The sequence below is a fragment of the Cyprinus carpio genome, chromosome B9 (assembly GCF_018340385.1).
Source record: "Cyprinus carpio isolate SPL01 chromosome B9, ASM1834038v1, whole genome shotgun sequence".
NCBI classification, from domain to species: domain Eukaryota; kingdom Metazoa; phylum Chordata; class Actinopteri; order Cypriniformes; family Cyprinidae; genus Cyprinus; species Cyprinus carpio.
In genome coordinates this window covers 17710921-17839643 of record NC_056605.1, presented here as the reverse complement: position 1 = coordinate 17839643, position 128723 = coordinate 17710921, and the positions used below count along the sequence as shown (strand labels likewise).

The 128723-nt window shown below is 37.6% G+C and overlaps 4 protein-coding genes and 2 pseudogenes across 4 annotated transcripts; 1 reads left to right on the top strand and 5 right to left on the bottom strand.

Annotated features, from left to right (window-relative positions):
* Positions 1-7690: 7690 nt before the first annotated feature.
* On the bottom strand, positions 7691-67916 carry col6a3 (collagen, type VI, alpha 3). Its single transcript, XM_042730432.1, has 63 exons — positions 67661-67916; positions 64208-64316; positions 61651-62247; positions 60225-60818; positions 58236-58850; positions 56883-57482; positions 54279-54860; positions 52979-53575; positions 52274-52864; positions 51497-52084; positions 50737-51327; positions 49809-50393; positions 48961-49374; positions 42659-42844; positions 38592-39188; positions 37523-38113; positions 36647-37246; positions 35823-36422; positions 35071-35667; positions 34107-34592; positions 32745-33350; positions 29873-30496; positions 29096-29701; positions 28360-28974; positions 27922-28256; positions 27723-27801; positions 27388-27533; positions 27181-27273; positions 27045-27098; positions 26437-26508; positions 26319-26345; positions 26157-26201; positions 26008-26061; positions 25850-25912; positions 25661-25726; positions 25190-25243; positions 24812-24847; positions 22598-22660; positions 22293-22355; positions 21964-22026; positions 20761-20823; positions 20479-20529; positions 19194-19229; positions 18994-19056; positions 18850-18912; positions 18454-18486; positions 18318-18354; positions 18176-18187; positions 17569-18062; positions 16969-17071; positions 16124-16825; positions 15906-16008; positions 15692-15744; positions 15336-15596; positions 14510-14590; positions 14131-14211; positions 11941-12021; positions 11673-11744; positions 11388-11462; positions 10114-10299; positions 9622-9684; positions 8594-8782; positions 7691-8497 (listed from the first exon to the last, which is right to left on the bottom strand). Exons 2-63 carry the CDS (start codon positions 64287-64289, stop codon positions 8457-8459), a joined length of 16800 nt encoding a protein of 5599 aa, XP_042586366.1. The 5' UTR covers positions 64290-64316; positions 67661-67916; the 3' UTR covers positions 7691-8456.
* On the bottom strand, positions 40826-42276 carry LOC122138489 (collagen alpha-3(VI) chain-like). Its single transcript, XM_042731252.1, has one exon. The coding sequence runs from the start codon at positions 41683-41685 to the stop codon at positions 40993-40995; it is 693 nt and encodes a 230-aa protein (XP_042587186.1). The 5' UTR covers positions 41686-42276; the 3' UTR covers positions 40826-40992.
* Positions 67917-77752: 9836 nt separating the features above from the next.
* Positions 77753-91802, top strand: LOC109062495 (melanophilin-like). The gene is made up of 15 exons (XM_042731251.1): positions 77753-77837; positions 79214-79371; positions 83508-83729; positions 84171-84310; positions 85376-85417; positions 86308-86372; positions 87243-87335; positions 87878-88046; positions 88389-88600; positions 88726-88824; positions 89425-89661; positions 89794-89940; positions 90059-90130; positions 90345-90384; positions 90896-91802. Exons 2-15 carry the CDS (start codon positions 79232-79234, stop codon positions 90937-90939), a joined length of 1722 nt encoding a protein of 573 aa, XP_042587185.1. The 5' UTR covers positions 77753-77837; positions 79214-79231; the 3' UTR covers positions 90940-91802.
* Positions 91803-93166: 1364 nt separating this feature from the next.
* On the bottom strand, positions 93167-96339 carry LOC122138488 (ribulose-phosphate 3-epimerase-like). Its single transcript, XM_042731250.1, has 6 exons — positions 96171-96339; positions 95060-95138; positions 94675-94814; positions 94098-94232; positions 93936-94022; positions 93167-93823 (listed from the first exon to the last, which is right to left on the bottom strand). The coding sequence occupies exons 1-6, from the start codon at positions 96291-96293 to the stop codon at positions 93701-93703; spliced, it is 687 nt and encodes a 228-aa protein (XP_042587184.1). The 5' UTR covers positions 96294-96339; the 3' UTR covers positions 93167-93700.
* Positions 96340-105766: 9427 nt separating this feature from the next.
* On the bottom strand, positions 105767-111413 carry LOC109051548 (annotated as a pseudogene).
* Positions 111414-125030: 13617 nt separating this feature from the next.
* LOC122138352 lies at positions 125031-128533 on the bottom strand (annotated as a pseudogene).
* Between the last annotated feature and the right edge of the window lie 190 nt (positions 128534-128723).

Genomic DNA, 128723 nt, shown 5'->3' with positions numbered 1-128723 from the left:
GGTAGTGTTTTTCTTTGCTTTCAAATAAAACAAGTGCCATGAGGTAGATTTACAAAAGCCAGATCTTACCTCTTCTTTGACAGATGTACGTAAAGTGCTATTGGCCATTCCTAATGAGTTCGGCTTTTACAGGGGTTAAGGGTTATGTCTGCATCCCATCATGCTACATGCCACAGAGGTGACATGCAGTAAAGGTGAGCAGATTTCAGAACCTCTTGCATTTACATTTCTTATGCTCTCTTCTTTGAAGAGATTGTCATTTTTTGTCTCCAAACAACATGAAGTCTGAAAGTCTGGGAGTGAATCTGTAGAGAACGTTTAAGCATTTTCTGCTGTTGCTACAGAAAAAGTGTTACTAAAAATGGTGAAATGGCTTTGTCTCCTTGTGCAGAATTGTAATATTGCACATTTTGTGCATCTGTTTAAAATTTTGATTCAGCGCTGTAAGTGTTGCCATCCCACAAACTTGAACTTCTCTCCAGTACTGTCGTTCTGTTTATGGATAGAGTACGTTATGAACCATTGAGGAAGAAGGGTTATTAGTAAAAACACAGAGTAATAAATTTATTGAATTTAAATAAACAAAAATCCTGCTGCATGTGAAGGGAAATATTTCCATTTGGGTGGATGAGTCATAGTTTTTTTTTTTTTTCAACCTATAAAGTATTAAAACTGTGTGCTTTTGTGAGACAGAGAAGTAGTGTTTTAAAATAGCAAAATATCTGAAGAAGCTGTTTGTTCTGACTACTTTATGGTGTAAAATGTTATAAAATCTTTGAAGATTTTAGAGTTAGTGGTTGTTGATGATTTAGGGAGGGGTAGATGCTCATGATTAAAGAATGTGCAATGCTTGCAACCTCATGCAATTAAAAGAGTGACTCATTTAATTTGACCCATATTTGTATTCCCTAATTTTAGCTGATTTTTGTGTATTTCACATGCCCTGTTAGTCCATAAAAAGTCAGAGGTGGATAACATTGCTTTGTCATTATGTCTCTGTATGTAAACAACGGAAGCAGTCAGACCAACATGAACACCAGCGCACACACGAAGGTGGCGTCCAAATACAAAACACACTGCAGTCCATATAGCAAATCTTCTCCGTGGTAAGATGAACTCAAAAGGATTAAAAAACAATCCTTTTAAGACAGTCAATATAAACTGCAGATGCTTTTCGTTTGGCTCCAAGTAGTTGTGCATTTTAGTTCCAGTATTTTGATCTTAGATAATAAAGGAAAAAGATTTATCTTCTTTGTACAAATATCTATTGTCATTAATTTTCTTTGTGCAGCGGTTTAGCTGTCATCCAAGATTGTATCCCATTCTTAATTTATTGATCTGTTCTATGTTTCTTGAAGTTGTTCAGCTGTCTGGGTGTTCCAAATAATTAAAACAACTGGTGTTTTTTGATCACGAGTTGCATGGACACAGTGTAATTATCAACTGTGCTGCCTGGACAGATGACCTGAAGCCCACCCAACAGGGAAAATCTAATTTACCAGCCCTTTCCAGGGCCCCTGCTGTTATGCCTCGTCAAACAGTCTGTTTTTGGGGAAGTCGTGGCCTAGTGGTTAGAGAGTTTGACTCATAACCCTATGGTTGTAGGTTCAAGTCTCAGGCCGGCAAAACCACGACTGAGGTTCCCTTGAGCAAGGTACCGAACTCCCAACTCCTCCCCGGGCGCCACAGCATAAATGGCTGCCCACTGCTCCGGGTGTGTGTTCACTGCTGTTTGTGTGCACTTTGGATGGGTTAAATCTGATCTGATCATCATCCAGTCTGTCTGGAATGACATGAAGAAACGGAACGAACTGAGACAGACTAAATCCAGAAGAACTGTCTCCAGGATGCTTTAAGAAACCAACTTGCAAAGCTATAGTACTGTTAAAAGTTTCAGGCACTTGTGTAAAAATGCTGTAAAATCAGGATGCTGTAAAAAATAATGTCATAAATAGATTTTCTTTATCAATTAACTTTTATTAACTAAATTAAAATCAACATTTGGTGTGACCATCCTTTGTGTTTAAAGCAGCTTGTGCCCTCGGTGCACTTGCGCATAGTTTTTCAGGTAGCTTTCAGGTAGGTCTCTTGAAGCGTCTTGGAGACAATGCCACAGTTCTTCTGGATTTAGTCTGTCTCAGTTTGTTTTGTTTCTTCATGTCATTCCAGACAGACTGGATGATGATGAGATCAGATCTCTCCTTGTGCAGACAAAAATCTCACTGGATATTACAATTAATGGCAAAAGTAATGTTTGGGAGTGTAAACTGATATTTCCTACTGTCACACTACAGCAAAATATAGAAATAACAGACTTAAAGGAGCCGTATGTAGGATTGTGGCCTAAACTGGTACTGCAATCACTATAAAAATACTGTAGAGCGGTGTATCCCCTCCCCCTACCCCCTGACTCGAGGTTGCCAGATGAGCTGCAGGATTCAGCAGAAACGTAGGCTGCTTCAATGAGCTTCCAATGGCAAGTGACGAACAGACGTACACAGTAAGTTTTTTTTTTTCTGTTAATTATGTTTATGCTTCATGAGAGATATTTTGATAAGTAATTATGTATTTAAAAAATTTACTAATTGTCATTAGTTAAATATAATCGTAAAGATGTATACTCGTATGTGACAGTATAATCGTAAAGATTTATGCTCGTATGTGACAGACAGAACGGTAACTGTTAATCTTGGCTACTGTCTCAATTACGTTTCAAATTGCCAATAATGGGCGTGCTAATGTTGTTTTCCTCAGCGTCTCAGCATAATGACAGAGAAACGGGCTCCTGTAATGCATTGCTAATGTTAGCATACGTTCATGTGAGCTAACGTTATGTTACATTGCACAAACATGCATAACTTTGTTCGACTGTCATGAATATATGAAATGTCCATTGACATCAAGTACAAGTTAGCCAAGCATAGATGAATCTTACCTGTCCAGGAGAAAGTTAGCAACGTTGGCGTCTGTGTTCAAATTCTTCTCCGTTTTCAGCCGTCTCCATCTTTCAAAAGCATCTCTAATACAAATTCTGGTTTTATTTCTGACTTTGTCACGACGAATTTCTGAATTATAACGAGGTCTTTTTGATTTAGTAACATTAGACATTTTTATCCGACTGGAGTTAGGGTAGGTTACAGCAAAGCTGGCAACACGGATTCCGAAACACTACTGACTTCGTGATTGGTAGATATGTGGAGGGAGGCGCGTCAGGCCCAAAACACAAAATGACAACATCAACATCAGTTGAGGGCTGCAAGTCCACTTTTTAAATGACAATATCCTGGCCGGACTACTGTTGTCAGTGATATAAGTATTTGAAATGAACATGATTTCTTAATGTCTAGTGACACATCAGGGCCATTTTATGATTAATTGAAATAGATTTCTTACATACAGCTCCTTTAAATCATTTTTAGCTGATGAATATACTAGTGTTCTGATGATTTTGGTCACCACTGTATATATATAGTCCATATATGTGACCCTGGACCACAAAAACAGTCTTAAGTCGCTGGGGTATATTTGTAGCAATAGCCAAAAATACATTGTATGGGTCAAAATTATTGATTTTCCTTTTATGGCAAAAATCATTAGGACATTAAGCAAATATCATGTTCCATGAAGATATTTTGTAAAGTACTACTGTAGATATATAAAAACGTAATTTTTGATTAGTAATATGCATTGTTAAGGACTTCATCTGGACAACTTTAAAGGTGATTTTCTCAGTATTTAAATTTTTTTGCACCCTCAGATTCCAGATTTTCAAATAGTTATATCGCGGCCAAATATTGTCCTATCATAACAAACTGTACATCAATGGAAAGCTTATGTATTAATCTCAATTTCTGAAAATTGACCCTTATGACTGGTTTTGTGGTCCAGGGTTACATATAGTACAGTGTAGTACAAATGTCAAAGAGTAGATAAAGTTTAAAAAATCAAGGACAGACTGTCCCTGTCAGTACTATTATTAAGCAGTATTTATTGTTCAGCAGAGTGTTGGGTGATAGCAAAAGAAAAACTAATGAGAATAATGAGACATCTCATTTTCAACACTTTAAACATTTCTGAGAAAATTCTTATTTAAACCTGCCACTGCTCCATAAAGTTTAGAGTACTTTTCCATGGGCTTCAAACCGAAACATGTACAGGCCAAGAAATTACATAATGCTCCCTAGAAGCTGAAGTTTATCAGGATATGGAAAGGCAGATGTGCTAACCACTCAGCCAAAGCAGCCAGAGTTCTCATTGCAATTAGTTCCAATCATTTGCATGTTACTTTACCATTCCAAACACTGAGAGAGTGGGTCATTTAGAATAATAAGTAGCACAAGATAAAGTGTATATTTCAAAATGTTTAACCAGAAATGTCCATACTTGCATGTGAAAAATACAGATATCTGTGGAGAATAACATTCTGGCCTGCTTCACCCTTTCCCAAAGAATGTCCCATTGCTGGCTGACTTGCAAATTTTTCCAGACCCAAAACGGAGGCAGACGAGAAGCATCAGGATGTTACTATTCAGTGGAAAAAGCTCTTTCCCATCTTTCATCTGGAGCAGGGGGATGTCTGTGGGTGGAGGGCTAATCAGTGTTCTGGCAGTAGAATTCTGAAGTTGAGTGTGGGATGCGATTTTGGTTAGGGTGAGGTGGACGTGATGGAGCTGTTCAATAAATAAATGGACAGTTATGTACAGCTGTGCAAAAAAGCAAAATATTCATTTTTACTTTTTAAATATTATAAAATAAATTTAACAGAAGCCTAGCTCTAAATAGTAAACTTGGGTTCATATTATACCATTCTGAAAGCAGATTCCTCAGAAAGACTGATAGTGATGTACAACATGCCACAGGAGCCTAAAGTCTCAATTAATGTTCTTCTCAACAGCAAAATGCATTATTTATATCTATGGCTTGATATGTATAATGTTTGTGCACTGAAGTAATGTTTCTTACAATTTAATTAAGGTACTTTGTCTTTCAGAGAAGAGGCAAACGAGCAATCTACTGTCATTTTTGCTTGTTTATCATAATTATGATCCCCCAAAACATTTCGTCATTCATTGGGAAAGGAAAATGAGGTAAGGCCAAAACTGTAATCTTATTTTTATTTATTTAGTTTTTCTCATTTCATCTCACCTTCATGTTGATCTTCAAACAGAATTTTGAACATTGGGTAAATACAAGTTACCGATACAATTTTCTAGCAATAAATGTTAAATAAGAAAATAAAGTTTATCAAATTAGAAACTACAATTATTAGATTAAAATACATTGTAAAAGTTATTGTTTTACACTTATGTCTTGAATCTTCTGAACATATAACAAATTGATTTTTGTTTTGATTTGTTAATGCCTCTTCACACCAAACGCAAAGCAAAAATGTGTAATGAATTTTAGACAAATAACATTACACAAAGGTGCCAATGACCTTGGAGACAGATACGATGTCAGTGCCACGAAATGCTTGGCTCCCACAAGCAGACAAATGGAGACAGTTTTCCCTTGTGACGCAGCTTGAAGATAAATTAATTGGACTTATGGTGAGCCCTTTCATGATTTGAAATATATGGTTGGTTTTTGTTTTTATTGCACCCGTGGAAAGCCAAAATGCCATTATGATGAGTCATTCAATGAGCCTGGGATACACTCAGAGCAAAAAGTCACAGAGCAAAAAAAGCTTGAACTTCTCATCTGAAATAGATTGAAAAGAACTAGGAGAACTATATACTCTGTTACTTACTTCACACTACTGTAGCTCTTTTCCCCACTTTGTGTACGCATGAATCCTTCCCTTTTTTCCACTCCTTTTTTGAACTTGTTTCATGATGCCTAAAAATAGTTGTTGAGAGATGAGTCTAAATCTCTAGATTTAATTAAAAAAACAAACAACAACAACAACAAAAAAAATCCAGTATCAGGAATGATGTTTTGAAAGGTCAGTATTAGAAAGATAATATTTGCATGAAATGCAAATGTATTTACTATTTTTAAAGCACCTCTGAATGGTTACATATTGAGAGGCACTGTATGAATATCCCATATTCCTAAAAATTCTGAGTATTGTGAAATCTTTTTAGTATGGCTGTGTAAGACCTATGAAAAAGGATGCAGCAGAGTGCCAAAATGTTCTGAAAAATATGAATGCAATACACAGGTAATTTAGCTCTGTCAACAGTACTGTACATTGTTTTTTTTTTCATTCCAGTAGTTCTCAAGAAACAATAACTTCTGTTTAACCAAACCAGAAAAAGAATGTAATAACATCCTACTGTATGAAATGTACAGTAACGCTTTGTTTTAAAGACCAATTCTCACTACTAACTAGTTGCTTATTACTAGCATATTGGGTGTTTATTAGTACTTACAGTATTAGCCTTATTCTGCATGACCATATACTACATCCCTTAACCCAACCCAATATCTAAACTTAACAACTACCTTAACTAACTTTTAAAAAGCAGAACATCATGAGTTTCTTGAAGGAAAACTCTTAGTTTATAGTGAATGTGTTCCCTAATCTAAAGTGTTACCAAATGTACATTAGCGAGAGTAACTGAAACATTGATGATGTGGAGAACTTAATCTTGCCATCACAGTGAGCCATTGCATAAAACCATCAAAAAAAAAAAAAAAAGGTAAAACGCAACAGCATTGAAATAAATTGAGCTCTGCAGGAAACCATTGGTATGACTTAAGCACTGATGCATTTCTCATACAGTTAACCTCAGCATGGGAAGGGGGCCACAAGGACTGCTGCAAAACCCACATAGCCATGTGCAGATTGTTCAGGATGCGTATATGCTGTTGTGATGGATTTACAAACAGACTGGCAGAGAAAAATGCAACACGTGTGCATGACAAATCAGAAAGAGCTGCTTTGTAAATTGTTTATAAGATGTGTGGATTGACATGCAGTTTAAGAATGGAAAAAATGGATAATTCATACATATTGACTCAGCTGTTGATGGAGATGAAACCATTTTCCATTTTAAGCTATTTACAATAACTTCACTTTATGAATATGAAAGACTGGAACTAGTTTTGGAAAGTTTTATGAGGAAGTGTTACTATGAAAATGTTAGAATTTGTAATCTTTCTAAAGTGGGTCACATAGAGTTCACAGTTAAATGTTTCTCAAAGTTTATCTCTAGTTGCTATAGAACTTGATTTATAAAACGTCTGCCAATGAAGCTGCCTGTCCTCCCCAAACAGTCTTGATTTGGGGTAATTTCCAGTGTGATAAAAAGTCAACTGTTCACAGGAGAGCGAGGAAATTTCAGCTTTGGTGGAACAGAGGAAATCAGAAGCTTACCACTTTTTAATATGCACAGGTTCCTGCGCTTTCAACAAGCTGATTCATTTTCTATTATTTTTTAAAGTCTGAACTTATGTGTATGTGTGCGGGATAAAGGAAAGGGACAATCTTGTTATTGTAACTTTGAAATATAAGCTGCCAATGCAGCATGTCCTGAATTAAACACTATGCTTTCTTTTGAGCATGCAAAGGTCACATCTGTTAATTTATTTCTTGTTCTCTCAGCAGAATTTGGCATGAATGATCAGAGTCATAAAATGATATTCTTCTTAGGATGACTCACAGCAAGACTAAAATCACTTTTAAATGTGAATCTTTTGTAATGCATTACAAAAAGTAAAAAAGAAAGCACAATCAAAATCAAAGTTTTATAGAAAGAGTAATTTATTTATATCTGCCCATTTCCAAGTGAAATACAAAGTAAAAAAAAAAAAAACACCCCAAAACATAGTTTAAAAAAATACATTCCAATTGCTTTTTGAAACCAAAACTTGTGTGCAAGGCAATGGTTCCAAAAATGCATATTTATTTAAAGAAATTACTTTCTTGGTTTCAGATGATGTTCATTGTATCAAAATAACATTTGTTTGTAGATTTTAGAGTCAGTGGAGATCTCCAGCGATATGACCAGAAAGAGCGATTAAAATTCTTCTTCTCAAGCAGTTAAAAAAAAAAAAACATGTAATAAGGGGACTGTAGTAATTAAGCAAAATTTACGAAAATGGAACTAAATTGTCATGAACTTGTCTCATAACTACAAAGATTTACTGATATGTTTTGATCAAGATATTTCCACAAGCAAACCACATGATTAAAATAGCATACATTTTTTCAAAAAATTGTCCTGGACATTTACAATGGGTTTTATTCCATCCCACACACACATGAAAAATAAAACAACAACAACAATAATAATAATAATAAACTGAATGTAGCACCAGCACGAAACAAAGAATCTTGTTCTGCTTTTTCTTTTTTTTTTCTGATGTGGAAAATACTACTTCAAGGTTTTCTTTGGATCAATCCTCTGGCAAGCTCCAGTGCAGGCATCTTGGCTGTGGCTTTGCTTCTTGTTTTAGGTGCTATATCCTCTGAGTGTTGTCAGTGGTTAGCTTACAATCTTCATTTATTCCTATGTTTTAACTGCAGCTATGATCCCTTGTTTAACAGGTGCTGTTAAAAACAAACAATGTTAAAGCAATGCCTTCTTTATCAATCAGTACTTACACTAAAATTGCCTTGGCATGCTATCTTTAGAAGTAAACACACCTGCTTTTCCACAAGCTTTCTCACACTCATCTTGTGTATCAAAGCGATTCTGGTTCCCTCCACATCCTCCGTACCAGAAGCGGGTACAGTTTCCATTAAGCGGGTCATAATGCCATTTAAGCACAAATTTAGCACAGGAGCCCTCTTCTTTTGGTAACTTGCAGATATTCACACTGGAGCGCAGGGCAGCTGTTAGGGTGAGAAAAAATGACAGAATTTAAATTGAGTATCTGATTATTGCAAAATATTTTTTTAGATAACTGCATACAGGGTTTATCATCTCTGGACAGTGGTGCTTCATATGTTATTTCATCTGCAATGGGATTTCTTGCAACCACATATTTTACCCTAAAAAATTTCTACAGCTATATAAACCTTTCAGTTCACTTACAACATTTACATTAGGATTTAGACGCAATTATTTCCAGGAATCATTAAAAAGTATTGGTCACTAAGGAAAGTGAGTTACATGACTTGCCAAGGTCTTTCACAAGAAAACAGTTCTTGATCTTCACATGGGCCATATTTTACGCATTATTATCCATGACAGAATGTTTCTTGTGTAAACCAATGCACATGCATCAGTCATTATTCGAAGTGAATAACAACAGTACTGTCTTATACCGTAGCTGCTTGCTGCTAAATTGAACTTGTTTCATAACAAATTAACTTCACACAGTTAAACTGACCCAACACTGAACTTACTTGGAGCTGAATAATGACACTATTGTCTTGATACAGCTGCTATAGAGCAGAATTTGGATTTGCCTCTTTTGTAAAGTTTGCATCATTGATTCAGTTACTTTCCTGTTTAATATTGTGAAACAGCTTTTAAATCTCTATTGTTATAAACTAATATAAAAAAGGTGACTTGACATTGCTGCAAATAATCTATTCTGAATTTAAAATGTTTTGCTCTCAGTAAAGCATTTTTTTGAAAGTGGTCCTGTAACAGAATTGAAACACTTCATGACTGTTGAAAACACAGAAGAAAAGGTTTCTAGAGGTAAATGTACCAGTGGACTGACCTGGAGCTGGTGCTGGGGGGAGAACAGCTTTGACATGCTCTTCACTTGGTTTAGGTTCAGCCACTGTGGTAGTCAGAAAAAAAAGAATTTTCCTATCTTTTGTTTTATTGTACTTCCTTTTAAGGGTTCTTGGTAGAAGCCACAAGTAGCCAAGTAATAGGCTAGTAATACAACAAATGTTATATTTGTGTGCAGGAGAGTTAGTATGTGGATCATACATTATAAATCACTGTACCATTGAGCAAGGCACTGCATTTAGTGTGCTGTAAATTCTTTAGTTTAAATTAGCCATCTAAATGATAACTAATCTAATTTTGTAGCTATAGATTGGTTCAGTTTCATCTTGTTTTGGGATTTAAAACCTTGAGTACTGCGACCTGTATACTCATAATTCATAATTTTTTGGCTCAATCATGAAGTTTTCCAAATAGAAATAACAGGAAAAATCAATCGCTGCAGTGATTGGGTCAAGGGGTCAAAGGGCGCACATACCTGGCTTCATGCAGCGTTTGAGGCAATCAGCCTCAGTATCAAACCTATTGTCATTTCCTCCACAACCTCCATACCAGAACTGTGTACAGAATCCATTCTTTCTGTCAAAGTACCACTTAGCTTGGTAATCTTTGCATGGCAGTCCAGTGTCAAAGTCAAGTGAACATGGGTCCATAAGATTGTTAACTGAAACATGCAAACAAACGGAGACAAACAAAGAGGGTTTACCATGAAAGAGGAAAGACAAAGTTAGTGTTGTCAGTAAAATTAACATATAGTCAGTAAATATTAGGTGACTGTAGCTCGTTTAGAGGAATTAGCTAATTATTTTAATGGGTTAGCTGTATTAAAATCAAGATTATGCAAATTGTGTCCTTTTTAAATCAAGCTTGAATTCAAACTGTTATACCTGCAAAGGCCATCAAAACACAAAGTTTGCTATTTACAAAGACATTATTACGTTTTTAAATATCTTTGGATAAAATACGAATCATGTTTCTAAATGGATTCATTAGTATTATCAGTGCAAATAAATGATCACTGGACCTTGTTTGCAAAAGCAATTTGAAACACATTTATATTTTATATGCCTTTTCCAATTTATTTGATTTATGTGCTATACATTAGCCATCTGCAGGTAATTACTGTGATGTCAGTCTCATTAATGGTGTCTGTGCTGGGGCCATAACCCCTACAGAGTAAACCTGCCTTTTATGTGAAACAACCATTTTCCCCTTTCAAAGTAAGTATTGCACTTTGTTAGTGGGTTATCAAGTCGAACGATGTCTAGTTCAATACAACTTAGGTTAGTTTATTATTTTTTGTAGATGCATTTATGTTAAAAGTCAAACTACCCCGAATTAAATGGGGTTCGCTAATTGCCAGCTAATAAAAACAATGATCTCATTGTTTTGCAATGCTGAAGGCCTCCATCCTAACACAATTAAGAAATCATCATTTACAGTACAGATTCTTCAAAATTAAAAAAAAAAAAAACACTTTAACATGCAGTTTTATAAGCTGCTCTGACTTTACAAATGTGTTTATTTTGTCTTTAAAACAATCAGTACAAAGAATATTGTATATGCAGACATTTGATTTTTGACTTTTCTAAAACAGGAAACCTCTAAGAACACACACAAACACACGCATTGTGAGTGCTTTGGGATAAAGCAAAAAAAAAAAAAAAAGATATATAATAAAAAATATATAAAAAAATCAGCTAATTTTAACATGCAAAGATCCTTTTGCTGTTAATCCTTAGCATTACTTACTTATTTCTGGTTTACTTAAGGGTGCAGAGGACACAATCCCCATTGCTTCACTCGGAACCTTCTGTTCTGCCGTTTCTGTTCAAAAAGACCAGATCTCAGTTAATTAGATCTCACAAGCCTCATGGCTTTCAGCCAACTTTAATGCTTTCATAACTGGGAGAAGGCAATAAGAATAAATAAGATGTGTTTCAATTCCAAATACAAAAGCTGTGCTCTGCATGTTTCTCTATATTGGAGTAAAATCCTCTTGCTTATATAGATTATAGAGCAAATACTGTCACTTACTAATTTCTGCTTTACTTGAGGGTACAATTCCTATCACTTCACTTGGAACAGGAACCTTCTGTTCTGCTGATTCTGTTCAAAAGAAATCTGAGGTTAACTAGATTATGCAGAAATCATAGTTTTCAGTCATCGTGAATGCTTTCTTACTTATCAAACTCTCAACTATGTACCGTATGAGAGCAAGGTCTATTAAAAATAGTTTTTCCTTTGCTTTGCATGTTATCCCATATTCAGAAAAAAATCTGGTGATATATATTCTTTCACTTACTAATTTCTGGTTTACTTAAGGGTGCAGAGGGTGCAATCCCCATCACTTCACTTAGAGTAAGAACCTCCTGTTCTGCTGATTCTGTTCAAAAGAAATCTGAGGTTAACTAGATCCTGCAGAAATCATAGGTTGTTGTCATAATCAATGATTTCTTATCAAACTCTCAGCTATGTACTGGTGTACAAGGTCTATCAACAAAACATTTTTATTGAAAAATTTAATTATTTTGGTAATATTTACTTGGTAAATATGAAAGTGAAAGTCGTGACATTTGTCAAGTATGGTAACCCATACTCGAAATTGGTGCTCTGCATTTAACCCATCCAAGTGCACACACACAGCAGTGAGAAGTAACACACACCGTGAACACACACCCGGAGCAGTGGGCAGCTATATCTAGAGCCCCGGGGAGCAACTGGGGGTTCAGTGCCTTGCTCAAGGGCACTTCAGCCATGGGTATTATGGGTGGAAGAGAGCGTTGTTCATTCACTCCCCACCCACCTACAACTCCTGCCAGCACCGAGACTCGAACCTGCGACCTTCTGGTTACAAGTCCAAATCTCTCACCATTATGATCAAAGGCAGTTTTGAAAATTAATCTGCATTGGTAATTCTTTTGATCTTTTATAAAATAAAAAAATCACAAAAATCGAACGTTTCACTGGATAATAAGAATTTAAAATGGGGGGAAATATCATTATGAAATAAATGTTTTTCTCTAATACACATTGGCCACAATTAACGCCACCCTTTTATTCAATACTTTTTAAAACCTCCCTTTGCCAGTTTAACAGCTCTAAATTTTCTCCTATAATGCCTGATGAGGTTAGAGAACACCTGACAAGAGATCAGAGACCATTCCTTCATCCAGAATCACTCCAGACCCTTTAGATTCCCAGCTCCATGTTGGTGCTTCTTCTCTTGAGTTCACTCCACTAATTTTCTATAGCAGAAATAGCAGCTATAGCAGAAGCTTGGTTTTGTGCTCAGTGACCCATTTCTGTGTTGTTTTTGAGGTTTGTGTTTGGATTATTGTACGGTTGAAAGATCCAAACATGGCCCATTATAAGATTTCTAACAGAGTCAGTCACTTATTGATTTTTTATCTGTTGGTATTTGATAGAATCCATGATGCCATTTGTCTAAACAAGATGTCCAGGACCTCTAGCAAAAAAATATAGGCCCACAACATTAAAAATACAGCAGTATATTTCATTGTACACATGGTGTACTTTTTATCCCTGTGTTCACCAAACCCATCGTGAGTGTTTGCTGCTAAAAAGCTAATTTTTTTGTTTCATCTGACCATAGAAGCCAGTCCCATTTGAAGTTCCAGTTATCTCTGATAACTGAATTTGCTTTAGTTTGTTTTTGAATGAGCTAGGAGAATTTTTCTTGAAACCCTCCCAAACAACATGTGTTGATGTAGGAGCTGTTTGACAATTTTTTTTTAAGGTTTTCTGCCCCCGAGGCTCAACTATTTTCTGCAATTCTCCCGTTGTGATCCTTGGAGAGTCTTTAGCCACTCAAACACTCCTTCTCACCGTACATTAGGATGATATAGAGACACGTCCTCTTCCACACAGATTTATAACATTTTCTGTTGACTGGAAATTCTTAATTATTGCCCTGATGGTGGAAATGGGAATTTTCACTGCTCTAGCTCTTTTCTTAAAGCCACTTCACTAATTTGTGAAGTTCAATTATCTTTTGCTGCATATCAGAAATATATTCTTTGGTTTTTCTCATTGTGATGGATGATTAAGGGAATTTGGGCTTTGTTTTCCCTCAAATTTATATATATGTGAAACAGGAAGCCTTGGATTGATAATTTCCTGTTCATAATCACCCTGGAGTGCTCAAAATTGTGAATATGAATGGGAATATACTTCTGAGATATTTTACTCATAAGAATTTCTAGGGGTGCCAATAATGTGTCCAACGTGTATTTGAGAAAAACATTCATTTCATAATGATATTTACCCCCATTTCAAATTCTTATTATCCAATGAGAGGTTAGATTTTTGTGATTTTTTTTTAAAATAAAAGATCATAAGGAATAACAATGGAGATTAATTTTCACAGCCTTCTTTGATCATATTTACCAAGGGTGCGAATATTTTTGGCCATGACTATATATATATATAAACTTCATCAAAAAGTCTCCTGGTGAAATATTCTGTCACTTACTAATTTCTGGTTTACTCAAGGATGCAGTAGACATCATCCCTATCATTTCACTGGCATTAAGTATTTTTTGTTCTGGTGATTCTGTTTAAAAAGACACATTTGAGGATAACTAGATCTAGATAGAGTGCTCATAGTTGTCTTGCAAGAGTTAAAGTATTCTTATTCTGTAATACCTTTGTAAATGTAACAATACGGAAGCTAGAGTCATAAAAGACACATAGCTCTGTTGTACTATAATATATATATATAATATAATATATATATATATATATATATATATATATATATATATATATATATATATATATACCACATGTGCAAAAAACAAACAAACAAAAAAACGATATAATCTCTTTAAAGCTAATTCTGTATCACTTACTTGTTTCTGGTTTACTCAAGGGTGCAGTGGGCACAACCCCCATCACGTCACTTACAGTAAGGACCTTCAGATGTGCTGATTCTGTTGAATATGAAGAATGAATATAAAGTTAACGCCGTTCTGCACTGGCCAACATTAAAAGAACAGTTTGTGAAATTGAATAAATAAATAAATAAATAAAATTATGTCATCGATTCACTTTATTGATGTTGAAGTATCGAATTTTAATGATCAGGGAACATGAAATCTGGTTTTTAGCAGGACATCCAGTCTGCTTTTTTGCACTAAAAAAATAAGAACTAGGGCCAGCCTGCTTCAAATAGAAAAAAAAGAAGTAGCCCATATGATTTGCAGTCTACAAGTCTAAGCCACCCAAAACCTTTGTAAGAAACAGGTCGTAAATTGCTATTCACTGAAAATCTTGTCTTCCAGAACAGCTCACACATCTCCTTCACTAACCAAATAAGGTTTAAGCCTAGTTCTTTTCCTTTTGTGGAGTTAAGTGCACTGTGTTTCCTGCTGAATGCAGATGAGGAAACTCTTGTATCATCTATCAAAAATGTACCACACTTAATCTGCAGCAAAGTTCCATATAGCAATTTAAATTAAGTCTAAATGAATCAATGTATGGATGAGAACACTATGCACATTCTGCTAAATAACTAGTTGTGTGTTCCACTGAAATACATAAAAATCATACTGCTTCATAATGAAGTAGATGACAGAATTTATTTATTTTTTAGCTGTTCATTTAATGCATTTCTTTTAATTTCATTACTTGTCAATTAATCAATTGATAATTTATGTGAAAAAAACGTGAACTTACTTGTGGGAACAATGCCTTTGTAGGTGCTTGCAACATGACCATTGACACTGTGAGTATTGACCACAACATGATAGGTTTCGGCTGCCTCCAACTCAGAAATGGAGAGATGGCTGCCGGTCACATTTTTACTCAGCACCAGACTATGATCCTTCAGGCGAGTCACAGTAACCTCATGGGTGGCCTTCGAATCGCCACTCAACCACTGCAGGGAGAATCCGCTGGAGGTGACGTTAACCAGATGCATTTTCTCCATACCTGTTTCTGGATACCAACATACACACAACGTGACCAGGATTCAACCCCAAACATTTCTCTATAAACAAATACCCACAACCTACGGTGCATACTGTCAGTACCTTTATGTTTTCTGTCATGAACCTCCTGCTGTCCTTGATGCTTTTGCCGTTTCCTGGAAAAGCAACATTCACACAATGTATTGACTCTGTATTAATGTGAATTAAATTATTTATCAACTCATAATGTCTATGAATTATTTTCCGTCTATGCAGAAACAACATTGAAAGTGCACATATGCGGGTTACAGACCACGTTGCTCCTTAATATACTCACTCCTCTGTTTTTGGCAAACTGAATGGGAATTTGTGTGGCTGGTCACTTTGATACTGCTGACACTTCTTAGAGACTTCAGGTGACAAGTAGAAAGCATTTTCAACTATATAGAAAAAAATGATGAAACTGTCAACAACAGTTTTTGGTACCTGGTACAAAATGACAGGCTAATACAACAATGGATATTTTGAGCATGTTAAAAAAAATCTCTGACTTACGACCAAGGTACTTGGGCAACAGTCTGGCAAATGTCTGAATATGGTCATCATAGAAGCCTGAAGGTCTGTTCACCCTCTTAAAGAATACATCTGAAGGCTCGCTTGCCACTTGGGCCAAGACACGGACATCACCTGCACTGAACAACTTTCCAACTGCCATCACCACTATGAAGTATCGTTTGCATTTAACTTCAGTGGCAGCCCTTATTATCCTCTCCTCATGCAGTTCAACTGGTCCAGTCACCAACAGAACTAATACCTTCAAATGGCGGGGATGTGGCGCCTTCTCAAACACATGTTCAACAGTGCCTTCAAGAGCATCTGCAAGGGCCCGTCCTCCTTCAAGCTGGTGCACCTTATTCAGTAGAAAGCTTCGAACACTATGTGGTGACTTGTGATCTGTCAAACCAAAGGTCACGCTGATGGGAATGCCACTGCCATTGTGCAAGTATTCATAAGGTGCATGCTGAACAAGTGCTACTCGAGCATGATGGGTACTGCTGGCTGGCTCAGGGGACATCTCTAACTGTTCTGTCATTAGAGCCACATATTGGTTTATCTCTGTAAAGACGGAGGGCCAGGTGCTCTCTGAACTATCAAGAACAAAGGCCATGTCGATGTCCAAGTCAGTTGTGAGATCCCTCCGGTCCCGGACTCCACGTATTGGGATATAACCACACATCTGATCCGGTGCACAGAAATCTGAAAAAAATAAAAAATAAATAAAAATAAAGAAGAAAACCGACATTTGAACATTATCTGCTGCTACTGTTTTGCCGTTTTAAAAAGTTTGGTAGCTTTTCTTGTTTGTTGAACTCTGTTGTGCATGATAACACAGTTTTTACCTAGGCAGATATGGCAGGTCATGATCTTCTTGATGACATTGTTGTATTCAGCACTTCCAGGTGAGGGTAGGATAATAATCTGGGCTAAAGCAGTGTTGTTAAGCTGAAACAGATTAAATGTAACATACTTAATGGTATGCTTTCTTTTTTGCCAAATGCAATTTGCTGTGTCAGGTTTTTACTTAATTAATTTACTTCTGATTCACTAAGACACTAATTAAACCTATCAGATAGAGTTGGTGTAGAGTTACAGATAATTTGTTCAAGTGATTGACATTTCCCCCAATTTAACTTCAAACACTGCAAATTTATGTAAGCTGCAAATCAATTTGGAAGTTATTTTACTGAAGTCGACTAAGCATTAAGGCACAATACTATACATGCAGTTCAGTGCAAAGAGTTCAAGCTTATATACTGGGGCAATGAAACAACTACAGTTACAAGTTGTTTTCTGAGGATCAACTACTGTCATGAGTCGATATTCTAAACAGGATTCTGATGTGTAAGGACAAAGGACAGCTGATGAAACCACAGACAAGTGAGGAACGATACTACATGAATAAAAACCTTTAACTTTACTTGCCCTTCTACTGCCCCTACCTGCAAGGCTCTTGTGAGAAGGCGATCTTCTCGGCTAAGAAGGAATACAGAGGAAATTCCTGCATCATAGAGGCGCAAAGCAGCGGCACTGAATTCTTGAGTGACTGTATAAGGGCCGTTGACAAAGAAAACAGCAACCTTGCGCACAAGGAACCCACTGCGAACTCTCTTGAATGTGTTCTGTGCAACAAAGTTCATGGCTGTATCCAAGCTGCGCTGCTTGCGGGTCTGCTGAGTCTGGAGGCCTTGAACTCGCTCAACAAGTGATCGCTTCTTCTGGGTATCTGCAAAGCGGATCTCAGTAGTCACCTCATTGTTGTAGAGTGCTAGAGCAACACGGGCACCTCTGGGACAGTTGCTCTCAGCAATAGTGATGTCACTGACCAGGCGGAGAACAGTGTCACGCATGTTGTTGAAAGCAGAGCGTGATACACCATCTGATGCATCCAGGGCAAAGGCCAACTCAGTAGGGTATAGGGGACATTCCTGAGCACCTGAAGAATTAGAAACTCAAAAGCTGAAGTACAGTTTTATGCAGTGAATGCTTTAAAATGTGACCCTAACAGTACAGTGCAAATGCGGAAGAGATTGTTCACTATTCACTTACCATAGCAGCAGGCTAAAAAAAGAGAAACAAATAGAGAACGATTTCAAAATGTAAAAGTATAACTATTAGAAGGTATATAAAGGTATAACTCAAACTATAAGAAAGACATCATAATTAGACACTGTACAATCACTATACTTACGACAGTTATCCCTAATTTTCTTGACCAGATCACATTGCTGTGAGGACAAAAATATTTGCCATTAATGTTCCAAGCATGTAAGTAGAACTAAACAATAAAGTCACTTATACAGTGAAAGAAAGGAAAAAGTACATACCACTGGACCAGGTCCTCTGTCTCCTTTTAGACCCTGTTTTTGACAACAGAAAAACAAGGGAAAAAAAAAAAAACTTTCTCAACAGCTGAACACAGCTGGGTAGAACAATCTGGATTTATTCCACTGAGCATTTTTGTGCGCCAAACTAATGTCTGTCACTAGTTTAAAAAAATAATAAAATTTAACAGCTTGAGTAAATCAAAGTTTATGACTTGCAGAGAGAATCGCACACTTTGTAAGAAAGAACATCCATAGTCATTCCTCATCTTAGTCACCTTGTCAATTCAAAGTCAACATTCCTTTATTTAAGGATTTGTAACAATTTTTGTATTTTTTTTATTTGTATTTTTTTAAGCTTATTTTAAACCAGTATAATATTTAAAGTATGGTGCTTACGTAGGGCCCTGGGTATCCAGTATCTCCCTTTTGTCCAGGTCCACCAGGTTCCCCTGAGGTACCCTACACAAACATATTACTGGTGATTACCGGCGGTATGGACGTAATGACCCACTTAAAAATAGTTCAGTCAACATTACTCACTCTCTGGCCATTGTTTCCTCTAGGTCCAGGTCCTCCCTTTGAACCAGGATCACCTGCTTCACCCTTTGAATCAATTTAGATTTAACAGTTAGTTACATTCATTGTTTTGCACAGCCGAATTTAAAAGGAGTGCATTAGTATAAGTACTATTGTATATACTGTAAAACAGTTAAAGGAGCAGACAACTTCAGTAATCTCACCTTTGGACCAGGGAAACCAGGGAAACCTTCATCACCCTAAAATAACATTAAAGAGCATTCAGTGTAAAATACACATTTAGGGCTATATTAGAGCTGTCATCGTTATTGCTAACGCATGCAATTAATTTTACTATCCTTAACACGTTAAAATAATTTAATGCAGTTAACGCAAAATTACTGAAGCACAATTTCTATTTTAACCCTTTAACCCAATTTTGCTTCTCTGTTTGCGATCAGATCATTTTAAGATGCTAAACTCTGGGAAAGATTTCAGTCCAGTGCTCCAGGAAGTGAATGTGTTCAAACAATCCGTCCAAAATAGCGCTAATATAAAGGAAACCAGGCTGATTACATCAGAGATTGCAGAGCTCTGTCATAGTGATTGTATCTGAAGAGCGTGAGCCCTCACACGTTGCACTGTGTGGAGTACAGACTGAATGGATTGTCAACACATCCCAGCGCTGTATGGCCAGATGAGACGCAAACTACGGTTTCTCGACTGGATAAACAGTCTCGCTAGTAAAGTTTTGATGGATGAAGACTACAATCAAGGTAAAGGCGATTGCCATGGCGTACAAGAGTCGTACAGTAAGCACGTGTGAGTCCGTTATCATAATGATTGTATGAGTGCTCTTGTCACACTGATCGCAGTATTTATGCACAGCACAGACATTTCTGTACATTCACATTGTTTCCACACACATTCACAATAATGAATGGAACAGAAAAAGGGTGTGATTAATTAGATTAAAAAAATGTATTGGATTGACAGCCCTAATATACATATGTATGCACATCCGTATGCAAATATATAGCATGTTTTTTAAAAATTTGTAAACATTTGTATGAACATGAAATGAAACAACAATTGAAACAAAAACTGAACAATTTTCACAGACATTTGATGATCAGAAATGGAATAATGAGCCTCCCAGTAGCACTGTCTTAGGTATCTTACATTAAGGAAAATGCTGTTTATTACTCTTTCCATTACTCAGTTTATCTGCAGTCCTCATGCTTCCCTTCAGCAGGACTACTGCTTGTTCAATCACATGAGCAGGGACTCTGGGCAGTTCTGTATAATGTTTTAAGTTATTGTAACTGTGACTTGAATTGCCTACTGCACGTAAAATCTGAAATGTTCCACAGGTGCATGTGCAGCAATTCTATATGATTCATTGAAAAAGCACAAATAACATTGTTTAAACCCTTTCCATACACACACACACACACACACACACACACACACACACACACACACACACACACACACACACACACTCACCTTTCGTCCTTTGGGACCAGGTATACCAAAACCATCTCGTCCATCTTCACCCTGTATACATAGGAAACTCCTTAGTTTGATCTAGGCTAAACTGCTAACATACAGTAGATTGATGTGATAAATTATTAATATGCTATATGTTTTAATATGAAAGTAATGTTTATAATTATTAAATCTATTTGTGAATGTTTTATATAACAATGCTGATGGTTATTAACATTTGTGTTACAATGTATGAAATGTATTTGGTATGACTGGTGCAGACTGTGACTTCTCACTTACAGGCTCCCCACGGGGTCCCAGGGGTCCAACAACACCCTTAGGTCCTGGCTCCCCTGGTTCACCCTTTAGAGTGAATGAGAAAAAAGTTAATCATAATTGTATAAATAATAATGTATAAAATGTGCAATGGTCATACATTTAGCAGCTGAAAGAGCACCCTAATTCTCACACTAATGCATTGAAACAAAAATGTGAGTTAATTTCCTCTTCCCAAACTGTACAAATACAAACTCCCCAGAAACTTTGCTTTCAGTTGACACTGAGATGTTTTCTTTAAAACAGTTCTTAACCCCTTAACTGTCACCGTCCCACCTGTGGGACGCTTGGCGCTCTTTTATTTGTTGTCCTTTTTCTCTATAAAATCTTTTAGTAATCATCATAAATTATATATCATTTGAAAGCTTAGAAGCCCAAGATTCATCCTGTGAAAACCATTTGAAATCAGGCATTGCTTTACCATGGGAAATGGTACTTTAAAATCTTATGGCGGTCTCCTCCACCTTAGTGGGCAGTGTCAAGTGCTCATATTACAAAATGCATTACGGTCTTTTAGAATCAAAACTTTTTATAATCTTGGCAACAAACATATCATTGGAAAGGTCTGAGTCTCAGGATTCCATATTTGGTGGTTATTTTGAGTATTGAAGTAAAATTGACAGAGAAATCTAGGGAAAAAATCATTAAACAAAATTCAAAGGCGTTTTTGATGGCTCCCAGTGGCTGTTTGTGGTATGACGCCCTAAATAAAATCTCACAGGAACCTCAATTTTTTTTCATATCAACTTCAAATTTGGAACATAACTTATTTAGACACAAGGCTTTAATTTTTATACCCCATTAGAGTAAAACCTGTTTAGTAAAATATTTATAATAAATACAATAAAATAAAATTAATATAGCACATTTTATTTACAGTACATTTAAACTTCTATAAATTTTTGATACTTTAATTTTTTGAAAAAATTCCACTTTTGCCAAAATCTGTTAATTTTCTTCTTTAAAAAGAGACCAACCTTAGGTCTATATTCCAAAGTGTTCATAAAATACAACAATTTAAGTTTGGATAGTGCACTTAATGCCTATTTTAAAAAATGGGGGGTGACAGTTAAGGGGTTAAGTTTGTTCTTAAGCAATGTTGACTGGAACATGAGAGTGCAACTGCCTTGCAATGAATTGCTAAATGTTGTTAAAGGCAAGCAGTACCTTCCGGCCAACGGCACCTCTTCTACCCTTTTCTCCAGCAGTTCCTGGCAGTCCTCCTGGCCCCTAAAAAATATATAAAATAAGATGAAAGCTTTTCTCATAGAAACCAGGATATATATATATATATATATATATATATATATATATATATACATATATATATTTATTTTTTTTTTCTTTTAATAAGTAATAAACCCAAAATTGTCTTTTTTGTGTGTGTTAAACATTTTAAATATTTTGCCTGCACACAAATGATCATTATTATTGATACAAACTTCCTTTAAGAAGCATAGAAAACAAGAAAAAGAACATGCTTGAACATCTCTTACCCTTGGACCAGGGTTTCCATCCTCTCCTCTTAAACCAGGTGCTCCAATTGGTCCAGCGGGACCCTAAATCAAGTACATATATGCAATATTCATATTACATATAATATATATTTTCTCATTGATAATAACTTGAACATTTTATTTCAAGGCAGGTGTGCATATTTGTACATACATAATAAATAAATGTAACCAGACTGTAAACCAGAGTAAACCGTTATGTATGCATATACAACATCAGTCTTTTGTTTTGCACAACTTTTTTTTTTTTTTTTTTTTTTTTTTTTTTTTACAGCCGATTAATTTACCCGAGATCCTCCAATGCCTGTCTCTCCTGGTAAACCATCACTTCCTGGCCTTCCAGGAGCACCCTAAAAATGCAACATGACCTTTGATAAATAATTCAAAACATTAAAAAAAAAAAAAAAAAAAAAAAAAAACACTATTTAACGCATAAACAACAGCTCTTGTTGAATCTCTGTGACAGTGTTAAAATAATGTCATATGGGTAATTTTTTTGAAGTTTAAATTTATACATAATCTGAATAAATCAAGCTGAATAAATAAGCTTTCCATTGATGTGTGGTTTGTTAGGATTGGACAATATTTGGCCGAGATACAACTATTTGAAAATCTGGAATCTTATGGAATTACATTTGGTTCAATAAAAATGAACGTAACTTTATCAAAACTGAACGTAACTTTTTCAGAAACTATTAAAAATATGCCATTACAAAAGAAGAAAAACACAATGAAAATGAAAAAAAAATGAACTCAGTCGCACAAATTTAACAGGCTCTTCAAATATGTTAATTCTTTGTTAATCTTTTTCAAAGATTCGTTTTCGGTAATCATGGTTTCTGAATGCATTGCCACAGATTTCGCTTACGCTTCGCAGCTTTCGTTTGGTGTTTTGACACAAACCTATCGTGGGGGCGGGCTTAACAGTGATCTACTCTGATTGGATAGTGAGCTTTTGATAGACAGGTGCTCTCTGACCGGGAAGTACAGACGCCACTCAGTGGCGCGCATATTGGAAAGCTCTCGCGGTGATTAAATCTGGTCTTTACGGCAAAAATACTTTTTCACAGACAAAGTGAAAGAAATTTATTTTAAGCTCATACACAGGTTCTACCCTGTAAAGAAGTTTATACAAAGATTTAAATCTGACATTGATTTTACAAGCTTTTTTTGTTCGAGTTCTGAAGAAACTGTACACTTAAATGGAAAACTATTTGAATGTAATCTCAGTATCTACTAATAAGAAAGCTATAAGGACTGTTAGAATTTGCTCTGCCTTTGATCTCCTTCTGTAATTTTGTTTAGATTTTGGCCCTCTTTTTCTTTAGTTCTATTTTATTCTTTATTTTTTATTTTTTTTGTGGTTGATATTATGTGATGTACGTTTATACTTTTGTATGTTTTTGTTCTCTGCATTAATAAAAAGAGAGAAAAAAAAAGCTCTCGCGGTGATTTTTTATGCAATACGTGGTGCCTTGTATTACTAAATATGTAAATAATATTTGACCTTCGATCATCTCGAGTCTGCAAAGATGAGCTCTCAGGAGACACACGGAGCGGCATCATCTTCCTCCTCCGCTTGTCCTTCAAGGCAGCTTGAAGTAAGCTTGTGTTACTGAAGTAATCAATAACATCGACACAAGTTTTATTCATGTTACAGTGTGCAGCAGTTCGTTGCGGGTTATTATTGTCATTCAGTAACACAAGCTTACTTCAAGCTGCCTTGAAGGACAAGAGCTCATCTTTACAGACTGAGACGATCAAAGGCCAAATATTATTTACATATTTAGTAATACAAATCACCGCGAGAGCTTTCCAATATGCACGCCACTGAGTGGCGTCTGTACTTCCCGGTCAGAGAGCACATGTCAATCAAATGCTCACTATCCAATCAGAGTAGATCACTGTTAAGCCCGCCCCCACGAGAGGTTTGTGTCAAAACCATAGGTCAAAACACCAAATGAAAAACTGCGAAACGTAAGCGAAATCTGTGGCAATGCATTCAGAATCCACGATTACCGAAAACGAATCTTTGAAAAAGATTAACAAAGAATTAACATATTTGAAGAGCCTGTTAAATTTGTGCGACTGAGTTCATTTTTTTCATTTTCATTGTGTTTTTCTTCTTTTGTAATGGCATATTTTTGATAGTTTCTGAAAAAGTTATGTTCAGTTTTATAAAGTTTCGTTCATTTTTATAGAAGCAAATGTAATTCCATAGAATCTGAGGGTGCAAAAAAATCAAAATATTAAGAAAATCGCCTTTAAAGTTCTTAGCAATGCATATTACTAATCAAAAATTAAGTTTTAATATATTTACAGTAGGAAATGCACAACATATCTTCATGGAACATGATCTTTATTTAATACCCTAATGATTTTAGGCATAAAAGAAAGATCAATAATTTTGACCCGTACAATGTATTGTTGGCTATTGCTACAAATATACCACAGCGACTTCAGACTGGTTTTGTGGTCCAGGGTCACATATGTGTACTCACCGCTTGACCAGGAGGCCCCCTTCTACCATCAGGGCCCTTTTTCAAAAGAGAAGGTGGTGGATAAGATTATGAAAAGAACATCTGTCATTCAACATTTCATGGATCTTACATATAACATTTCAAATAATGTATTGCCATAGACAACATGGCAAAAAAATTCTACTAATAAAAGTATTAATCTGAATAGCTGTCAAAGATAATATAGAAATATATTCTTATCTCATAGCAGTTTTCTTTTAACTCTTTAGATTCTAAACATTTGACTGAGCTGTTTTGGGTTTTTAAGAGATTATTTATGAACTGATTGAAAGGATCTTAGCCTATTCAGAATTCCTGGGTAAGTTAGAAAAGACGTTCTCATTGGTTGAGGAAGCATACCCGTCTGCCTGTTTCACCAGGTCCTCCTTTATTTCCGTCCACTCCTGGCTCTCCCTAAAGAAAACAATTCAGTGAACTTCAAAAATGCATTACACTTGTGGATTTTATTCACATAGACAAAAACACACATTTAATAGGACACACTAACAAAATGTGCAGCAATTACTACTATATGTAAAGCTTGGCCAAGTCTTAAAGTTTGACTATGACCAGAGACTAAAATTACATGTTATGAAAAATAATGGTTTAATCAAATGAAAAATAATTAATAAAACAACTTCTATTATTTTTTTATGAGATTATAGTGCAGACCTAAAAAAGAAGCTTCATATGAAGCTTGGTACTTTACAATATTGATGCGTGAATATGTGCTACAGTCCTGACCAGACAAAAAAAAAAAAAAAAAATGGAAGACCAGAATGACAGTATGAACTATGTAAAAAAAAAAAAAAGAAAAATAATGGACCATACCGGCGGGCCAGCATCGCCTGGATCACCTTTTTGTCCCTCCTGGTTGTTGTCTCTTCCTGGAATTCCCTAAAACAACAGCAACAACAACATCAACCTTACTTATATATATAGATATACTTAATCTAAATTAAGTCAAACCCTTGAGTAAATAAGAGAGCAGACATATCTGACTATGCATAAAATACATACGGGATCACCACGGATTCCAGTCTGACCAACATCTCCTGCCTGGCCTTTGGCCCCTTTAGGTCCCTAGAAACACACCAAAAAGATCAGATAAACCGTTTTTATTTATTTTCAATATATTCCTCATGACCCTACCCACCACTATATTCTACATTACTTACCCTTTCGCCAGGGTTTCCTCTGTCTCCTGGAGGGCCAGCAATGCCACTTGTTCCCTGAAAGACAACAACTGATTTTAACTGCCATACACAAAGATTTGTACAAACTATTGTATAATAGATCACTAATAACAAAATCAAAAATAGCTGACCTCCTCTCCATTGATACCATCTAAACCAATCTCTCCAATTTCACCCTAAAACAAAACAAATTCTATCAATTAAACATATTCTTATGTTAATGTTAATCATGCTAATATATTATTATTTAATAGGACATGATTACAAATGTGTTATATACAAGGAGTTCTTACCTTTTCACCATTGTATCCTCGAGATCCCTAAATAAAAGTAAAACAAATACGTTGGATTAGTCACGTAATATATTTTAACCATAATATGCCGCCTTAAGTGAAATTAAGTTCAACTTACTTTAACACCTCTTTGACCTGGACATCCTTGGAATCCTTGAGTTCCATTTACACCAGGTGGACCTCTCTCTCCCTGAGAAAATATGGATTATCGCAGTCATGAGAAACAACATGCCACATACACAAATATTGCATTTTGTCAAAATGTTGCTATCTAACTAAAAGATACACACTGATTTAATGACAACAGCAAAGTTTCAGGTTGTTCATGATAAATTCTTATATTGATGATTGACATGGGAGAGGGAGAGAATTTAACTGTATTTGTGAGCAAAAACATTAAAATAAATAGAAAAGAAACTCCAGTGTTGTGGTTTAAATTCATAAACTAACACGTTTGATTATGTATCATTATGAATATGTATGTATTCCGTAACACGTTACCGCAACACTGGTAAAGGTATGTATATGTATGTGCAAAGGTATGTATAGGTTCTGTCCATTTAATAGTGCATGCTGGAAAATCAATGTAACTTTATGTGTAGTGAGAAAGTAGGCAATTACAAACTATTGAGAAGGTAGATGATGAATCCCAGACAAATGTGAGTAAAAAAGTATGCCTTTTAAATCTTTATATATATTCATAGTCGATAATTAATACATTCTTACCGGACCACCTTCATCACCAGGATGTCCTCTCAAGCCTTGACCACCAGGTTGACCCTATAGGCAATTAAATGTTGACATGAGCAAATATATATATATTTGTAGTATAATATGTTGTTTTTTGAAGAATGAATTTGACCTTTGGTCCAGGAACACCAACACCTCCTCTGTCCCCTCTCTGGCCATTACACTTGCATGGAACAGAACAGCATTCCCGCTCAACAATGTTATCCTTAAAAAGAGACAACCAAAATTATATTAGACAAACATATTCAACTGTCTTTGTCATTGTAGTAGCCCATCCCTTAGTGAGCTTATTTGACTGAGCAATTAGGACAGTTCTCACCAGTTCTTCCAGAAGTTCATAATCCAAGTCCATGAGGTTGACACGCAGAGGTCGTGTGTACCTAAAGCCACGGCCAAATTCCAAGAGAACTGCATCCTCAAATCGTGACACTCTCTCAAGGCCAACAAGAATGAAACTACTGACACCAAGAAAAGAAAAAAAAATTAAATGTTTGTGGTAACATATTGTAAGATGTCTAAATCATCATCAACAACAAACATAAGTATTGGTGAGTAGAGAAATAAAGAAACTGAACAGACAACCTATCGATATTTGAGTGTGAGGTAATGAGATTCATCAGACATTTTCATATCTATAATCACGATTATTCTTACCAACTGAACGCATCAGTTCAACTCGCTCTTTCAGGATGTTATACTGGGCATCTAATCCATCAGTTAAGTGGATCACCACCTTTATGGGTGTAAAACAGCAATTAATTTCATAATTGTTTATAAATATACAGAGATATTCAGTACATACAATATGGTTACATTTTGAGGTTAAAATTTGCCCTGAATGAAAAGGATGTACCTTGACTCTGTCTGAAGGCTGACTCTTGAATCTATCAGCATAAGCTTTGATTGTGGCACCATTTAGAACAAAAGGTCCACGGTTTCGGAGGGCCTTGAAGGGCTCAATAAGCTCTGTGTATCTCTTGGTGAAGTCTAGTTGAACAGGTTCAGATGCAGAGTCCATTGCTAGCATGCCCACTTGTATTGAGGGAACCTGGCCTGAAGTGCAGCTGATGGCCTGCATCTGGGTAATGCGTTGGAGAATAGTAGCCACCTTCGTCTCTAATGTTTTCTGAGCAGCAAAGATGTTCTGTGCAGCCACATCAAACCCCACAAGAACATCCAACTTGCATTCTGCCAGAAACATAATTATGAATTAATACAAATTGAGAGTAAACCTCTGTTTAGAACACTTAAAATTCACTTTCACTTTATAAAAAAACCTTAAAAACCAAACCTCTTGTGGCAACCTTTTCTCCAGTGCACAGTCCTATTCCTTTCACCTCATCATCCAGTGTTTCCAAAATCTGCTCATTCAGTTCAGAGAGCTCTTGGAAGGTGCTGGCTCGGGCCACTGTAGTAGCTTCACTGCCCAAATTATTGAGCTCATCCTCAATATCACCCACCCCAACAGCATAGATGCGCACACCACTGGCTTTGAGAGCTAGTGCCGCTGATTTGCTGTCATCCCTTGACCGTCCACCAGTGACTACCATCAGGATCTGTGGAATTCCTGCATCCTTCCGACTGCCTCTTTCTTTGACAAATTGTGTTTCCTGAACATAGCGAATGGCATTGCCTGTTTTAATTTCCCGACCTCCCTTGTACTCGGCTCGAGCTATGGCATTAATAATGTCATCCTTATTTTTGAAAGTATTGAGGTAGAATACATTAGTCACATCTGTAGCATAATGTGCTAGACCAATCTGAAGATTGTCTCTCTCAGTGAAGAAAAGGTCAATTAAATTAAGAATGAATTCCATGACCACTTTAAAATTGTCCCTGCCAAGATTAATTGAGCCATCAACCAAAAACACAATGTCAGCAGCCTTGGCCTGTGGAAGCACAGGACCTGGGGGAATCAGAGAAAATAAAATAGGCTAAATAAATGAACAAACAAATATTTATGGTCTATTATTATATACCCATCATGTAAATGTCTAACATAACAATAACATTAAAGCTCTACCTACCTGGCTCATCAGTGGGAGTGGGAGTGGGAATCTCCTTTTTAATTGTTCTATTAAGTCTGGTTATAAACGTGTTCTGTATGTTCGAAAGATTTGGGAAAGCAGGCACCTGCAGGACGTCATCAGCAGTGGTAGTAATCTGTGCCAGCTGTCTTGGGTCTGCATTTTCTGCACCAATTCCTATACAATTGACGTGAGAGCTTTTGAGAATTGGGCCATAAGTAGATACATCGGAGGTTGATCTTCCACCAGTTAGCACAACTAAATGCTGGGAAGCCTCTTCTAGACGGACCCCAGCAGATGCCTGGAGCTCATTACGAATGACATACTTTATCGCCTCAGCTAGATCAGCACCGCGTCCACCCATATGACGCAATCTCTTAATTGCAGAGATGACAGATCGCTTGTCGTCATGAGAGTTCAAAGAGAATTCAGTTTTAGGCCTTTCACCATACTGCACAAGAGCCACACGGACTTGGTCAGGTCGAACATCAAGCTGACCAACCACTTTCAAGATAAAGTCACGAATGTGAGCAACACCGATTTGTCCAACACTATCAGAGCCATCAATGAGGAAGATGATGTCCTTTCTTCCAAGACTGAGTGGGACTGATAAGAAACAAAAATGAATACATTTACTAATAAATTTCTGCATAATCTATTAAAGCTATGCACGTGTGTAAAAGTAAACATGACATGACTAAATTTGACATCAAACGCTCTGCTAATGTGGATTAACTTGAAATAATGGTTTTAATACAAGCAGAAAAAGTGGTATACCTCTAGGCGTAGGGGGGGCCGAAATTTCATCACTGGTCATGGTCCTGACTTTGGTTAAAAGCTCTTGCTCCACTCTTGGAAGTTGCTGGAAGTCTCTAATGGTGTATGCTAGTTCTGGACTAAAGGAAATTAATTTAAGCTCCTCTTCATCAGCATTATGAGCTCCAACTGCTAAGGGAGCAATGCGGCTTGACTTCAGTTGGTTAGCAGGGCCAGACACATCATCATTTGACTTTCCTCCTGTTACCAAGATGAGAAACTGGGGCACACCCTCTTCTACACGGCTTCCGGCTGATCTTTGATAAATATTCCTTGAAACGTATTCCAGAGCTTGGCCAGTGTTAAGCTGATTGCCACCTTTGCTTCTCATTCTTCGTATTGCCTGGCGAACTTCCTCCTTGGTGGAGTGCTCATTGAGAAGAAACTCCAGTTTGGGATCATCACTGTACTGCACAACCGAGACTCTCACATTATCGAGACCCACATTTAACTTCTCCACTACTCGCTGAACCATGTCTCTTATGGCAGGGAACTCACTCCGCATCCTTGTTGTGCCATCAATAAGGAAAACAACATCCCTTTTATCTCCACGAGGTACTGGTTCTGGTACTGGAATTACAGTCTCTATGTTTTGAAATAAAGAGATGAAAATTGTACATAAAAAAATAAATACATAACAATGATAAATTAATCTTAATTAATACAAAAATGTACCTGACAGTCTGGCCACAGGATTTACAAACACTGGTGCAAATTTTATACCTAATTCTCAATTCTTCAATTCTTAGTTCTATGAAATGTCAGGCATACAGTATTCAATTAGTTTAAAAAAGGATTTTACTGAACAACTGAAGATGTTTTGCTGCTCTGAGCTGCTTTACACTTAATGAGATGATGTAAGCACTTGTTCTATTAATATCCTATGTTGTAAATTTAAATGTAAATATGAGTTAGATCTTTGTCCAACTATTTTAGTGAATCTTGTCATGAGTACTCTGTTAAGGACACAGTGTTAAGAACTTTAACTGTTTGTGCTATTATAATTGATGTGAGCCTTTTGACCATTGCAGCAGGTCTGGCTGTTTCAGTGTGTCCCACCATGAGTGCTTTGTTTTGCTGCTGTGTCGAGAATGCCTTAAAAACAAAAGCTAATGGAGAAGCTGACCATACTTAATGTTATCGTTTTAGCCACAGTCCATTGCATTTACATTTAGTCATTTTGCTGATGCTTTTATCCAAAGCAACTTACACTTGGGGAATACATAAAACGATTCTTCTTAAAGAGGCAAACAGACACAGGAAGTGCTCATAACACCAAGTTTCAGGCAGTTGTTCAAATAGGTACAAGCTAGAAAGGGAATGAATAAATACAAAGACAAAGTTTTTCTTTTTTTTAATTTAGGATGAAGTAGCATCAAAAGAGATAAGTTTTCAGCATTCCGGATAGTGGTGGAAAGATCATTCCACCAGCTAGGAATGGTGGACGAGAATGTTCTGGAAAGTGATTTTGAGCTTCTCTGTGATGGTACCACAAGGCGTCACTCACTAGCGGATCTCAGACTTCTGGAGGGGATGTAGATTCGTAATAGTGAATGTAAGTAGGCAGGTGCTGATCCTGTGGCTGTTCTATATGCAAGCATCAATGTCTTGAACTTGATGCGAGCCTCAACCGGTAGCCAGTGCAAGGAAATAAAGAGAGGTGTAACATGGGTTCCTTTGGACTTGTTGAAGATCAGTCATGCCGCTGCACTCTGTATCATTTGTAAAGGTTTGATTGTGCTTGATGGAAGTCCAGCCAGAAGAGCATTGTAGTAGTCCAGCCTAGAAAAGACAAGGGCCTGGACAAGAACTTGTGCAGCATGCTCTGTTAGAAAGGGCCTGATCTCTCTGATGTTGTGCAATGCAAACCTGCAAGATTGAGCAGTCTTTGTCTCAATGTGGTTTTTGAAGGTCAGCTGGTCATCAAAGATTACACCAAGATTTCTGACCAAAGTTGATGAGGTAATTTTAGAAGAACCTAGCTGGATGGTGAAATCCTGCTGTAGAGTTGGAGTGGCAGGGAAGACAAGAAGCTCAGTCTTTGCCAGGTTGAGCTGTAGGTTATGTTCTTTCATCCATGATGAGATATCTGCCAGGCAGCCTGAGATCCGTGTAGCTACCTATACTGCATATTGCACACAACAGTGGAAAGCACTTTCTTGATCTAGTAATTTCTAATCTGATTAGCAGGCTTTATGCAACTTCTGAGAGCAACAAGAATACAGACAATTTTTTCCTATGCAAAATTGTTAGCCAATCATAGTGAAAGTTGAAGTTTTAAATAAAAGGCAGCAGCAAAACTGAGCATTTTAATCATATGGTTAGAGACAGGGTGGAAATGGTCATGCATTACTAAATTATGACTGTGGTGCGAGTGACTATGAACAGACTTTTAAGAAATATAATAAAATGTGTCATGAACACTTTCAAACCTTGGTGTGGTGTTTTTTTTGTTGTGTCTGTTGTGAATATAAAAATATATGTTGTTATTGTTTTTTTGTTTTAGATGCTGTTTCCAGCATAGAATGTTAGTGTTTTTAGCAAGCATCTTAACTAAGTTAACAACTGCCAGACTTCCTAGGTCAACCAGCAATAACTGATAGACCATACTGGATAACCAATTTCACAAACTTAAAATTGAAAAGAGAATTAAGTTTAACCACCAACTGGATCATATATATATATATATATATATATATATATATATATATATATATATATATATATATATAAATAATAAGTTGGGAATGGAAATTCATTTTGGTCTATGCTGGCCTTTTCAGCAGCATTACCACATCAAAAAGAAACCAAATTATGAAATGATTGCAGTTACCTGGAGGGTATACAGGGCGCAATTTCGCTAACTCCTCACTAGATAGCTCTGTCAGGGAGGTAATGAGTGTGTCCTGAATTGTATATAGTCCAGGCAAGTCATCAACTGTGTAGGCAAATCTGGGGACATAGGATGTCACCTGCAATTCCTGAGTGTCCACGTCTCTTGTTCCTATGCTAAAAGGGACGACTCCTGACTGTTTCAGTGCAGTTGCAGATGGTCTTATATTGTCTGTTGCTTTTCCTCCTGAAATCACCACAACAAATTGTGGAACTCCCTCCTGTTTCCTTCCACCATGTCCAGAAACTAGAACTTCATGATTAACATAGTCAATGGCCCGACCAAGGTTACGTTGTCTCCCCCCTCGTTGTCGGAGTTCCTTAATGCCATTTAGGACACCTTCTTTGGTCCTGTGTGAGTTGAGGTATATGTCTGCATACGGGGAATCTCCATACTGCACCACGCCTACTCGGATCTTGTTCTCGCCAACATTGAGGTTCTCCACAACTCTGCGCACGAACTCCTGGATAATTGGGAACTCTCTGCCAACACCTTCAGAGCCATCAATCACAAAGATGATGTCCTTCTTAGGTCCTTGGGACTCAACTAAAACAAAAATAAAAAGAGATCTGGTTTAATATCAAATGTTGCTGACTAGATGAGGGCCAGTCTGTATACACACCCAACAACAACATGAATATAATTACATAAACTGTACAACCCTTTGTTCCCGATCTGTGAACATAATTTTCACTTGATTCCACTACCTAATGGTAAGACATTGTATCGGCAAGTTTTGTATCATCATTCTGTATTTTGTTTCCACCTGGAATTGCTAGATGTTCAAGGTGTCATTTTCAACTGAATTTGAAACACTGCAACCATGATACATTGTAACCTTGGAAAGCAACCATAGTAACATATATTTTATATATGTGACCCTGGAACACAAAACTAGTCATAAGTAACATGGGTATATTTGTAGCAGTAGCCAACAATACATTGTATGGGTCAAGATTATCGATTTTTCTTTTATGCCATAAATCATTAGGATATTAAGTGAAGATCATGTTCCGTGAAGATAGTTTGTAAATTTTCTACTGTGAATATATCAAAACGTAATTTTTTGATTAGTAATATGCATTGCAAAGGACTTCATTTAGACAGCTTTAAAGGTGATTTTCTCAATATTTGATTTTTTTTTTACAACAAATAGTTGTATCTCAGCTTAATATTGTTCTATACATATACCCCTCATGACTGGTTTTGTGGTCCAGGGTGTTGGACACTAGGGAAAGACTATAAATTTTTGTCAGCAAAAAGAGAAAGTCACTTACTGAGAGTGCATAACTAGCAAAGTACTCAATGAGAGTGAAAGGCGGGAGATCCTCTGGAGTTCCCTGCTGTCTGAGCTCCTTGACCCTATCCCAAAGATAAGCACTCCCAGCTCCTTCAGGGATGAGGCCGGCGTGTCAACATTATCAGATGACCTTCCACCACTCAGCAGAATCAGTAACTGGGGCACACCTTCTACACTTCTGCTTCCAGAGGAGGCAGTGAATACATTGTCCCTTACGTACTGCAGAGCTGCCCCCGTGTTGAGGGGTCTGCCTCCTTTGTGCCTCAGACCCCTGACCGTGTCAAGTATGTCCTCCTTTCCTGAGTATGTGTTAAGATAGAAATGGGCCTCTGGATCTCTGCTGTACTGGACCACGGACACACGGTCTCTGTTCTCAGACACATTGAGTCTCTCCACCATCCTCTCAACAAAGTCACGCATCGCAGGGAAAGAGCTCCTAGTGCCATCTGAACCATCCAGCAGGAACACTACATCCCTCTTTCTCTCAGCTACGGGTAATGAAATGGAACACACAGTGACGTGAGCACTTGGCATCTGATATTTACTGTAGGTGCATGCGTGCGCTAGCTGGCAACTGCAAACGGGAAACGACTCTCCCACCCTTTAAGTTATTTTACGACCAACCCAATGGCCAAATGTTAGTCCCGTTTGCTATAATAACACCTCGTTTTGGTCAGAGTAAAACTGCCTTAATTTAATGAGTATGAAGCCCTGAAGTAAGGTCTAAATTTAAAGGTTGTACTGGTCAAAAGACAAAAACTTTGCCTAAAGCAAACCAAAGAGTGAATAAACAAACACTTTAAAATGTAACAGTCCCTACAGTTCAAGAACTTGGCTTTGTTAGTCTAATTTCCCACGGCTCTGCTCACATGCAATGCTAACTTAAACTGTTCAGGGTCTACTTCACGTTTTGCAACGAAGGGTTCAGTGTGCTGTTTTCTAGAGGCGTTCGGGAATCTGGCTTACCCGGGACAGTAGTTGTCATCGGCTTGACTTGACCAAGCACGTTGTTGAGGGAGCTGATAAACTGCTGTTGGACACTGGGAAGGTCAGAGAATTCATTGATGGACTGTGCATAGGTAGGATCATTGGCAATTCTCTGCACCTCTCTGCTGGAATTTCTGGTGCCGACGCCAAAAACCAAGATCCCGCCCTGTTTCAAGGCGGAGGCAGGTGTATCTATGTTATCGCTTGACCGTCCTCCACTGAGGAGGATGAGAATCTGAGGGACACCCACTTGCTTTCTACTCCCCGCAGAGGCAGTGAAGACATTGTCCCTCACGTACTGGAGAGCTGCCCCAGTGTTGAGGGGTCTCCCACCTCTATGCCTCAGACCTCTGACAGAGTTCAAGATCTCCCCCTTTGTTGTGTAGGTATTCAGATAGAAATTGACCTCTGCGTCTCTACTGTACTGCACCACGGAAACACGGTCTCTGTTTGCATCTATGTTGAATTGCTCCACTAATCTTTGCACAAAGTCACGCATCGCTGGGAAAGTATTTCTAGTGCCATCTGATGCGTCCAGCAGGAACACTACGTCCTTTCTGGGTATGGCGTCATCAGCTAGGAAAAGAAAACAGCGTCATTAACACCAGGACATTTCAAAACATCTCCAGAGCGTCACGTTAGTTCACTAGCTCTTTGACTACCTAAGCTGCGAGTAATCAACAAGGCACAGCCTGTCAGCTTACTCTTGTGTAGTTCTGCCATGCACATACCGGTCAGAGTCGGGGAAGTTGGAGTGACGGGCATTGCAACATCCTGGACAGAGGCCAGCAGCTGCTCTTGGACATTTGGGAGCTCACTGAAGTCGGACACGGACAGAGCATAACTGGGGGCGTATGAAATTCTCTGCAGTTCTCTGCTATCAGAGCCCCTCGATCCTATTCCATAGGTCAAAACGCCAAGCTCTTTCAGAGAGGAGGCTGCTGTATCGACACTGTCAAATGACCTTCCCCCGCTAAGCAGGATCAGTATCTGCGGCACCCCCTCCAGCCGCCTGCTGCCGGAAGAGGCAGTAAAGACATTGTCTCTGACGTACTGGAGAGCTGCCCCCGTGTTGAGGGGTCTGCCTCCTTTGTGTCTCAGGCCTCTGACACGGTCAAGAACGTCTTCCTTTGTCGTGTAGCTGTTCAGATAGAAATGGACCTCAGCGTCTCTACTGTACTGCACCACAGAAACACGGTCTCTGTTGGCCTCTATGTTGAATTGCTCCACTACTCTTTGCACAAAGTCACGCATGGCTGGGAAAGAATTCCTATTGCCGTCTGAACCGTCCAGAAGAAACACTACATCCTTTCTGGGTGTGGTGTAAACAGCTAGGAGGGGGAAAAAACAGCATCATTAACGCCAAGAAATATCAATAGTGTTCATTAACCTTCAGAATGTCATAACAGTTAACCACCTCATTAACAGTCTAAGCTCTGGCTAACATTCCCACTGCTCACAAAAAAAGGGTAAAAAAAAAAGGAAGAGGAAAAAGGAGGGACATTAAGTAGAAAGACGAGACACAGCGTACTGTAAAGTTCTGCCATGCACATACCGGTGACAGGTGGTGAAGTTGGAGTGATGGGAATTGGAACAGCCTGGACAGAGGCCAGAAGCTGCTCTTGGACTTTTGGAAGCTCACTGAAGTCGGACACGGTCAGAACATAACTGGGGTCGAATGAAATTCTCTGCAATTCTCTGCTATCAGAGCCCCTCGATCCTATTCCATAGGTCAAAACGCCAAGCTCTTTCAGAGAGGAGGCTGCTGCATCAACACTGTCGGATGACCTTCCCCCACTAAGAAAAACCAATATCTGCGGCACACCCTCCAGTCGCCTGCTGCCAGAGGAGGCAGTAAAGACATTGTCTCTGACGTACTGGAGACCTGCCCCTGTGTAGAGGGGTCTGCCTCCTTTATGCTTCAGACCTCTGACACCGTCGAGAATGTCTTCCTTTGTCATGTATGTGTTAAGATAGAAATGGACCTCCGGGTCTCTGCTGTATTGGACCACAGAAACGCGATCTCTGTTCTCAGCTATGTCCAATCGCTCCACCATTCTTTGCACAAACTCTTTCATTGCTGGGAAACCATTCCTAGTGCCATCCGATCCATCCAGCAGGAAGACAACATCTCTCCTCTGCCTACGTCCCTCAACTAAGAAATAAGAGTTATGGGACAGATGGGGGACATTTAAGAAAAAAAAAAGAAAAAGAAAAAAAGCCATATTGCATTACACAGTAGATGCTTTGCTATTAATCTTGCTTTCTGTGTTTTTCAATATCATCTCAACTCCCGCAAAATTTTACTACTCAGGAAGAAATACTTTTCCTTCTGCAACTCATTAGAACTACAGGTAGAGTAAAGCACACCTCACTACAAACATAAAAGCTGAGAGGAAGTAGAGGAAGCATGTTTATTTTTTTTCCTTACCTATCGTCGTGGGAGTGGTAGACGTGCCCTCTACAAATACTGTGTCAATGTTGCTGAAAATCTGCTGTTGGACACTGGGAAGGTCAGCAAAGTCACTTACTGAGAGTGCATAACTAGGCTCATGGGGGATCCTCTGGAGTTCCCTGCTGTCTGAGCTCCTTGACCCTATCCCAAAGATAAGCACTCCCAGCTCCTTCAGGGATGAGGCCGGCGTGTCAACATTATCAGATGACCTTCCACCACTCAGCAGAATCAGTAACTGGGGCACACCTTCTACACTTCTGCTTCCAGAGGAGGCAGTGAATACATTGTCCCTTACGTACTGCAGAGCTGCCCCCGTGTTGAGGGGTCTGCCTCCTTTGTGCCTCAGACCCCTGACCGTGTCAAGTATGTCCTCCTTTCCTGAGTATGTGTTAAGATAGAAATGGGCCTCTGGATCTCTGCTGTACTGGACCACGGACATACGGTCTCTGTTCTCAGACACATTGAGTCTCTCCACCATCCTCTCAACAAAGTCACGCATCGCAGGGAAAGAGCTCCTAGTGCCATCTGAACCATCCAGCAGGAACACTACATCCCTCTTTCTCTCAGCTACGGGTAATGAAATGGAACACACAGTGACGTGAGCACTTGGCATCTGATATTTACTGTAGGTGCATGCGTGCGCTAGCTGGCAACTGCAAACGGGAAACGACTCTCCCACCCTTTAAGTTATTTTACGACCAACCCAATGGCCAAATGTTAGTCCCGTCTGCTATAATAACACCTCGTTTTGTTCAGAGTAAAACTGCCTAAATTTAATGAGTATGAAGCCCTGAAGTAAGGTCTAAATTTAAAGGTTGTACTGGTCAAAAGACAAAAACTTTGCCTAAAGCAAACCAACGAGTGAATAAACAAACCACTTTAAAATGTAACAGTCCCTACAGTTCAAGAACTTGGCTTGTTAGTCTAATTTCCCACGGCTCTGCTCACATGCAATGCTAACTTAAACTGTTCAGGGTCTACTTCACGTTTTGCAACGAAGGGTTCAGTGTGCTGTTTTCTAGAGGCGTTCGGGAATCTGGCTTACCCGGGACAGTAGTTGTCATCGGCTTGACTTGACCAAGCACGTTGTTGAGGGAGCTGATAAACTGCTGTTGGACACTGGGAAGGTCAGAGAATTCATTGATGGACTGTGCATAGGTAGGATCATTGGCAATTCTCTGCACCTCTCTGCTGGAATTTCTGGTGCCGACGCCAAAAACCAAGATCCCGCCCTGTTTCAAGGCGGAGGCAGGTGTATCTATGTTATCGCTTGACCGTCCTCCACTGAGGAGGATGAGAATCTGAGGGACACCCACTTGCTTTCTACTCCCCGCAGAGGCAGTGAAGACATTGTCCCTCACGTACTGGAGAGCTGCCCCAGTGTTGAGGGGTCTCCCACCTCTATGCCTCAGACCTCTGACAGAGTTCAAGATCTCCCCCTTTGTTGTGTAGGTATTCAGATAGAAATTGACCTCTGCGTCTCTACTGTACTGCACCACGGAAACACGGTCTCTGTTTGCATCTATGTTGAATTGCTCCACTAATCTTTGCACAAAGTCACGCATCGCTGGGAAAGTATTTCTAGTGCCATCTGATGCGTCCAGCAGGAACACTACGTCCTTTCTGGGTATGGCGTCATCAGCTAGGAAAAGAAAACAGCGTCATTAACACCAGGACATTTCAAAACATCTCCAGAGCGTCACGTTAGTTCACTAGCTCTTTGACTTCCTAAGCTGCGAGTAATCAACAAGGCACAGCCTGTCAGCTAATTCTTGTGTAGTCCTGCCATGCACATACCGGTCAGAGTCGGGGAAGTTGGAGTGACGGGCATTGCAACATCCTGGACAGAGGCCAGCAGCTGCTCTTGGACATGGGAGCTCACTGAAGTCGGACACGGACAGAGCATAACTGGGGGCGTATGAAATTCTCTGCAGTTCTCTGCTATCAGAGCCCCTCGATCCTATTCCATAGGTCAAAACGCCAAGCTCTTTCAGAGAGGAGGCTGCTGTATCGACACTGTCAAATGACCTTCCCCCGCTAAGCAGGATCAGTATCTGCGGCACCCCCTCCAGCCGCCTGCTGCCGGAAGAGGCAGTAAAGACATTGTCTCTGACGTACTGGAGAGCTGCCCCCGTGTTGAGGGGTCTGCCTCCTTTGTGTCTCAGGCCTCTGACACGGTCAAGAACGTCTTCCTTTGTCGTGTAGCTGTTCAGATAGAAATGGACCTCAGCGTCTCTACTGTACTGCACCACAGAAACACGGTCTCTGTTGGCCTCTATGTTGAATTGCTCCACTACTCTTTGCACAAAGTCACGCATGGCTGGGAAAGAATTCCTATTGCCGTCTGAACCGTCCAGAAGAAACACTACATCCTTTCTGGGTGTGGTGTAAACAGCTAGGAGGGGGAAAAAACAGCATCATTAACGCCAAGAAATATCAATAGCGTTCATTAACCTTCAGAATGTCATAACAGTTAACCACCTCATTAACAGTCTAAGCTCTGGCTAACATTCCCACTGCTCACAAAAAAAGGGTAAAAAAAAAAAGGAAGAGGAAAAAGGAGGGACATTAAGTAGAAAGACGAGACACAGCGTACTGTAAAGTTCTGTCATGCACATACCGGTGACAGGTGGTGAAGTTGGAGTGATGGGATGGAACAGCCTGGACAGAGGCCAGAAGCTGCTCTTGGACTTTTGGAAGCTCACTGAAGTCGGACACGGTCAGAACATAACTGGGGTCGAATGAAATTCTCTGCAATTCTCTGCTATCAGAGCCCCTCGATCCTATTCCATAGGTCAAAACGCCAAGCTCTTTCAGAGAGGAGGCTGCTGCATCAACACTGTCGGATGACCTTCCCCCACTAAGAAAAACCAATATCTGTGGCACACCCTCCAGTCGCCTGCTGCCAGAGGAGGCAGTAAAGACATTGTCTCTGACGTACTGGAGACCTGCCCCTGTGTAGAGGGGTCTGCCTCCTTTATGCTTCAGACCTCTGACACCGTCGAGAATGTCTTCCTTTGTCATGTATGTGTTAAGATAGAAATGGACCTCCGGGTCTCTGCTGTATTGCACCACAGAAACGCGATCTCTGTTCTCAGCTATGTCCAATCGCTCCACCATTCTTTGCACAAACTCTTTCATTGCTGGGAAACCATTCCTAGTGCCATCCGATCCATCCAGCAGGAAGACAACATCTCTCCTCTGCCTACGTCCCTCAACTAAGGAATAAGAGTTATGGGACAGATGGGGGACATTTAAGGAAAAAAAAAAAAAAAAAAAAAAAAGAAAAAAAGCCATATTGCATTACACAGTAGATGCTTTGCTATTAATCTTGCTTTCTGTGTTTTTCAATATCATCTCAACTCCCGCAAAATTTTACTACTCAGGAAGAAATACTTTTCCTTCTGCAACTCATTAGAACTACAGGTAGAGTAAAGCACACCTCACTACAAACATAAAAGCTGAGAGGAAGTAGAGGAAGCATGTTTATTTTTTTTCTTACCTATCGTCGTGGGAGTGGTAGACGTGCCCTCTACAAATACTGTGTCAATGTTGCTGAAAATCTGCTGTTGGACACTGGGAAGGTCAGCAAAGTCACTTACTGAGAGTGCATAACTAGGCTCATGGGAGATCCTCTGGAGTTCCCTGCTGTCTGAGCTCCTTGACCCTATCCCAAAGATAAGCACTCCCAGCTCCTTCAGGGATGAGGCCGGCGTGTCAACATTATCAGATGACCTTCCACCACTCAGCAGAATCAGTAACTGGGGCACACCTTCTACACTTCTGCTTCCAGAGGAGGCAGTGAATACATTGTCCCTTACGTACTGCAGAGCTGCCACCGTGTTGAGGGGTCTGCCTCCTTTGTGCCTCAGACCCCTGACCGTGTCAAGTATGTCCTCCTTTCCTGAGTATGTGTTAAGATAGAAATGGGCCTCTGGATCTCTGCTGTACTGGACCACGGACACACGGTCTCTGTTCTCAGACACATTGAGTCTCTCCACCATCCTCTCAACAAAGTCACGCATCGCAGGGAAAGAGCTCCTAGTGCCATCTGAACCATCCAGCAGGAACACTACATCCCTCTTTCTCTCAGCTACGGGTAATGAAATGGAACACACAGTGACGTGAGCACTTGGCATCTGATATTTACTGTAGGTGCATGCGTGCGCTAGCTGGCAACTGCAAACGGGAAACGACTCTCCCACCCTTTAAGTTATTTTACGACCAACCCAATGGCCAAATGTTAGTCCCGTCTGCTATAATAACACCTCGTTTTGTTCAGAGTAAAACTGCCTAAATTTAATGAGTATGAAGCCCTGAAGCAAGGTCTAAATTTAAAGGTTGTACTGGTCAAAAGACAAAAACTTTGCCTAAAGCAAACCAAAGAGTGAATAAACAAACACTTTAAAATGTAACAGTCCCTACAGTTCAAGAACTTGGCTTGTTAGTCTAATTTCCCACGGCTCTGCTCACATGCAATGCTAACTTAAACTGTTCAGGGTCTACTTCACGTTTTGCAACGAAGGGTTCAGTGTGCTGTTTTCTAGAGGCGTTCGGGAATCTGGCTTACCCGGGACAGTAGTTGTCATCGGCTTGACTTGACCAAGCACGTTGTTGAGGGAGCTGATAAACTGCTGTTGGACACTGGGAAGGTCAGAGAATTCATTGATGGACTGTGCATAGGTAGGATCATTGGCAATTCTCTGCACCTCTCTGCTGGAATTTCTGGTGCCGACCCAAAAACCAAGATCCCGCCCTGTTTCAAGGCGGAGGCAGGTGTATCTATGTTATCGCTTGACCGTTGAACTGAAACACGGGAAAACACGGTTTGCTCTATGTTGAATTGCGCCACTAATCTTTGCACAAAGTCACGCATCGCTGGGAAAGTATTTCTAGTGCCATCTGATGCGTCCAGCAGGAACACTACGTACGTCCTTTCTGGGTATGGCGTCATCAGCTAGGAAAAGAAAACAGCGTCATTAACACCAGGACATTTCAAAACATCTTCAGAGCGTCACGTTAGTTCACTAGCTCTTTGACTACCTAAGCTGCGAGTAATCAACAAGGCACAGCCTGTCAGCTAACTCTTGTGTAGTTCTGCCATGCACATACCGGTCAGAGTCGGGGAAGTTGGAGTGACGGGCATTGCAACATCCTGGACAGAGGCCAGCAGCTGCTCTTGGACATTTGGGAGCTCACTGAAGTCGGACACGGACAGAGCATAACTGGGGGCGTATGAAATTCTCTGCAGTTCTCTGCTATCAGAGCCCCTCGATCCTATTCCATAGGTCAAAACGCCAAGCTGCTGATATCGACACTGTTCAAATGACCTTCCTTTCATCCAGTCAAAAGCCAAGCTCTTTCAGAGAGGAGGCTGCTGTATCGACACTGTCAAATGACCTTCCCCCGCTAAGCAGGATCAGTATCTGCGGCACCCCCTCCAGCCGCCTGCTGCCGGAAGAGGCAGTAAAGACATTGTCGCTGACGTACTGGAGAGCTGCCCCCGTGTTGAGGGGTCTGCCTCCTTTGTGTCTCAGGCCTCTGACACGGTCAAGAACGTCTTCCTTTGTCGTGTAGCTGTTCAGATAGAAATGGACCTCAGCGTCTCTACTGTACTGCACCACAGAAACACGGTATCTGTTGGCCTCTATGTTGAATTGCTCCACTACTCTTTGCACAAAGTCACGCATGGCTGGGAAAGAATTCCTATTGCCGTCTGAACCGTCCAGAAGAAACACTACATCCTTTCTGGGTGTGGTGTAAAACAGCTAGGAGGGGGAAAAAACAGCATCATTAACGCCAAGAATATCAATAGCGTTCATTAACCTTCAGAATGTCATAACAGTTAACCACCTCATTAACAGTCTAAGCTCTGGCTAACATTCCCACTGCTCACAAAAAAAGGGTAAAAAAAAAGGAAGAGGAAAAAGGAGGGACATTAAGTAGAAAGACGAGACACAGCGTACTGTAAAGTTCTGCCATGCACATACCGGTGACAGGTGGTGAAGTTGGAGTGATGATTGGAACAGCCTGGACAGAGGCCAGAAGCTGCTCTTGGACTTTTGGAAGCTCACTGAAGTCGGACACGGTCAGAACATAACTGGGGTCGAATGAAATTCTCTGCAATTCTCTGCTATCAGAGCCCCTCGATCCTATTCCATAGGTCAAAACGCCACGCTCTTTCAGAGAGGAGGCTGCTGCATCAACACTGTCGGATGACCTTCCCCCACTAAGAAAAACCAATATCTGCGGCACACCCTCCAGTCGCCTGCTGCCAGAGGAGGCAGTAAAGACATTGTCTCTGACGTACTGGAGACCTGCCCCTGTGTAGAGGGGTCTGCCTCCTTTATGCTTCAGACCTCTGACACCGTCGAGAATGTCTTCCTTTGTCATGTATGTGTTAAGATAGAAATGGACCTCCGGGTCTCTGCTGTATTGGACCACGGAAAGCGATCTCTGTTCTCAGCTATGTCCAATCGCTCCACCATTCTTTGCACAAACTCTTTCATTGCTGGGAAACCATTCCTAGTGCCATCCGATCCATCCAGCAGGAAGACAACATCTCTCCTCTGCCTACGTCCCTCAACTAAGAAATAAGAGTTATGGGACAGATGGGGGACATTGTAAGGAAAAAAAAAAAGAAAAAGAAAAAAAGCCATATTGCATTACACAGTAGATGCTTTGCTATTAATCTGCTTTTCTGTGTTTTTCACTATCATCTCAAAACTCCCGCAAAATTTTACTACTCAGGAAGAAATACTTTTCCTTCTGCAACTCATTAGAACTACAGGTAGAGTAAAGCACACCTCACTACAAACATAAAAGCTGAGAGGAAGTAGAGGAAGCATGTTTATTTACGTCTACTTCCGTGGGGAGTGGCATTGCTATCGTCGTGGGAGTGGTAGACGTGCCCTCTACAAATACTGTGTCAATGTTGCTGAAAATCTGCTGTTGGACACTGGGAAGGTCAGCAAAGTCACTTACTGAGAGTGCATAACTAGGCTCATGGGAGATCCTCTGGAGTTCCCTGCTGTCTGAGCTCCTTGACCCTATCCCAAAGATAAGCACTCCCAGCTCCTTCAGGGATGAGGCCGGCGTGTCAACATTATCAGATGACCTTCCCCCACTCAGCAGAATCAGTAACTGGGGCACACCTTCTACACTTCTGCTTCCAGAGGAGGCAGTGAATACATTGTCCCTTACGTACTGGAGAGCTGCCCCCGTGTTGAGGGGTCTGCCTCCTTTGTGTCTCAGGCCTCTGACACGGTCAAGAACGTCCCTTTGTGTAGCTGTTCAGATAGAAATGGACCTCAGCGTCTCTACTGTACTGCACCACAGAAACACGGTCTCTTTTGGCCTCTATGTTGAATTGCTCCACTACTCTTTGCACAAAGTCACGCATGGCTGGGAAAGAATTCCTATTGCCGTCTGAACCGTCCAGAAGAACACTACATCCTTTCTGGGTGTGGTGTAAACAGCTAGGAGGGGGAAAAAACAGCATCATTAACGCCAAGAAATATCAATAGCGTTCATTAACCTTCAGAATGTCATAACAGTTAACCACCTCATTAACAGTCTAAGCTCTGGCTAACATTCCCACTGCTCACAAAAAAAGGGGAAAAAAAATCCCAGGAAGAGGAAAAAGGAGGGACATTAAGTAGAAAGACGAGACACAGCGTTACTGTAAAGTTCTGCCATGCACATACCGGTGACAGGTGGTGAAGTTGGAGTGATGGGAATTGGAACAGCCTGGACAGAGGCCAGAAGCTGCTCTTGGACTTTTGGAAGCTCACTGAAGTCGGACACGGTCAGAACATAACTGGGGTCGAATGAAATTCTCTGCAATTCTCTGCTATCAGAGCCCCTCGATCCTATTCCATAGGTCAAAACGCCAAGCTCTTTCAGAGAGGAGGCTGCTGCATCAACACTGTCGGATGACCTTCCCCCACTAAGAAAAACCAATATCTGCGGCACACCCTCCAGTCGCCTGCTGCCAGAGGAGGCAGTAAAGACATTGTCTCTGACGTACTGGAGACCTGCCCCTGTGTAGAGGGGTCTGCCTCCTTTATGCTTCAGACCTCTGACACCGTCGAGAATGTCTTCCTTTGTCATGTATGTGTTAAGATAGAAATGGACCTCCGGGTCTCTGCTGTATTGGACCACAGAAACGCGATCTCTGTTCTCAGCTATGTCCAATCGCTCCACCATTCTTTGCACAAACTCTTTCATTGCTGGGAAACCATTCCTAGTGCCATCCGATCCATCCAGCAGGAAGACAACATCTCTCCTCTGCCTACGTCCCTCAACTAAGGAATAAGAGTTATGGGACAGATGGGGGACATTGTAAGGAAAAAAAAAAGAAAAAGAAAAAAAGCCATATTGCATTACACAGTAGATGCTTTGCTATTAATCTTGCTTTCTGTGTTTTTCAATATCATCTCAACTCCCGCAAAATTTTACTACTCAGGAAGAAATACTTTTCCTTCTGCAACTCATTAGAACTACAGGTAGAGTAAAGCACACCTCACTACAAACATAAAAGCTGAGAGGAAGTAGAGGAAGCATGTTTATTTTTTTTCCTTACCTATCGTCGTGGGAGTGGTAGACGTGCCCTCTACAAATACTGTGTCAATGTTGCTGAAAATCTGCTGTTGGACACTGGGAATGTCAGCAAAGTCACTTACTGAGAGTGCATAACTAGGCTCATGGGAGATCCTCTGGAGTTCCCTGCTGTCTGAGCTCCTTGACCCTATCCCAAAGATAAGCACTCCCAGCTCCTTCAGGGATGAGGCCGGCGTGTCAACATTATCAGATGACCTTCCACCACTCAGCAGAATCAGTAACTGGGGCACACCTTCTACACTTCTGCTTCCAGAGGAGGCAGTGAATACATTGTCCCTTACGTACTGCAGAGCTGCCCCCGTGTTGAGGGGTCTGCCTTCTTTGTGCCTCAGACCCCTGACCGTGTCAAGTATGTCCTCCTTTCCTGAGTATGTGTTAAGATAGAAATGGGCCTCTGGATCTCTGCTGTACTGGACCACGGACACACGGTCTCTGTTCTCAGACACATTGAGTCTCTCCACCATCCTCTCAACAAAGTCACGCATCGCAGGGAAAGAGCTCCTAGTGCCATCTGAACCATCCAGCAGGAACACTACATCCCTCTTTCTCTCAGCTACGGGTAATGAAATGGAACACACAGTGACGTGAGCACTTGGCATCTGATATTTACTGTAGCTGCATGCGTGCGCTAGCTGGCAACTGCAAACGGGAAACGACTCTCCCACCCTTTAAGTTATTTTACGACCAACCCAATGGCCAAATGTTAGTCCCGTCTGCTATAATAACACCTCGTTTTGTTCAGAGTAAAACTGCCTAAATTTAATGAGTATGAAGCCCTGAAAGTAAGGTCTAAATTTAAAAGGTTGTACTGGTCAAAAGACAAAAACTTTGCCTAAAGCAAACCAACGAGTGAATAAACAAACACTTTAAAATGTAACAGTCCCTACAGTTCAAGAACTTGGCTTGTTAGTCTAATTTCCCACGGCTCTGCTCACATGCAATGCTAACTTAAACTGTTCAGGGTCTACTTCACGCTTTGCAACGAAGGGTTCAGTGTGCTGTTTTCTAGAGGCGTTCGGGAATCTGGCTTACCCGGGACAGTAGTTGTCATCGGCTTGACTTGACCAAGCACGTTGTTGAGGGAGCTGATAAACTGCTGTTGGACACTGGGAAGGTCAGAGAATTCATTGATGGACTGTGCATAGGTAGGATCATTGGCAATTCTCTGCACCTCTCTGCTGGAATTTCTGGTGCCGACGCCAAAAACCAAGATCCCGCCCTGTTTCAAGGCGGAGGCAGGTGTATCTATGTTATCGCTTGACCGTCCTCCACTGAGGAGGATGAGAATCTGAGGGACACCCACTTGCTTTCTACTCCCCGCAGAGGCAGTGAAGACATTGTCCCTCACGTACTGGAGAGCCACAGTGTTGAGGGGTCTCCCACCTCTATGCCTCAGACCTCTGGACAGAGTTCAAGATCTCCCCCTTTGTTGTGTAGGTATTCAGATAGAAATTGACCTCTGCTTCGTCTCTACTGTACTGCACCACGGAAACACGGTCTCTGTTTGCATCTATGTTGAATTGCTCCACTAATCTTTGCACAAAGTCACGCATCGCTGGGAAAGTATTTCTAGTGCCATCTGATGCGTCCAGCAGGAACACTACGTCCTTTCTGGGTATGGCGTCATCAGCTAGGAAAAGAAAACAGCGTCATTAACACCAGGACATTTCAAAACATCTTCAGAGCGTCACGTTAGTTCACTAGCTCTTTGACTACCTAAGCTGCGAGTAATCAACAAGGCACAGCCTGTCAGCTAACTCTTGTGTAGTTCTGCCATGCACATACCGGTCAGAGTCGGGGAAGTTGGAGTGACGGGCATTGCAACATCCTGGACAGAGGCCAGCAGCTGCTCTTGGACATTTGGGAGCTCACTGAAGTCGGACACGGACAGAGCATAACTGGGGGCGTATGAAATTCTCTGCAGTTCTCTGCTATCAGAGCCCCTCGATCCTATTCCATAGGTCAAAACGCCAAGCTTTTTCAGAGAGGAGGCTGCTGTATCGACACTGTCAAATGACCTTCCCCCGCTAAGCAGGATCAGTATCTGCGGCACTCCCTCCAGCCGCCTGCTGCCGGAAGAGGCAGTAAAGACATTGTCTCTGACGTACTGGAGAGCTGCCCCCGTGTTGAGGGGTCTGCCTCCTTTGTGTCTCAGGCCTCTGACACGGTCAAGAACGTCTTCCTTTGTCGTGTAGCTGTTCAGATAGAAATGACCTCAGCGTTCTACTGTACTGCACCACGGAAACACGGTCTCTGTTGGCCTCTATGTTGAATTGCTCCACTACTCTTTGCACAAAGTCACGCATGGCTGGGAAAGAATTCCTATTGCCGTCTGAACCGTCCAGAAGAAACACTACATCCTTTCTGGGTGTGGTGTAAACAGCTAGGAGGGGGAAAAAACAGCATCATTAACGCCAAGAAATATCTATAGCGTTCATTAACCTTCAGAATGTCATAACAGTTAACTACCTCATTAACAGTCTAAGCTCTGGCTAACATTCCCACTGCTCACAAAAAAAGGGTAAAAAAAAAGGAAGAGGAAAAAGGAGAGACATTAAGTAGAAAGACGAGACACAGCGTACTATATAGTTCTGCCATGCACATACCGGTGACAGGTGGTGAAGTTGGAGTAATGGGAATTGGAACAGCCTGGACAGAGGCCAGAAGCTGCTCTTGGACTTTTGGAAGCTCACTGAAGTCGGACACGGTCAGAGCATAATTGGGGTCGTATGAAATTCTCTGCAATTCTCTGCTATCAGAGCCCTTCGATCCTATTCCAAAGGTCAAAACACCAAGCTCTTTCAGAGAGGAGGCTGCTGCATCAACACTGTCAGATGACCTTCCCCCACTAAGAAAAACCAATATCTGCGGCACACCCTCCAGTCGCCTGCTGCCAGAGGAGGCAGTAAAGACATTGTCTCTGACATACTGGAGACCTGCCCCTGTGTAGAGGGGTCTGCCTCCTTTATGCTTCAGACCTCTGACACCGTCGAGAATGTCTTCCTTTGTCGTGTGTGTGTTAAGATAGAAATGGACCTCTGCTTCTCTGCTGTACTGGACTACAGAAATGCGATCTCTGTTCTCAGCTATGTCCAATCGCTCCACCATTCTTTGCACAAACTCTTTCATTGCTGGGAACCCATTCCTAGTGCCATCCGATCCATCCAGCAGGAAGACAACATCTTTTCTCTGTCTTTCACTCTGAGCTATGAAACAAATATTGAAGAGTGAAATCAGGAAGGACAGTACATACTATTATATAGGAATGTTCCACTTTGAAATAAAAAAAAAAAATAATTTTAAATATATGGTTGTTGCCTAATAGAAATGCATAGGTTTAACTTCTATGTTGAAAATTTATCATAATAGTAGGGCTGCCTTTGAATAAAGATTTTTCTGATTGACTAAAATTCTTTCATGATCTGACTAGGTGACTTCACCACTTTATGTAGATTTTTTTTCTTCCTGCGACTAATAAAATTTTGATCAACTAAGTCTCTTCTTGTTGAGTAATGGTTAGTCGACTATTAGGGGGCAGCCCTACATAATAATGACATTTTAACATAATTTTTATTATTAGTTTTTTTTTTTTATTAATGATCATAATATATTTATTGTTATTAAGAATTTTTTTTCTTACCTATGAATTCCTTTTTGTTGTAACTTGGAATGGCTTTTATTGCTTCTAATAGCTGTGTCTGGATTTTTGGTAATTCACTGAAGTCAGCCAATGAAAGCACTTTATTTTCAGAAGAAACTGTATGTAATTCATAAGAGTCTGAGTGCTTTCCTCCTATTCCATATATTATTAATACCCCACTTTTTTTTAGAGCAGAGGCTGCTTCAGAAATGCTTTCCCTTGATTTTCCACTGGTCAGCAGAATTAATATTTGAGGGATGCCTTCTTTGTGCCTGCTTCCTGAGGCACTTATAAAGATATTTTCCTTTACATATAGAAGGGCAGAACCTGTGTTTAAGGGCCTTCCACCTTTATGGCTAAGCACTTTTACTGCATTCAATACATCTTCCTTTCTTAAGAATGAATTCAAATAAAAATTTTTTACAGCAACATTGCTGTATTGAATTATTGAGATTCTATCATTATTAATTCCCACATTGAGATTTGTGATAATATTGTACAGAAAATCACGTATTTCTGGAAATCCTCTTCTTGTACTGTCCGAACCATCCACAAGAAAAGCAATATCCCTTTTAAATCCTGTGCCTAGAATTGCAATAATTACAGGATTAAAGATGCACCTTTAAAGTATTTTTCTAATTAGAAATAGTATGCTTAGTTTCATTAGTAATATACAATGGCAGGAGACAAATACATAAAAATGTTAAAAAGAAGTAAATGAATACAGAATATTATTTCCAACAATAAAATATTTTGTAACTTTATATTTAATTCAGCTTTCCATTAACAAAAATAAAAATAAATAAATAAATTAAATTAAATAAATCAAAATGATCAGAATATAATTTAAACAGAAATGATCAGCCTATAAGTCTCAACATATCAATCAAAACAAAAGCTTTACAGTGTATTATTTTTTTATTCTTACCATCAACTTCTCGGTCTCCTTTTTGTCTCCCACCCATAAGTTTTGTCATGAGGCTTTGGTGTACATTTTTTAAATCATGAAAATCAGAAACAGCAATGGCATAATCTGTCTTCGAAGAAATGGCTTCCATTTCAATAGGATCTGTCAGCCTTGACCCAATGGCAAAAATGGCTACTCCCATACTCTTTAGTGCGTTAGCTGGTCCACGAGGAGAATCTCTTGATCTGCCACCAGCCACAAGTACAAGATTTTGGCTAACACGGCCTATTTGCCGACTTCTAACACTAGGGGTAAAAATACTGTCTCTAACAAACTGCAAAGCCTGGCCAATATATTGCGGCCTTCCCCCTTTTGGTTTTAGGTTGCGAACAGCATCTGCCACCTCAGAAGTGGATGAGTATGTATTGAGATTAAAGCTTATTGCTGCAGTATTACTGAACTGCACAACAGCAATTTGATCTTTTTCTTTACCAACATCAAATGTCTCTGCCAAACTGGCCACAAATTCTCGTATAGCTGTGAATTTATCACTAGCATCATCTGATCCATCAATAAGAAACACAATATTTCTTCCTGCATCCAGAGTCTGGCCTACAATAAATAAAACAAAGAATATTTCCATAAAGGAAAGACAAAAGTATTTAAACGATTCTATAGAAACACAGTAGATACAGTGGCTAATTTGTCTGCATCTGCAAGTCTCTTGTTCATATAACATAATAGCATGTTCAACAAAGACATCATTTATCAAAGTTCTTACCCCCAGGAGTTGGAAATTGCTCAGGAATTTCATCACCACTTGTCAAAATAGAGGCAACTTTTTGGACAATGCTGTTGATGGAGGTGAAGTCAGGAACAGAGAAAGCATACGCTGGTATTGTAGACATTGTCTGTAACTCAAGTGTATCAGAATTACTTGTGCCAATTGTAATGACTTTTATGTTGTTTTCTCTTAAACTTTGTGAAATGGTTCTGACATCATCACCAGATCTACCACCACTAAATAAGTACAGAATCTGAGGGACACCCTCATGACGTCTGCTCCCAGAGGATTGTGTAAAAATATTTTCTTTAATAAACAGTAGAGCAGCTCCAGTATTCAGTGGCCTTCCACTTTTGTGCCTCATAGATCGTATGGAATTAAGTACCTCTTTTTTGGTTGAGTATGAGCTGAGATAAAAATTAGCTGTGGGATCCCGACTGTACTGAACAACCGCCACCCTATCAAGATCTTCCTCCACATTTAGACTCTCAACTATCCTCTGGATAAAATTGCGAATTCCCTCAAAACCAATTTTAGAATCATCAGATCCATCAATAAGAAATGCAACATCCCTTTTGACAAATTCTGTAATAAAGAAATGAAATGAATAAATTCAACTATAACAAAGTACTTTAACAGTACATTCTACAAAACTAGATCATGTGTTTGGACTAATCTAAAGCATTGTGCTATCAAGTGCTATAATACATAGAACACTGCTGCCAGTAGCTGGTGTGCACACATACATTATGAAATTAATTAATTTTCTCTTACCAGAGACCTGAGGTGTCATTGTTGGTAGCCGTTGGTTAGATAGCCTGTTTATTAATGCTAAAATATTCTCTTGAACATCAAGAATGCTCTCAAAATCAGAAATGAAAAAGTAGTTTGGCTGATGGGATATTGTTTGTAACTCAAGCGTATCAGCATTTGTAGTACCAATACTAAACGAAATAACACCAGTGTCTTTCAAAGCTTTGACTGGACCACGTATCTCGTCGTTGGACCTTCCAGAGTTCAATAGAATTAGAACCTGTGGCACACCCTCCAAAAGTCTACTCCCGGCAGCAGCAGTAAATAGGTTGTCCTTAACATATTGTAGGGCTGCCCCAGTGTGGCGCAGCCTTCCTCCTTTATGAATTAAATGTTTCACATTATTTATAACATCATCTGATGATGAATATGTATTCAAAAGGAAATCAAAGGCTGCATCATCACTGTACTGGACCACTGAAACACGATCTTTATTTGGTGCCACATTCAGTTTCTGAACCAGGGTCTGAACAAAGTTCTGCATTCCTGAGAAACTTTCCTTTGTTTCATCAGTGCCATCGATTAAAAACACAACATCTCTCTTTCCAGCATCTGTTGCAATGAGCATAAATATTATACAGTTATGGCACTAGCCCACAACACCTTTAGATCATCACATTCCAAAAAAAATATATATATAAAAAAAAATGTAAAAATCATCCTTACCTGTAGTTTGTGGAAGCCTCCTGGGTTGACGAGGAACTCTTTTTACATATGATACAAGTTTCTGTTCAATGGTTTGAAGGTCATCAAACTGAGGAACAGTAAGGGTATGACCAGGAGTATATGAAATTTCCTGGAGTTGAATAACATCTGCATTTTGATTGCCAATACTGAATGTTACAATTTGATCCTTTTTCAGAGCAGAGGCTGGAGCTCTAACATCATCCTGAGACCTTCCTCCAGTCACAAGCACAAGCACCTGAGGAGCCCCCTCTAGGATTCTGCTCCCAGAAGAGGCAATGAATATGTTCTTTTTGGTATAGTCAAGGGCTCTTCCTGTGTTGAGGGGACTTCCTCCCTGGTGTTTCACACTCTCAATTGAATTGAGAATGTCTTGCTTTGTGGCATGTGTGTTGAGGTAAAAATGGACCTGTGGCTCTCTGCTGTATTGAACTACAGACACTCTGTCTCTGTTTGGCCCAATATTGAGTTTGTCCACCACTCTTTGAACAAACTGACACATTTGTTTAAATGCATCCCTGGTGTCATCAGACCCATCCAGAATAAAGACAATGTCTCTTTGAGCTGCATCCAATTCAACTGGGATGAAAATTAAATGGCTTTAGTAAAACGGAGTCTTATAAAGTGTAAGACAAAACATCATTAACACACTAAATACATAAAGCACATTATTGTATGTCGTCATTTTTCATAGTATTAACAATAAAATTCAAATCCGAATGAACAATTTACAGACAAATTTACAATCCATATACATTTTGCTATGTTTGTGTTTTTAAGAATATGCTGACATTATCTGGCACAAAGTAAAATGAAAAATGTATGACTGGATATCACTAGTGTATTTTCAAGCTCAATTGAATAAGTAAGATCAATCAAGCAACCAGAATAGAAAAAGGGAAGAACAAGAAGTTGAAATACTAGCAATGATTGAGAAATCATTGGCTCAAACAAGAGCTTTAACCTGAAGGGGAATCTCCACAAGCAGTAAGACTCTTCCATGGTTAAGAAAACCAGTGGAAAACCATGGAAGTTCTCTGATGGACAAAGCAAAAGATGAACAGACCATGTAAATATTCAGTGGTCAAGGACATTAATTGCCATTATTTAACATATGTTAAGAAAGCTGAATCAATCAATCAATCAATGGCCTCATAGTTAAAGCAAGCAGTTTAGTGAAGAAAGCAGCTTTTCGTGAAATTTGGTGTCCAAACTCTCAAATGCCCAAAGTCAAAAGAAAAAGTTTGAATTTGAGGAAAATGGCAAGTGTTGTTATTCTTACCGATGATAGTAGGGGGGTCTATTCCCATTTTGGATTTGATAAAGGAGAGTATATCAGGCTGTATATTTAAAAGCTCACCAAAGGCTGGAAGATTAAAAATAAATCTAGGTGAAAATGCTATGCTTTGGAGCTCTGCCTTTACAGCATTCTTTATTCCAATGGCAATGGACAGAACTCCAATATTTTTGAGATCTTCAGCTGGACCTGCCACATCATCAACGGACCCTCCACCAGTCATAACAATCAACAGCTGAGGTACTCCTAGCTGATGTCTACTTCCAGAAGCAGCAGTGAAAACATTGTCCCTGACATACTGTAGTGCTGCCCCAGTATTTAGATTTCTTCCACCTTTTGCTGTAAGGCCATTAATGGCATAAATTACAGCTTTCTTACTACTGTAAGTATTAAGTAGGAAATGAGTCAAAGCATCTTCGCTGTACTGTATTACAGCAACTCGAACAATGTCCTGGTCAATGTCAAGATCCTCTGTCATTCTCCGAATAAACTCACGGATGGCAAGAAATCCATTTTTGGAGTCATCGGAGCCATCAAGGAGAAAAACTATATCCCGTTTGTTAATTCCTGTGTCAGGCAAGTTACCAAGAAAAGAAAAAGAAAAGGATATTGGAATACATCTGACTCATTCAATGTATAAATTGAATAGCAAAAGCTTTAAAAGTGTACAAGAGTGTTTCAAAATGCAAGTAAATCAAAGAATATCAGTGACATCGAACCCTCAAAATGTATTTTGTGGGTCAGGATGTGAATAGCGTTGAATAAGAAAAGGTCTTGCAAGTGAAATATAGTTCAAAAACACTCCCATGAAATGAACATCTTTATGTGCAAAAGATGTCAACTAAAGACATGGAAGATATAAGAAAATATTTAAGAAGAAAGACTTAAGAAAAGTTTAGGGAATTTTCAGTTCCACCCTAGAATTAAGCCCTATTCAGATGGGACTAGTTTTACAGGGGGTCGTTAGAAAAAATTTGTGTTTCACAGATGTACTTGTTGATTTTAATCCCATCCGAATCTGCCATGTCTGTGTTTTTCTCACACAAGCTCTTTAATAAATTAGAGAGAGAGAGAGAGAGAGAGAGAGAGAGAGAGAGAGATAAAGAGCAAATTACCTACTGTTTTTCAGCAAACTCAGTGATTCTCTGAGAAAACGAATCCTGTCCAAATGCAAATGTCTGTGATTGCCAGTATACAAATATATGTTTTTTCACAACGCATTTCCTTGTGTTTTGGCCAAAATGAATTACCGTAATTGTTCTTACCACGCGCATATTTGATATATTTGCCTCTCAGCAAAGAAATAACAAAAATAACAATAATAAAATCAAGAGCCAGATCACTTAAACAGTTAAGACTGGCTATTGTAATATCAGTTCAGGTAAGATTACTCATGTTCATTTCTGCACTCAATTACATAATGTTCTAATTACATATGTACCTTTATGAAAATTAAACATGGGTTTACTACAAATAAATTAAAAAAATAAAGTAAACCACACATTAACATGGTTTTGCTATACTATCCATAGAGCTTTACCATGGTATTTGTAGTAAAACTGATTATATTAATGGAAATTAATCCGAATGACTATACGCAATGCACACATACAGAGCGCGTGATCTCTGTGATGCCCAGATGTACAAAACAGACCCTCCCACCTCTGTAATAAACACGGCGATGTTAGGCCCGTCCAAATTGAGACATGACAATCGCAGATGTAAAGTGATTGAAACTCAAATGTAATTTAGAAAACTAGTCTCGTCCAAATAGGGCTTTAGGATATCAACCTACAGATATATGGCAATTTATATCACATTTAAGGCATTAAGCAGATGCTTTTACCCATAACTTTTGTTTTTGGAATTTCTCCTGATTCTTTTGGGATATGCTTTAGTGTTAAAACTATTTGTGGCGCTAATAAAGGAAGGTCATTATATCAATCAATATAATGTGTGAATTGCGACTGAAATGATAGTTTTCAGCTCATTTAAATCTGCATTTTTCACACCAATGTTCATGGTCACAATTTCAAGATCTTTCAGGGCCATGGCAGACCCTATTGTTTCATCACCAGATGGTCTGATACTCAACAACATTAGTATTTCAGGAATTCCATAAACTCATATATTCCCAGATAAAGAATTGAAAACCTGGTGCCTCACAAACTGGAGGCCTGCACCAGTGTTAGCTGCTTGTCCACCTTTGTGTTTCAGGACCTTTTTTTTTTTGTATTTAGAGCCTCCACCTTTGTTGAGTAAGTTTTAAGATAGAAGTCAACCAATGGATTGTCACTGTACTGAACCACAGATATTCTGTATTTTCTCTCTTCCACATTAAGTTTCTCAACAAGTCTTTGAACAAAATCACACACTGCACCAAATCCACTTTTAATACTGTCAGAATCATCCAAGATGAACACAATATCTTTTGCTACATCTTTGGCATCAGCTAAGACATAGTACACCAATGAGAAATATTTTGAAACACAGAATAGCAGGGTACCCAAAAAAACCCACTAATGCACTCTGCTGCTTTTGCAAGCATACAGAAGACCACAGAAACACAAAGAGTAAAAATTGTCTTACCTTCCTCTAGAAAGGCCTTCAGTTCTTGATCTGGAAGGTTCACATAGTTCTTGAGCCTTTCCTGAACAGTGCTGAGCTGGCTGAATTCCTTCACATTGAAAGCAAATGATGGATTGTGAGAGATGGCTTCAATCTGTTTAGGGTCTGCATTTTTCACTCCAACACCAAAAGGAACAACTCCCTCAGTCTTTAGGGCAACTGCAGGTTCTCCGACACTGTCTCTTGATCTCCCCCCAGTCAAAACTATCAAAAATTGGGGAACATTTTCACCGGCTCGACCACCATTTGTTCGTGACAAGATAGTGTTTTTCATGAAAGTCAAGGCAATTCCAGTATTTAAACTTCTGCCACCTGCCAGAGTGAGGCCACTTACAGCTCTCAGCACCTCATCTTTGGTTCGGTAAGTGTTCAGGTAGAAGTTAGGACTTGGTCTCTCACTATGCTGGACCACAGAAACTCGTACTTTATCAAAGCCTATATCCAGAGGCTCAATGACTTTGGAAATGAAGTCACGGATATAGGGAAAGTCACTTCTCACATCATCAGAGCCATCAATCAAGAATGCAACATCCCTTTCTCCAATAGAGGGACTTGGTATTTCTGTGAAAGATTTTAAAAAGGAAGAGAATATGAAATAAATACAATAAAGTGCTTAAATATCAACAGTACAACATTAACGTTAGATTGTACATTTCTGATTACAAAAGAAAATAAATGTAGGAGATTAAAAAATAAAGTGGTGCAAAAAGAAATTTACGTTGACTAATTTGACATGTACCTAGACTTTATCATGATACTTATCACCTCAAAACAATTGTTTTTTAGTTACTGGTGCCCATTGGTAGAAAGTACTTATTCACTGGCAAGTTTGTTACTATTTGGAAATAAAAGTCTGATAATTGAAGTGCTGTGTCATTTCAGTTATGCAGTATGTTTAATGCACCATTAGATACATCTTAATATATTAACAGAATAAAATATTATTCAACAAAACTTGTGGGTTTCTCAGATAATAGTTCTTTAGAAAGAGAGTTTGAAGGTTCCATTTGTGTCACACCCCACTTTAAACGTGGAATTTATATACAAAATTAAAATATCACTAATTTTTGTCTTTCTTCCTCATTTAGGGTGACCACTAGGTCAAGTATAATCTTTTTATTTTCTAGGCCACTGATACAAGTAGAAGCTTCCTCTCTGATCACATTAATCACTTCTGTAAAAAGCAATTAATTTATTTACATGTTGTTAAGTTTAAAAAATAAAACAAAGATTTTTTTATGGTCATGCATTTTATGATTATTATTTTATATACTTTATATATATATATATGTGTGAAAAGGTGCTTTAGCTCACCTATTACTGGAGTATCAGTCTCCCCAACAACAGTGACCAGTGGTGTCATAATTTCATCAACAACACCTGACAAGTCAGCAAAATTTCTTCTATAGTATGCCAAATCTTTAACAAAAGCAACAGTTTTCAGGAAACTTTCCTCCACTTGGCCAGCTCCAACAGCAAAGGTCAAAACGCCCGCTAAAGCTACACTGTCTGCAATCCTCTTGACCTCATCTTGAGATGGTCCTCCTGTAATTAAAACCAGTACCTGCTGGATCCTCTCTTTTCTACGAGACCCAGCAGAGGGCTGGAAGTGGTTGGCTAGGGCATACTGTAGGGCTGCACCAGTGTTCAATGCACGTCCTCCCATCAATCTCATCCGAGCAATGGCAGAGAGCACGCCCTGTTTGGTGTTGTAAGTTTTCAGATAAAACTCTGTATGCTGCCTTTCAGCAAACTGCATTAGTCCAATGCGCACTCGCTCAGGTCGAACATCTAGTCTTTTCACCACTTCGGTAATGAAGTCCAGCACAGGTTGCTGGTTATTTCCAACATAGTTAGATCCATCCACCAAGAAGACAATGTCTCGGACAACTCTTTGGGTGTGAACCGTAGTAACATCCACAATTGTGCCTAGAAGATTTTATATAACCACAATTTTAGATATTTAAGTACCGTTTAAATGAAGTTCAAGAAACTCAATTTGTGCTATAAGACAGTATCAATGGGCAAAAATGCATAAGAAAAGATACATGTGTTTGTAAAGTATTTTATTAACTAGGGGAGCACGGGGCACAAACTAATGCAGCATAGTTGTAACACAGAGATTAAATATTTTCACACATGCTAGCATAACCAAATTTAAGATTTTTGTCATATCAACACTATATAGAGAAAAAGTGTGCCAAAATTCAAACATGTTTTAAAGATATTGCTAAATAGCAAAAGTACATTTCTGGCTGAAGTAAATTTTTCATTTCACTTTCTAGTATTAATTTAAAATGAGACAGATCTGCTATTATTATCATCTCCAATCTGTTACTTATCAGATTAGATAGTTTTTTAATGCTTCACATACTAGTAGATGACACCAACTAGTTCTAAATTCCAGTTGCGCAGATGGGGAACATTGTAACACTGCGTTACAATGTGCCCCGCTATTATTAGAATCATGCTATTCTATGACAGCATAGCGATGTAATTTACACTATTTACTTTTATGAATTTTAATGAGAAACCACAAGAAACAGGTGAATAAGACTGACAGTCAATTAATGTTCAGAAATTATTATTTCAAGAGAGCATTTTGGCTTGTTTATGTGTCTCCTGTTCTGTGAGAACTGTGTGTGGAGGGAGGGGAGTGTTGTTTTCATCTCTGTGTTTTTCTGAATGATTGAATGTGTTTCTTCATCTATTTGGCCACATTGTTTTGAACTATACTGTATAGCTGCGTCTTCTGATCAGGGCCGTCCCAAGCATGGTTGCAATGTATTCATTGTCAAACTCCAAAATTAGAATTTTTTTAATTCTTAAAAAAGCCATTATTCTATTTGAAAAAGTTAATCATTTTATTTTATTAACAAAATATTTTTTCAAGTTTGTCTTGTGTACTGTAATTTTCTTTCTTTAGATCAGATAACATTTTAAGCTGTCATGTGGTCATGTTACAATGTGTCCCTCAGATGTTACAATGCACCCCGAGGTATGTTGTCACATTTCACTTCCATTTTTTAAAGGGGAAATAAAGAAAAACATATACACTGTAATTCTGAAACAAAGTGACATATTTGTGCAAGAAAAGTGTGAAATTAATATGAATAAAAATTATACTCTGAACCTTGGATTTATACAAACTGAGAATGTCGAAAAGTGTTAGGTTGGACACCGTGCTCCCCTATATTTATCTTATTAATTTAAATATTTATCTATATAACTAATACTTATGAACAATTCAAACTGCTTTTTTTATAAACAAAATTAGTATGTTTGTAGAATTCTAAAGATTACCTGTGTCAGTTGGACCCTCTGTTACAACAATACCAGACAATGTAGAGAGAGGGGAGACAATTACACTGGGGTTGCGCTGCAACATCCTGAAGTCCTTCAGCATGAAAACCACACTGTCATCAAAAGCTATTTGCCTGAGCTCAGCCTCATCGGCAGCCCTGGAGCCTGCAGCCAAAGTCAGAACACCCATTTGACGAAGGGCATCAGCTGGTTGTTGGACACTGTCTTTGGATTTTTTACTGGTCAGGAGCAACACAAGCTGTGGCACTTGATCTTGAATGCGGCTCCCACTCTCAGCTGTGAGCATGTTGGTCCTCACAAATTCCAAGGCAGCACCAATGTTGACTTCAGTCGAAGGTTTGGGTTTTATTTTTGCGAGGGCAGAGATTAGTGACTCCTTTGAACTGAATGAGTTGAGGTTGATATCCATTCTTGGGGTGGTGGAAAACATGGCCACTCCGACCTGCACCTGATCAGGACCAATTGGCATGGTGTCAATAAACTTTTTGATGAATTCTCGCACTGCATTGATTACGATGGTGCCCATGCTACTGTCAATGAGGAAAACAATATCTCTCTTCCCAACAGTCAAAGCTAAAAAAAGGGGTGGGGGTGGGGGGGAGAGAGAGAGAAGAATTCAGCTTAGTCCTTCTGCAAATTATAAACAAAATCAAGCAACCTAAATTAGCTCTCATCATTTATTTAAAAATTAATAATTAAGGTTTAGCTTGAAGGTTGTTTTACAAATACGATGTATTAACTATCACCATTCTTTTACTTGACATAAAGATGGCATAGATAAATCATATGTACAGTGAAAATTAATCAGCATTAAGTGATCATTCATTTCAAAATGGACATTTGCTGTGACCAAAATTTAATAATATCCTGGATAAACATACAAACTTACAAAAATTTAGTTATCTCTCTCCATTTGAAAGCTGTGCTACACTTGATTTAGTCTAAATATTGTGTTTTAGAGAGAACAATCAATGATGAGAACAGTGAACTACAAAACTTTTTGTATGGTTCATTGGCAAACATCATATGTTTTTTACAGCATTGGTTTTTAATCCTGGTCCTGGGGACCCACCGCTCTGCACAGTTTGTATGTCTTTAATCGGACTCTGCACAGTTCATGGAGCTCTAACCTGATGAGATGATGAACTGAATCAAGTGTGTTAAATAAGGGAGACACAGAATTGCAGAGCAGTGAGTCCCAAAGACCAGGATTGAAACTACTAGCTTACAGCACTCAAAATATGGTGTTTAAGTGTTGCCTCTAAAATACCAGACAAAGAAATACTGAAAATATTAAGAATAAAAAACACTAAAATTTTTGTTTAAATGTCCACAACCCAGTACAGTTATTATTTCCCGCTCTTCAGTTTCGCTATGGAATCCCCCTCATATGTTAATTACATACCTTCTGTGAAATCAGTTTGAATCACAATGGTGCGCTGGGCGACCCCATTAATGTATTGCAGTATCTGGTCACCCTCGCTTGCCACTGTTCTGACATCAGGAGCAGACAGAACAAAACTTTTGTCTGTAGCAATAGTTTCCAGTTGGGCAGTAGCTGAATCACCCACAGCAATGCCAAAGGTGTACACACTGGCCTGCTTTAGGGCCCTCTCGCCCTGACTGACATCATCAGTGGACTCCCTAGTACTGATCACCACCAGCACCTGGGGTACCCCTTCCTCAGCCCTGCCTCCTGCATCTTGGCCCAATAGCCTGTCTGCCACCTCCTGCAAAGCGGCCCCCAGATTTGCCTCATAACTGCCAGGGTACTTAAGCCCCCGAATAGCACTGAGGACATTTTCTTTGTTGTCAAAGCTATTGAGATAGAACTGAATGTCAGGGTCGGCACCATAAAGCATGAGGGCAACACGGATTGCATCCCTCCCCACGGCAAGCCCCTCAATCACTTGGACAGCCAAATCACTGATGAGGGGGAAGTTGGCAGCTCCAACGCTCTCTGATCCGTCAATTAAGAGTACAAGGTCGGCTGGCGCAGGGGCTTTGAAGGGAAGTGGAGAGAGGACAGAGAGACAAACAAAATATAATGCAAAATGTGTGGGTTAAAAAAAGGAAATAGGGAGGGTGAAAGGGGAGGGGTGCAAGCATAAAACATAATCATGGATAATTACAATCCATCATAAAAACACAACACAAACACATTATACTGCATGTCTGCTGAACCAAGAAAGATGCTCTGCAACTTTCTCATTTTCATACTCTAAATAGTGTAGAATTAAGTTGTGGGGTTTTAATTTACAGTGCATTTAGAGTAATTGTGTGTACATTACAAAGATTCTGTACTGTTTATGTGTTTGGGCCCCACTAGAGGCTGCCTAGGCAACTGAATCTTTTCATCTTCTTGTGTTCAGTCAGACCATGCAGACTCATGTTACATTATTCAGTGATAACAGCACCAGTCATGACCCTTGTGTCTCATCTTTGGACCTTCATAAATATTTATTTTACTGTCACTTCTTTCAACTGTACTAGCATTTTTTTTTCACATATTTGATTGTTAAAGACCCTGTGAAATCGCTCAACAATCATGGTTTTATTTCTTGTCATAACAGTACTAAAACTAAATTTATGGCCAGGATATATTGTAAGGTTTATCCCATGTTTAAACAGTCAATAAGCTTTATGTCACAAACATGAGCCATGATTTACTACTTGATAATCGACTGCGGGTGATATCAGGGGAGGGACATTAATGTTCTAGACAGCATCTGATGCAAACATGTCTGTAATATAGGATGAGCCATCAATAATTTTAGCTTCATTTTCCAGAAGAAATAGACTGTGAATGTAAAATGCATACAAAAGGCTCAAAACTTTCACCTTCAATTTATGGGGTCTTTAATGTTTAAATTTAGTGAAATATGCCCTTTGTTTAGTAAACAATTCAAAGATGAGAACATATGGATTCATCACTGTCTTAATTGTGGAGAAACACTTTTTTTTTTTTTTTTTTTTTTTTTTTTTTTGTTTAAATGTTTAGACAGTGAGGACAGTGAGAAATAAGAATCATAAGTTTAGGTCTTTAGGCTTTAGGTGTGCTGGGTGGTTAGCCATCATCAGCTGCTGATGATCTCTAAGACATAAATCAGTGATATGACATCTAAAGAATTTAGGCTTCAATTTGTAAGTGAATCTAATTTTCATTGTTTATTTTTTTAGAATTTAGTAGAGGAATGGATGGATAAATACAGTAAGTGAATGGATAATGGCAGAGAGACAGAAAGACAGTGAGATGGATGCTAATAGTTTTGAAGTTCTGTTACATCTAAAATCCATTATTTCACGTCTATTTGCGCAAATGCACTAAAAACAGTAGGAGTCACAGCATGCAGAAAATGTGACTGTGACAAAACTAGTCATGTTAACAGTGGGGGAATTGTTAATTGGGTTATTTCTTTATTTATATTTAATTGGGTTAGTTTAATTTGTCATGAATTACCCATAGTCAATATTAACTGGCTGTGGCCGTTCCCGACGCTGACAGTAGCTCTTGAGACCTTTCAGGATTGGTGTTGTAAACTTAAAATTCAGTTATCCATTGAATTGTTTTTGTTCATTAGGAGTTCTGAACAAACTACAGCATACTGATCTGAATGGTTTCTAGGTATTTAAATCAGTTATTTCATTTTACATAAACTGTAACTATCTCTGTCTTGAATATGAGATTTCAAAGTTTTAACACAAGTGACCAGCACTGATGGGGGTCTTCTGAAAATACTCCTATTGTTACTTGCTGTTGCACAAGTAGATATAATTAAACTTAATATTTGCTTTGCAAAGAACAAGATACCCAATTTTAAACTCTCCTCCCATAGCACAGTAAAATGAATATGTTTTTACCCATAGTGTGACATTTACATCTCAAAGAAGAGTGAAGAGACAAAAAAAATAAAATAAAATAAAAATAAATAAAAATAAAAAATAAAGACGACTAAACTTACCATCCTGAGCTTCAAGTTTTTGGAATAGGCCAAAAACCATGACACCCCAGAGGGCATACAATAACAACCGGCTCTTCCCCATTGTCCACAAAAGGAAAGGAGTAGACAGCTGGAAAAAGACAACAAAACTGCTTTTAAGGTTTTAGGAAAATGTACAGCGTACTAGAGTACAGATATATGGATACTCTCGCACAACATCCCTTTATTTCAGATAAAACTTACTCAATTTCAATGGCACTAACATACATAAGTTTTTGTTCATCCACAGTTCTGACATAACTTTGCACAGTTTGATAATGTTTTGCTATCAAATTATAGGTGTCAAACGATCAATATTCTAAATATAGTCCCTTACTGGGTTGTTTGTGTTCTCATCTTATCTCATAAAATATAACATAAACATTCTCTGAAATACCTCAGGTCTGTTTACGCGTATTTTTAGGAGGACAGGAAAAGTTTTGGCAGCACGGTGAGATTTATGTGATCTGTTTCCACCCCATGAGCCAAATCCACACAGCTGTCAGATTTAAGGATTTTAAAAGGTTTTCTTCCCACATCAACTGTCCTCACTTGCCAGTAAAAACCACTAAGCACTACACAGTCCATACTCAGAAAAAAAGCATCAGAGTACTGGACACAAACAAAAATGCCATAACATGCAGACAGACAATTACCTCAACACAGAATGTCCCTCTCCCTGCTGAGCTAAGAATCACACTGAAAGGTTCTATTGTAAAAAATTTCAGAGTGAAAGCCTACAGGAAAATAACATGTTTCCATCACATCAGTCTCAGAGTCGTTGGACGCATTGAGTCATGGTACAAATTCATTAGGTTTGGTAGTTGGTTGACATGTGACCACAAATGCAAATATGATTAAAAATAAAAACTTATATAAATAACATTTGTTTTTAAAGGCATTTTTGCATGTTTTGCTCTTACAGTTGTAATAAAAGTAAACATTTAACATTTTTATTATTTATTTTTTAAAATCGTAACAAAGTAAAGCCTAATTTGTCCTGAGGAAAAATCATGTCTTGTTCCAATTCAAACATTCCTTATATATTCATTATACATATAAATATGCCTTTAAATAATAGTTTCAATTAATTTATTTTAAAATCATTTTTCCACCTGCCATTTTAAAATTGTTGTAAGCTGCTCTTTTTATTTAACATGAAGTCTTGTTAACATTGATATTTTCAAGATATTCAACAAGAAAACATGTAGGAGGAACTTATTATTATTATTATTTTAGCTAACAACAAGAAGTAGTGCTATGAGAATGGAGCCAGTTTGTTGGAGAGTTGAAAACCAAAGGGAATTTGTGACCTCATCCAATATAGATATAGACAGATATAGATGTGTGTGTGTGTGTGTGTGTGTGTGTGTGTGTGTGTGTGTGTGTGTGTGTGTGTGTGTGTGTGTGTGTGTGTGTGTGTGTGTGTGTGTGTGTGTGTGTGTGTGTGTGTGTGTCAATTACATTCATTGTGCACAAGACCAGGAAATATAAATAAATAGCATATGTAATAAATAGATTAAATACCAACATAAATTTGAACATAATGTTGACATCACTGTTTTCAATTCACAACTTCAATATAAATATGAAAAAAGAAAATGATCACATCTGGAATAGGTTGAATCTAAAAAAAATAGAAAGAAAGAGGGAAAGAAAGAAAGAAAGAAAGAGGTCCTTACACAAAATTACTTTATGAGCTGATTGACGTTGTTTCGGTTGGCATTTATTTCATTTGGATGCAGAAAAATACTTCAGCACACAAAGGTATTACATTGTAAATTTAAAACATATAATGTAACAATGCATGGTTATAATGTGCACAATATGTGCCAACTAGTGGTGTGTCTGAGAAATAATAACTGCAAGCACAAACATAAAAAACTGGGCATCTGAATTGAGAATTCTTGAGAATTACTGATATTCACATACTGCTTATAGAAATAAAGAAACAAATAAATATAATTAATTATAACCAGGGCAAAACATAATAATGTCCAGTGCAAACTACAAAAATATTTCCCAAGGTATTTCCCAAAGTATTTCCCTCACATTCAAATCATGGAAATCTCTTTTTAATTACATTAATAATTACATTATTTTTTAGCATAATTTTGCTGCTTCATTCAGTAAAGAATAAACAACTGATTCAGGCATTTTTTTAATACCCAAGCAACAATAATGGGATGGAAAACATATGTTTGTACCAAAACCAAGCTCAGTCAAAAAACCTTAACCGCCAAAAGATTATTACAAACTGTCTCAACATTGTCCTCTAGTGGATTGAGTTGGGATAACTACCTCTCCCAGGCAGTCTTTCTCAACGCAGGCCCAACAGAGGAAATCTAACGCCCACACTCTCAGGAAAAATGTGCAAAAATTGTAACTTTAGATTGTCACTGCATGAGGCAGTATCATCATAGGTACACTTTCATACCTTATCTTCCCCTAAAGGGTGCATATCAGCACCCTATAGTTCTGTGCATGTTTGTGGTGGTGTTAATTATATATGTTTGCCTATATGTATGCAAGTCAATGGGAAAGTACTGCAGTGGATTTAGGTTTTCTGGTGTTTTCAAGGGTCCACATCTGGTTCTGCTTCACTTAAGTTTAATGCCTCAGCTCTAACTCTCCCAGCATTCTTTGTCCATCTGGCAAAGACAGTGGAAAAAAGTGTTTCACATCACCCTGTCTTTACAGTTCTGGGCAGAAGGTGCGATTTGAATAATGTCTATAGTGGTAGAAAACTACAACAGAGACTTGTTCTGCTTCTTGCCTCTGTTTAAACATGCTCATAATCAGTATTATCCTCATCCTGTTAGATACCATCTTGATTAAAACAAAATCAGTATAACAACCAAAACAGACAGATAAGATGATAATTTTGCAATATATCCTTCTAAAAAATGTGCATTTTACACTTTTACATAACATAATTATTAAGGTAAATGTAATCATATCACAAACACATGACTGCATACTGTAACAGTGGTCTCAAAAACTTTCCTACTAATTTTTTCACTCTTAACACACCCTTAGAGCCCCTCCTCATGTATTTTACTTATCAGAGCACTTTGCTCTGCCTCTTCTGCAATGCCTCTTCCTGTGGTGCAAGACAAATTCCCTCTTTCTCCCAAAGCTTTGGAATTTAGTGTACCCACAGAATTCTCAACATTAAAACTATAATTAAGAAGTAAAACTGCCTACACATCGTGTGCATTGGAAAAGTCATGCAAACAAATTAAACTTATAGGGTAAAAAGAGTGCATACACAGCATATTTTAGAAAAATGGATTTTGGCAGTTTTAGAATGCATGCATACAAATACACTAAAACCCACACCATCTTGTACAGTCTCACTCATAATATAAAATACTTAAATGCTCCTTTTACAATGACATATTTGCATGACTCATATATAACAAAGCAGCTTACCTCTGGAATACAGGATTCAGAATGCTGTATTCCACAGTCTTTCTATGGAATCTCAAATAACAAAAAGACAACTCTTAGGTCATTATCTCCCTGGTATTTCCCTTCTGTGAACTGTTCTGAATGGGACAGGCAGAAATGAGGCTGATTAGCTCGTATGCTGGAGCTCTACTGTGAGACTCTCGTCCGTTGAGCTGACTGTGTGCTCTCCAGAAGAGCAGTGCCACTCACTTCAGCCTGGGACAGAACACACAACTCAGAGAATCCTGGAGAAAAGCCACTCAATTTTTCCACGCCTCCTACTTTCCTCTGCATAGAGAAGAAGGAAAAAGCACAAAGAGGGGAAAAAAAGTGAGCGAGAGAGAGTTATAAATGAGAAACAGACCCAAGTATGGCTTTGGTATGGCTGTTCCTTATTGGGAAGGTGATGTAACAAACCAAACCAAAGATTTTTTTTCTCCTTACACTCCTCACTTGTGATGTTCTTTTTTTTTTCTTTTTTTTCTTTTTTTACTTTTATTTTACTTGCTTCCTGCTGGATTAATAATCTGAAACAATATTCTATATGAAATTATTCTTGCAAGCCTCTTTAGTATATATAAAAAATGAGGAGTATAAATGTAGAAGTATTTGAAAAAAAATCGCTTTTTGGATTGCACTTGTTTAGATGACTGTGACAAGGTTCTGGATGGTGACATTTGTTTCTAATTCTGAGGAGATGAATCAAGCATAATAAAGATCATATTTTTTACACTTATTACTGTATATGAAATAACACACAAAGACATGTAAATCAGGTACATCTGCTTCAACGGCAACACAATTAGGAAACACATTCAGATAATAAGTAACCTGTTTAAATGTTACATGATACATGTGAAAGCTACGTAAAAACAAGTTCTCAGGCATTGCACACAATGAAATCATTTTCTAGTTGTCACAGAATAAGCTGACCTAAGATGGGTGGATCAAAGTGAGGTGTCAGTCCTGAGAGGTCAGATTTTTACTGTTGAAAAGTAATATTATAATATGCATTTAATTCAGCCCAGAAAACACCTGTTTCTGTATCTCATTGTTGAATTAACTAGCTATGCTCACTGTGCTCTGAAATATGTCAGAATCCTAGAGAACACAACAACTGATGCCCGTGATTCATTGCAGCGATTACTTCACAAATAAGAGATTTGTTGACAAATTCTGCTCCAATTATAATAGATAAATGTCAATTTAAAGAAACTACAAATGTAAAATGCGATGTACTGTAGCCTAACGATTTTGAGAAGAACAAAAGTTTCCCCATTTCAATAAACTGTGATCCCACTGTGTAGTATCTTGAGAAAAATACAGCCTGTTGCCTTATAGGGCCTTTTAATGCTTTCCTTTTAATACTTTTTCCTCTGTTCACCAGGGTCAACTGTTATACCGAACTATTAATGCTTGCAGAAACAGAACAAAAATCCTGTTTGCTCATTTTGAGTAGGCCTACATGCCTGTTTCGACATGTTGTCCTTAGTCCAGAAAACAAAGAGCCGCATTTAATAATAACAATAATAATCATCAAACAATTAAGAAAGAAAATATGTATATTATTTTATTCGCTAGGTATGACCACACTCTTTTTATAAAACAATTGGGATTATAAGACAGTCAGTAATAATAATCTGATGAAAAAAAAAACTGCTTTAGGACCTTCATTATAACCCCATCTTTTGTGCATGTAGACTCTGTCAATTGAAAAGAAAGAGTTTTTTTTCTTTCTTTCTTTTTTTTATTTATTTCTGAAAGCAGCAAAATGGCACTAAAAGTTAAAACATAATGGTTTTTGTGGTTTTGGTGCACTGGACTGATCTAAATGTTGGAAATATTACTTGACTTACATGCTTGTTTTGTAACAATTTTAATGGTTGGTTCAAACCACCATTTACCTTTTCATGGAAAAGTGATTTGTTGTCCAAGAGTTTCCATTGGTAACTGGATGGATATTGTGGAGTTCTGCGGATTTCCCAAAACTGTACCTGATCAGAGTTTCCTCTGCTTAGTCATGGAGGATGCTGAATCACAAACCAGCCTGCTAATAGTAAAACTAAATGAAACTTTGAGTGATGTATGGTGTTATTTTATGGGGCATTTTCTCCATTTTTTTTATTTAAAAAGATACAGCAGAGTGAGATACAGGAGAATAAGAAAATCACATCTCTTGCATGAGTACATACAGCGACTCAATATGTCAGTGCATGTGTTCTGACCGCTAGACCCTGACATTCTTTTAGTTTGATTCAGCATGTTTGTGCAAATACTTTTGGTAAAGTTTTGCCAAAACAAATGCTGATAGCCAACTGCCTTTCTTTTACTTCCAAGACTGTTAGTTCTTCTCTGTTCCTTTAAATTGTAAAATATATTATATCTAAATCTTTAATCAGCAATACATATGTTTATAAAAGCAATAGAGATAAGGAAGCAATAAAAAAAAAACATGCACAATTGCAATGACAGTGTACATTTATTTTTATAGTAAATGCCATTATAATAATATTATAAAATATATTTACTCTATTCTATATAGGGAAAATCGAAAACTATTAATGGTAGCAGTTGTTTGACCATTCTGCTGCTGCACTGAAAAAGAGCCAAGTGGAATTAAGTTTTTGGTTCTGACTTACTATGGTCAGCTAGAGCCAGTGAAAATAAAAGGTAAACAGGTACAATCATTGCCAAACATTCGCAAACACCTAGCATGCCATTCTGCTGTTTTGCAAAGCATTGTTGGATTGCTAGATTGTATTTTCGAAATGTTGGTTGGGTTGAGAAATTATTTTAGTTTTGTTGTGCTCTGAAATCAACTCTTTTCTTTGTCAAAAACACATTCAGCAAGTTTCACTAACTAGAATTTGAGAGTCTAAATCCCTTTTTCTTTAACATGAGCTGTAGTTTTACACAATGCCAGGTGGGCACAGACCATCAATAAAAATGATTCCCAGATTGCAGATTAGTTCCAGACGCAGACTGAGCCTGAGCAACACAAACCACAAACTCAGTAAGGAAGTTTAGTCTTAAAAGAACTGCAAGATTCTAATACCCCTAAAATGAATACAAAACCATTTTACGCATATAGCAGCACTTTTGCTCTGCGAAAACATCTAAATGATTTTCAACTGAGACATTCAAAAAGGCACCAGCTGTCTTAATAGGATGACCCTATAGGACTTTAAGCAAAGTGTCTACAGGACAGGATGTTCATGTAGATCACAGCTTATCATCTGACTGTGCTGGTTTCCAAACTCTCTTTCTCTTTAATTTCTGTGAGAAGACTCTAAATCAGATGAAATGGATTTTCAGAGATGGTTGGCAGCTGTGCACAGCATGTGCAAAACACATTTCTTAAGTCCCCCTTTCACCATAATCTTTTCCCTTTTCTCTCTCTGGCCACTTGCAGGGGTATATCTGTTTTGAATTTAACTTCAGCATTTTAAGATTCTTCCTGTGGTGTTGCAGCCTACAGACAAAAAAGCTGGCACCAAACAAATCTGCAAATCCAAAGCTTTAGGGGATAAAAATATGCATATACTGAGTTAGGATTACACGTTAGTGATGAGAGTAAAAGCTGTGTTCGTATATTGTGCCCAGATTTGCTCTGTTTTGTGTCTGATTTGCTCAAAGTTGCATTGGTATTTCTGCAAATCTGTCACAAATACGATAAATCACTAACATCACAAGTACTATGAAAATAAAAATGTGTGTTATGATCACAAGTTCTGCTGCACCATTACATTTTCTTTTTCCCCACCAATGATAATCTACAGTTAGACCATCATATACCCATTTGCTATAATAGGTTTCTGCAACAAGCAACATGAACAAGAATCACTTTTTTGCCCACTATTTAACTAACAATCTGGAATAAAAAAAGACCCAATGTCTTTGGCCCTCAGAATGGTTTAACTGCTCACCATGTATCAAATCCCCCGTTCCAGCTGCCAGCTTCAGCCGCAGTTTAACCCTCCCTTGTTGCTTCACTGACTCACCAATCTATCTGAACAATGAACTCGATTGAGATCTCACTGGGTGTCCCATACCGACAGCTGCTGTTTTAAAATTCTGAACCTAGTAACCATGACTACAATGCCGCAATGACTAATGCCTCATAATGCATACAGTATTCATGGCTGGAAATGTAGTCAAACTGGGTGTGATGGAACTTTTAGAATATACTGTTTAACATGAGTACTCAACATGTGCCTTTGAAAAAGACAGTGTGCTTGATTTTATATTATGTTTTTTAACATTAGTATTATGTTTGTGTGTTTTGAGGAGACATTGTAATGAGAATTTCCATCATGCCTAATGTTTGTTTGGGAAGCTTCACATTCATTAGGCTTAACATTTCCCTCAACTCATGTCCAGCACAAACAGAAAGGTTTTTGTGTAAACTAAGAAATGAAAGAGGAAAGAGTGGAGTAGTACAGGGAAGAAACTACATTGGAGGAGTAGCGTACTCCTATTGGTTAAGCCTTAATCTGGGGTGACTAACACACAAATATCTAAGGACAGTTCTTCATTTATTAATTTAGGTGATTTGCAATGGTGATTAATACTGGTGCTATTGAATCAGATGAGCAAGCAAAAAAAGATTTATCGAAAACATTACAGTCTAAGGGAAACATCAGAATATAGCTCTATAGATATACACTGCCTGGCCAAAAGAAAAGAAAAAAAAATGAAATAATTAAAAATAAAAATAAAATAAAATAAAAATGTCGCTATCTGGATTCAAACAAAGCAAATACTGTATGTAAGATTTTAAGAATGAATCATTATTCCAGTTAGTTCATATGTTTTCTTGCATGTAGACTTTGCAATTATTAATATTTATTAAAATATTTGCAAACAATTCTTTTAACATCACTAATAATGCAGTGTGCAGCTTGGAAAACATCACCATGACCATTTCCCAGGATGACAATGCCAAGATTCACCAGGCTCAATCTGTCAGAGAACAGATTGGAGCACCATACAGTCGGCCCTCAACCCCACTGAAAGCCGTTGGGATGTGTTGGAGTACTCTCACACTGTTGTCCAAATATATATATATATATATATTATATATATATATATATATATATATATATATATATATATATAATATATATTACATATATTAAGACAGCTGGGCCTTTTGAATGTCTCAGTTGAAAATCATTTAGATGTTTTGGCTCAGCAAAAGTGCTGCATATGCCTAAAAGGTTGGGGGGTGTTCATTTTAAGGGGTATTAGAATTTGCAGTTCTTTTAAGACGAAACTTCCTTACTGAGTTTGTGGGTTTGTGTTGCTCAGGCTCAGTCTGCGTCTGGAACTAAGCACATTCTAAAGACTTTCAAAAAAGGAATAAGCCAGGATTATTTCGGTGGTCAATTCATACAAGAAAAAAATCTGATGCACTGCACTGCAGTTTAGGGTTAAAAGTATTGTCACAAATTATATAACATGCCACAATTATGGTACTCACTACAAATAATGATCCAAATAAACTTTTATTTTTTATTCCTAGTACTGCTTGTTTAAAATCCAAATAGTGACTTTTTTTTCTTTTTGGCCAGGCAGGGTATTATTTTTTATTTTATTTATTGTATTACACGGTATTTTACTGTTTTTGTACTTCATCATAATTAGAATAAGATGCTTTTTGAAGACAAAGTGAAGAGTTATTGTATGATTACCGTTGATTTTCATATTCTTATCCACCTAAAATCCCTATCAGCAAAATATGTTTCTGAAAAAGAAAAGAAAAATCACACCATCTCATATGGTTCAAATAAGGACATGTTGCCATTTCCTTGGGTTTTGTCTGAAAACTGATAGGGCAACCCATTTCTTGTCTATAGCAAGCAAACCAAAACCAAAATTTCCGGAGCACAATTATTCAAGTGATGAAAGATTGATTTCTTAAAGAAAGTAAGGAAAAAGCTACCAAGAATGTGCTCTGTGTATTGTGAATTATTAAATAGAGTAGCGGCCCTGGAACTTTAAATAGGATGTTAAAAAGTTGAGTGTGCCTCTAGATCAAACAGATTAATAGTGTGCCAATGTCATATTTAATTCAACACCTAACTACATTACTAGCCCAATATAACCAAAACAATGCCGTGAGGGATTGACATACAGGGGTTTGAATGGGTCAAGGACAGTTCTTCATTGAGGCACCTTAGATGATGAGCAATAGTAATAATACTGGTGCTATTGAATCAGATGAGCAAGCAAGATTTATCGAAAACATTACAGTCTAAGGAACATCATGAATATAGCTCTATAGATATATATTGCCTGGCCAAAAAAGAAAAGAAAAAAAAAGAAATAATAAAATAAAAATAAAATAAAATAAAATAAAAATGTTGCTATCTGGATTCAAACAAGCAAATACTGTATGTAAGATTTTAAGAATGAATCATTATTCCAGTAATTAATATGTTTCTTGCATGTTATATATTTGCAATTATTAATATTTTATTAAAATATTTGCAACAATTCTCTTAACACTAAATAATGCAGTGTGTAGCTTGGAAAACATCCCCATGACCATTTCCCAGGATGACAATGCCAAGATTCACCAGGCTCAATCTGTGAGAGATTGGCCACCATACAGTCTGGCCCTCAACCCCATTGAAAGCCTTTGGGATGTGTTGGAGTACTTTACACTGCTTGTCCAAAGTATATATATATATATATATATATTATATATATATATATATATATATATATATATATATATATATATATATTAAGACAGCTGGTGCCTTTTTGAATGTCTCAGTTGAAAATCATTTAGATGTTTTGGCTCAGCAAAAGTGCTGCTATATGCCTTAAAAGGTTTTGTGTTCATTTTAGGGGTATTAGAATCTTGCAGTTCTTTTAAGACTAAACTTCCTTACTGAGTTTGTGGTTTGTGTTGCTCAGGCTCAGCCTGCGTCTGGAACTAAGCACATTCTAAAGACTTTCAAAAGGAATAAGCTCAGGATTATGCGGTGGTCAATTCATACAAGAAAAAAATCTATGCACTGCATCAGTTAGGGTTAAAAGTATTGTCACAAATTATATAACATGCCACAATTATGTTACTCACTACAATAATGATCCAATAAACTTTTATTTTTTATTTCCTAGTAATGCTTGTTTAAATCCAACTAGTGACTTTTTTTCTTTTTGGCCAGGTAGTGTATTTTTTATTTATTTATTTATTACACGGTATTGCTTTTTTGTATTCATCATAATTAGAATAAGATGCTTTTTGAAGACAAAGTGAAGAGTTATTGTATGATTACCTTGATTTTCATATTCTTATCCACAAAATCCATCAGCAAAAATGTTCTGAAAAAGAAAAGAAAAATCACACCATCTCATATGGTTCAATAAGGAATGTTGCCATTTCCTTGTGTTTTGTCTAAAACTGATAGGCAACCCATTTCTTGTCTATAGCAAGCAAACCAAAAACAAAAATTTCCGGAGCACAATTAATTCAAGTGATGAAAGATTGTTTCTTAAAGAAAGTAAGGAAAAAGCTACCAAGAATGTGCTGTATTGCTGAATTATTAAATAGAGTAGAGGCCCTGGAATTTAGAATAGATAGTTAGTTGAATAGATCAAATAGATTAATAGTTGAATGTCATATTTAATTAAAATATTTAATATAACCAAAACAATGCAGTGAGGGATTGACATACAGGGGTTTGAATGGGTCACACATCTTTTGTAAAAAAAAAAAAAAAAAAAAAATCCCAGTTGGGCACACAACTCCAGAAATTACAGAAAATGAGATGCAGCCTTAGGACCTTAAGACAGTACAACCCATTGTACAAACTATAAATGTACCCCTCAAAAACTCATTGTACTTTGTATAAAAACTGAAAAATGCCATCTACCATGAATAAGGGCCACTGTATGGAATTATATTTGCTTCAAAAAAAAAATGAACGTAACTTTATAAAACTGAATGTAACTTTTTCACAAACTATCAAATATATGCCATTACAAAAGAAGAAAACACAATGAAAATGAAAAAAATGAACTCAGTCGCACAAATTTAACAGGCTCTTCAAATATGCTTCATTCTTTGTTAATGTTTTTCAAAGATTCGTTTTCGCTAATCATGGATTCTGAATGCATTTTCATAGATTTTGCTTACACTTCGCAGTTTTTCGTTTAGTGTTTTGACACAATCCTCTCCTGGGGGCGGCCTTAACAGTGATCTACTCTGATTGGATAGTGAGCTTTTGTTGGACAGGTGCTCTCTGACCTGGAAGTACAGACGTCACTCAGTGGCGCGCATATTGGAAAACTTGCGGTGATTTGTATGCAATACATCGTGCATGATTAGCGAAAACGAATCTTTGAAAAACATCAACAAAGAATGAAGCATATTTGAAGAGTCTGTTAAATTTGTGCGACTGAGTTAATTTTTTTCATTTTCATTGTGTTTTTCTTCTTTTGTAATGGCATATTTTTGATAGTTTCTGAAAAAGTTACGTTCAGTTTTATAAAGTTACGTTCAGTTTTTTTTTTGAAGCAAATATAATTCCATACCACTGCAGCATATTTCAGAACCCATTAGAGATGTTATTTCTTTTCTTGACGGCAGAGGGGGCTGTTCTTGTTAACGCCCTCTTCCAACTAGAACTTCTGCTGACAGTTCATTTTATTTTTAATTTGGGCTCCTCAGTACAGCATGTATTGTAGCTGGGTTTTCTATGTTTATTTGCATTTACTGTACCTGAAACAAAGAAATAGTATGCTTTAACAGTACTTTACCATAAATGTCAGATTACATAACTCATATAGATTATCAATCAAACTCAACCTTTGCCAGATAAAAGTCTGCACTTCCACTATATTCTCACAAGAGAAGAACAAACCAAGCTTCAGGATGTAAGGTATTTTAGAAACTCATAGGCAGTAGATATTCAACAACTTTCTGAACATAGTTGTACTTTGGGATTTGTCATTTTCCCACAGTCATGAATAAATGCCCCTTCATTAAGAAAATGCAAATGGTTTAAACATTTTACATTCATTGCCAAAGAATCTAACTTGGACAAACTTAATCAGAGTCACCAGCCTAGAATGAATATTTTTTTCTGGATGTAATAAGTCATGTGGTAGGTGCTTTTCCTTTATTGGTCAGGCAAAAGCAATAACTTTTCAAACTTGCTTTGAATAGCAATAGTGTAAACAATTCTTTGGTAGAAAATCAATTAAATTGGATGAACCACTGAATTTGAATCGCTACTGAGGGGTCCCTAAAATGAACAGTTATGTGGAATTCTGCAAATCCTCTCTGTTCACACATACTGAGAAGAATAAAAATAGCATGGACAAATAGACTAAGTTGTTTGTTCATGAAAAAAATTTATTATCACCCTTACGAAAAATAAGTTTATTCAAGTGTGCTATTAGTATACTTATTTTAAACTAAAAATAGGAAAGCATACTTTTAGTTTACTTTTTATGTACTTCTCAGAAATGGGCTTTATGTACTTCTAAGATATATAGTTATAATGACAATTAAGTATACTTGACTTATACTTACAAAAAGTCAAAATATACTTGAACTTTACTTAAGTATACTTAATAAAATAAATTTGAAGTATACTACTTTTTGGTAAGGGCAGTATTAATGATTAAGTGCAACGCTACATTATAAAATAAACTAAGGAGAGGAGTATCAGTGAAATGCAATCCTAATCATTGTTTTAATGATAAATCTAAATAAACTAAACCCACTGCATTACATGTAATTAAAAGAAAATATACTTCTTCTTCAGTGGTAATCAATGTAAACAACTTGCAATGCCTCCAGATAGCCTATAGTGGGAAAAAATGTTGTTAGTGGAGAAAGCTTTTGTGATGCATATATAAAACTTGAAGTATGCCATTCAAACCAACTTGGCACACAATCTTGAAAACTGTGATCATTACGCTGAATTAAGCTGTAATATTGTCCAGGTTTTGCTGCAGCTAATTTACAAGATTAAATCAGATGTTGTTTCAAACAGAACACTGAGGTGGGGTTTAAATATTTCAGTGGCCCTTCCCAACCCCACAGTTAACTGGACATGTGATAAACACGGCAGTTGCCTGAAATTGGTCAGCAGAAATCCCACTGGACTACCACAGGCTGCTGAATCAGGTCCAGGTAAACATTTTTACTACATACTTGTTATTAGGCTGTATAATGTCAAAACCTAAGAAGAGGGCCTGTGTCAATTTTTTAGGTGTGAAATTATTAAATGTTTTGGCATTTGTATGGTGTCGATGATTTTGCAACATTCCTCTAAATCCTTAAATCCCTCTTCCTTGAAGCAAAGCTTGCCATCACTGTGCATCAGTTAGTCTTCTCATGTTATATGAATGAAGTAGCATGCCTAGAGGGCAGCCGCATTACTTTTTATTGCTTAACAATCCACCAGTTTTCCGTTTAAGACCTTAAGGGCCAGCAGTAGGATATCAGAGCTTACACACAGTAGAATGGAAGAAATGAACCAATTCCAATAAATAAACAAATACTGATTTTAGTTTTTACAGTGTTACAAAATTAATTTACAGAACCTCTGAATTCATTTTAATAATTTCCCTAAAAGTCTCTGAAGTAAAATTTTCAATTTTTCAATGTTGTAAATAAAATTTTACTAAATTAATTTTTTGTGTTTGAAACTCTGCTTTGTAGGCTATGCAAAATGTCAGCAACCCCAGCCCCTTCCTTTAGCAGAATGGCAAATCAGGTGTAAATTCTTGTCTTCTTGTTGCTTTAATATTATTAAATATATTGGAAAGACAAAAACCTTAAAACAGTATAGTTTAACTTTTTAAAGAACTGCTGATTAGTTGCCCTTTTGCAGTTGAAAAGGAAATAGTGAATCTTTGAATAAACATTGTATGACTGTGTCTTTATAATTTACGGAGCCCCGCACATGACATGCAAGAAAAAATAAATAAATTGTGCGCACGATTTACTAATTTGTTCCCTCAATGTACTAAAACGTGCACACGATTACTATTGCGTTCCCTCGATTTGCTAAACTGTGCACACAATTTAGCAAATCGAGGGAACGAATTAGTAAATCGAGGGAACGCAATAGTAATGTGGGGGCTCCGTAATAATTCAGCATTAAGAGGGTCTGTATAATTCAGCATTAAGAGGGTCTTTATAATTCAGCATTAAGAGGGAAGATAGACAAACTTTTTAAATACGTTGTCATGGGATTTGACCAAAGGAACTTAAATAAGAGCTAAAAAATTATTTTAGCAGCTCATCAACAGCTAGTCACACGGCTCTCTACATGACTATTCCAGTGTTTAAAAAGCAAATTAATTTACTGATTCTAACTGGCTGATGTGTGTATACCATTAAACAAACTGATGTTGTTTTCTTTTTTGAGAAAACATTCCTTTATCTGCAAATAGACAATGGCTGACACTTTTTGACCACCCACAATTTGCATAGTCTTAAAGGTAAAGCAGTAAAAACTCTACATGATTGGTAACAAAGTGGCACTGTGATTTGTTTCACAGGCTTCCTCATTCTACCGCATGAGATTTAAGATGATGCCCAGCAACAGTTATGGGAAGAGTTTGGATCTCTCCAGGTTGACAGATGATGAGGCCAAGCATGTCTGGCAGGTGATCCAGAGAGATTTCCACCTGCGAAAGAAAGAAGAGAATAGACTAGGGTGAGACACTCTTGATCATATTTTCAGAACATGTTCCTAAATTGCAACCTAAAAAATGTTCATCTTATCGAAAAAGACTGATCACTGATATTTCTTAATGGTTCCGTCTGATTATTATCAGCCTCATCGGAACTATTGCTTACTCATATTGTCGATCTGGTAAAACTTAAGCGGTTTGCTGGTTTGTGCTTACTAGAGGTCTTCATTAGTCTGTATATCTGGGATTTATCATTTGACAGGAATCTGTGGAATATCTGTCATTAATTTATACTGCTCAAAAACATGGATCTCAGGAACAGTTCCAAGACACTTAGCTTAATGTGAACCCATCTTATATAAATCTGAAATCATTTTCAGTGGATAACTTTTTATGAAGAGAATTTCTTTTTTTAAATAAACTTCAAATCACCAAAAGCATGTCTATAGGTGAATTGCTTTTCTTAAAGGGGTCATATGATGCGATTTAAATTTTTCCTTTCTCTTTGGAGTGTTACAAGCTCTTGGTGCATAAAGAAGATCTGTAAACTTGCAAAGACTAAAGTCTCAAATACAAAGAGATATTCTTTATAAAATTTAAGAGTCAACCACGCCCCCCTAAAACGGCTCATTCTAACAGGCCCCCACATGTCTACGTCACCTTGTGGGAAGATTTGCATAACACCGCCCAAACGTTCGTGCAAAGAAAGAAGGCGTTACTTTTATTCTTGCTGTTGGGAACTGCTGTGGTAAGGGCGGTAACATTTCCGTCACATGCTTGAGGCATTCAGCCAATCACAACACACTGGATAGCTGGCCAATCAGCGTACACCTCACTTTTCAGAACGATAAGCTTTGTAAAAATCGACTCGTTTCAGAAGGAGCAACAATAATGTACAATTATGTGGAAAATAATTTGTTTTTTGCACCTTAAATCGCATGAACACATTGTATTACACCAAATTCACAAAATAATCTTCTTTTTAGCAACATCATATGACCCCTTCAAGAACAGAGAAGGCCATTCACTAAAATTTCACAATTAAACAAATTGTCACTAAAATTAAGTTAATTGGCCTTTTTTTATTTATCTCTTTGAAAGGATGGCTTAATGGCTCAGCAAGCCAAGAAAAGGTCATGTGAATGCAGTACATTGTGATTATATAATTATATCTTGTGTTCCTACTGTCTGGACCATAACCATCCGCTTTCTTTAATCCATTAAGTAATAAGGTCAAGCTTACAGACATGTGGTACTACTTGTTCATGCCACCTGCATGTCCTCGCATCGTTAAGTACTAGCTTTGCATGCAGTGCTGAAGAAAAGTGCATGTAAAAATAATTTCCTGTAAGAGGGCTGATGTCCATTTCTGTGCTGTCTTTCATATGTTGGATGAGTCTAATTTAAGTTGTTTGTTGTCTACTTTAAGTGTTTTCTTTAAGGTTTTTACATACAATTGAAAGTTAGCTAACAAATACAAAACTGATAAATGATACAAGTTGGTATCTGTGTGTCAACATATGAACCCTAAATTAAAGTCCCTTACTGTACATACATCTTTCCTTTCTCGCCAGCTATTCTTTTGTTTGAAAATTCTCTCACAAGAATTTTTATGCTTTGGCTCCTCAGACCCATTATCAACAGGCTGAGCTCATGTATGTATAAATTCCAGTCATTTTAAAGGAGGTAATAGGATTTGTCTCAGAATATTAAATAACATCACATGACTGACATTTTTCTTACAATTCTCTCACAGTTGGAAGGAGGCTAGCTCAAAATAGTCCTCTGGAGACTTTGTTTTAATGTGGTGAGGATTTGTGATGATGATAAAAACAAGTTCTTGGAAATATGATGTGGTAATGTGATGTAACATTCACTTATGTATTGCAGACAGAACTTTAAACATTTAAACATGAAAATTTAAAAGGGAAAAAAAGTGCTATTGCGAGCAGGTGAACCAAATTAACTGTCAAAACATTTCAAACTTTAATAATAATTATGAATTATAAATACTCTGTGGTCTACTGTTCTTGATACATGTTCAAACACTATGGCTTAATTAGATCAAATTCACATTCTCTAAACTAAGCTCATTGTTGTGTATATGGGTGAAATATGGAAGATATTACTTACAGATAAAAAAATACACATTTTAACATTTTAAATTTGTAAGAGATTTTCCCTAATCCTCTCGAAATTCATATGTCCTTTATATGAATTGATTATGCTGTAATGCAAGATATTTCAGTCACACTTGGACTTATGCTGGAGTGCTTTCAACCTTTGCCAAATAAAAGTTGAAAGAGCCACAGGCACACAGCCATTCAACATGTGGAGGAAAGCTCTTAGCAGTTTTTTTTTTTTCTTTTCCTTGAGAAGAGCAGATTTAGCAGAAATTACTTATATATCCCGTTTTAAATGCTACACATCTGTGACACAGAGGGGTCATTGTGCTAGAAGGCCATCACTTAGGCCATAAAGCTTGAGAAATTGGCACATTAAGAATGGAGGTTTTTGAGAAAAGAAGGAAGACCATGAAACAGAATATGGAGTCATTTCCTCTCTCTATTATGCTGACTTGTGCTGATGATCCAAAGCAAAATGGGCCCAGTTGTTTGAAAAGAAATTTGATCAGATTTCAGCCATCAGACTGGTTCAATAATTGCAAATGAGTTAATTAATTTATTTCATTAACTTTCAAATTATGTGCAAACTTTCATTATGTGTTGTTTTAACTTTGTAGTAAGACTATAGCATATAGGCTACCTTTCATCCAAAAGTACAGAAAAGATTTCAACAGGAAGTAACAAAAAAAAAAGATTTATAATATAAGACCCCAAACAGCTGTAAATATCAAACAAAAATAATACATTAAATGTAATTGTCATTTATCATTGTATATTAATTAAAATGTCAAAGGTAGATTTTAACATTTGCATCCTATAGTGTATGGATTTGATCGATTTGTCCTACCCTGTCAAATTTTGCTACCTCCCATTAAAACAGTGTGTAGTACAATACGACAACAAAAAATGCTACTGTAAAGTTATGGTTTATTAATGTCTACACCTACCACAACCCTAAACCTACAATTACAGTTATGCAGATAAAATAAATATTGTTGTTCACCATGAGAAAAAGGAGGCAATACTGATGTGCGCATGTGCAGTAAACCCTGGTAGGAAAATCTGACGGGTAGGATAAACGTAACGTCTTATCCCTATCCCCTAATCCCTTCAAAGGGTTTACCCTCCAGAGTGAGAGCTTCGAAGGGTTGAAGGGTGTAGGGGACCAAACAACTGTTTCTTGAAGTGCCCTTCTGCATCATCATCACATGCCCACACGGAGGCGCCGCCATCAAGCAAAGAATCTGCGCAAAGGATCATGGGAACCTGAAGTGTCCATCAGTTGTACCCTTCGAAATCCTTCATTCCGAAGGGCCCTTTGAAGTGGCCAGATTTGAGCACTTCAGTTTGGAACGACCCTTCAATATGGTGGCCATGTTTGTTTTCATTCCAAAGTGCCCTTCGGAGGGCAATATATCCCATTTGGCCTACTATGTTGTTGTTTTTCTCTGCTCCTGACTGATTTAGCCTGCCGATTAACAGATTGAGATCAGTCAATTGATCGTTCCCAGTAAATCCCATTTCCTTAAATCCCAACCAATACCGTTTTGGCGTCCTCAGGTAGTGTGCACCTGTGTCATATGACGCCATCAAACAGTGCCACTAATAAATTCTTATTTGCATTGACCACTAGAGGGCTACGACCTTAAACTTTTAATTTTATTAGATTAGAAGCGGTACAATAAACGAAACCAAGAACCCGTTTCAGAGTGAAACCATTATTTATAAACTGGTAATAAATGGTAATAAATTTAATTCCAATAATTTTTATAAAACAAATAATTTGTTTCACAGTCAGCTTTCCACAATTTGAAAAATTCTCCTGTCCAGCGCTGACGGTGGCACTCGCCACCTCGATAAAGCCAGTCCTCCATATCCTAGTGCTGTCAATGTCAAACAATATTTCATGTTTGAAATACACTGTTTAACTGGTTACCACTGGAACAAGAGCCCATAACCCTTGTTATACACATTACAAATAAAAATGATCAGCATGCACAACTTTTTTATATTATTCATTATTATTCATCCAGGGAACTCAAGACCAAAATAAGGAAAGAGGACACCAAAAGAGAGCTGCTGGAATATCAGCCTAAACTCAGCGATTCTCTCTGCATTCGCTGTCTGCAGCCCTTCAAATTCCTTGTCAACAGCAAGCACCAGTGTCTAGACTGCAAGCTATTTGTCTGCAAGTCCTGCAGCCATTTTAACAAGAAGGACCGTGGTTGGGTTTGTGATCCATGCCACATGGCCAGGTGAGCACCTGACAGACACGTGAGTGGGATTTACAGTATATCTTCATGACACACGTCAAAGGAACAACATAGAGAGAAAATAAATAAAACACAAACAGAACAAATTTCTGTGTAAGTAATACAGAAAAGGCTACTTGTTGTAAACTGTCAAATTCAATTCAATGGGACAATGTACGTAAGAATGGTTTCTAAACAATTTGGCTCATGTTTCATAAATAAGGCCCAAGTTTGAGACTGTTTTACTTGAGACTGCTTTGCATTGATGACTCATCTTCACCAGTTCTGCATGCATTTAACTAAACCACAACCCTAAACAAGGTCATTTCCTGCAAATAAACAGTTTTTGGGGGAAAAAAAATCCTACTTTTTTTTCTCATGAGATCGGTTTGGATTGACTGAATAATAATATTGTTCTTCTTGTTTTTGTCTTTGTTCCTATAGAATCCTTAAGATTGGCACTCTAGAATGGTTCCATGAGAATGTACGCTCACGCTTCAAGCGTTTTGGGAGTGCAAAGGTCATGAATTCACTTTTCAAGAGGCTGAACAGTGACCGTGCCAGCTCTCAAACTGACCTCAGAGGTAGACTTCAAAAGCCTGTTTAATTGAGCAAGAGTCATTCATCTCAAGTAGTCCACAGATGGAATTTGAGCATAATACACACTATACCCCCTAAAAAAATTAGGACTGAGACTCGAATCCTTGCCAATCTACCCTTAAAATTGAACCATGAGCAATTTTAATCATTATATTTGGACATAGGTTCTAAGTCTAAGGAACAAGAATGTGAAAAAATGTAATAAATATACATTTGTTACTTTATTAAACTAAGTAAAATAAAAATTCAAAAACTGTCAGTTTTGCAATACTAATACATAAAGAATTAGGAAAATATCGTATGATTGTAAAAAGCATTCAGTTGGACCAGTTAGCAAACTGCATTCTGTTTGTTCATTTCAAGCAGGATTTTTATCCATTTAGAAAGTCAGATAGTTATTAAGAAATGAGATTTGATTCTTACTGTGTCATCAGTTAATATAAAACAATTTTTGAAGCAATGTCTGACAGATGAATTACAGCAGGAACACTGTAGGCAGAGCTTAGAAGAGAGAGGCCCTCATAACTTTGAAGGATTTAGAGAGGGATCCAGAGGGAGTGAGGGAGAGAGAGAACTGGCTGGGCCGAATCATCCATGTGATTTACTCCTTTACACAGTCACATGTCTTATTTCTCTCTGTGCCTGGACCTGAGTGTGTCTCTTTTATCCAATTTTCAAGCTCTGTCTGTCCTAAATACAGAGGTCACTGAAGGAAAATTGTTGTTTGGGTCAAATGAGATTAACAATGTTCTGAAACAAAACAAAAAAAAAAAATTACAAAATGTTTTAATAATGTGCATAATATTTGTCACAATATGAATAAATGCCAACAAACACCAACAGTGTTGCTGAAATTGAAATTCCATTGAAACCATGTTTTTTTTGTTTTTTGATGCAGTGTTAGCTTTAGTTGAAGCCACTATTTAACCACTCTTCAACAGTGATCGCCTCCTGCAACCAATCACATCTTATTTTCTGTCTCTTGTCTTCTTATGTTTAACTTTTCATCTCTCGCTGTTCCTCCCTAACCCCCCATTTCCATTACATAGAGCCTAGAGATGATGACACGCACAGCATGCCTGAAGTTCACAGTAAGTAAAAAGTCCTGTTCCTTTGTGATATAGACATTTTGAACGCTGATGTCATGCAAGAATCTAAAGTAATCAGTGAATGTCTTTCATCTGTCCAAACAATACAGCAGCCATCTGCTCTCACTTTTTCTTTGATTTAATAAGGCAAGGAACATGAAGAACAAAATGTCTGTGGAAAAAAACATCTAACATAGCCAAAGAACTGAACATAGAAGCATTGTCTAAAACATAGCTTTATAGTTATAAAAAGTATAATTTTTTTTATTAAATGTGGCATTTTCTTTACCAAAAAGAAAAAATGTTACATTCTAAAATATAAATATACACTACAATTAAAAATCATTTATAATGTTTTTATTTTAAATAATAGCTGTAAACAATATAGTTATGTAACTTCACGATTATACAGTAGCCAACACTGCTTCACTATACTACATTTTTACTGGAAAATTATGTGATGGGGCAAAACAAATAAGTTATTAATTAATTAATTTACAACCCATTCTAAATAATGCTTTCAGGATTGAATTCGTCATTATCAGTATTGTAGCTAAATCTAATCTACGTTAGCTAGCTAGATAATGATAAACAACATATTTAAATAGTTCTTTAGATTTGGACCCTGCTTGTATGTCTGCCAGCTTCTACATTTGGAGCTATGTGAGAGAAAACCATTTAGTAAAAAAAAAGAAAAAAAAGAATTATGTCGTAATTTTTAATGACAGGTCCAAGAGAACACGTTTAAAACCTCTACTAAATCAAACATATAATTTTGAATTTATATTAGTTAAAATGTGTTCGAACAGTCAGACTCAGTAATCATTATAGAGTCTCTTGTCTGAGATCAAAGATTTATGTAAAGATGTTTGTAACTCTTGTCATCCACACAGCTGGTTCTCTGTATACCCAGGAAGATGAGCAGTCTGAGCCAGTCGACAGACGCCACTTACGCCTGGTAATGTCCCTTAAAATGTCTGACACTGATGTTATTGGGGTAAAGGGAAAACTAGAGGCTGGACCAGTGCATCAGTTTGTTAGCAGTTCTTTCAGTTAAACAGTAGTGTGTGTTCGCCCTCTGGTGCTCAAATCTTATTTTAGTTTTTACAAATTAATTTTGGATTCTCTGTTGTTCTTATTGTATGATTTTGATTCCTCACTTTAGCACCTGGAGGTGGTTTTGAAGACCACAGAACGGCCCCTAGCCTGACTATTTTTAAGTCTCTTTTGAAAACTCACTTGTTTTCATTGGCCTATTAGGAATTATACTTTTGCCTATTGTATTGCCTATATGTATTTTATCTTCGAGGTTGCAGTTTTTGTATTCCTAATTTTATGATGTTGTTTCTTACTGTAAAGCACTTTGGTCAGTCTAGTGGCTGTTTTAAATGTGCTATATAAATAAAGTAAACTTGAAACCACATGAAAACAGACTATAATTTTAGGCAGAAGACCAGCTTGAAGGCTATGCTCAGTCCTTGTCTAAATCTGTTTAGTTTTATAGGCCTCAGAGTTGACAGGAAAGCGAATAGAGAACAGGACTGGGGTATGAACTGAACCTGCATGAACACATTTACTACCCACTTTGCTTTAAATTTTAAAACAGGGTTTGGCAAAGTGTTTGTTTCCCTCCTATATTTTTTTCTTTTTCTTAAAAATATGTTTTACTTTACATTTATTTGTTATCATGAGAAAGTCAGTAGGATATTTTACAGCTACCTTTATTAAAAGTTATTATAGATAGATATATATATATTGTTTGTTAGATAGATAGATAGATAGATAGATAGATATTGGATGACATGGTTACTTTTTTAATATTCTTTAAATGAGAAAAGGCAGACGGCTACTCCCTGTTGATCCTCTTGATTTTAATCTAGGCGTTGAGAACTCTGCTTATTCTCGACCTCCCATACTTCTGGTTCGTATGTTTCTGTTCTTACACATCTGACGTGAGAAATCAGCAAACTTCATATGGCAAACACTGAAATACTGAAGTGTGCAAAGAAACATTACCCCAAAAAGTTCCTTCAATGGAATTAGCTGCTTTGAATTTGAAATTGTAAGGACAAATGCATTAGATCGGCAATTAAGAATACACGGTTTGCAATGGTGTGAAAAATTTGAGATTTATCTACCCAGTGTGCTAAACAAATGATGCAAAGTGCTCCCACTGAGATTTTCTGACTGCTAACAGTGATAAGGCTGTGTGTTAAAATCTTGATTGTTTTCTCACTGAAGCAAATAATCACAAAATTAGTCATGCATGCCAGTGCTGTCACATCAGGGTTTGTTCCTTTTTGTTTTGTGTACAGATTGTTACTGAATTGGTATACTAGACATTAATTTGTTTTAATTAAAACATTCTGAAAGCTCTGTTTAAGCACATGATTTCAGGTATAAGTCCATGCAATATGTGACATTTATTTATGTGTTTATTTATTCCTTCCTTCTTTTCTAAAGCATTCAGGTAGCCAAGAGAAAGTAACCCAGAGTAAGGACTTAGTAACTGAAGATGACTGGTCCACAACCTTTAAGCAGATCCTGGAGAATGGAATTCATGGTAGAGGTGATGAGATGAAGGGCATATTGCAAAACAGCCAGAGAAGTCTGGACAGACCTTCCCATTTTGGTAAGATGTGCTGTCTGCTTCAATTTCCCTTACAGATTTCTGAGGATTTATATCTTTCCAAGACTCTGTAGAGGTGAATGGGTTTCCCCTTCAGGCCATCCCATGTATTTTCCTACTTTCAGCAAGATTTAGGCTACCTTGTGCTGGGAATATAAACCTAACACACTATAAATGCAATAATCACTGTTAGAAACACTACCAAATAATTACAGTAATCAAACTGAATTCCTGGCATGACAAAATCCATACCAGGCTATTTGGATAGACTCAGAAATTCCTCTTTATTTCATTTCAGTATTTGCCTCATAAAATAACAGTCAGTGTTTTGTTTGCACTCTGTAGATGACTGCACACCACATCTAGAACAGAGGATGACAAAAACTCATTCCCTCTCCAAGATGAGCATCTCTTCAGCTGGCAGCTCTAACTATCACTTCCACCGTGAGCCTTCTTACAGCCTGGAAGACTCAGAGGATGATGATGAATCTGAGATGCACATCATATATAGTCCTGCCCCACATAGGGAGCACTCACCAGATGACGTTCCTCCACAGGTAAAGTCAAAAAGTCATGACAAAATCTGTGGAAATTGTGACTTGTTAAACTGATAAAACTGTACTTCATTGCATCCTTTAAATAGTTCATGCAACAAATACATTTTGTATCTTTCTGACACTAGATTATTGAGCTCAACAAGCGTATGTCAGCAATCGAGACTCTTCTGAGCCGTTTGGAGCAGAAACTCATCTTGCCGGTAATTGGGGGATCGGCAGAACCAGTAAGTTTGAAGTAAATCTGCAAGTTATTATTTTAGGTTTATAAATGACATGCTTTAAATATGCTACTGTACCAAAGTTTGGGGTCTGTATGGTTTTGTTGTTGTTGAAAAAATGTCTTGTGCTCACCAAGACTGCATTTATTTGATTAAAAAATATAGTAAAAACTGTATAGTTGTGAAATATTATTCAGTGTCACTTGATCCTTCAGAAATCATAATAATACACCAATTTGGTGCTCAAGAAACATTTTTTATCAATGTTGAAAAAAGTTGTGCTGCCTTTTTTCTTGCAGGATTCATTAGAAATATTCAGTTTCAATGTAATGCATCTTTGCTGAAGTAAAGTTTCTTCTTCTTCTTCAAAAAAAGAAAAAATAGCACTTTATTAGCCTACTACTCAGAAAGAAAAAAAAATTTAAGAAAAAAAAGCAGTATCCTTTATTGGTTTCACCCTCAAAAAGAGAAACATGTCATCAACATTTCTGGATAAGTCCATAAAACGTAAATTAGCATCTCTGAAACACTTCTATCAATAGGACATATCTCATGAAGACCCTCCTAACTTTAAATCATCATGTGGTTCTTCTACTCTCCCTTTAGGTGGAGCAGAAAGAGGAGGATCTGTCTCCAGCTGATTTAGAGGAGCTTGAGCTCAGGAAAAAGCTTGATGAACTTACTGAAAAAATAAGTGACAAAGGCTCGTCTGATGAGGAGGATGCAATGAAACCTTCAGAGGACTCTCCAAAGAAAAGGGCAGTTTATCAAGCTCCAGCTATGAGAGGAGCTTCAGCTGGACCTGGGAATGTCAGACACGAATGGCCTTTTGAGGTTGAGTGGGTAAGAGTATGGTATCTAGCACTAAAGTACTGTTAAACATAAAGTGTGAATATTTATTCATATTTCTTACCAATAGTTTAACAGTGGTTTGTTTGAACACATTCTTCTGATCTTTCTAATTGTATACTTCAGAAAGGAAAGCCAAGCGTACCTAAATCCTTAAAAAAGCAGAAGAGGGTAAGGTCCTTTGAGTTTAGCAACACAACCAGCTGTGAGCTGTCGCAACTGGAGGGTAAAGTTGCAATGGCAGTGGCCAGCGTCCAGAGCACTCAAAGTGGGGTATGCCACTCAGTCTAAACATTAACATTTACTCCACATTCCTTCTTCCAGCAAAGTCGCAAATCTCCAAATCTTGCCTTAACTGTTTGTTAACCTTTGCTCTTTTATTCATGTAAAGGTTACAGACATTCAGAAAAGAATCGCTGCTTTGAGTGCTGCAGGGATGACGGTGGAGACGTCCCGCAGACGGGTATGTACATGTAGCAACCCAGCTGCTCAGAGTCACATATTACTGTTTGGTTTTCCAGAAACCTGGCTGTACAGGAGTATGTACTGAAACTGAGGGGGAAAAAATCTATTTTTGACACATTTTGAGCTAAATTCTGTTGTGTTTAAAACAGTATTTTTTGGCAAGCTCAGAAAAAGGCTAAATATAGTTTTCTATTCTTCCATTTTTCATTCAGACTCCTCAGCCATCAAGGACATTGCATGAATTTCCAATTAGTAAGTGCAAAGCTGTATACTGCATATTCAGTAACATGTGATCTGTCATTTATATTTAACTCAATCATCTTTGTGTTGTATAAAAGCAACGAGCTAAGTTTGTTTTCCTGTTTTGCCACACAGTTTTGTATAAATGTCTTGCATGTCATTTCATGTATTTTAAACATTTATTTTAAGCAAAACATTACACAAACGGCGGTTTTTCTGGTATCAGATTAATAATAATTGACATATTGTTAAGAACTAAACAAATAAAGATAGTTCCCAGATACACATCCCAATATTTGTAAACCACAATTAGACATTTATTTCACAGTTCACTGTGATTTTAACGCATTAATCTGATAGCAATCAGATGCCTTGCTCAGCTTCTGAAACAAATCAACTACCCACATCCTCTGGTCATGAAAGGGCCTATGGAAAATGAAATTGAATTGCTTAACAGGTTGCTTTTTCAGAAAGTCACCAAAAGCTGTTTACTACTAATAATGTTCTTTTTGCTTTCTCTGAAGAGGCAGCAATGAAGCAAGATCTCTACGAAAGCTGGTCATGTGAAGCAACTTCAGCAAACTAGCACACTTTCACATATTTTTAGTAGGCCTTGATGGTGTACAAACTCACAGAACATTGACAGATTCACATATGCATATTTCATGTTAATAAATTCAGCTGCAAGGGTTTGCGGCATTCCCAGTTTAATACTATATAATAAATATTTGCTTTAATCTTTCATTAGATGAGTGTCAGATTATTCTGAAAAATGAGAGGCTCACCTTGTAGCATTGCTATTATGCACACAATAGAAATTGTTTGACTACATTACACTTATTAACTGTTGTCGTTTTAATAAAAACTCAATATTTATATTAAAATAGTCAATCTTTAATATCTTAATTCAGATTTCTATGTAGTTTCTTTGGTATATTTTATGAAATATTGTATCTGATATTCTTAATAAATATCTTAAACTACACAATTTTCTTTTCAGCACCTTGTCTTCAGTGTCAGTGATGTATTAATGAATCAGTCAGCATTGATACACTGGCAAAGCTCAATTCCAACATATGCTGGGTTATCCTGTTCTCCATATCCAAATTATCACATAATTTGCATATTTAGTGTAAGGTTGTTTTTGAGTACATGCAAGCTGTGCGGTCTTCACCCTCCCCCAGAGGGGGTATAAATTGGTGGATCAGTCTATCAGTGGATCCAGACGAGAATATCCTCAACCTGAGAATGACTCAAGATGCTCAGAAGTTTTCTTATACTCACAGTTAGGACAAGACTGTAAGATTACAAATCCTCTGAAAAACTGCTACCTTGAAGACACATTTATGCTTCCTCTGCACTCAAGGATCATTTTAACTGACAGCTGAGGATCCCAGAATAAGACACCAAGAGGTGAACAGCTTACAACATCCCGTAAGTTTCAATATATTGTAATTTACAAAATATGGTTTTATAAGACTTTTACTGAAATATTTATTTCCAATTAAGAATCCTGTGAAATTACTGTACAGTATATACATGAGAGAATGTAGCAGCCTCAGATTAGCATTAATCTAACATTAAATTGCCAAAAACATAACAAAAAAAGCAGTAAAATATTTTTTAATTAGTATCATTTTTATGATTTGTATAAATGTAAACATAGAAACAAAAGTCGTCCCCTTATCAGGTTCTGTCTGACATTTTTGTCAAAATCGAGTTATTCACATATTCTTATTCTGTGACAACTTATTTATATTATGTGATAGATTTTTTTAATGTTCTGTACATTTTGGGACTTTTTATTTAAATAGACAAAAAAGTTGTATCTATACAGTTGAATGGAATACAAAAACTTTGAAGCTGAAAATCTCAAAACTACTTGGAATGCAGATAGAACCTTATAATTCCAAGGGGACGAAGTGGCAAGTGGAAAGTTTTTTTTTTTTTTTTTTATGAATATGCTTCTGTTGGCCATTTATTCATTCATTCTTTCTTACAGGTGACATTTCTCTAGTGACAGACACAAAGCCATGGCTGTAAATCTGTGTGCTTTGCTCTGTATCCTTATGCTGTTAGCTTGTTTTACGCAGCCAAAACCTCAAGATGATCTACCATTACGCTCAATGGATATAAGAGGTACAATTTTACTGAAAAACAAAATGTAAAATTGAACACGCCTTTCAATTATGACTACAAAATATCAAATACCTAATACTTAATATTTATAATACCATTATTTTTCTGTAGATCCAAACATTGATGCAGTGTGGTATAAAGGCAGAGGAATACGACCTGTTGGGAGATTTGGCCGAAGAATGGCACAAAAAGCTGAAGGATCATATTTTGGAAGGCACAGATTCTGCTATCCTGAGGTCCTGGCTGTGGACTGACAATTAACATTGAACTTATTTCAATACCTCTTTGACTCCAATACATTTCATTTCAAAATTACACACATTAATGAATGGGTTAAATCACTTTCTTCTGTATTGTGACATACATCTGAGTGAAACAAATTAGTTAAAAGAAAAAAAATGTACTTGATTAGATGGAAGCAGATCGGAATGAAAAAAAAAAACATGGCTAAGATGAATCGTTCAAAACATGAATGCAAAACATACATTCAGAAAAGAGATACTTTAAAACGTGTCATTGTATTTGTTTAGATAATAAACTGTCAACAGATGTAGATTTACTTGGAGACTTCAGTGTCTGAAACATCTTGTCGTGTTAATGCTACGCTCAGTAGGATTTCATTAGAGAGGGAAAAAAACAAAAATAATACCACAGGTCTCTTCATTTATACTTTTATAATTTCAGTGTTTTAGAAACACACGCTGGTGGAATGTTGAAAAAAAAAAACAAGCAGAATTCATTTAAACTATCATAATCTGCAGCAAATGAGTAGTACAGTATGTAGAGCTTATGCAGCTTAGTTCCAATGTCATTCTTTAATCAACAAACCTGATAACACTGAAATGTTGGAAGTAGTTATCAGCAGCAGCAGTAACAATTTGTTGTCACTGTAACTGGTACTATGACAAACAATAAATGTGATTAATCAAACCAAATGAGGTTAATTAAGAGGGGAATGGTCAGATGTAGATATCTGCTTGAATCCAAACAAGAGTCTTGGCAAAGGCAGTTCTTGTGGTCTGTAGATGTGCAAACGCACCTTCTGCACATCCAGCAATGGGTCATGTCTGTTCACAAGCACCACTGAGCATTCAATCACAAATGTATATATTAAAACAGACTCTTAGAATCTGTAGAACTGACTTTCAGTGGTGGCCGAAAACAGACTTGAGGTAAAAACTCAAAATGCTTAGCGGTCCAAAGAACGTTTCTGGATCGCATCAATAACAACGTTTTTGAGGAGGGCGATTACAGAACGAGGGTCATCACTGCTCACCACAGCACTGCCCGATACGATCATGTTCGCTCCAGCCTAGAAACGTTGGAGAAATGAATAAAGATGAGTAAAACACTTCTTCAAATAATCTCTTGCTTTTTTCCATTCATAAAAAAATGAATGTGTGTGCAGTAAAGGACAGCTATACCTCAGCACATCTGTGGATGCTGTCTGGACCGACTCCTCCATCCACCTCAATGTCCAGAGAGGGGAACTGACTCCTAAGCCAGCTCACCTGTGGACACAACAGCATCTTTAGTGTGTTGTCTGAGGAATCAAAATGAGACTAAAAGATTGCACACTTGCGTACCTTTGGCATCATATCTTCCATAAACTTCTGACCACCAAAGCCAGGCTCTACAGTCATGACAAGAGCCATATCAATCTGTCCAGCCCATGGTGCCAATTCCTCAACAGTTGTTCCAGGTTTAATGGCAAGACCAACCTGCATCAAAAACATGCAAGACTGTTGCTACAATTTATACTATAAGCAATTCTAGGTAGTTCAGAAATCTAAGATTTTTATCAGAATAAGAGTTTGCTGGCACCTCCTTTAAACCAGTTAAATTACTTCTGTTCTGCTCAAAAGAAATTCTTAGGAGATGATTTAACCTCAGTTTAATTTATGCACTTTATAACATGGTTAAGAAAAAAAGAAAATAATTTGTTAGTCAGCAGAGGGCGCCATAAGGTCATAGCAGTCAAAGCCACAAAGCATCTGCTTATAATATAAACAAAAATATGCTCAAAAAATAAATTAAATGAATAAATAATTTAATTAATATTTTTATATGATATGCTTTCTCTATATTTTACGTGCTTTACAATGCAAATTTGTAAGCGTGTTAATCATTATATATATACAAAATTGGCTGTTTTGCACAGACCTTCATGCCGCTCTCCCTGATTTCCTTGATGAGGTTGCCAGGGTTGGTCGTGGCTTCTAGATGGAAAGTATACTGATTGGCTCCTGCTGCTGCCATGGGCTTCACCCATTGCTCTGGCCTGGATACCATCATATGCATGTCTGTAATAAGGCAAAGGGTAAGCAAAGCCCTCAAACCTACACAGAGCAAACACTGCAATGTTTTACTTATCTGGTTTATCCTAGACGCAATGTTTATTTCAGAATACAAAAAAAGAGAGTGAAAACAGGAAAGAACCCACTTTAGCGGATTACTAACAAAACTGTCCCAAAGAAGAGGGCCTGATTATTTACACCTCAAATGAAACAAACTAGAGTAGATGCAATTTTACAAAGACTAAACTCACCAAAAAATGGATCAGGTCCGATACTCTGTCGTAAACATTCCACCATAGGATGTCCAAATGTGATGTTCGGAACAAAATGTTAAGAAAATTGAAAGATGAAGGAAAGAGATTGAAGAAAGAAGAGTTAGATGTCTTCTGACACGCAACTCATCAACTTTTATCACCTCCTGTATATGTGGCACTACAAATTAATACGGTACAAAATAGCACCTGAACTCAAAATTAAACAGACACCATACAGAATGGATAACAGAGTTGCAAAATGTATAGCCTAAATTATTAGTCACAGAAGGGGCAAAGTAGTTTGGGACCAAAAGTTTGGGGTCAGTAAGATTTTTTGGAAAAAAGTAGTACTTTTGTTCAGCAAGGATGCGTTATTGATTAAAAGTTACAGTAAAAACATTCATAATTTTACAAAAGATTTTTATTTTAACTCAATGCTGTTCTTTTGAACTTTATATTAATCAAATAATCAACCCTCAGCCCCCCAAAAAATCCTGACAAAAATATTAAGCAGCACAATTGTTTTCAACATTGATTATAATAAAAATAGCACCAAAACAGCATATTAAAATTAATTCTATAGAATCATGTGACACTGAAGTCTGGAGCAATGACTGATAAAAATTCAGCTTTGCATCACAGGGATACACAACATTTTAAATTAATAATATTTTACACACATATTGTGCTTTGTATTTTTTTACGCAGCCTTGGTTAGCTTAAGAGACTTCTTTTAAAAACATTTTTAAAAACTGCAAAACCCAAACTTTTACATTGTAGCATATATACATTTCATACAACAATTGCAAATCCAGTCAACACTTAACAGTTAAAATGTAAAAAGGGAAATAAGATAACTTAATTGTCTCACTGCAGTGCTAAGCTGTGAATGACTTCTTGTAACATTCCTCAAAATTGTGACACGTCGTGGGTGAATTCATGTTGTATCATTCCTGTGCCAAAATGTGGGATAATTAAATGTTCTTGGTAATTAAAAAGATTTGAGTAATTATGACATTGGTTCCCTGGGCCATAGGATCGCTATGAATGCCTGCAGGTCACCATTGGGTGAGAAACTTAGATGAAGAATTGCAAACTTTATTCCTCACCCATCCATAACGTCAAGGTGCAGATAATCAGCACCGCACTCCATCATTCGCTCACATTCCCTCCCGAGCTGCGACAGATCGCTGCTCAAAATAGACGGTCCTATTTTCGCCGAGTACGCCATGCTGCCTCTGCCTCTGCTGCACACTTCCGCTTTCACACGCGCCTTTCAAAACAAGAGTCATGCGTTCTGACATTATCACCAAGAGGTGGCGCAATTTGAAAACAAGAAAACCTTTTGGTATCGGCACCTAAAAGACCCAAATCATTGACACTGATGATGTGTCTTTTTATCTATCTTATACTGACCTTACTGTTCTGGAGGCTTCGGTTACTAAATTCATTGTGTGTTTGAGTAGGCCTACACCTGGCTCATTGAATTTCTGAAATGTTTCATAATTCTGTAACCAAAAATAATTTAAATACTGTAAAAAATAAAATGTTGTTGTCAGTTAGTTTGTTAGCTTGTTAAAACATCACAATACACATCATTTTCCTCTCAAAGATAGTGAAACCAAAGGCGTGGTTTATAATTCACCACATGTGTTCTGCCAGGAGTTTGACATTTCACATAAACATATCACTGTTCATTTGTAACTGAAAATTAATATTTTGATGTTTTGGTGATGTGAATGATTAAATGTATACATGAAGTGAACAAAAGCTCAGGTTTCCTTTCATTTTATGTTTATGTAAATCATTTAAGCAGAGCTTTAACAAATATTTACCATAAGATGAATCCAGCTTCCCATTTCATGGTGGTATTAAAACTGCAGTCCGTAACTTTTTGTGTTCAAAATTTACAAAATTTATATAATAGGCGAGAACTCCATGAATCCATTTTCCAAACCGTGTTTTTGGCTTTTCCTGAATCACTACGGTACACCTATAATAAGAGTATATATTCGGACTATTTAGACTGGCTCGGGTAGGTAGCGCCGCGGAGTAACCCAGTACCTGCGTGATTCGTCATAGACATAAACAGAGAGAAGTAACCTTTTACTGTCTATGGAAGTAACTCCGGCTACAATGTTCTTCCGCAAGACGCGCGCAGTTCTGTTTATTAACCGCTAGAGCGCCAACAGTAACGGACTGCAGTTTTAATTAGGCTTACAGCTTTCACTAATGTATATTGGCTCTGATGAGCTTTACTGTTTACAAAAAAGGACATCCTGAAAGCCTCTCCTTTCCGATCCTTGGAGTCTGGCTGATAACTCGGCCTGTGTCCTGTTCCATCTCCTCCTCCACAGAGGTAAACAGCTTCCTTAGAAGTGTTTGTCTTCCTGAACTGTTTTTTTGTCCTCGGTTCGGCATGCTGTTTAAAAGAGAGAGATGCTGACATTGTTAAATAAACCTGCGGTGTTCAAGAAGCATTGCACCTATTTTCACATTTATGATCTCAAACAGACCTTACACATTCAAAAGAAATGCTCTGCATAAACCAATGATCTTTTAGAGAACTGGATTGCTCGTGACGTCATGAAAGTGAAGCCGTCATTATATAAACAGTGACATAAACCCATCTGAGCTTTAAAAATTAGAGCATGTGAATCTGAGAAACAAAAGCATCTGTACAAAAAAAATAAAATAAAAAAAACCCCAAAGCACCAAGGTGACCTTTCAGGAAATATTATGTACAACACTCCATTTGCATTTTTTATTTATTTATTCCCAGATAGTTGGTATCAATATGTAACATTTAACACCCCATATAAGGACCAATTATACAGTTTGGAGACATTTTTTTTTATGTGTGCAAGTTCCATATGATGGAAAACTATGCACCAATTGTGTGAAAATATATGGAACAGTAAAAGGAATAAGCATCTGTCTAAAGTTTGACCCAAAGCCAGAGATCCCAAACTGGTCCATGATGAACATTAAAGGGATACTCCATCCCAAAATGAAAATTTTGTTATTATTCACTTACCCCCATGTCGTTCCAAACCCGTAAAAGCTTAGTTCGTCTTCGGAACACAATTTAAGATATTTTGGATGAAAACCGGGAGGTAAGTAACAGTATCAAGGTCCAGGAAAGTATAAAAAGCATCGTTAGAATAGTCCATCTGCCATCAGTGATTCAACTGTAACGTTATGAAGCAACGAGAATACTTTTTGTACACGCAGAAAACAAAAATAACAACTTTATTCAACAGTTCCTCTCCTCTGTGTCTCTCCAAATCAGTGTAGCTCCAATTTGGCAAATCTGAGCAGTAAGCAGGCGGCTTACGCTCTTCTGTAAAGTGAGTATTCCCTAAAAACAGAAATCTTGTTCATTTATCTTCTGCTAAAGCCTGTATAGATCAATTCTGTTTGTTTAGTCTTACATTCCTGTGGTATTAACAAAACAAACCAGAACTTTTATAAGATGAGACAGGGGTCAAGTCTACATACATTTCTGCTCTTTAGCAGATACAGCGTAACATAACATTTCCATATGCTTCTGTGTTTCTTGCAATCATTATAAATACTATTATAATATTTATTGTATGCTTAATATTAAATATATGTGCTGCCATTAAATACTTTATATAGCAGATACACTATCATGGTATAATAAAAAGTAGTGCTTTTAAAGCACCAGCCTCTTGAGATTAAATGAACAATGTTCTCTCTTGTCTGCAGACAAATGCTTGTAGCTGTAGGCAGACTTTCTGTTTGGTTAGTATTGTGGTGCTGTGGTTTGGATCATGTTCCTCATGGTGAGTTTACCTGTCATGCTATGCTGCAGTGGTTAATGATGCCTCCAGGGAGTCTGCAGTCACCTGTTTGTTTATTGATGTAAATGGAGCTGGGTACTAAACAGGCCAAATGAAACAGTCAATGTTTTAGTACAGGAAAGGACCAACTAATGTGAAAAGGCCATTAAGGTTGACAAATGTGTTGGCAGAAAACAAACAAACAATCTATTCTAATGAATACATCCATTATGTAAATGAGTTGTGTGGGTTTAGATTAATGTAATAACAAAACAATCAAATAATTTCTATTATTTAACTGGTAACACTTTTGGGACTGCATCTCAATATTATCTAGTTGCAATGCATATTACTAGCATGTTGGCTGTTTATTAGTAGTAGTTAAAAATCCCATATTAATGCCTTATTCTGCATGACCAACTTAACAGCTACCTTACTGACCATTAATAAGCAGCAAGTTTATTATTACCAGTTTACTGAAGCAAAAGTCATAGGGTTACATCAAATGAATGCTATGGCTCAGATATAAACATACATACATATGCATATGTTATAAATAAATGCATAATATACAGTATGGATTTGCGCATGTAGCTTCGAATGCTACAGAATGGCATGGAGGGGATCGAGACTTTAAAAAACTAGGCCTGTCCATTTAGAAAACAACACTTTGGTCTCGGGTAAATTTGACATTATTTACGTGATTCAACTTTCTTTGAAATATACCAGTTTTGAAGTGCTTGTATGAGAGTTTGCAGGGTCACAGAGTTAATGAGATTGCTAGAAAAAGCCGCATTAAAGTGTCTACTGGATGAAGTCAAATGTCAATGTGCCATAAAATATGTAAATAAAAAGATGATTCTTTAATGCTGAAGTTCCTATTGTGGAACAACCTTTTTTACTTTGCTAAATCACAGAGATGTCATGGGTCTTTGTCTGATTCAGGGATCCCCTTTGGGACACATGGACATGTGGATGAATAGAAAGAATAGTGGGTGGGAAAAACCTGCTTCCCAGGTTTACTAATCAAGCTACAGTTTCCATTTGAAACACAATCCTATACATATTTGATTCAGCATATTTTATGAGCTGATGTTTGTGGTGAATGTGAAAAGGGATAGAGGATTGTTTCTGCCCCCCTTTACCAAAGCAACCAGCGGTTCCCGTGGGAATTTATGCTGGGTCCATAGGAAAAAATCTGACATTTCAGGGATGTGAAAACAAGACTCTGTGCCCATCTACACACACACTTATCTACCTCTAGAGAGAAACTTGACTCTCACTGACTTCTCCTTGACTGTGGGTTCAGTTATTCATCACTTAATGAATGCTTTTTGTCCAAAAAATGGTCTTGTTCAAGGTTGCAATGATAGAGGAACTGAGAAATTCTCCATTTCATACATCTCTCCCCTTCCAGGGTTTAAAATAAGAACCAACCTAGAAATTTTAACTGTGCCACCACCCAATTAAGAAGAGATAGAAGAAGTTCATCATTCTGTGGAGAGAACAGACAGAATGTATTATTCACAAAACAAGTCCCCTATTGAATTTACAGTTTACTTTAGAACTGTTGGCACGTATTATCTCTAGAATCCTTGTAGGGGTTGAATGTTTCTGCATGAAAAAAATAAATAAAATTGTGATGATATGTTTGGCCACAGCCCAAGTGACAACATTAGGTCATTGATAATTTGTGAGTCAAATTAGAGCAAATGATGATCTGTTCTTTAAAAAGTAATTTCTATTTGGTTTTTACTCTTACACAACCAGTTTGTGACCCATCTCCTTCTGTCTAGTGATAGTGACAAACTCTAGAATATAAATATATTTGACACCAACAAAGCTTTTAGCATAACCACTCTTCTGTAAAGCTTCTGTAAAATTTCAGGATGTAGTAAAGATGACAAGTAGACTGCAGTGAACTTGCCCAGTCAGTTACATTCCTTCTGAAAATTAACAGTTTTCCTTTGAATAGTGGTTCAGCTGTAGTTCGCTGTCACATATCCACATCTTGTGATGTAACTGTACGTGTGTGGACTCACCAATTGATATCTGTATATCTGTGAAGGTAATAGAGAGAAGGTGGAAAAGGATTCAGCCGTAACGTAAGCATGGAAGAAATCAAACGAGATGTCCCTTCCAGTCATCCTTACCAAATACTGTATCTGTTCAGGTTCCTACAAAAACATTCTGACTGAGGAAACTTTTTCAGAAGCTGGGACAGTTTTAGCCTTTTTTGGCAGTTTTTTCAATATTCATTGTCATATTCATTTATTTTAATCCATTTTCCATTTTACCTTAAATGCTATAAATCCTTCCAAATCGTAACAGATTTTCCCCCAGCGATCAACTATAACTCACCAATGACATGGCAGTAATGTGAGACATCAATATTTGTAAAGCAAAAGGGAAAAGAGAGAACAATACCTCAGGGTTGTGGCCTTGACACCAGCAGTTAGGGTGGAAGCTATTTTGTGGAAGTGTCAGAAAGTTTCACCTAAAAAAAACTGACACAACTGTCCACCATTAATAAAAGTTCAAGTGGGAAATCTCCTTGTGTCAATATCATACATGTAGTTTGAATCTGTAATCATTCACTGCAGCTTGTTAGATGTGTCATGCAGCATCTCTATTTCATTCCACTGCCTAAGACCTATAGAACTGCTCAAGAACCCTTTAAACTATATAGTCAGCAACTCTGCAAAGAGCTACATGGGACCATCCAACACTTAAGAGAGAATATCTATCATTCAGCTGTACAGAGCTGGAATCCTGGAAGGCATTTATAAGCCATGGGTGCCCTCAGGAAATTGCTATGGGTTATTTGAATAGCTGTTTACAATTTTGGAGTAAAAGAGAAAGTTTAATTAAAACGTTTTGTTACAACATAACAATCTTACCTCAAATTATGACTTTTGATACCACTGAGTATATGTTAAAAACGCAAGTTGCTTATAACTAGTTACAACTACCACAAGAATGTGACTTTGCATGTGTGTGATGAACATTGTAAAACAAGTTGCCATCAGCAGTATTAAATGAGATGTAAACATATCTAAATCTGCAATACACAAATCATATTCAAAACATTTGCCATGTTTAAAGTGTATTTACAAATGAATGGATTTTATGTGACATTCATTATGTCATGGAAAAATATGAGAACTGACATCAAACAATGTCAGAAAGCAGAACCTTTCCTTGTAAGTTCCTGCTGAAGAATCAAAGGCTCTGTGATGACATTGAAGTCATATCATGTGTTTTCATGAAGAGATACTGCAACTGAGGAATCCAGGACTGACATGAAATCTAGATTCGGTTTGGTCCTGACAGAGAAATATAAACACTTACACTAGAGATGAAGAATGTGAATACGTGATTGTGTGTTTATGTTGGACATGCATTTTACAATGTGTGTGCTTGGGTTGTGTGTCTGTTGTTTCGCAGGATTTTTATACTGCAGCATTTATAGACGCAAAAATTCACAAACAGTATCAGCTAACTTAAAGACAAATCTTTTTAGTTTGTTGTAAAACCAACATCTAGAAATACCGGCTGTTCACATTACACGCCATCCTGGGCTGTTCATTCAGCCAGCATTAACCAGTGGCTCTCTGCCTTGTTCTCAAATCCCTTTTGGAGCACCAGCCAAACCACAGGAGGAGACTAAAATGAAAAACAATATTTGTCTTCTGAAGACTGATTCTGCCCAAACAGAAATATAATGAAGGGCTAAGACGAAATAGCAGAGGTCTACATGACAACTGATACTAATAATATTGCTGTTGTTCAATATTAAGTTCCATAAAAAAGGTGATAACACTATTTTAAGGTGCCCTTGTTACACAAATTACATGTATGGTAGACTTTCTATTATAATAACAATTAATTATGCATAATTACATGCAAGTAACCCTAAACCAAACCCTAACCATACAGTAAAAACATGTAATTAATTAATATTACTCAGTACTTAAATGTATAATTACACTGTAACCAAATGTAATGTAATGTAAAAATGTAACCAAAAAGGTTTATTCCAACTGACTGCCATTTTAGATACTATAATTATGTTATATTTTATATTATATTATATTGTATTATATAAAAAAGTTTCTCTATATTCTTGTGAAGTGCTTCCTACTGTGATGCATTTAAACCTTTAGTCTCAGCACTGTTAAAATTCGCTATTCACTGCCTTTGCTGTTGGGCAGCCTGTAGAACTGAGGCCCTGTATAAAACTGCTGTGAGTCATGACCTGTTTCAAACTGGTTGTCTCTTTTCTTTTTCCTGTGTGAGTTTAATACAGTCACAGTCTACATTCATGACAATGTTGTGTTTGAAAGAAATACATTTTTATGAAGTGTTGTTTTTTATGACGTTTGAAGTTTTTGAACTTTTGACTGTGTTGTCTAAGTGCCTGACAGTTTTGTTGTGTTGTGGTGTCATTTTCCAGTCACTTTGAACATGACGAGATAAATTAATAGCTGCCGAGAAAGACACAGGGGATGTTTAGGGATGAAAATGTGTCACATTATGACTGGTGTGAGAACGGAATTAACAGATTAGAGACTAACTGAATCCAAATGCTTTCAAAAAGAGTTAATCAACTAAACTGCAAATTATGGGAAAACTCTTCAACTATACAACAATAATCTTCTTTGATGCTCAAAAGTGTGGAACATACTGAATGAGTTTGTTTGAATGTGTGTTTAATCCATAATCATGCTGTGGTTCTTTTATTAAAGATAAAATGATTAAAAACTTTGGGACAATAATATTGCATCATTATTATTATTATTATTATTATTATTATTATTATTATTATTTTGGTTTTATTTTATGCAGCCTTTCATAATACAGTATATCACTTTTTTTCAAATGAAATCTCAGAAACCTTGGGTTTATAAAGACAGCTTTGAAAAACAGCAATTAGATGAAGTTGAATTTATAACAAGGCAGCTTTTGAACAACCATGGACTGACTGTGTACAGAAGACTGTCTTTTAGAGTCAGCCGCTAATGCAACCTTAAGAGATTTTGCTCAGGCCTTGCAGGTGTCTAAATACAGCATTGAAAGTATTATAGACCATGACATTGGTTGAGCTCAAATCAGCATAAATCAGACTCTCATGTGTCCTTGTTCTGTCCCTGCATTTGTTTGATGTGGAAATGCTGCTCAGAACTAGCTGACTAAGATGGGGGGAAAAAATCAAGGTAAAATGGGTTCTACTGAATATGCTAAACCTTTATAGCTTGGTTTTGGTACGTCTAAAAGCAAGTAAATTGTTTAAACACTTTAATTCCATTAAAATATACACTGAAAGGATCAGAGTTTTAATAACGTTTCACTGTAGGGTTTTGATTGTGTGGTTGTATCATTTCTGCTGGCAAGTTACACTGAATTTATTTAACTGTTGCATGAATTACCTGGCCAAATTACAACTTGTCCTGATATGCTTGTATGATATTGCTTAATTATTACTTGGATAATTTCCATGTGTTAAAAAAAGAACACAAGTTTATCTTGAGAATGTGTTCTCTTGTTTTTATATTGAACATTTCCTTTTAGATAGCTTCTTAGAGTTTATAGGGCAGCATGAGATACTGAAAGAAGAGATGAGACAGTAAATTTATTTCCATAGTCATTTATGTATTTCCAGTTATATCCGTTTACATTTACAAAATGTTCTACATATTTTTTACATTTTAGCTGCATGTACAGAATGTGGTTTTGACTGCAATTTAATGTCCTGTAGTTATAACCTATTGAGATGTATTTTCAGTTAAACCAAAAACATTCCACCACCATTGTTTGAAACTGTATCCTGTAGTACAGTCTTGTATGCTGTAGCCATTACCTTTTACATTTTTATGAGGCCCTTAGGATGTAAATAAAAAGGGGCCACCATTGTTGAACAGATGGTGAACCACTTATTCTTCAGGGTTGATTTTGATAATCAAAGATAAAAGGTATGGCTAGATTGAATCCATATTAATTCCAGCTCCCACATGGGTTAATCCTAACCATGCATCATATTTCATCAGATAGGATAGAGAAGCTATGCAAATGTGTGAGAGAAAAACGTTTTATAGAAGACATTATTTGTTGAATAACACTGAGATCTATTTAACTAAGCATTGTGAATCAAATGATTTATTTCCAAGCACATTTAAGTATTCAGTGTTCCATCTGAACTCAAAAATAACAAAAAATTGATGCAAGTAAAGATAAATATAACAACATACTTAACTTACTTTTCAGATAATTGAAATATACATATCTATAAGTGACAAAATAATCTTTAAAGTAAATGCCCTTCCAAGTACACACATGAGGCCCCATTACAAGCTGACAGCCAGTCATAAAACATCATATACACACATGAACAAAACCTACAATGAAGTGCAAACGCAGTCGCACACTAAAAATCCAGTTAAAAATCAGTTATTTTTTACTTGTTCCATCCTTCAAAACATGTTGGAATGTGCTGTTGTGGAAAACATGTGAACACTGACTGTTCAAAATACAAAAATAATGCCAATTCTCTTCCCACAAACACAAAAGACACTCTTTTATCAAAGAAAGTGCTTTTTCACAATTTAATCAGTAACAATTAAGCTAAATATAAACACATTTAAGCAGAGAACTATAGAGCTACATCACTATACTGTTACATTACACAAAGAGCACTGTTATAAATAACATTTTTTATGAACTTTATCACAATTTTAATGGTTTGTTGACCTTAGACAGTAAAATAAAAATGTTATAGAAAGCATTTTCACTCAGAAATTGCTAGTAAATTTCACAAATAATTATGAAGAAACAGCAAGTAACAGTAAATTAAACATGAAATTTAGAAGAAAGACTGACATTGTACTATTTCTTGTAAAACTTCTTTGTTTTATTTACAGCCTCATTTCTTTTCTTTGTTTTTTCTTTGCCTTAATTTTTGTATATTGCATTATGTATCATATTATGATGACTGAAAGCATCAAACATTTTTGGGAAGTCTTTGGAACATTTCAGATGAATTGATTAGTTTCTTTGGTGTCACTGCTTTGGTGTCATTTGCTGCAATTTTGACAGAACGCATGGTCAGTTTTACCAGAATTTCATGAAAACATCTCAAAGTGGTTCTGATTTTACAAAATCCCATCAGTCTTTGGCACATTTCAAATGAACTATTCAGTATCTTTGGAGTCACTGTTGAGCATTTGCTGCAATTTTGATGGAAAACTTTTAGTTCAGTTTCTCTAAATTTCAGGAAAACATGTCAGAGGACTTCATCTTTTGAAGCAGTGCAGATCTTCGGTTGAGGATGATGTTCTTGAGGGTCCTAGCTCGCAGCCGTAGGGGTGTTTTCCACCATTGCGTACTCCATCTCGGTGCCCTGAGAGCCCTCCAGGAGTCGTGCCAACCTCGTACGTCTGGAGTATTTAAAGATGAAGGCTTTCATGAGGTCATAGCGGTAGTGACGGTGAGCAAAGCTGTAGACCACAGGGTTCACACAGCAGTGCAGCAGCGACAGGCATTGCGTAAGGTGCAGCGCCACAAAAAGGCCATTCTCTGAACTGCAGCCCAGCGGCAACACACGTAGCATCACTAGCGCATCGGCTAACAGCACAGCATGATATGGTGCCCAGCAAGCTATGAAAACCACTATGTACATAAGGATAACCTTCCTGCTCAAGCTGCGATCCTGGTCGCTATTTGAAGGGGAATGAGAGGAAGAAGGAAGCCAGAGCATTTGCCAACAGTGCATAGGGACACTGCTATAACGGGGAAGGGTATGACAAAACCAAGAACCACAAAACTCAGCTGAATGCCCACCATCCACTGCAAAGAGTTGTCCTGTGGATATACAGGATGACACAAAGTCAAATTACTGTGTTGTGACTTTACAGACTGAAGGAAGTATATGTCAGGAATGGAGGCGAATAAAGCAAGCAGCCATGTTGCTGCACACACTAAACGTCGTATTTGTCGCCCTCTTCTGTGAGAAATCTCCCCCGAGCGGACCACCGAAAGATACCGGTCCACACTCATGCAGGCCAAGAAGAAGATGCTGGCGAAAAGGTTGATGCTTAAGAGTAGATGTGTGAGCTTACAAGCCGCCTGGCCAAACGGCCAGTGACCTCCATGTGCCAGCGAGCTCACCCACACCGGGAGAGTAGCGACCACCCACAGGTCAGCCACTGTTAGGTTCAATATATACAAGTGTGTGTCATGGTAATGACGCTCCGAGCGCAAGTTGACCCACAATACTAGCACGTTGGCGGCCAGGCCCACAACAAAAATAAAGGCATAAAGGGTGCACATAGCATGGAGGAGAGCAGAACGGTTGAAGGATGTGGAGCACATTTGCACTTCCACCTGCGAGTTGTTGTAACCGGCATCTGTGAAGTTTAATTCTTGCCACATGGTGAAGAATTCAGTCAGTTCAATGTCACTTAGACTCATCTCCTCATTTGGTGGTGAAGACTGCAACTGTTGAAGGAGAAGAAACAGAAGTTAAACACCCATCAAGATGATGTTCAGCTTTCTCTCTTATGATTAGCATAAGTCTATGTCATCAGGTTATAAAATATCAATTAATTAAACTGATTTTGTGGTAAAACATTACCTTGACATATATATGGAAAATATAATAAAATATAATGTAATAAAATACATTTTAATATCGTGGATTGATTTTGGGTACATTATTCTAGATCGGGGGGGGGGGGGGTTATATCTGTCCTGGAAAGGCAAGCCGCAGCACTGCAGAGTTTTGCTTCAACCCTAATCAACACACCTGAACAAGCTAATCAAGGCCTGAAGGGTTACTAGGAAGCTACTGGTGAGTTTTTATTAGGGTTGGAGCTGAACTCTGCAGGACTGTTCGCCACCCCTGTTCTAGATATTTAAATTACTATCATTTGTTAATGATAATTTATTAAATTATAATGTATTAAGCATGTTATATCATTGTATGTGTTTATTATTTTTTTTTGCTGTTTATTACTATTTAAGTGTTATATATTTATTAATAGCACACTACTACGGCTCAAATGTTTGTGGTCAGTAAGTTATTTTTTAAAGAAATTAACACTTTTTATTTAGAAGCAAGATTACATTAAATTAATCAAAAGAAAACAGTTAAGACATTTATAATATTACAAAAAGATTTCAAATGAACAAGATATATATAATGTTGCTATTTATATTTGAATTTTTTATTTTGTTATTTTTGTTTATAAAATGATATTTATAATGTTGCAATTTATATTTAAATGCTGTTCTTTGTCTTGTGCAACAAATGGGCTAAATATATTCAAACTGAATTTTGAACTGTAATAACATTGTAGTAAAAAGTTATTTTTCAATTGTAATAACATATATTTTTTTAAATTACAGTTTTTACTATATTTTTAAATATATGATGCACACTTGATGAACCTTTAGACCCAAACCTTTGAACGGTAGTTTTGTTACTTTCCAAAACTGGTGCTTTCTTACATTTGTCTTTTGATTGTGACCTGCCTCTGTGTTAGAGAGGTTTCATTCACTAGAATTCCCTTAGAAGTGTTTGTAAGTGACATAATAGGATTTAACTATCAGATGCGGTTCTCACAGGGACATAAAGTGAAGTTTGAACCTTTTTCTATTATTTATTTGACATAAGATCTCCCAATCATAGAAGACAACACCTGTCTATGGCACTAGAGCATTGCATTTTTGTGAAATTGCCACAGCATCCTATTATAATTTCATGGTTCAGCTGTGTTAGAAAGTTGACACTACTTCAAAAGCCCAAAGCTGTTTGGCTTCCAGCCAGTCATGTTAAAGTGCCCTTTAAGCTGGTTCTGCTTTTCAAAAATCAAAGTGGCTCAGTTCTATGACTTCACAGTGATTTCTATGAGCAAAGTAATTTCAGTTTAGGGATTTTGTCACGCCATCTTAAACATCTAAGTGGTCCGTTCTAAAAGACATGTTGTTATGTGGTTGGTGAGGTCACAGACCCTTGACCCTTGATTTTTTTGGGGGGGGGGGGCTGGTCACTAAAATCCTTTTTTTAGTGGAACCTTTCAGTTTCCAGCAGAGATGCCTCAACGGATGTAAATGTCAGTATAATGCTGTTCTGAATTAGAGTAAATCTATAAACATATAAAATAAGTCTGTCTTGTGTTATGTTGCAGGACCTTACAACACAAAAGAGTGTGTGATTGTGTTTATGTACTAAAATATTATAACTAGGGTCTTGAATTACACACAATTTTCCTGTGCAAAAAGGAAATTTCCTGTTACTACTCCACCTGTATTCTGTTTGAAGCTCATTACAAAGTGAAATCTAATTGTTTTCCATTTAGTAAATACACAATAGTGTGTTTGATAAAAGCTTTTGGGTTTGTTTTTTAAGAATGGTTTATATCAGGGGTCGGCAACCTACGGCACGTGTGCCAACAGTGGCACGCAGAGGGATAATCGCTGGCACGCGAGCAATAGGGAAAACTGCACACTGATGTACATTTTGAGGTAATAACTATAGTCACACAGCCTGTTAGGAACTATAAATACTATTAAAGTGTGAGAATTAAGTTGAGCTAGTCTACGGGATGCGCGCGCGCGACCGCTGCACATACTAGGCACTCAGCGGTCTAACAGCGCTCGTCAGTGTCAAGATGACTGAAATGGCCAATCAATTCAAAGTAGGCGGGGTAAAAAGCAAAACGCGAAGCATCAGTTTAACGTTAAAGAGAGCGAGGTAAGATGATTGGCACAGTGGTTAACCAGAAAAATAAAAAATGGCACATCATGCCGAAAAGCTTGCCAACCCCTGGTTTATATTCTTTAACCCTAAGAGGAAATAGTTTAGGAAGTTCATAGCACAAAATGTAATCAGTGAATCCTTTAAGGACTGACACATGTGGAGACAGACATGGACATACGCTCCTTCCCTTGTGTCACTGTCCCTATCTATAAGAGAAGCTCCACAGCACTGCAACTGACCATCTAAACTCTGATAGATGTCTGAAAGGTTCTTGGGCTTCCAGCAGTATACTATGGTAAGCAGCAAGGACAATGGAGTGTCAGAGGTCAAATGATTTATGACAACAGACACCTCGAGGGCCTTGAACCTGTGACGCTGTTCTTGAAAGGATGACAGGATGTTGGAAATTGAAGTCATTATTTGCTCAAAATTGTGAATTATCTTGGAAATAGTGATGGGCATAAAGATACAATTTATTACTGGTTATAAAGTTTTAGTTTTAGTACTGTGTAGTTTCTAATCATTAAGCTCTCTAGGCCATGCGTGCAGCAAATGATTTCTTTTCTTTTCATTTAAAATTAAATTAATTCCATGTTCCTGCACCCCAAAACTAAACTTGTGTTTCGAATGAATTTATTTATTTTGAGGTTACGGATTTTCGACAATTGTAAAACAGCGTAATAGAATGATAAGCATTGCGTAAAGCTCTAAGCATGAGCTAATTATGACAGACTGGGATTACTGGCAGCAAATACAAAGCAGAACGTATGTATAAAGCCAAACCATGGACAAAATTAACTATGATGAAAATGCTTAACATATGTGAGCTTTTTCTCAAATGTACGATCTACAGTAACTGTAATAGCTTTCCACAGCATCTACGTGACGATACACGATACAATATAAAGAGTATTGGGTTTTGTGTAAGCTAACTATTCCTTACCCAACTGGCCTGCACCCTAAAACAAAACTGGTCAAATTTTCACCCCAAAATAAAAAATGTTGTAATAATTTACTCACTTTCATGTCAAGGGAGAAGTCATACATGAGGGTTGTTGTTGTTGTTAAATTTTTTAAATACTTTTTAATAAACGTTTGCTGTAATTTACTCTATAGAGTAGATGACTAATCTATATTCAATCGAACAGGCTTTAAGTTAGCTTTGTTCTGAGAAGTCATGGACTTACTGTGACTGTCTGATTTTCCAAAGTAAAACCCAAATTGGTTTGTGCGCCCCTATACGCAGTTATCCTGTAGTCAAACATACTAAAGTTTTTACAAATATATGCTACATAAATCATAAAGCGTTTAACATTTTCAGCATATTCTGTGTTCATCCTACCGTAAAGCGCACGGGTAGTGTTGCCATGGTTACGTGATTTAAGTCCTCAGCGACTTTACTACCAAACGTTTATTTTGCGCCACGAAAAAAACAACACAAATACGCTCTGTATCTAAGTAAATTATACTCTGTACAAGTTATTTTTTGTTAAAACATAAACTATATGAAATGCTTACAACTTTATTGCGAAACCCCTCACACTAACAAAAGAGCTTTCATTAAGAAGATCTGCTTTTAGAAAAAACAAAAATCTTCTTGCTGGGCTGTTAACAATTACTACGTCTATTGTAGTGCAGGTGTCTCAAACAGGTAACAAATATAGCCAACTAAAACTCCTTCTCAAGTTTTTTGCTCGTTCTTAAGGACAAAAAGATCTTTCTTACCTCTGTCATTCTGGCTTTAATGCGTGGTCAGTGGGCAATATTAATCCACGGTGTTCGTTCTTGTCCGCCGAGGAGGTGAAGTGATTCGTTGGCGCTTGTGCTGCAGGTTGTTTAAAATAGAGAGAGAATGAAAGTGGTGACCCCATCTGCGCCTCACAGCGACTCCGACTGCACCTCAGTCTCAACACACTCACATTACTAGAGACCTGAACACTGTTTTGCCAAATAGATGCAACGATATGTAGAAATTCATTTTATTTATTTATTGAAATATTTTATTTATTTAGATATTTATCTAATGATTTAATTTTGAGTATTTTGGCCCTCCATATCATGTGTGTGTGTGGTGTGTGTGTGTGGTGTGTGTATATATATATATATATATATATATATATATCTATATATATATATATATAATATTATATAATTACTTGAATTTTTATTTATTTAATTTACAATTCCAGGTCTATGTCATAAGAAAATATGCAAAAAAAAAAAATAATAATAATAATAATGTATAAAAAAAAATAAGTGTCTGTGTATATATATTACAAGTTAAATATTAAACATAGACATAAATATGTATCAGGTATGGTGTGCAATAATTGTAAAGTAAGTCTCAAAGCCTTAATTTCCTATGCCTGATTACACATTATGATACATAACCAACCTGAGATCCCTAAAAAAATAATAAATAAAAATCTGTCAAAACCAGCAGTGGCAGAAGGAGTCAGCAAAACCACAGAGCAAAGGCTACCATGGCCAACTTACCAAACCTCAGTCTCACTTATAATGGAAATATAACATCATATGTCTAGTTTTTTTATTTTTATTTTATTTTATCTTTTTATGGGGAAGACATGGGGTATGTAATGTTTTTTTTTTATCCACTGGCACAGAAAAGGTCTGAACTCCTCATGAAGGACATGAATCGATGAAGGAGTGGTTGTTTCCATGGGCCAGCCTCAGCATGCAACGGAATATCCATGTTGTCCCCACAGCTTATCAAAATATCAGAGCAGATTTTCAAAAAGTCACTGATAAGCATCCTAATTCTCCTTAACACTTGGGCCAGCTTCTTTATGTGCGCTTTCTTCTACATACACAGGAGGGTAGATAGCCCCCTTTTGGTGAGGCTTGGTATTTGAAACAGAGACTGAAGATGAGTGAATTAACGGAGGGAAGATACGGAGCAAGAGGGGGGCCCAAAGCTGCTGGAACACAGGAAAAAATCTCTGTCTTCTGCTTTTCAAACCGACGAGGAACACACACTTACCCTCCCACTGTGTCTAAAGCAACAAATGTTGTAAAATGAGTGACTCAGTGCGTTTTGAATGAAAAAGGACCTTTTATATAATTTCCTGCAGTGGAGGTTTGAAAAATTTAAGTTTATGCTTAAGAACACTACATCTCAAAATATTTCTTTGTCCATTTGACAAAGGGCGCACATTTTGTAATTAACACTAAAGTCTTCCTGGTGTTAATATTAATCCCACAGATGTAGGACCTCAATAAACATTGAAAGACTTGTGATTGACAATGCTTGTAGGTTGACCTTGCTCTTGATAAACTTATCTAAACTTTTTTTTTCTCGGGTCCATGCTCCATCTTGCTAGCGCTGCTGGGAGGAGGCTTTAGGGTCCACGGGCCAGGAACGGGAGATAATTTCATCTCTCTGAAGATTCATTGTCTCTTCACTTTTTAGTTTAGAAACGAATTTTCGCCTCAGAACTTGCACGTAAAATTTCACAAGTAACGTCAAATAAATGCCACAGTAACACTAAATCAAACTATATCTTACAATTTTAACGCATTAAGACTGCAAATAAAAGTACGGACCATTTTAATCTTTGTTTTATTACAGCTTTTAATTTTCCTTCAGTTGACTCTAAAAACGGATATCAAATGGTCTCTGTTTATCAATATATTTGTAACTAGTTTTTTCCCAAACAAAAAAAATCTCGAGTCTCTTCTCCTTTCTTACCTCAATTACCCGGTGTTTTACATCTATTGTGCATACCCTATGCGGCTGTTTAAATATATTATTTCTAAGTACAATATAAATTCAATCCTGTACAAGTTGGTAAGGAATGTGGTAAGTTGGGCATTGACCATGTTTTTATGAGGTGTAAAAGTACTCTTTTTTCAGGCAGAGGGGTACTTGCTATTAATTTTTGGGCTTTTTATATGTCCTGAGACTTTTTTCAGAGACTAAAATGGAGAAAATTAAAAACAGAATGGGTGGGACCCACCATCAACAAAAAACTTTAGTAATTTTATATAGATCTTACACATGGTCAGCTTTAAAAACATTTTTTCTTTTTTTTTTTTTTTTTACATTACCAACAATAAGTAAGGTAACGTCATGGTTATGCCTTGCTGTGTGTTTTTAACATTAAAAATTCAGTACAGGGTTTCTAAAAACTTTATTATGTCAGCATTGCTACCAACAATCTGAAATTAATGATTTAACTTTCACAATTACTAAAATTTATACACAGTTCCCTTATTATACAACATTGTGGGTTTAAGTGTAATGTAAGAAATATGAACTGGTGACCTTTGACGTTTTCACACACATAAACCCAGTATTTTTTTTTACATAAATTCCATTTTTTATATTAGTTTTTGGGAAATCAGGAGACATTTACATGGTTTGATTGATCTGTTCTCTCTGGCCAGTGCTTAAGTTCAGTTCAATTATTTCTCCCGAACCTCAACAGCTCACTTTCTCTAATTGGTTTGAAAAACAGCTCAGCTGGCTGACAAGCTGGGTCATATAATAGAACCAGAGGAGCTCCCATGGCCAGCAATTTGTTCTTAAAACCAAGTATTGGGGTCTGTTGGTTAAAACAGGCAGACTGCTTTTTCTCAAAAGCACTAAACACACCACTGACAACATCATCAGAGAGATGAGCGCGCAGCACCAGAAAAAACTTGGCTCTTAGAGTGTCCAAAGAAACATGCTGGGATGATATATTTTGCATTTTGATGCATGTTGCAAAACTGCTAACTTTAATTTCTAAATAATTAACACATATTACCATTCAAAATTTGGGGTCAGTAATTACAATTAACTACTTTTATTCAGTAAGGAAGTGATGGTAAAGATTTTCTATTTTAATAAGCACTGTTTTCTTTTGAACTTTCTATTCATCAGCATATTACAATGATTTCCGAAGGATCATGCGAAACACTGAAGACTTGATTAATAGTTGCTGAAATATCAGCTTTGCATTACAGGCATTCATTACATTTTAAAAGACTGAACATTTGATCTAATTATTGCACCCATGATAAACATCATAGACTTCTTTTTAAACAATAACTGTAAACTGTATTGTAGTGTACAAAAAGCCATTTGAAGTTTTCTTTTAAAATATTTAGTGTTGCATGTGCACAAATGGAGTTTATTATTACTTAAACTCTTCATTCAGTAATAAAAAAGCATCCTGTATTTCAGCACACTACAGTTGCTGAGTTGCTGTTCCATTAATTAACTAAGATCACGCATATGGGGGTGTACATCAAAAAACATATTTCGCCTCCAGAAAGAAGCACGGCTGTGAAAATATGCACATGTGGTGAGTGCCATCGTGTGAGGAAAACAGACTTCAGGCCACACCATTGTGTTCCAGTGGTTCCAGTTTCAAGCCTCCCCAGTGAGCATTCTCAGCGCGCCATGCAGGGCTGAATGCAGCGTGGGGGATGGACCAGCACTCCATCTGACATCAGGAGCTCATTTGCTGGTTATGTTAACTCAGTGATACAGTTTATTGAAGATGGGAATCTATTCGACTTCCAGTTTATGCTATTTCTGAAACTCATACCCCATTGGTGTTAAAATGTAAACTGACTTATCTTGTTCTGCCTGAGCTACTCAATAAGCCTTGCATTGTAATTAAATATATAATGCAATCTGAAACTTACAGATTAAAGCCCCCCAATAAAAAGAAAAATATTACATATTTGTGGAACACGAGGGTGTGTAATTGATGACATCATTGTGAGATTTTTGTATGAATAAATCCCTTTTATAACAGTATTGAAACAATGAATAATTGAAATAAGTGAAAACTAACAACACTTTTTGGTTTAGAAAGAAATTATTCCATTATTTGTCAAAAATGTTCTGCATCTTTTGTCTTTTGAATATCCAAATTACACATTTGGTATGGCTATTTTCACTTCCTAAAAGATCAAAAATCACCATCAGGATCTATTAAATGAAAGACAGTGCATGTGTTTAAATGACTTCATCTAATAACCCTTGAGGACCAGAACCAAAATCAGGTCAAGCTTCCAAGTTTTTCCCAAAAGGACGGCTCTTTATTGAGGAAGCTCCTTTGATTTACCGCAAACACAAGGCGGAAATACTGTGTGCCGTTTGAAGTCTCTAATTGACTCCTCCTTTTTTGGGTCATGGAAACATGATATTAAGTGATTCCTTATGGATTGTGCACTGAAAACAGAACAATCCCATCGTGTGCTTTAAATCTAAATCTAAGATGTAATTCCATTCATTGTCAAACAACCAAATAATTGATCAATTTTCACAATCAGTTTAATTCTATTAGTGGTCTCAGAAAAAAAAAATAATCATGTTTTGTTGAGATATATAGTTGAGTATCATCAGCATAACAATGGGAAATTAATTCGTTTTTTCTAATAATAGTTACCAAGGGGTAACATGTATTTGAAAATAGAGAGGACCTAAGACAGATCCTTGTGGCACTCCATACTTTACTGATGATAAATTGAGATGACTTCCCGTTAAATAAAAAAAAGTGGTAGTGATCGGCACAGGTATACAGGTGCATCTCATAAATTAGAATGTCATGGAAAGTTCAGTTATTTCAGTAATTCAACTCAATTGTGATAACTTGTATATTAAAGGGTCATATGATTCAATTTTCAAATTTTCCTTTGCAGGCGTTCTCTCTTTGGAGTGTTACAAAGCTCTGGGTGAATAAAGAAGGTCTGTGAAGTTTGCAAAGACTAAAGTCTCAAAATCCAAAGAGATATCTTTATAAAAATTGAGACTCATCCACGCCCCCCTGAAATGGCTCGTTCTAACACGCCGCCACATATCTACGTCAGTATGTGGGAAGATTTGTATAACACCGCCCAGATGTTCACGTGCAAGAAGAAGGCATACCTTTTATTCTTCAATTGTAGTATTGTTTGTTGTCGCCCACCGCCATGACGTACAGATGCTTGGTTTTCACTGTGAAGCAAAACTACTTTGTTTGGCCTTGCAAGAAGAGACGTTGTTATCTGCTTGAGTCAGGCCTGGAGCTGATCCGTGCTGGTCGCTAAGGAAATACATCAACTTTTTCGCTGTGGATCGCCGAATCGGCTTTCCACCCCGTGAACAAAGCGGGCGTTCCAGCCTGGGGGCCAAGGTAGACCAAGGTACGCTTCCGTCATAGAAGTCTGCCTGCCGCACCGTTCTCAAGTGGCCGCCCACCTCTGCTCATTCAAGCCAGCCACGCGCTCACTCCTAGATCTACCACAGGCCTCCGCTCACTCAGGCCACGGTGTGTGATGCTGTTTCGTTGAGAAAGCGAAACTACTTTGTTTTTGTTGCCTGAAAACACGACTATAAATCCATGTTTATTATCACGCTTATAATGGGTTTTTATGTTTATGTCTCGTCGCTCCGGTCAGACAAGGCATCCACAATATGTTTAAGCAGCGTTAACATTTCCGGTCACACGCTTTGAGGCATTCAGCGTATCACAACGTGCAGGATAGCTGGCCAAATCACAGTCAACACAACGCTTTCCTCTTTTCAGAGAGATGAGCCTTACGACAATTTGACATAAAAGCCTTTCAGAAGGCCGGGGCATAGAGGAGAAACAATAATGGTAGCAGTATTTGGAACAATAATTTGTGTCTTTTTTTTTATTCTTAAACTGCATAAACACATTTCATTACAAACCAAATCACACAAAATACATGTTCTTTTTAGCAGTATCCTATGACCCCTTTAAATAAATTCAATGCACACATACTGGAGTAGTTTAAGTCTTTGGTTCTTTTAATGTGTGATGATTTTGGCTCACATTTTCCAAAAATCCACCAATTTCCCTATCTCAAAAAATTAGAATAGGGTGACATGCCAATCAGCTGATCAGCTGCAAGAACACCTGCAAGGTTTCCTGATCCTTCAAAATGGTCTCTCAGTTTGGGTTCCTAGGATACACAGTCATGGGGAAGACTGCTGATCCTGACAGGTGTCCAAAGAGAATCATTGACTACTATTCACAAGGAGGGTAAGCCCACAAACATTCATTGCCAAAGAAGCTGGCTGTTTTTTCACCAGAGTGCTGTAGCCAGCATGTTAACAGAAAGTTGAGGTGGAAGGAAAAAGTGTGGAAGAAACGTTGCACACTCAACCGAGAGAACCGCAGACCTTATGAGGATTTGTCAAGAAAAAATCCCATTTAAGAATTTTGAGTGAACTTCACAAGGAATGGACTGAGGCTGGGGTCAAGGCTTCAAGCGCCACCACACACAGACGTGATCAAGAATTTGGCTACAGTTGTCATATTCCTCTTGTTAAGCCACTCCTGAACCACAGACAACGGTCAGAGGCGTCTTACCTGGGCTAAAGAAGAAGAAGACTGGACTGTTCACCATTCGTCCAAAGTTCCTCTTTTCAGCTATGAAGCAAGTTTTTGTATTTCATTTCGGAAACCAAGGTCCTTAGAGTTGGAGAAGGGTGGGTGGAGAAGCTCATAGCCCAGTTGCTTTCGAATTCCAGTGTTAAGTTTCCACAGTCTCTTTGATGATTTGGGGAGCAATGTCATCTGCTGGGTTGGTTGGTCCAGTGTAGGTGTTTTTGTTTTGAAAACAAAGTTACATACAACCCGTTTACCAAGAATTTTGGAAGCACTTCATGCTTCCTTCTGCTTGACCAGCTTTTGAAAGATGCTGATTTCATTTTCCAACAGGATTTGGCACCTGCCCACACTGGCCAAAGCACCAAAAGTTGGTTAAATGAGCATGGTGTTGGTGTGCTGACTGGCCAGCCAACTCACCAGACCTGAACCCCATAGAGAATCTATGGGGTATTGTCAAGAGGAAAATGAAAACAAGAGACCACAAAATGCAAGATGAGCTGAAAGGCCACTGTCAAAGAAACCTGGGTTTTCCTACCACCCGGCCAGTCAGTGCGCACAAACTGATCACCCCTCCCATGCCACGCTGAATTGAGGCAGTAATTAAAGCACAAGGGCCCTACCAAGTACTGAGTAACATGTACAGTACAATGAAGATACTTTCCAGAAGGGCAACACATTCACTTTTTTTTTATTTAATTTTTTTTATTGGTCCTTATGAAGTATTCTAATTTGTTGAGATTTGTGGGTTTTTGTTAAATGTGAGCCAGAATAATCACAATTAAAAAGAACCAAAGACTTAACTACTTCAGATCTGTGTGCATTGAAATTTATTTTAATACACGAGTTTCACATTTGAGTTGAATTACTGAAATAATGACTTTTTCTACGACATTCTAATTATGGGATGTACCTGTAAACCGTCTTAAAGCCTGCCCTTGAATATTGCTATAACTTTTGTAATCAATCTATGAGTATGTCATGATCTATGGTGTCCAACACAGCACTAAGATCAAGTAAATAAACAATTAATTGGAGATTAAGCCTTGCCTGACGCAAAGAAAGAAGCAAATTATTTGTAATTTTAACAAATGCAGTTTTCTGTTCTATGGTAGGGCCTGAAACCTGACTAAATTCTTCATAGCGCGTAATTTTTTTGCAAGGAGCACAATTGAGCAGACACACTTTTCTAAAATTTTAGACAAACTTGGGAGATTGAAAATGGTTCTGTAATTTGCCAGTTCATTAGGATTAGTTGTGGTTTCTTTAATAAGAGGCTTTAATAACCACCAGCATGAATGGTTTTTGGATGTGGACCTAAAGATAACAATGAGTTAATAATATTGATGAAGCGGTTCTTCTCGCTACAGGTAATAACTTCTTGCAGTAATTTAGTGGGTACAGGAACTAATAGGCATGTTGTTGTGTTTAGATGCAGTGATAAGTTTTTTTTTTTTAGCTCACCATGTCCTATATTTGTAAAGCACTGCAGTTTTTTTTTTTTTTTTTTGGGTGCAATGAATGAAGCTGAAGTACTAGACGCTATAGAAAATCTAAATTTGCTTATTGTATTTTCTGATGTTATCCTTTTTTATCAGTGAAGAAATTCATGAAGTCATTATATATTCCGGTGCATTTAAATGCTAGACTTGCTTGTGTCTACATGTTAGAGTTTTGAGACGGTCTGTTATGGACTGGCACGTCAGGAAAGGTGTTAAATGCAAAACTGCACTACGCCCAGGAGACTGTGCATCAAGACTGTCACCTAACCACAAATGCTTTCCCTTGCAGAGCCCACATAACTGTCTTGAATAAGAGCTGTCAACTGTTTTTTCTTTTTGAGCACCGTGTTGTTTGTTTGTTTTTTTTTAAAACATAAAACTGAGCATTGTTTTAAAACTGTGAAGTTTGCAGAAGTCTGTTTTGAAGTCCATGACCATTGCTTAGTGAGAGATCTCTTCCAAGAAGTTTAAAATTTATTCCCCTCATTTCTTGTTTAATGTTATCGGGATTGTGGTTTTCCATACAGTAATTTGATATGATGTGGCCAAGTATGTTAACCCATATTTGGAATTAGTGCTCTGCATTTATCCCATCCTAAGTGCACACACACAGCAGTGAACACACAACAGGAGCAGTGGGCAGCCATTTTTTGCTGCGGCCACCCAGGGAGCAGTTGGGGGTTCATTGCCTTGCTTAAGGGCACCTTAGTTGTGGTATTGAAGGTGTGGGAAAGAGCACTGTACATTTTTCGCTCCCCCACCTATAATCCCTACCGATACTGAGGACTCAAACCCGCAAACTTTGGGTTACGCGAGTCCAACTCGATAAACCATTAGTCACGATTTCCCTTGTATTTAATACAGTTTAAACCATTTGACATAAGGTTAAAAAAAAAAAACATCTTGTGAACAGGGTCAGAAGATGATATGTTTAGGGTCAGAGTCATCATTTAGCTATGCATGATTGATATGATTTATATATTTTACACAATGATTTATAATCTACTCAAAACTGAAAATAGTTCTTAAAGTGTATTATTACATTCAAGCATTTATGCACTTAGCAGAAGTTTTAATTCAAAGCAACTGTGACGTCCCGGTAGAGATGTGGCGTGCCTCTGTGTGATTTTTTTCTCTCGCTTCTCCTGTCAATTTCTTAGGCACGCCTACCTGGAACGGTTATTGGTTTCGGGAAGATGTCAATCTTTATTAGCGGGAGTGACGTCATGGCTTCCGCCACCAATCCTGTCCGGCAACAGAGTTTTTAAAAGCGCGACAGGATGTATGCGAAGACAGTTTTTTTTTTTGCTTTCCTCGTTCTTTTGTGGTTTGTTTGTTAATTTGCTCTTTTGTTAGTTTGTTTAAGTATAGTTTTGTGAGTTGACATTTCGTTTCTTTTTGCTAGTTATGTTTGCTTGTGTTATTGTTCTCCGGCATTGTGTTGAACTTTTTGCCCTAGGCAGGGGAGAAACGGGACAGGTATGATGTCACGTGACGTACATTTGCAACACCCAAGTGACTTTAATGGATAGACAGCCCTAGTTAGGAGTGCAGCACCACTTTGTGTATGTTTTTTGCTTTTGCTTAGGTAGAGTAGGCAAGTTATGGCGTGAAAACTCTGAAGACTTTTTTTTTTTATTTTATCAATTTTATTATGAGATTTAGAGGTTGAACTTGAGTTAGACTGGTTTGGTTTTGTTCTTTTCTTTTCTTTGGTGCCACTCTTGTCCTTCTCCCCGATTTACATATGTTTTCCTTTTTTTATTATTTTTTTATTTTAGTTTATGTAAAATTTTATAATTTCCCTTTTGCTGTTTTTGTTATTTGATACACTGTCTTTACTATTGTTGGCACGCAATAAACTATGTTTTATTGGCAGGTTTGTGCTGTGTTTGTCTTTTGCTACGCCCCCACCGGCATGTACAATGATCACAAATCTCAATGTTGCCTTTACTATCCTGGATCCAAATTAGGAAGTGTGTAACAGCAACTTACAATAGAGGGACCAGGCAATTCATCACAGAGCCAATAATATTCATAATATACAATGCCAGGTTTAGTATAAAGCTATATTTAGCATTTTTTTGTTTTGTTTTTTAGATATTTCTAAGCTTTTTCTTTTTTTACTGTCTTTTTTAGTTTCAGTAATGTTAGAACTTCAACTTTAACTTATTTTTAAGTTAGTTGCCAGTCACCATTTTTCATTTTTTTTCATCTAATATGTATATTTTATTTCAATTAAAAAAAATGTTTTAGTTAACATTAACACTGGTCTTGTATGGTGCATATCAACCAGAAGTAGACCTAAAAAAAAAACTTGCTAACTAACCACACCTTGAACCTGGGATATTTTAGCATGAACTCAATGTCACCACAAGAGGTCACTATGCAGGGCCTCAGCAGTTTTTCTGTCTAATAAGGAATGTTTGTAAAGGATATACTGAGCTGCTTAATGCACAGCATACACTGCTTTTAATAATAGTATTGTAAAATAAGCGCACACACACTATAATAACAATAAGATTTACATTGGTAACATGGTTTATTCTTCAAACTGGAGCTGGAAGCAAAACTAATCATATAAAAAGTAAAAGTTATATACTCAAAGTTTCAGAGACTGCATGGCAACCTGTTCCAGATTACTCATGATTACCATTAGGATCCATTTAGTTTAATACAGTATAAAAATGCAGCTGGATTTCAAAGCATTATCTACAAACATATGCTGAAGAGTTTTTGCTGCAGAAAAGGACATGCCCCTGAGGAATTTCCACAGGAAATGGGGAAATCAATGCACAGGTGGAACAAATACCCTTTGGAGAATATATACACACCCAATTTATGAACCCTGAATAAATATACCATATTAAGGTGCTGCATTGTTTCTGAAACAGAACAAACATTTTTTTTTTTTTTTATATTTGGTGCCTTAGAATTGGTTTGATAAAAGTCCCTAGGGGTAGACCACTGAAGAAGCAAGAAAATTGAGAAATCCTTGACTAAGGAGCACAAAATTAACTTTTTGTCTTGGTTTCTAAATGCCCCAATATTACATTAAGGTATACATTCGTGGCCAAAAGTTTTGAGAATTACATAAATACTAGTTTTCAAAAAGTTTGCTGCTAAACTGCTTTTAGGATCTTTGTTTTCACGTTGTTTTCTGTGATGTACTGAAAATAATTTACAAGCACTTCATACGTTTCAAAGGCTTTAAATAATCGACAACTACATGACATTTATGCAAAGAGTCAGGTATTTGCAGTGGTTGGCCCTTCTTTTTCAGGACCTCTGCAATTCGACTGGGCATGCTCTCACATCAACTTCTGGGCCAAATCCTGACTGCTAGTACCCCATTCTTTCATAACTTCTTGGAGTTTGGTCAGAATTAGTGGGTTTTTGTTTGTCCACCCGCCTCTTGATGATTGACAACAAGTTCTCAATGGGATTAAGATCTGGGGAGTTTCCAGGCCAGTGGACCCAAAATTTCAACATTCTGGTCCCCGAGCCACTTAGTTGTCACTTTTGCCTTATGGCACGGGTGCTCCCATCGTGCGTGGAAAATGCATTTGTTCTTCACCAAACTGTTGTTGGGTTGATGGAAGAAGTTGCCTGTTTGGAGTGGTGTTTGGTACCATCTCTTTATTTCATTGGCTGTGTTTTTGGGCAGAATTGTGAGTAAGCCACTCCCTTGGATGAGAAGAAACCCCACACATGAATGGTGTCAGGATGCTTTACTGGTTGGCATGACACAGGACTGATGGTAGCGCTCACCTTTTCTCTCCGGAACAAGCCTCTTTTTCCATATGCCCCAAACAATCGGAAAGGGGCTCTCATCGGAGAATATGGACTTTGCCCCAGTCCTCAGCAGCCCATTCACTATACTTTCTGCAGAAGATCAATCTGTCCCTTGATGTTTTTTTGGAGAGAAGTGGCTTCTTTGCTGCCCTTCTTGACACCAGGCCATGCTTCCAAAGTCTTCGCCTCACTGTGGCGTGCAGATGCGCTCACAACCTGCCTGCTGCCATTCCCTGAGCAAGCTCCCGGCACTGGTGGCACTCCGATCCCGCAGCTGAATCCTCTTTAGGAGACATCCTGGCACTTGCTGGGACTTTTCTTGGATGCCCTGAAGCCTTCGTTCCAAGAATTGACCTCTTTCCTTGAAGTTCTTGATGAACCTATAAATTGTGATTTAGGTGCAATCTTATGTAGCCAAAATATCCTTGCCTGTTAAGCCATTTTTAATACAACGCAATGATGGCTGTGCACGCGTTTCTCCTATTGCAGGTCACCATGGTTAACATGGAAAGAAACATGATTTCAAGCATCACCACCTCCTTTTCAACATAGTCAAGTCTGCCATTCTAAACCCAATCAGCCTGGACATAATGAGCATGCCAGCCTTGTGCTCCGTCAACATTCTCACCTGAGTTAAACAAGATGGACATGTACTAGAAATGATCTCAGCAGGTCCTTTAATGACAGCAATGAAAGGCAGTGGAAAGGTTTTTTTGGGATTAAGTTCAATGTTCATGGCAAAGAAAGGACTATGCAATTCATCTGATCACGCTTCATAACAATTCTGGACGTAGAAATGCCAAGTTGCTATTACTAAAAATACTTAAGCAGCCAACTTTTTTCCAATAGTCTTATGTAATTCTCAAAACTTTTTGGCCACAACTGGTACAGTAAAGGTTCCCCCCCCCCCCCCCCCCCCCCCCCCCCCAAAAAAAAAAAAATATTTATAGTAGTGTCCACAAAACCTCTAAGACATTGTTCGACCTTCAAACACAAACTTAAAATTTTCTGTCCCTCCATTAAAAGAACAGGTAACCAAAACTGAAAAGATCCCACAAAAAGCTTGTAAAAGGCCAATCAATATGAATTGACAGTTAATAAAGTATTTTGGACGGATTGTTATCCAACTCACTTTTTTACTAAAATATTTTAATTTGAGTTTTGAAGATTAAACATTTTTCTTGGGTTTGTTTTGAACAACATGGGTGGGTGAGCAAGTGACAACTTTCATTTTGGGCTGCACCAACCCTACAACTTAGATATTTAATCACTGATTCTATACATGTTTCGCCATTATAGATCAGTGGTGTGTAATGTAATAGAAAAAAAAAAAATAATAAAAATAAAAAAAAAAAAAAAAAAAAAAACTGTGGGTCTCTAGACCCAGCGAGTGAATTACAATACTCATTCAAAACATGAAGAATTTATTTCTATGTCTAAAACATTCAGCTTTGAGACTGTTAAATAACAGACATACCCACATAGGGGACAAAGCATTTGGCCCGGGTCCCTCACAACGCAGAGCCCAGCTTTCATCTGGTTGTTGGGGTGGCAGAGGTTTCTCTTTCCCAGGGTGAGTGACCCCCAGTTGAGAACCAAAAAGAGAATTCAGCCTGTTTCTCCCGGATTTCAGTCTTCAGCTTGAAAGCCTTTGCCCTCATCAAAGATGTCCCTAACAGGTGGGAAGGTGAGAGGTGCCTCATTTAGGAGACCTTGAAGACCGAGGCACGCCAGCCCTTCCAACAGGCTTCACGAGCCTCAGGAGAGAGATTGATTGGTGCCCCAGAAGATCCTGTGGGGAGCCAGGACCTGGAAGCCCACAATAGTTAGGTACACAAAGTTCTACAAAGAGAGAAACAGTGCAGAAGTTTTAGGGTTTAACAACTCAAACACTAACATTCCAGGGTTCATTGCTTGTGGGGGGGGCCCTTTGTAGAGACATTTGCGATGAGAACAAGAGAAAAGGAAAAAAAAAAATGACAAGAAAAAAAAAAAAAAAAACCCCTTCCATAATGTGCTTAAGTGTCTATTTTTGCACTTAATATACTTAAAAAACTGAAATAATATATATATAGATATAGTATATCTACTCATATATATATATATATATATATATATATCAGTATAGATATACACATACAACTTTACTCACTATCAAAAACTTCCATAATGTACTTTGTGTGCCCTAATTTTTTGCACAATTTCATTTTGTAACTTAAGTCTACTAAAAATAATTTAGTGACTTAAGATCAACTTGGTACTGTACTCAACGTGCCATTTTGGGACACCCATGAAGAACATGAACCAAAATGCACTTTTAACATACCATCTCTCGGAGTCTGAATTAAAATAATTTTAGATAACCACGTTGTAAGTACAACTTGAACCAAGCTTTCGATAACACTAGTACCAGCTTCAAGTGTACTACAAGTGATGACTTTTTATCTGAGCCTCACAAGCTTGACGTAACAACCAAGTTGATCCTTAAGTACTTAATTAATCATTTTATTAATATTAAGTACAAAATTACTGAGTGTACAAATAGAGCAACAAGTACATTATGGAACGTGTACTTGTTTCTTGTTGTTTCTTTTTTTTTTTTTTTTTTTTAAGCAGGTGGGTCAGTTTTGGGCACTTTGGTTAGGACTAATCCTTTAATATGTGGCTATGATCATATATTCCCCCCAAAAGTACCGTTTCAGGAAGTGGAATTCTCCGCATTTTGGAACACAGCATAACTTTGACAAAAAAAATAAATAAAAAAATAAAATAAATAAAAGGAATGGGAGGGGATGATGTTATTACTTGAATTGGCCACAGAGGTAACATTCATGTCTCCATTGATCCCATTGGAGGCTGAACATGGTTTCATGGGAAACCAGTATAGTGAAGGATAACATGGCTTTCTTGCACTGACATGAAATTAAACACTCAATTATACCAATATTAACAGCCCACTCAAATTTCATTAAAGCGCAGCCACACATTTGGGGTTTATGATGTGCAGAGAGCCTCACCCTGAAGACACCATCACTGTCGCGCTTTTTCCAAGGTGTCTGCAAAAACCAAGCGTAAGAACCCGGTCCATCCAGCCTTTCATGATGGCAGGAACAGAGAAACCAGTACATGGGAAACTTCAGTGAAGAGTGACAAAAAATGGTCCAAGACTTTACAAAGAACCCATAAGAGAAAGAAAGGAAAAACAAAAAAAAAAAAAAAAAAACCCCACACACACAACACACCACACACACACACACACACACACACACACACACACACACACCATGAAGTTTTTTGCATACCTGAAAAATAACAATGATCTCTTCTTTTAGTTTCTTGTGCTCATCTAACGATATCAGAAGCTATGTCGCCCCTCCTGCGCAAGGCCAACATGGTCCTCATTTCCATAACAGAAATGCTCTGGGTTCCTCGCTGCTCCTGGGAAGAAAAAAAAAATTCGTGCAATTACTGCCACTGAGCTCTGATAAGGCACTAGTTCTTAGTTTAATATTTGCCTAAACGAACATTGGGGGGGGGGGGGGGGGGGGGGGGGGTGGGGAACATAAAACCTGCCTCCCAGCACACGTTAATATCCTGCTTTGTTAGCCGTGGCCTTGAACTTCATTTCATACATGGTCAGACACAAGCACGTTACAGCCCTGTTTCTTCAGCGACGCGTCCACAGCAGCATCGTATTAAACAGCTGATTGAAAGAGATCCTGCGCTTCTGGTGCGCATGTACACGATTAACAACGGTTACTGTGCGAAGCTGAAAAAAACAAACATTCAACGAAAAGGCTAAACCAACAGAACAAAATGCGGAACAAAACGAACAGATGTAAACATAACTCAACCAAACACAAAACGTACCCATATTTCTCACCCCAACAGGTCTCAAAACAGCCACTAAACACTAACACAACTGGTGAAACTTGTGTTTAAAAAGTGACAATCACCAGTGCACAGCATGAATCATTTTAACGGGGGGGGGGGGGGGGGGGGAAAAGCAATTAGTACTGGCAGGCCCCACCCACAAATATTTACGACAAAACAAAAAAATATTGAAAACATTTCCTCATGGTTTTTCAATGGGCTTAATTTATTTCCTTCTCATACATACTAATTAAAACTTGACGATCGCAGTTTTAGGTTTTTTACCACTAGATGTCCAACATGCCACCATAAATGATGGAAGCTACAGATGCTCTACAGCTATAAATATAAACAAGTAGTGATAAAAATGAAAAAAAAACTAAATTGCTTTGGTAAGTTTAGATAAATTTAGATAAACTATTCAGTAGTTTGGTTTTATTAACTTTCTTTTCTTTCTGGCGCGGAGTAATGTTCGCCTTATTTGCAACAATTTTCTGCTGAGAAAAATAACGCAGCTGTTTTGTCTCTCGTCTTGGTGCAGTGTTGTTCGACTCTTTTTAAAAAACGGGCAAGGACTGGAAGATTTTACTTGAGACCAGCTAAACCGCACACAAGTTTGAGATAAAAGGGGGGGGGGGGGGGCATTACAGGACCAGCAGTCTTGGTTATGGATAATTCCCCCCTGCCCCAGCAGGACATTTTTTATCTTCAAACGGAATGTAAAGTGTTATTATTATTTGCGAAGGTGCACTTTTTATGACTTTAAGAAGTGGCAAGATAATGGTGCTGTTTTAAGCACCAGACTCCAAAGATTAAAATATCGTGCCACCCTCAACTCCCCCAATTGACACACACACACACCTGAAGTCATACCTGAAAAATAACAAGATCTGCTTCTTTTAGTTTCCTCTTGTGCTCATCTACGATATCAGAAGCTAGTCGCCCTCCCACAAGCCAACATGGTCTCATTTCCATAACAGAAATGCTCTGGGTTCTCGTATGCCCTGGAAGAAAAAAATTCGTGCAATTACTGCCACTGACCTGATAAGGCACTAGTTCTTAGTTTAATGTTTGCTAAACGAACAAAAATAAAAAACTGCTCCCACACCGTTAATATCCTCTTTGTGGAAGCCGCGGCCTTGAACTTCATTTCATACAGGTCAGATTACTGGGCACGTTACAGCCCTGTTTCTTCAGCGCTGTCCACAGCAGCACTTTAACAGCCGCATTGAAAGATCCTGCGCTCTGGTGCGCGTACACGATTAACACGGTCTGTGCGGCTGAAAACAACAACATTAACCGAAAAGGCTAAAAACCAACAGAACAAAGCGGAAGAACGACAATTAAAAATAACTCCGCCATAAAACGTACCCATATTTCTCACCCATTATATCCCAAACCAGCCACTAAACACTAACACAACGGTGAACTTGTTTTAAAGTGACAATCACCAGTGCACAGCTGAATCATTTTACTGATCAATTAGTACTGGCAGGCCACCCACAAATATTTACGACAAAAAAAAATTATTAAAAATTTCCTCATTTGTTTTTCAATGGCTTAATTTATTTCCTTTCT

Excerpts from the sequence above, each read along its gene's own strand:
- col6a3 (XM_042730432.1), bottom strand. The coding sequence starts at position 64,289 with ATGGGGAAGAGCCGGTTGTTATTGTATGCCCTCTGGGGTGTCATGGTT. Across the intron at positions 29,702-29,872 it reads GGCCCCCCCTACGCCTAGAG|TCCCACTCAGTCTTGGAAGA; the intron begins GTATACCACTTT and ends GTTTCTTATCAG. Across the intron at positions 26,346-26,436 it reads CAGGTCAAAGAGGTGTTAAA|GGATCTCGAGGATACAATGG; the intron begins GTAAGTTGAACT and ends ACTTTTATTTAG.
- LOC122138489 (XM_042731252.1), bottom strand. The coding sequence starts at position 41,685 with ATGCCAAGTGCTCACGTCACTGTGTGTTCCATTTCATTACCCGTAGCT.
- LOC109062495 (XM_042731251.1), top strand. The coding sequence starts at position 79,232 with ATGAGATTTAAGATGATGCCCAGCAACAGTTATGGGAAGAGTTTGGAT. Across the intron at positions 88,825-89,424 it reads TTGGGGGATCGGCAGAACCA|GTGGAGCAGAAAGAGGAGGA; the intron begins GTAAGTTTGAAG and ends CTCTCCCTTTAG. Across the intron at positions 90,131-90,344 it reads TGGAGACGTCCCGCAGACGG|ACTCCTCAGCCATCAAGGAC; the intron begins GTATGTACATGT and ends TTTTTCATTCAG.
- LOC122138488 (XM_042731250.1), bottom strand. The coding sequence starts at position 96,293 with ATGGCGTACTCGGCGAAAATAGGACCGTCTATTTTGAGCAGCGATCTG. Across the intron at positions 95,139-96,170 it reads ACCTTGACGTTATGGATGGG|CATTTTGTTCCGAACATCAC; the intron begins TGAGGAATAAAG and ends CAATTTTCTTAA. Across the intron at positions 94,233-94,674 it reads TCAGGGAGAGCGGCATGAAG|GTTGGTCTTGCCATTAAACC; the intron begins GTCTGTGCAAAA and ends TTTTTGATGCAG.